Raw genomic sequence first — 116,490 nt, forward strand, 5'->3', positions numbered from 1 at the left:
ATTCCAAATTTCTGGCTTTATGAGTTTGCTTATTCTAATTATTTCATATCACTGACATCATACATTTGTCTTTTTGTGTCTGGCTTATTTCACTCAACTTGATGTCTTCAGGGTTCATCCATGCTGTCACATGTATCAGAACTTCATTCAGTTGAATGATCTTCCATTGTATGTCTACAGCATACCACATTTTGCTTATCCATTCATTGGTTGATGGGCATTTGAGTTCCATCTTTTGGCAATTATGAATAATGCTGCTATGAACATTGGTGTGCAAATATCCGTTCAAATTCCTGCTTTCATTTTTTTCAGGTATATGTTTAGACGTGGGATTGCCAGATTATATGGTAATTCTATACTTAATTTTCTGAGGATTTACTAAACTGCCTTCCACAGTAGCCATACCATTTTACATTCCCACCAGCAATAAATGAGTGTTCCTATTGTTCCACATCCTCTCCAACACATGTAAATTATTTTGCCAATTTTTAAATTGGATTGTGTTTTAGTTTGTTAAAGCTGATGAAATGCGATATACCAGAAATGGGTTAACTTTTTCAATGGGGATTATTGACTTACAAGTTTACAGTTCTGAGGCCTTGAAAAATGTCCAAATCAAGGCATCAGCAGGATGATGCATGAACTCCTCTGCCCTCGTGGCAATGCACATGGCTGGAGTCTGCTGGTCCTTCTCTCCTGGGTTTCATTGCTTCAGCTGCTGGCTTTTCTGTCTGTGGTTTTCTTTCTCAGCTTCTCTCTGGCTTTTCTCTCTGAGCTTCTCTGTGATTTTTCCTATGTCTTCTCTTATAAAGGACTCCAGTAAAAGAGTTAAGACCCACCCTGAATGAGGTGGGTCACATCTCAACTTAAGATCCTGCTCACCAAAAGATCCTACTTAAAATGGGTCCACACCAACAGGAATAGATTAGTTTTAAGAACATGATCTTTTCTGGGGTACATAGGGCTTCAAACCATCACAGTTTATCTTTTTTTTGGTTGAGCTAAGGATTGCTTTATGTATTCTGGATATTAAACCCTTATCAGATATGTGGTTTCCAAATATTTTTTCCCATTATGTAAGCTGTCATTTTACTTTCATGATAATGTCCTTTGATACTGAAAAGCTTTTAATTGTGATGAGATCCATTTATCTATTTTTTATTTTGTTGCTTGTTCATTGGATGTAAAGTATAAGAAACCTTTACCAAACACACGGTCCTGAAGATCCTTCCTTACATTTTCTTCTAGGAGTATTATGGTTCTGGCTCTTATATTTAAGTCTTTAATCCATTTTGAGTTGATTTTTGTATATGATGCAAGGCAGGGGTCCACCTTCATTCTTTTATATATGGAGACTGAGTTTTCCCAACACTGTTTGCTGAGGAGACTATTCTTTCTCAGCTGAGTGGTCTTTGCAGTCTTGTCAGAGTCAGTGGGTCATAAATGTGAAGGTTGATTTCTGAACTCTCAAGCAGATTCCACTGGAATATATATTTGTCCTTGTGCCAGTACCACACTGTTTTGATTACTGTGACTTTGTAATAAAGGCTGGAAGTCTGTACTGGCCCCACTTTACTTTTTCTCACTAATAATAGATCCTGGAAATCACTCCTTAGAACAGAGAAATTTCTTTTTTGTTTTAACAGTTGCATTGTACTGCTGTGTGGGACATTTTGTGTTGTCTTCAGTTTTTTTTGATTACATATAGAACTGCAATGAATTAGCTTTTTACTTATTATTATTTTCAATTATTTTTCTATTTCTAATTTTTTTTTTTTTTGCCAGTGTATCAGTGGGATAGATTCTTGGGTCAAAGGTTAAAAGCATAGGTAGTTTTGCTAGATACTTCATAATTTACCTCTATTGTGGATGTACCATTTTGCATTTCCACCAATATTTTATGAGAATTCATTTTCCCCACAGCCTTGCCAACAGTGTATGTTGCCAAATTTCTGTATTTCTAACAATTTAATAAGTGAGAAATGCCTTTTTCCTTATTAGGAAGTATTTATTTTTTCCTCCTTCATTTTTTAAATGAAGTACAACATAGGGTTGACTCCTATTCATCTTTGGAGAAAGAGCTAAACTCTTAGGTATCTGGCAAGGCTCTGTCATCCAACCCCTGCTCTTTTCTTCAGCCTTCATCTGCATCACTTCTTGAGTCTAAGGACTTTGAATTAGTCATTTCTACACCCCTAGTGCTTAAAAATTCACTTTTTAAATTACCTGGCATGTAATAAATATTGCAGTGGTAGTGGGGGGATCAAAGTGAGCTAAGAAAGTTGTCAAATATGAAAGCATTGGTTAGGTAACTGCATAAGCTAAAAATAATGGCCAGTGTAAAAACTAATAATGATTTAAAATTTTATCCATCTGGATACATAAAACATCAGCTTGTTAAAATGCATTAACAAATCAAACTTTGCTGATATAACAGATTTGCTATCTTCTTCCTACAACAACAGTGTTTTGTTTTATTTATCTTTTAAAATTAAGACATTTGGATTTTTTTCCTGAAACCTAACTCAGTAGAGTGATCTACTTTTTTAGAGAGCCATACCTGACATACACATACACACACCATAATAATATAAGTATACACATATGTGATTACTGTAACAAAAATATGACAAAAAGTATTTATTTGAAACTATATATAACTTGTATTATTTACTTTTCTGTTACAGAATTGTTATTATTTTAAATGAAACAATAATAGGAGTAGTGGCAATTATTAGTAATAAATAGGACTCATTAAATAAATATGTGTGAAATAAAAATAACTATTTTGTAGTGCTTCTTTCTGTCCTCTGATACAATTTCTTTTAACTCTTTCTTACACATTTTATTGTACATTTAAATTTTGTAGGCTATATTATTGTGTATTCTTAAGCTATAAATGTAAGACTTTTAAAAAGGAAAACATAAATATAAGACTAATCAAACAGATATTATCTGTATTTCATAGAAAAATAACAATGTTTTTTTTCTGTCCCACGATAAAGTAGGATGTTTTTACTTTCTCTGGTTTTGTTTTTTTTCCCCCAGATATATTTCTCTGAACTGTTTGGAACCTTTAGGACATACGTTTTTTCTTTTATGTAGTGATAAAACAGAATACAGTCAAATGTAAAGTTCACTTTGACTTGTAGCTTTGCTATTATTAAATCTACAATATACTGATTCCTAGTGTCTGCCAAATATGATGACATGAAAGCTAGATATCCCCTCATTACAAGCATTTGTTCATGGAATGCTTAAGATTCTACTTACCAGTAACAGCATCTTTTTAGACTTTTAGGAATTTCCAGCTCTCCAAAAAATATCCATCCACTTTATATCTACAGGCTTATTTTAGTCAACTGGCTGTTTGTCAATCACACACTTGTATCTATCAATTCATCATGTAAGTGTTCCATGTCTAAAATGTGCAATGATAGTAAACACTTTGAAGCCCATTGAGTGCCATCATAAATTAAACTTCTCTTTCTGAAGGAAAATGATTTTACAGCAGAGAGGTAAGTCAAACTTGTGACATGGAATTGGATTCCAAATAAGCTATAGTTTAGTAAGTAAATTAATAAATCCCTGTTTAACTAGGCTGACCTTTTCTGATGACATATTTTGAGGTTGGAAGCCATATTATTTCCAAAAAAATGAGTCACATTTGGATCTATGCATTTTGTCACAACCTATTAATATAGAACAACTCAGATGCCATCAATTCATCCTTTTATAGGCTTCTCATGGTTTCTCCAAAGGCCATCAAACTTTTTTGGAGAAACAGCATATAAATTTCTGTTTTACATGACCACAGACATAGGGGACTGGTGGTTTGATGGGTTGAGCCCTCTACCATAGGTTTTACCCTTGGGAAGACGGTTGCTGCAAAGGAGAGGCTAGGCCTCCCTATGGTTGTGCCTAAGAGCCTCCCCCCGAATGCCTCTTTGTTGCTCAGATGTGGCCCTGTCTCTCTAGCTAAGCCAACTTGAAAGGTGAAATCACTGCCCTCCCCCCTACATGGGATCAGACACCCAGGGGAGTGAATCTCCCTGGCAACGTGGAATATGACTCCCGGGGAGGAATGTAGACCCGGCATCGTGGGATGGAGAACATCTTCTTGACCAAACGGGGGATGTGAAAGGAAATGAAATAAGCTTCAGTGGCAGAGAGATTCCAAAAGGAGCCGAGAGGTCACTCTGGTGGGCACTCTTACGCACACTTTAGACAACCCTTTTTAGGTTCTAAAGAATTGGGGTAGCTGGTGGTGGATACCTGAAACTATCAAACTACAGCCCAGAACCCATGAATCTCGAAGACAGTTGTATAAAAATGTAGCTTATGAGGGGTGACAATGGGATTGGGAAAGCCATAAGGACCACACTCCACTTTGTCTAGTTTATGGATGGATGAGTAGAAAAATAGGGGAAGGAAACAAACAGAAAAAGGTACCCAGTGTTCTTTTTTACTTCAATTGCTCTTTTTCACTCTAATTATTTTTCTTGTTATTTTTGTGTGTGTGCTAATGAAGGTGTCAGGGATTGATTTAGGTGATGAATGTACAACTATGTAATGGTACTGTAAACAATCGAAAGTACGATTTGTTTTGTATGACTGCGTGGTATGTGAATATATCTCAATAAAATGAAGATAAAAAAAAAAAAAGAAAAATGGGGGCAAAAAAAAAAAAAAAAGACACCCAGTGTTCTTTTTATTTTAATTGCTCTTTTTAACTTTAATTTTTATTATTATTTTTGTGTGTATGGTAATGAAAATGTTCAAAAATTAATTTTGGTGATGAATGCACAACTATATAATGGTACTGGGAACAACTGAATATACACTTTGTATGACTGCATGATATGTGATATATCTCAATAAAAATGAATTAAAAAAAAATTTCTGTTTTACTGTAACCCTTTTCTCTATTATAATCCTCGGTGTATTTCCAAATTAGAGAAGGACATTCTTTTTGTTCCACACTTTAAAAATATGCTTTTATGGTAGGTTGCAGAGAGTTAGAATCCACCTACAAGTCAGAAGGCACTGCCTTCCGTAAGACTGTCCTCATTTCAGATACCAGCCACAAGTTCTGGGTTCTCCAGGAGTACCCTCACTTGGCTACAAATTTGGGGGTCCCCATGGACTCCTTCATGTTCCACAATTTACTGGAATTACTCACAGAACTCAGGAAAGTGCTATAATTATGATTACTGTTTTATTTAAAAAAATAAAAAACACAATACAAATCAGAGCCAGCCAAATGAAAGGAGACATAGGAAGACGTTGGGGAGGGTCCCAATAGCAAAGCTTCCATTGCCACTGGGGACACATCACCCTTCCGGCACATCAGTGTGTGACAATACTCAAGGAGTACTACCAACTAGGGAAGGTCACATGAGCTTTTGGTGCCCAGAGTTTTATTGGGCCTTGATCACATACTGCTTGTGTGGCTGACCTTTAGTTTCCAGCCCTCCAGGAGTTTTGGGCTAATACCTTTAGTCTCCAGCTCCTCTGGAGTTCACAATTTATATGGTATGCCCCAAAGCCCCCATCACAAATCATATTGAAAACAAAGACACTCCTATCAGGTAGAACATTTCAGAGGTCTAGAGACCAGCTTCCAGTAGCTGAGGGGAAAGGACAGCCTTCTCTTTGAGTAAAGTTAATTTTTCATTATACACAGGCCAATACTTTAACATATTTTCTATGACTGGAAACGTTAGTCATCTTATATGCACATGCCTAAGGAGGCATTATCTTTGCATTTCTATAAAGTCATAAATCTCATTAAGTGCTTCTGCCCATTGAGGAAAAGTGACTAAAAACTTTCATTATGAAATCCTCAGTATCACCAGGAAGCAAATCACTCCCCTTTGAACTTTTTTGTCTACAAGGTATGCAGGACACTTAGTTTGTAAGATATTTTCATTTTCTTTGGTAAGAAATTTATAAACTGAATAGGATTTGGCAATCATTACATTTGCAATGTCTGCCAAATATATATATATATATATATTTTTTTTTTAGGAAATTATTTTTTATTTATTTATTTTTTTTCATTTTTATTGAGATTGTTCAGATACCATACAATTATCCAAAGATCCAAAGTGTACAATCACTTGCCCCTGGGTACCCTCATACAGCTGTGCATCCATCACACTTAATTTTTGTTCAATTTTTAGAAACTTTTCATTACTCCAGACAAGAAATAAAGTGAAAGATGAAAAAAGAAAAAAAGAAAAGGAAACTTGAATCCTCCCCTATCCCTAACCAACCCCCCTCAATTGTTGACTCCTAGTATTGATATAGTACATTTGTTACTGTTTATGAAAAAATGTTGAAATACTACTAACTGTAGTATATAGTTTGTAATAGGTATATAGTTCTTCCCTATATGCCCCTCTATTATTAACTTCTAATTGTATTGTCATACATTTGTTCTGGTTCATGGAAGCAATTTCTAGTATTTGTACAGTTGATCATGGACATTGCCCACCATAGGATTCAGTTTTATATATTCCCATCTTTTGACCTCCAACTTTCCTTCTGGTGACATATATGACTCTGAGCTTCCCCTTTCCACCTCATTCACACACCATTCGGTGCTGTTAGTTATTCTCCCATCTTGCTACCAACACCCCTGTTCATTTCCAAACATTTAAGTTCATCCTAATTGAACATTCTGCTCATACTAAGCAACCACTCCCCATTCTTAAGCCTCGTCCTATATCTTGGTACCTTATATTTCATGTCTATGAGTTTACATATTATAATTAGTTCCTATCAGTGAGACCCTGCAATAATTGTCCTAATGTGTCTGCCTTATTTCACTCAGCATATTGCCCTTGAGGTTTTGTCATCAACCCATTTTTTTTTAATATGCTTTTGTTCACTCACCATACATTCCATCCCAAGTAAATAATCAATGGTTTTCTGCATGGTCATACATTTATGTGTTCACCACCTTCACCATTATCTATATAAGAGCATCTACATTTCTTCCACAAGGCAGGAGGGAGAGTCAAAGAAGGTAGAGAGGCAAAAGAAAGAGGGGAAAAAAAGACAGCTAGGAAGCAGCAAAAGGAAAAATAACCTTAAATCAAAGTAGAATAAAGAATCAGACAATACCACCAATGTCAAGTGTCTAACATGCCTTCCCTATTCCCCCCTCTTATCAGCATTCACCTTGGTATATCACCTTTGTTACATTAAAGGAAGCATAATACAATGATTCTATTAGTTACAGTCTCTAGTTTATGCTGATTGCATCCCTCCCCAATGCCTCCCCATTTTTAACACCTTGCAAGGTTGACATTTGCTTGTTCTCCCTCGTAAAAGAACATATTTGTACATTTTATCACAATTGTTGAATACTCTAGATTTCACCAAGTTACACAGTCCCAGTCTTTATCTTTCCTCCTTTCTTGTGGTGTCTCACATGCTCCCCACCTTCCTCTCTCAACTGTATTCATAGTTACCTTTGTTCAGTGTACTTACATTGTTGTGCTTCCGTCTCCCAAAATCGTGTTCCAAACCACGCACTCCTGTCTTCTATCACCCTGTAGTGCTCCCTTTAGTATTTCCTGTAGGGCAGGTGTCTTGTTCACAAAGTCTCTCATTGTCTGTTTGTCAGAAAATATTTTGAGCTCTCCCTCATATTTGAAGGACAGCTTTGCTGGATATAGGATTCTTGGTTGGCGGTTTTTCTCTTTCAGTGTCTTAAATATATCACACCACTTCCTTCTTGCCTCCATGGTTTCTGCTGAGAGATCCGCACATAGCCTTATTAAGCTTCCTTTGTATGTAATGGATCGCTTTTCTCTTGCTGCTTTCAGGATTCTCTCTTTGTCTTTGACATTTGATAATCTGATTATTAAGTGTCTTGGCGTAGGCCTATTCAGATCTCTTCTGTTTGGAGTACTCTGCACTTCTTGGATCTGTAATTTTATGTCTTTCATAAGAGATGGGAAATTTTCATTAATTGTTTCCTCTATTATTGCTTCTGCCCCCTTTCCCTTCTCTTCTCCTTCTGGGACACCAATGATACGTACATTATTGTACTTTGTTTCATCCTTGAGTTCCCGGAGACATTGCTCATATTTTTTCATTGTTTTCTCCATCTGCTCCTTTCGTGCAGGCTTTCAGGTGTTTTGTTCTCCAGTTCCTGAGTGTTTTCTTCTGCCTCTTGAGATCTGCTGTTGTATGTTTCCATTGTGTCTTTCATCTCTTGTGTTGTGCCTTTCATTTCCACAGATTCTACTAGTTGTTTTTTTGAACTTTTGATTTCTGCCGTATACATGCCCAGTGCTTCCTTTACAGCCTCTATCTCTTTTGCAATATCTTCTCTAAACTTTTTGAATTGATTTAGCATTAGTTTAAATTCCTGTATCTCAGTTGAAGTGTACATTTGTTCCTTTGACTGGGCCATAACTTTGTTTTTCTTAGTGTAGGTTGTAATTTTCTGTTGTCTAGGCATGGTTTCCTTGGTTATCCAAATCAGGTTTTCCCAGACCAGAACAGGCTCAGGTCCCAAAGGGAAGAAATATTCAGTATCTGGTTTCCCTGCGGGTGTGTCTTAGAAAATTGCTCCACCCTTTGATGCCTCGGGTCACTGTGCTTTTCTGCCCAGCAGGTGACGCCTGTTAGCCTATAATTCTTGACTGGTGTGAGGAGGTGTGGCTGTGTTCCCCCAGTCTCTGGGGTCTGGTTCCGAATGGAAAGGGCCCCACCCCTTTCCTCCTAGAGAAGACAGACCCCTCAGGTGGAGGTCATTAGCATTTCAATGGTTTCTCTCTCTCTGCTTGTGCTGTCTCCACCCTTCCCAGAGTCACAGCCCTGGAAACTGAATATGACTGGGGCTTTCTCCACTGAGCCAAAAAAGAAACAGATAGTTCCCTTCAGACCGAGTCCAAGGCGACCCTCCAGCTCTCCAAGGTCAGTCGTCACCCAAAGCCTCTGCGTTTTTTGGGGCTGCGTACCTGTAGTGAGCAGTTCACACTTGCTACTTAAAACCCCAGTTGGAGCTCAGCTGAGCTGTATTCGCTTGCTGGGAGAGAGCTTCTCTCTGGCACCACGAGGCTTTGCAGCTCGGGCTATGGGGGAGGGGGTCTCACGACTTGGTTCTGCAGGTTTTACTTACAGATTTTATGCTGTGTTCTCGGGCATTCCTCCCAATTCAGGTTGGTGTATGTATGATGAGTGGATGGTCTCGTTTGTCCCCCCGCAGTTATTCTGGATTATTTACTAGTTGTTTCTGGTTTTTTGTAGTTGTTCCAGGGGGACTACTTAGCTTCCACTCCTCTCTATGCCGCCATCTTCTGTGAATCTGTGCCAAATATTTATACTTTTGGTCAGGAGAGACACCTAAAGAGATGTCAACCCACTCCAATACAGGTGCCAGGGTTGACAGCAAAAGCATGACACACAGGCTCTGATCAGAAAGATGCTTTATTCATTCAGAGACAAGACAGAGCAAGGCCACCTTCACCAGTGAGTGTCAGTTCCCCACAGCCAGCAGGCCTCAATCTGTGGCTGATACAGGGAGATACCTTACACACAGCACCCAGCTCTTGAGTTTGTGTGCTGCCATAGTGAAAGAGCCCTGCTCCCTTCCTGCCCGTGACAGATATACCACCAGAGTGTGTGTGCTGGATGCCATAAAACATCCCCACCAGAGTCAGAGTGTCTCCAGTGAATATTTACATATGCTTACGGCAATAGGGAAAGGAATGTGCTGGGAGTCCCCTTATCTATTAGAGGATTGGATTTTATCCCTCCAGGGTGACACACCTGGTCCTGAGCACAAGATGTATTTGTGAGTCTCAGGGAAAGGTAGAGACTATGCTAGAACTGGCCCTTATCACATGTGTAGATGAGCAAATTTTAGTTTGCATTTGGACAAGATATCAACACTAATTTATGTTTTCTATGGTTTCATTCAGATCTTAATAGAAATCCAGTAGATGATTTGGTAAATTCTATTGTTCAAATCAAAGTGCTTATTAGTGCTAGGGGAAAATATATTTTTTGTTGCCGTGTGTGCCAGTTTGAATGTATTATGTCCCCCAAAACGCCATTATCTTTGATGCAAACTTGTGTGGGCAGATGTATTAGTGTTGATTAGAATGTAATTCTTTGATTGAGTGTTTCCATGGAGATGCGACCCACCCAACTGTAGGTGTTAACTCTGATTAGATAATTTCCATGGAGGTGTGGCCCTGCCTATTCAGCATGGGCCTTGATTAGTTTACTAGAGCACTATATAAGCTCAGACAGAAGGAGTGAGCTTGCTACAGCCAAGAGGGACACTTTGAAGAACACACAGGAGCTGAGAGAGGAGCTGCAAGTTACAGAGACATTTTGAAGATGGCCACTGAAAGCAGAGTTTTGCTGATGTTTTGGAGGTATTAGCCCAGAGTTTGCCCTGAGAAGCTGACACAGAGACATTCTGGAGAATGCCATTTTGAAATGCAACCTGGGAGCAAGCAGACGCCAGCCATGTGCCTTCCCAACTAACAGATGTTTTCCAGATGCCAATGGCCTTTCTCCAGTGAAAGTATCCTACTGTTGATGGACATTTTATGGCCTTAAGACTGTAACTGTGTAACTAAATAAAACAGTTATAAAAGCCAATCCATTTCTGGTGTTTTGCAAAAAGGCAGCATTAGCAAACCGGACCACCATGATTTGCTGTGTTACTTGATATACTGCAGAAAGCATAATCACCTCTACACTATAAGGGGCTAACATATCTGTTATCAAAATTTCTCTGTTTGTTTACCTACAGGACATTTTAGTTGCCACCTTTGAATTAGGAAATGTAACTTTATTCAGTTTCATATAGTAATGAAGGGAATTATATGATAATACATTTTTCTTTGTGCGATCCACCTAAGCTAATTCAGTGGTTGCTCTTTTCAACTGAATAGAGGTGTCTTTTGGGGAAAGGAAAAAACCTTTTCATTTATTTAGAAGTACCTGCCTGTCTCATTCTGGACTTGTAAAATTCAGTCTCCAAATGTGCTTTCACATCCCCTTCTCCACCCTTCCCAATTTCAAATTATTTTCTGCATATGTGCAACATGCTTTGTTCGGGTTATTTGCCTCCCTAATCCAGATATATCCTTACATCTAATGCACAGCTGTATGAGGGTACCCAGGGGCAAGTGATTGTACACTTTGGATCTTTGGATAATTGTATGGTATCTGAATGATCTCAATAAAAATGAAAAAAAAAAAAAAAAAAAAAAAAAAGACGTTCTCCAATGACATCTTGGTTTCTTAATTGGGCTGACTCCTTAAGAGTTGCCTTTTCATGTGGATAACTTTGAAGTCCCTGAATAAGGGTAACTGTTATTTTCAGGTTACTGTGTGAGCTTTCTGCTGATGATAAAGATCATCTTGCACTTACAGCTCATACAGGGATCAGCACATCCTTTGTGTGTTAACCAATTAATGGTGTGTTCCATAAAACTTGCTGCCTTCTCATCATTTTTTCCAGGAAATACATAGTTCAGCATAACCAACTTTGGTGTGTTCATCGACGTCCTCCTTGGGTGTATTTACCCAAATCCCAAAAGGAAAGAGACCAACACACTCAAAATTGAGGAGAGTTTAATAAAGGAGATATTTACAAAGGAGTGGACAGAATTAAGAAAAACCAAAAAGGATGGTGAAGCTGCCCAGGGCTAGAAATAGCATGAAGACTTTACCACCTTGGGCCTGAAGGGGCAAGAGGATGGGGCAGTTTATCAGAACTCAGAATGTTCAGGAGAGGAACTCCAGACAGGAATTGTATCCTTTAACAGAGAAACACAGCCTGTGCTAATCCTTAGCCTGGCAGACAGAGAGCAGGGGGAGTAAATAACCCAACCTCTCACTCCTTCTATGTATCTATCTCCTACCCATGTCTCTTATTGACTGAACCCAACCAGAAGACAAAGGACGAGGGAGTCTGAATGAGTCAGCCTGTGAAGGTCAGCCTCCCAGGCGTAGCGGAGGATGCAGGGTGGAGAGTGGATATGGAGGGAAAAATAGGAAATATTCAGCAGAGTTTGTCCCTTTTGCCTCTCATCATCTACTCTTGTTCTTTCTCCAGATGAAATATTTATGTCACCCACACAGGGTGTCATATGTCAACTACCGTATCATCTCAGAATATTGTCAATTCAGTTATTATAATCCAGCCTGAAATGTAAAATGTTAACCATCACCATTGTTTTCATGTAAGATAGTATAGGAAGTGGGGGGAAGAAACAAATAACAAACCATAGCTGCTATAGTCCCTCTTTGTTGACAATCATTTCGTCCATCCACTTCAAGTTTCTCTCATTCTTACCAATTGCTTCTTACGTTGCTGATAGGAATTGAAAAAAGAATAGTCTAAGTCAATAACTACAAATCAGGTACCAGGGACTCTGTTGATCTGCTCTAATGAAGATACCACTTGTGTGACCACAACTGTGATTGACATCATCAAGTGATTAAATTTGTGCCACTCAGTAATCATTCTCCAAGACCATCTGGCTTTTGCCTGGCCAAAAAGGTGAGTTAAATGAAGAAGTGGTAGGACAGTAGTAGGATAATGCTCCTGAAACTTTAATGTGCGTATGAGTGAGTCACCTGGGGGTCTGGCTAATATGCAGATCCTGATTCTGTATTCCAGAGTAGGACTCAAGATTCTGCATTTTTAACAAACTCCTGGACAATGCAGCCAGGTACAACAACTTTGGGAAATGGCTTGACATTATTTAGTAAAGTTGAAGGCATGCATGCCCTATGGTCCAGTAATTCCACAAATTGGATACTTATGCTCACCAGGAGACATGCACAACTATGTTCTTAACATTCTTTGTAATAGCTCAAACTGGAGACAATCCAAATGTCCATTAACAATAGACTTAATACATCTATATCCAGGTAGATAGTAGACACACACTATGGTATGCTTATTCAAGGACATGTCATACAGCAGTAAAATTAAAGAATTACAATTATATGTAAGAGCATAACAAACTTAAAAAGCATGATGTTGAACAAATGAAGCCAGGCACAAAGAATATTTACTGTACGATTCCATTTGTATAGATTTCCAATGCGAGCAAACCCAAACTATGTTGTTTTAGGATGCACATTTTGGAGTAAAATTACAAACACATGTAAGGAAGCAATTACAATAAATAATCAGGATAGAGATTGTTTCTAGAGAAGGTAAGAATTGTTTGTGATTCTGAAGGGGCCTGTGGTGGGCTTCTGAAAAAAATGGAAATCTTCTATTGTTTGACCTGGATGATGGTTATATTGGCATTCACTTTACAATAATTCCTTAAGCTGTACATTTATGTTTTTTGCACTTTTCTACATGAGTGTTAAACTTCACTGCCAAACAAAGATTTTAAAAGATTACCCAGTACACTTCAGAAGAAGGAGAATAAGGAGGGAGGATATCCTTATTCTCTACAGATATCAAGATTCATTTTTAAGTTATAGTAGTGAAAATAGGTTGGTACTTGCTCAGAGACAGAAAAAGTGAAAAACGGATAGAATTTCGAACCTGGAAACAGAACCACCGTATACAGAACTTTGTTATATGACAGATATGGTAGATCAGGGGTGGAGGTCGGGTGATAAAATAATGGTTTATTCATAGCAGCATTGTTTACATAATATATTTTGCATAAGTTCAATGAATTCTCAGCTCTTAGTCCTCCCCAAACCTTTATTGTTTTGGCATATATATGTTTTAACAACTTTATAGAGATATAATTTATATACTGTATGACTCATCCATTTAAAGTGTACAAAGCAATGATTACCACAATCTACAAAGAATTTTGAAATTTTATTTTTGCCATTTAAGCCCTTGCCACTTCTGAGGGTTGGATTTTTATTTTTGGTACAAAATAGGGAGAACCAATTCCAGTTTCTCCATGTTGATAAACATTTTTTCTAGCTGCTTTTAATGAATAACCCATACTGTACTCTTTGGAAGGAAGTCAGTATGCACAGTCCACACTTAAGGAATGGGAGTTATGCTCCAACTTCTTAATGGTAGAGTATCTACATAAATTTTTGGAATTTTTTTGCATGGGAGATTTGGCTATTCTTCCACATTTAATTGTTCAATCAGTTATTTTTGTTAATATGGACTCATGGATATGCATTTTACAATTTGGTTATTTCATTGCATAAATTGTTCTAGTTTTGTCTATTGGGAGCTCTTTCAGTTGGCTATTGTGTCCTTTTGACAAAGCCCCATCATTGTGGTCATAGTTCAGGAGGTCCCCAAGACCATCTTCAAGTTCAGTGATTCACTCGGACTTACAGAACTCAGAAAAGCCATCATCCTCATGGTTATGGTTTATTATAGCAAAAGGATACAGATTAAAATCAGCAAAGGGAAGAGACACATAGGGCAGGGACCAGGAGAGTTCCAGGATCAACTTCTAATTGTCCTCTCTAAATGAAGTCATATGGACAGTGCTTATTTCTCCTAACAACGTTTGGCAGCACACATGATATATTACCAACCAGGGAAGCTCACCCAAGTCTTGCCATCCAGGGTTTTTCTTTTTCTTTTTTTGTTTACATAGATATGGCTGATTGCCCACATGGCTAACCTAAATGTACTAAATAGACTAAAGCCATTGAAATACTGTAAATGGGCGAATTGTATGTATGTGAATTATAGTCCAATAAAGCTATTATATATGCATATACATATATTTTATATATATACACACATATTTTTTATATATATGTATGTATGTGTGTGTGTGTGTGTATATATATATATATATATATATATATATCAACCAACATCTGGGTGCTGTGGGTGCTCATTACTACTGGGGTGTCATTGCTTCTAGGCCCTCTCCTCTGATAGAGCAAAGAAATATATGCATGTATACTAACTCATGTATGTATGTATGTATGCATGCCTATTAATATTTATGTATCCATCTACATTTACATTGAGCTAAACATGATCTCATACTGCCTACAACTCTAATCCAGTACCATCTGCCATCCATTTACTTAACTGCTCAGTAGTAGCTGCACATTGTAATCATCTGGGGGGAGTTTTGAAATATACCAGTGCCTTGATTCTGACTCAATTGATCTGCAGTGCAGCCTAGGAACCTGGATTTTTAAAATCTTCCTAAGTGATTCCAACATGCAGCAAAGGGTGGCAACCACTGTAATAATCACTTAAATTGTTTTTAAAACGATACCAATGCCAAGGTCCCTACCCCAAACCAATTAAATCAGAATCTCTGGGAATGGTTCCCTGGCATCAAATTTTAACTCCCCAGGTGATTCGATAGTAGTCACTGTTAAGAACCACTGAGTCAGACTAACACACACAGTTACCAACCAGGCCTCAAGTTCTTGAGCAATTCACTTGGGAGGTAAGAGCTACTGGGCAGAATTGTGGCTACAATTTTTCTTGCTCTGCGTTTTTGAGCAGATTGCCATCAGCCATCATCGGAAAACAAATTCTTAATCTTCCACAGCTGATCTGCCCCTTCATTCTAGCCTGTTTCTTACTATCCAAGTAATGCAAGTAGAAAAAGGGACTAGACGTAAAGCCAAGATGTTTGACTGTAACAACTTTACATTAGCTTTGACTTTCAGGGACTAGAAGACACAGAAGGATATAAAAATTAAGGTAACTTTACAAAACCTTGCCACATCTTCTTGTTGTTACATTTCCATTTCTATCCTAGTGGGAATCTACCTTCTGGAGCTTTAATCCTCTTTCTGCAAGAGTTTTGCCCAAAAAAGAAAGCCCCCTTTGCATCATAGTTCTAGATCAGTGTTAATGATTTGCAGAAATAATCACGAATTTTTCTGATGAAATAATCTTTAATAAACAGAGGGGCTATTAATTTCTGTTGGAATGAAAATGGGAGAAAAATCTTAATCCAAGGAGAGGAGTCTCCACTCCAATCAGCTCAGGTTCCAAGGGATGAAGACAAACCACTCTGCGGCGGTTTGAAGCTGTATGTAGCCCAGAAAAGAATGTGTGAACACATTGCAAGTAGCTTCTTTTGCTAAAGTTACCTCAGTTAAAGTAGATCCCACTTCATTCAGGGTGGGTCTTAATCCTCTTACTGGAGTCCTTTACAAATGAGGTGGTGTGGGGGGAGAGCGCGTGCCATGGAAGAAGGAAGCTGGAATTAATGAAACCCAGAAGAGAAGGGGGAGACCAGCAGACACCCCATGTGCCTTGCCATGTGACAGAGGAGCCCAGGGTCACTGGCATTGGTCTTCAGGAAGAAAGCATTGGCTTGATGATGCCTTGATTTGGACATTCTCATGGCCTCGAAACTATAAGCTTATAAGCTAATGAACTCCCGTTGTTAAAAGCCAACCCATCTCATGGCATTTGCTTTAAGCAGCCTAGGAAACAAAAACACAACTTACTGTGATTTGCAACTAATACTAATGCTTGCTCTTCTTATGTTTTTTATGCACTGGAGACTTTGGAATCATTATTTTGCTGGCTTTAAAAAATAAACTGGGATGGTTTTCTTTCCCAGCACTTAAGAGTTCAGAATTCAAAGGTTTGAGAATTCACCCATGAAGCCATCTGAACCTGGAATATTGAGGAAATAGTTTTGAAAATGCTAAAAACTACTGTATTTTAGAACTGCTTCAGTTTTTTAAATTGGCATTAGTTTTTTTCTCTTTTCCTAGGAATCATTTGCTTAATATTGCTTCTTCAAAGTGTTTATGTAGCTGTACAATTAAGCTTAATAGTTGTACAACTAAGCTGAAGTTACTTCTACTTTTCTTTCTAATTTTGTATGTTGTTGGCTTTTCCTCCTGTGACTGACTAGACTTGGTAGTTCACCTCCTTTTCAAAGAACTTGTTATTGAATTGACTTTTCACAGGTCAATAATGTCTGTCCGTCTGTTCCTCTGTATTTCTAGCCATCTCTCCCCGCCGTCCAGCCCCGCTGGGAATCATGGTGAAGCTGACGTGGCGCTGCTGGGGTGGGGGTGAGCCATGGGGGGTGGGTCGGGGCACCTTCCGTGGGGCACCCATGGCCATCCATCATCTTGTCCCTTGTCCCCTGACTATCCCCTCCTCCCAGACCACCACCCTTTAACACAGTCTGAATGTAATAAATTCATATGGGTGAATTAAAAACACAACACAAAACAAAACAAAAAAAACCCACTCAAACCTCAAACACTCTTCCGAGAAGAGCCCCATTATTGAGGGCCCTCCCTGTTCACCTCCTATTTGAAAGCCTTGATTTATTTTAATTGAAAGCCAAGAAGACCCTAGAGATGGAGTTTCTGGTGAAAGTGAAAGAGAACAGTCCTTTTTGGACCAGGGACAACTTTTACCTGACCAGCCCTGTTCTGGTCTCTGACTTAGCTGTCCCGATGGCCAGAGGATTTGGGGGGTGGGTGATCACCATTTTTATACTGATCATTGCTCTGTTTAGGGAATCTACTGATTTTAGAAGGATTATGTTGCATTAGGACACCTTACCAAACTCATTAGTCATATCAGCTTTTCAGGTTTTTTTTTTTTCTGCATGTCTTAAGTAGGCAGTCATGTGCTCAGCCTCAGTGTTTCATTAATTATGAGTGCTACCTTCTTAATGGAAAGTTCTTTATATTTTTAGACTTTGAGGTACCTATGGTAATGAACTTTCACCTGACTGGTGCTATTGCCATAATGAATTCTAAAGTGTAAGCATCTGATCTAAAACTACTTTTGACTCACTCCTCAACCATTATAACCTTTGCTATACTTCATCAAAGAAACCCCCCAGGCTCAATTTTTCTACCTTCACCACCAAGAATGCACTCTAGCAACACTCAAAGCATGCAGATGCATTTAAATCCAATTAATACCTTTGCAGTACTTGTTCTGTAAAATTATCTGCTCTTTTTTTCTAATATTGTAAACTTTCTTTCTATAAAAGACTCCACTGGCTTTTCTCCCCTAGGAGGTTAAGCATTAGAATTACCTAAAAGTTAAATATTAAGGATATGATGTGATTGTCAGAAGTGGTAAAAAAAAAAAAAAAAAAAAAAAAGAAAGGTTGGTTAGTTGGAAGAAAACCATATTCTTAGTAAGAATACCTCTGAATTTTATTTATTTTTCTTTAGTTTTGATTCATAGAAATGGAAAACAAAAGATACAAACTGGCTGTGTTAATCATGCCAGTTAACCATGGCTAACAACTTAAATATTTATAGTCCCCTTATTTAAAATTTTATTGGCCATTTATCAAAGGTGTACCCAGTAAAAGCTAGACTTTAACATTTTTATTTGTGGCATTGTAAATGTTTCAAGGCCATGGACATAAAAGCAGAATGTATATTTTCTGCTTCAAGGGTATAAATTTATATATACAGGCATACCTCATTTTATTGCACTTCATATTATTGTACTTCACAGATACTGTATTTTTACAAATTGAAGGTTTGTGGCAACCAGGCATTGAGCAAGTCTATCAGCATCATTTTTCCAAAAACAGGTGCTCACTTTGAGGTGGACTAGAAAAGGGCATCAAGGTTGTGGTCCCTGGTCTTTTATTCAGCTCCAAGAGTTAATGCAGAGCCATGAACTGAAGATATAAACCTCAAAAGACAAAATTTCCCCTAAAGCTCTGAAACTTCCCAAAACCACAAACACTTGTAAAATCATGGGTCCAAAGCAAATTCTTAATTAATAATAGAAAGCATGGGGTCATAAAGGTTGTTAAACATCTCCCCAAAGACAAATTTTAGATACATGAGGGCAGTGCACAAGTTCTGATAACCGTGATAACTATCTCCTCCTAGAAGACGACACCAGGTGTTCCAAGGTGAAGATAAGAAAATCACTGTAAAACTTTCCTATATAACAATCTAGCCCACTGCCACTCAACACATGCTTCTCCCTTAAACACATCCATATTATCTCTTTAACATGTATTCTTTCTCTCTTTCCTTAGCAAACGTTACTATTTATTCCTACCGGTCTCTCATCTAAGAATACTTTCCACAGCAGGAGTCCCAAACCTGGAGTGGGGTTCTGCCTGGCACAGTTGCCAGTTACAACTTCAAAGCTTGAAAGGACAGGTTGACTCTCTTGCTAGGGGCTAATGTAGCTGGTGACTTTAAGTTGAAGTCAAGGCTCATTTATCATTCCAAATATTCTAGAGCCCTTAAGAATTATGCCAAATCTACTCTGCCCTGTGCCCTAGAAATGGAACAACAAAGCCTGGATGACAGCACATCTGTTTACAACATGGTTTACAGGAATGTTTTAGGCCCACTGTTGAACCCTACTGCTCAGAAAAACAGATTCTTTTTGAAATACTACTGCTCATTGACAATGCACCTGGTCATCCAAGAGCTCTGATGGAGATGTACAATGAGATTAATGTTGTTTTCCTGTCTGCTATCACAACATCCATTCTGCAGCCCATGGATCAAGAAGTCATTTCAACTTTCAAGTCTTAATTATTTAAGAAAAACATTTTGTAAGGTTATAGCTGCCATAGATAGTGACTCCTCTGATGCATCTGGGCAAAGTTGGTTGAAAAACCTTCTGGAAAGCATCCACCATTCTAGATGTCATTCAGAATATTCGTGATTCTTGGAAGGAGGTCAAAATATCAACATTAACAGAGTTTGGAAGAAGTTGATTTCATCCCTCATGGGTGACTTTGAGGGGTTCAAGACTCCAATGGAGGAAGTAACTGCAGATGTGGTGGAAATAGCAAGAGAACTACAATTATACAATTATAAGTGGAACCTAAGATGTGACTGAATTGCTGCAATCTCATGATAAAGCTTTAATAGATGAGGAGTTGCTTCTTACAGATGAGCAAAGAAAGTGGTTTGTTAGCTGAAACTACTAAGTGAAACTAATTGTACTGCCGGCTAAAATGCTGTGAACATTGTTGAAATGACAACAAAGAATTTAGACAATTATGTCAACTTAGTTGGTAAAGAACAGCAGGGTTTGAGAGGATTGACTCCAATTTTGAAAGAAGTTCTGCTCTTGGTAAAATGCTATCAAAGGCATCGCATGCTGAAGAGAAAACTTTTGTGAAAAGAAGAGACTTCACACAGCAATTTCATTGTTATATAGCACTAACTTTTCAAATATAATCTTAAAACCGTAAGCAAGCTGGAGATTGTGAAGTAGCCTTAAAATGTAACCTTCAAAGCTTGATGACCAGAGCAGTTAAGAAACTGGCTACTCGGGGGAGAACATACTGGAATCCACACCCTAAATGTCTGTAGTGTAGACTCAATTTGGCAGGACCAAGAAGAGTTGAGAGTCCTTCAACAGGCAGAGGAGGAGAGAGAATTCTAGGAGCGAAAACAGCAGGAACAAAAACAAGGAATATGGGCACATCTGGGAGGATAAGGGGGTCATTGGTCCTGGAGTGTGAAAGCAGAGCAAACTAGAGAGCAAAACCTGAGTCAGACTGGAGAGGGCCAGGGGTAGTTAAGCCAAGGAGATCTACTATATTTTGAATTCAGGGGACAAACAACCAAAGAGTATGATATCATCTTGACGACATGTAGATGAATTTGGTGCATTGTAAGAGGGAAGAAAGAGACTAGCCAGGAAATTGTTAAAACAATCCCAGCCAAAGAGAACAAGAGAGGGAGTGAGAACCGAAGGAGATTACCAAGATAAAATCCACAAGATTTAGCATCTCATCAGATGTTGAGGCAAGAAGAGAGAACTGTGAATAATTTTCATGTTTGGGCAACTGGGAGAAGGTGAGAGTACAGTGGGAAAATGGGGTGGGGGTAGGGGAGATGAGCTCATTTTTCTTGTATAAGGGACATCTGGATGGAGAGGTGGAGTGAGGAACTGGAAATAGGAAGTTCATGATTTAGATGTTGTCTGTAAGAATCCCAAGAAATGACTGAGGCAGCTGGTCAGGGAGAACCCATATTAAGATTCAGCAGGCGAATGTTCATATCCTGATAAACTGGATTTTAATGCCAGGTTTCTGTTCCAGAGAAACAAAATCACACTTGCATAAGAAGACTGGGAAAGATCTTCCCTGCAGTACTGCTTGTAGTAGTGAAAGGCTGGTTGGGAGGGGCTGGGGAGGGTGGTGACTGAACAAACCATAAAACATCCCCCGGTTAAAAATTAGGTAACGTTACACTGACAGAGACAGAGCTCCAAAAGGTATAGTGGGTGAGAAAAGAAAGTTGTCACACAATAATAATAATTATTATTATTAAATAATCCCTACTTAGGAAAAAGGGAGAAAAAACGCCAAATATAAAATGCTGTCTCCTATATATTTAAAATGGTGTGTGTATATGTGTAGGCATAGAGAAAATTCTAGAAGAACAAACCCACACTGCTAACTATGCTAGAGGAAGGGGATTGTGGCAAAAATGGAGAGGGCAAGGGGTCAAATGGAATTTTAGCCTTAGTTGTCAAGTTTTAATTTTACAAGCAAAATGTAATCATTTGTTCCTTGTGTGAATAAACACTCTCAAACTATTTTTTTTTTTTTTAAAGATAGACTCAGTGGGAGGAAGAAAGAATGGAAGAGACAGGGACATATTCTGAAACTCTGGGTAGGGAGGAATGATCGGGAACTCTGGATGAGTTTCAGGAAGCGCAGGGTGGAGCGGGACTCCACCGCACTCAGGCACCCTGCAGAGAAGGCCAGCAGGATGAGCCTGGTGAACTCAGCTGGTTGTCGACACCTTCCAATTACAGCCACAAGCTTCCCTGTCCTTCACAGGTCACCCTGTCCCCCCACTTGCCTTGGAATGAGACGCTGTTTGTTCTCTTCTTTTCCGAGTTGCAAATATCCTAAGACTTTTCATCCTTGTGTTCAGACATGTTCTCCCTTTCCCAGAATTTCACCGAGTTCTTGGAGTTCTCACTCGAATCCTTTAACCTGCCTGGAAAACCCGCTTCCTCCTATTCCAGCCCCAGCAAAATACTTGCCTCCTCTCTTGTCCCCCATCAAAAAATTCCCACTCCAGGTCACTTTTAAGAGCAATGCTGGTGGATGCTTTTTATGGAATTTCTCAAGTGACACCCTGCAGAGATGTAACTAACACATACTGAGCACTTATAGGTGGCAGGCACTCATGCTTAAACTTCATAGAAATTGTCTCATGCAATCCTTCCAACAATCCTACTGGGGCAGGACTATGATAACTTCATTTCACAGACCAGACTTGGTGTGGCTAAGTGACCCAACCAAGGCCAGTGGTGGTAAGACATGGTGGGCGTGTGTCTCAATATGCAAGTTTGTCCTAAGTGGTCAAATAGGCGGGTGTAGGGGTAGGGTGCAGGGGTAGGGGAGTGAGGGGCTGCACAAGGGAACAACTTCTCAAGCGTTCAGGGGGTTCCCTTTACCAAGTGTCTTCTAGCCATTACTTCATTTGCTTTCACCACAGTGCCCTAAGGATGTGGGTCATTTGGGAAAATAATGAGGTGAGTCAAGCTTTTTAACTCCCTTGAAATGGAGAAGATAATACCAGCTCTGGGCTTTTAGAGCCCCTTAACCCATTATGCAACCTTAAGCAGGTCTGCCAGGGGTGTGTGCTCTCTGCAGCCCCTTTTGGCTCAGCTCTTTAAGGATCATTGAGTCCCCAGCAGCCACTCCTCCCAGTCTGGAAATTCTTGGCCAGACACCCCTTTGCTCTCCAAGCTTGGCCGTCCAGGAGATAAAACTAAGTGGCAGAGGAGCCAGTTTCCTGGGGTTAGTAAACAGGCTGATTATAGCCAGGAGTGGTCACGGGGCAGGCAGCAGCAGGCTGGGAGGTCATCCACCCTCCTTCTGAATGTTGAGGTTTCCTATAAACATCCCCCAATGGGCCTTCTGGATATAGCAGGGACAATGCTGGGCCCCCGCCCTTGCTGGGGCAGAGTGCAAAGGGCCCCACACTTCACTTCCCTCCTCTTTCCCCATGGCTCTCCACTTTCCTTTCCCTCTCCTGTCCCCTCCCTCCTTTCCTTCTTCTACAGCAGAAAGGGCATATGTTTTGACAGTAGACACTCCTGATCACTTTGGGCAGGTAATTCATCCCTCTGGCCCTCAGGTTCCTCCTTTGTGAAATGGGAGTAATAATGGGGCCCTCCTTGGAGGATTTATGTGAAAGGGCCTAGCACTGTGTGTGGCACATGCAGTGGGTGTTTAAACATGTTTGTCGTTCCTGTTATCCCTCTCCATCCCAGCTCTTCTCCCTAATTCTCACCCCTGCACTTTTTCCTTCCTGTTTTCTTGTGCCCACCTTGCCCACACCCCCACCCTGGGCACCTCTGCCCTCCTCTGTGCTGCTGCCTGGGAGATGGAAGAGACAGCCAAGCCTAACCCTGAGGAGGACCAACCAGCCAGGCCAGCCTTGGCATTTACCCGTGAGGTCATACCCTAGACCTCTATGCTTTTAATAAACAGCCCCTAGGATTTGGGAATGGAAGGAGGATACAGCCTGGGAGCAGCCATGATATTTTGATTTCTGGCTTATTTTTGCCCTCAGTCTGCCTCTTCCAATGGCTTAATGGTTAGAGACTATTGTGTAAATTGCTGTGTGACTTTGGACAAGTCCACTTCACTCTCTGGGCTTCTGCGCAGGTACGGGATAGAAGTGAAAAGTGTGGACCTCAGAGCCAGATTGTCTGAGATGAAACCCCATCTCTACTGCTTACTAGTTTGGGTTACTTAACCTCTTTATACCTCATGTCCTCATCTGCAAAATGGAATGTATATTATACCTATTTCATAGGGTTGTTATGAGGATTAAATTAGTCCATTTAAAGCACTTAGAAGAGAGCCTAGCCCATAGTGGGTAGGAATTAATCTTAGCTATTATATGGTAATCCAGGGGTAAAACAGGGGAATGTGTGCATGTGGGGGAGGGCCTGGTATTATCAAAGAGCCGTCTCAAGTCCTGAAACCTCACATTCCTCCTCTTTACTGACCCCTGGATAAGAACAGGTCAGAATCTTGTACACAATGTACTTGATTGCCTTGGGAAGACCCAGGGATCTAGTCAAAGGGTTTCAAAGATGGACGGAGCTCTTAGAGGCCGTCTAGTCCAATTCTCATGGAGCAGAAAGGGCAGGGAGGACGAGACAGACTTCAAGGACTTGTCTGATGCCACAGAGCTTCCTTGAGTCACAGAGTTGCGGGTGGTGATATGCGGGGGCAAGAGTGATTTGAAGGGGACTGTGCCAGTTTGAATGTATTGTGTCCCCCAAACACCATTATCTTTGATGTAGTCTTGTGGGGCAGATGTTTTGGTGCTGATTAGATTTGCTTGGAATGTGCCCCACCCATCTGTGGGTGATGACTCTGATGAGATATTTCCATGGAGGCATGGCCCCACCCATTCAGGGTGGGCCTTGATCAGTGGAGCCATATAAATGAGCTGACTCAAAGAGAAGGAACTCAGTGCAGCTGTGAGTGACGTTTTGAAGAGGAGCAAGCTTGCTAGAGAGGAACGTCCTGGGAGAAAGCCATTTTGAAACCAGAACTTTTATTGCAGATGCCAGCCACGTGCCTTCCCAGCTAACAGAGGTTTTCCAGACGCCATTGGCCATCTTCCAGTGAAGGTACCCGATTACTGATGTATTACCTTGGACACTTTATGGCCTTAAGACTGTAACTGTGTAGCCAAATAAACCCCCCTTTTATAAAAGCCAATCCATCTCTGGTGTTTTGCATTCTGCAGCATTAGCAAACTAGAACAGGGACAATGGGATGGGCTGCCAGGGGTTGGCAGGATGCTGAGGTTCAGAGCCCCAGTCTCCATGCCCTCTAGGATGTCTAGTTCAGGCACTTACCCCATGTCTAAGATACAGGGGTCACTACTGCCATCTTTAATAATAATCATAATCCTGCAAGACTAGGGACTATGTTCCAAGCACTGCGCCAAATGCTTTTGTATGCATTATCTCATTCCATTCAAAATCCCCTTTTTATAGATGAGGAAAGAGCCAATATGAAACACATAGGAAAGGGCAGAGCTGGGATTTAAACTCAGGTTTCTCTGATGTCTATCTAAGCCAGGCTTTTCATACCACATGCTTCTAATACTTCCTGGTGCCTAACTTGGGCCTTGAACCCACAACCCAGAAAATAAGGTTCTTGTATTGTCTGACTGAGCTGGCCAAGCAGATAACATCAGTGGATGAGCTTGGTCTCCCAATCATCTTTCCAACCCTGCCCCTCTGGCCCACAAGCTGCAATGAGGGACCAGAACCCTGTGAAGGAGAGCAGGGCCTTTCCTGGGGGCCCCTGCCTCCAGGCCCTCTGTCCCCACTGTCTGGGGAGAAGAAGCTGCTGTTCTTGGAAGAGCCAGGAAGGCAGACTTAGAGCCTGGGGAGAAGGTCTTGGCTTATGATCATGAGCCGCCTGGACTTCAGCCAGGGCCTTGACATGAATGGAAGGAACATGGGCCAATGGAAAGTGGGAGGAGAAGCAAGAAAGGGGGTGAGGTGAAGTAGAACTTCTGCCTTTCCTTAAAAAAAACCATAAAATGTATAGCTGATATGACTGTGTCAATTTAATGTGGTATAAGAAACATAGGATTTATTTAATAGTCTGTCTCTCATAGGGGCAGGACCCACATCTGCCATTCTCTCTACAATATAGTTGGTGCCCAGCCCAGGGCCTGACTGCAGAAAGCACCCAATGAAAATAGGCAAAATGAATGAAAGAATGGATGGATAGATAGAAGAGTGCTAAAACTTTGGCCCAGAGTCTGTAGCTCTGTGACTCCCTGTGTGACCCTTGGGCAAGTGCCTTTGACTCCATGAGTCTCAGTTTCCACATCTGTAAAAGAAGTACAGTGTTAGTTCCCGCTTCACAGGGCTTTTGAAATCATTGAGTGCAGTGGGAGTAATGCTTGCTTAAACATGAATGTCCTGCTAATAATTCTACTCTGGATTGAGGCTGGATTTAGCAATCTATTCAAGGGGACTTGCTGAACCAGGTTCAGGGGATGGCCAGAGGCATGCTTCCAAAAATATGGATTAAAGGTGAAAGAGTCTGTAAAGCTGCTTAGAGAATTGTGACATTCAGGAGGGTACAATAAACCAGGCATGCATAACAGACATCTATCTCCCAGGGAGTGTTCTGCCTGACACATGCAAGGGGTCAGGTAGTACTGGCTGGAGAACAGATGGACTTACGTCAAGATGTTATGGATCATCTAGTCCTCACCCCTCCCCCACCTTCTACAGGTCAGAAGGCAATAGCCTAGTGAGGAAGTTAAGGGCTGAGTTATAAAAACTTATGTATTCAAACTCCGAGCCTAATGCTGCTCCCACCACACCACAATCAAAAGGAAGGGCCCTTAGAGGGGCTGTCAAAGTGCCACAGTTAGAAAAAGAATGAATGGGCCAAGGAGAGAGTGGCTCCAGGTAGCAACCATTTAAAAAGGGCTTCAAAATAGGGGCCATCTTGATAAAAGAGGAGGAAGAGGAGAAGTAGGAGAAGGTAAAAATTAGAAAGGATTCCTTACAACCCCATATGGATTACATTTCAAAGCTGTCTCATGTGGAGCAGCTGTTAAATGTGTGGCAGTTTGGTGGAAAGAAAGTAGACACAATGGTACAATCTGATCAGCTCTGCAACGTACAAGCTGTGTGGCCTTGGGCAAATCCTCTCTCTGATCCTCAGAATTATCATTCTACAGGTGAGGACTCCAGTGCCTGTCCCACAGAGCTGATCCTCAGGGTCGGTTGGTTGGTTAGGTAACGGATGTCTGGGGAGGTGGTTTACTCTGTAAAGTGCTGTGCAAATATGCAACATGGCAGGTTGTCATGAGTGTGGACCCCAGAGTCAGACAGAGCTGGATTCAAGCCTGTTCCACCAATAACCAGATATGTGACGGACCACTCTCTGGGTCTCAGTTTTCTCACCTATAAAATGGATGTGGTGGGAATCAAATACGATAATGCATTTAGAGTGCTTAGCAAAATTTTAGGCACATACTAAACATGCGACATGCTGTTTGTTATTGTTACTAATTAAGAACGAGGGATTTTCTTATTTAGACCTTACCATAACCCTATGAGGTGGGATTATTATTGGTGTCATCTTGCAGATGGGGTTACTAAGGCCTAAAGAGAATTGGCTTGCCCAAGATCACTTGCTAATTAATATATAGCAAAGCCAGCGCTAGAACCCAAGTACCCTATTCACCTGGCAGGCAAAATCAGCATTAGGGAGCAGGGCAGGCAGCAGTGTGGAGCATCTGTCAGTGGAGCCCAGGGGATGTTGCCAGTTCTGCTCTAGTTGTAGAAGGGTTTCAACCTGAACTGCAGAGTCAGCCTGGAGCTCAGACAGAACAAACCTTGATCCACCTGTGATTAAAGCTGCTGACAAAGACAAGCCCTAGGTAGGAGGGCAGAAGCCCTGGGTGCCAGAATCTTCTGTGTTACTGATTCACTCTGTGACCTTAAGCTAATCCATTCCCCTCTCTGGGTCTCAGTTTCCCCATGTGTACAGTGAAAGGTTGAAGTAAAGCAATTATCTCAAACTTCAATGAGCATGTGAATCACCTGAGTATCTTGTTAAAATGAAGATTCTGAGTCTCAGCAGGTCTGGGGAGGGGCCTGAGAGTCTGCATTTCTGACAAGCTCCCAGGGGATGCCAGTGCTGCTGCTGTTCCAAGGACCACACCTTGAGTAGCAAGGAACTAGATCATTTCTAAGGACTCTTCTGGAGCTGATCATCTCTATAAGGGTGACAGACCAAAGCCTGAGAAGTAAAAGCAAGAAACTGATTCTGCTCCAGATGTCCTAAAGTACTTTGGGGTCAGGTGTGAGGTCCAGGTTACTTTTCACGGACTGCAGACCCCAAAAAAGGTATTTGGTGTCTAGAACTATGTCAGAGTTTCAGCTTTAGGGTCTGCTCGCCCAGTTCCTTCTCCCTGGCTCATTTCTCGCCCTCAACCTGCACTTTGCTTCCCAAAGGGAAGAGAAAAAGGTCTCTGAGCCACACTCCTCCCTTTGGGGTTCTTGTCGCTAAATAAAGTCAAGGACAAGGCTTAAAGGACACTCCCAAGTCTATGTCCCCCCTTCCTTTCCCTTATGCATTCATTCATTCAACACCTGTTTATTGAGTACGCTCTTACTTGGGTACTTGGAACTCTGCTAAGGGCAGGGGTTACAGCAGAGAATCAGACAGACATGCTCTCTGAGCTCATGCTGCTTGCATTCTAGTTGAGAGGAGAAAGGGACAGACCATAAATAGGTAGATAATAAATGAACAAGATGACTTAAAATAGTGAAAAGTAATATAAGAATAATAAAACAAAATGATGTGGTGGAGTGGGGCTTCCTCTGTCTCTTGTCCTCAGGATCAAGGCCAAGACCATCAAAGCCTGTCTCCATCTGCCCCTGTGGCTTACCTTCCCAGCCTTGTTTTTTCTGTCATTTTTTGCCTTCGTCTACTTCAGCCACAAAGAACAGGGAGCAGCAGCTGGAAAAGGCAGAGCCGCCTTCAATCCAGGTCCCCTCAGCCCCAAACGCCCTTTCCCATTTTCCCCACCTGTTTCATTTCTGGCATGCAGCTAACTTCACCTGCTCCTTATCTCAGCTGACTTATCATTTCCACCTGAAAGTCTGCCCTGCTACCACTGATCTGGATTAGGTGAGCCTGTATGTGCTGCAAGCTTCCCCTACCAGAGCATCGATCACCCAGCACAGTCTGTTTACTGTGAGCTTCTCAAGGGTAGGCATCATGTCTTATTCATGGCACATAGGTGGTTTATAAACACCTGTTGAATTAATCTTAGTTTAGTGAGTCTGAGAGCTCAGTAATGTAAGGAAAAGGTGTTGACAAAGCATGACATTGGAGACAAAGAATGAATTTGAAGGTAACATAACAATTATAATTCCTTTGTCCTTTCTGGACTTCACATTCTGGTGTCTTTCAGCTCCACCACTGTATCAGAGCCTCCTGAAAGGATTACTGGGTAGATAGGGCAAAAATGTTGGCTCCATTTAACAGCTGGGGAAGGTCACACCCCACAGGAACGAATCAACTTGGACTGAAGTTACTCAGCGGGGTGGTGGCACAGTGTGTCCAAGTAAAGTTAGAGCCTGTCGTAGCCGTGAGGGTTTGCCAGTTCAGAGGCCAGAGAAGACACTGGACATTTTCCAAGACATGAACTTTTATTCAGGGCTTGCTTACAGGGTGGGAAGTCAGTGTAGGGATCATGATGGCTCTCTCTCACCGGGCGGGTGCAGCATTCAGCAGGCAGGCAAAACCGTGCAAGTAAAGAGGTTGGCCAAGCCAGTTATAAGGGTTTAAGACAAAGGCATTCCTAAGGATGGGAGAGCCTAAGGGTGGGGAATAGGGTCTTGTGATATGGGGGTGGGGGGCTGGTGCAGGAGGGAAAGGAGGATCATAGGATGGGTCTTTGTAGATAACCACAAGAGTAATAACATTTTAAGGAGTCAGGAAGCAGGTAAACTAATATTTGACTGGCGGGAGGTCTGGGGACCATAGACAAATGCTTATTCAAATCTGAGTGTAAGACTTTACATTTACATCTTGCTCCTTTGTAAGACCAAGGGTTTCTCACCTCCTGCCTACTTCCCTTTTTAAAATTACATTTTAGGGAGGCGGGGCAAGATGGCAGACTGGTGAGCTGTATGTTTTAGTTACTCCTCCAGGAAAGTAGGTAAAAAGCCAGGAACTGCGTGGACTGGACACCACAGAGCAATCTGTCTTTGGGCATACTTCATACAACACTCATGAAAACGTGGAACTGCTGAGATCAGCGAAATCTGTAAGTTCTTGCGGCCAGGGGACCCGCGCCCCTCCCTGCCAGGCTCAGTCCCGGGGGAGGAGGGGCTGTCAGCTCCAGGAAGGAGAAGGGAGAATTGCAGTGACTGCTCTTATCGGAAACTCATTCTACTGATTCAAACTCCAACCATAGATAGACTGAGACCAGACACCAGAGACTCTGAGAGCAGCCAGCCCAGCAGAGAGGAGACAGGCATAGAAAAAAAACAACACGAAAAACTCCAAAATAAAAACAGAGGATTTTTGGAGTTCTGGTGAACACAGAAAGGGGAACGGCGGAGATCAGGCCTTGAGGCGCATATGCAAATCCCGAAGCAAGGCTGATCTCTCTGCCCTGTGCACCTTTCCTTAATGGCCCTGGTTGCTTTGTCTATTAGCATTTCAATAACCCATTAGATCTCTGAGGAGGGCCGTTTTTTTTTTTTTTTTTTTTTTTTTAAATCCTTTTTGCTTTTTCTAAAACAATTACTCTAAGAAGCTCAATACAGAAAGCTTCAAAGAATTGAAATTTGGGCACGTCAAGTCAAGAGCAGAACTAAGAGAGCTCTGAGACAAAAGGCAATAATCCAGTGGCTGAGAAAATTCACTAAACAACACAACTTCCCAAGAAAAGGGGGGTGTCCGCTCACAGCCACCATCCTGGTGGACAGGAAACACTCCTGCCCATCGCCAGCCCCATAGCCCAGAGCTGCCCCAGACAACCCAGTGTGACGGAAGTGCTTCAAATAACAGGCACACACCACAAAACTGGGCGTGGACATTAGCCTTCCCTGCAACCTCAGCTGAATGTCCCAGAGCTGGGAAGGGGGAGCAGTGTGAATTAACAGAGCCCCATTCAGCCATCATTTGAGCAGACTGGGAGCCTCCCAACACAGCCCAGCAGCCCAGAACTGCCCTGGGGGGACGGCACTCACCTGTGACATAGCACAGTCATCCCTCAACAGAGGACCCGGGGTGCACAGCCTGGAAGAGGGGCCCACTTGCAAGTCTCAGGAGCCATACGCCAATACCAAAGACTTGTGGGTCAGTGGCAGAGACAAACTGTGGCAGGACTGAACTGAAGGATTAGACTATTGCAGTAGCTTTAAAACTCTAGGATCATCAGGGAGATTTGATTGTTAGGGCCACCCCCCCTCCCCGACTGCCCAGAAACACGCCCCACATACAGGGCAGGCAACACCAACTACACACGCAAGCTTGGTACACCAATTGGGCCCCACAAGACTCACTCCCCCACTCACCAAAAAGGCTAAGCAGGGGAGATCTGGCTTGTGGAGAACAGGTGGCTCGTGGACGCCACCTGCTGGTTAGTTAGAGAAAGTGTACTCCACGAAGCTGCAGATCTGATAAATTAGAGATAAGGACTTCAATAGGTCTACAAACCCTAAAAGAACCCTATCAAGTTCAGCAAATGCCACGAGGCCAAAAACAACAGAAAATTATAAAGCATATGAAAAAACCAGACGATATGGATAACCCAAGCCCAAGCACCCAAATCAAAAGACCAGAAGAGACACACTTAGAGCAGCTACTCAAAGAACTAAAGATGAACAATGAGACCATAGTACGGGATATGAAGGAAATCAAGAAGACCCTAGAAGAGCATAAAGAAGACATTGCAAGACTAAATAAAAAAATGGATGATCTTATGGAAATTAAAGAAACTGTTGACCAAATTAAAAAGATTCTGGACACTCATAGTACAAGACTAGAGGAAGTTGAACAACGAATCAGTGACCTGGAAGATGACAGAATGGAAAATGAAAGCATAAAAGAAAGAATGGGGAAAAAAATTGAAAAACTCGAAATGGACCTCAGGGATATGATAGATAATATGAAACGTCCAAATATAAGACTCATTGGGGTCCCAGAAGGGGAAGAAAAGGGTAAAGGTCTAGGAAGAGTATTCAAAGAAATTGTTGGGGAAAACTTCCCAAATCTTCTAAACAACATAAATACACAAATCATAAATGCTCAGCGAACTCCAAATAGAATAAATCCAAAAAAGCCCACTCCGAGACATATACTGATCACACTGTCAAACACAGAAGAGAAGGAGCAAGTTCTGAAAGCAGCAAGAGAAAAGCAATTCACCACATACAAAGGAAACAGCATAAGACTAAGTAGTGACTACTCAGCAGCCACCATGGAGGCGAGAAGGCAGTGGCACGATATATTTAAAATTCTGAGTGAGAGGAATTTCCAGCCAAGAATACTTTATCCAGCAAAGCTCTCCTTCAAATTTGAGGGAGAGCTTAAATTTTTCACAGACAAAGAAATGCTGAGAGAATTTGCTAACAAGAGACCTGCCCTACTGGAGATACTAAAGGGAGCCCTACAGACAGAGAAACAAAGACAGGACAGAGAGACTTGGAGAAAGGTTCAGTACTAAAGAAATTCGGTATGGGTACAATAAAGGATATTAATAGAGAGAGGGAAAAATATGGCAAACATAATCCAAAGGATAAGATGGCCGATTCAAGAAATGCCTTCACGGTTTTAACGTTGAATGTAAATGGATTAAACTCCCCAATTAAAAGATATAGATTCGCAGAATGGATCAAAAAAAATGAACCATCAATATGTTGCATACAAGAGACTCATCTTAGACACAGGGACACAAAGAAACTGAAAGTGAAAGGATGGAAAAAAATATTTCATGCAAGCTACAGCCAAAAGAAAGCAGGTGTAGCAATATTAATCTCAGATAAAATAGACTTCAAATGCAGGGATGTTTTGAGAGACAAAGAAGGCCACTACATACTAATAAAAGGGGCAATTCAGCAAGAAGAAATAACAATCGTAAATCTCTATGCACCCAATCAAGGTGCCACAAAATACATGAGAGAAACATTGGCAAAACTAAAGGAAGCAATTGATGTTTCCACAATAATTGTGGGAGACTTCAACACATCACTCTCTCCTATAGATAGATCAACCAGACAGAAGACCAATAAGGAAATTGAAAACCTAAACAATCTGATAAATGAATTAGATTTAACAGACATCTACAGGACATTACATCCCAAATCACCAGAATACACATACTTTTCTAGTGCTCACGGAACTTTCTCCAGAATAGATCATATGCTGGGACATAAAACAAGCCTCAATAAATTTAAAAAGATTGAAATTATTCAAAGCACATTCTCTGACCACAATGGAATACAATTAGAAGTCAATAACCATCAGAGACTTAGAAAATTCACAAATACCTGGAGGTTAAACAACACACTCCTAAACAATCAGTGGGTTAAAGAAGAAATAGCAAGAGAAATTGCTAAATATATAGAGACGAATGAAAATGAGAACACAACATACCACAACCTATGGGATGCAGCAAAAGCAGTGCTAAGGGGGAAATTTATAGCACTAAACGCATATATTAAAAAGGAAGAAAGAGCCAAAATCAAAGAACTAATGGATCAACTGAAGAAGCTAGAAAATGAACAGCAAACCAATCCTAAACCAAGTACAAGAAAAGAAATAACAAGGATTAAAGCAGAAATAAATGACATAGAGAACAAAAAAACAATAGAAAGGATAAATATCACCAAAAGTTGGTTCTTTGAGAAGATCAACAAGATTGACAAGCCCCTAGCTAGACTGACAAAATCAAAAAGAGAGAAGACCCATATAAACAAAATAATGAATGAAAAAGGTGACATAACTGCAGATCCTGAAGAAATTAAAAAAATTATAAGAGGATATTATGAACAACTGTATGGCAACAAACTGGACAATGAAGAAGAAATGGACAATTTCCTGGAAACATATGAACAACCTAGACTGACCAGAGAAGAAATAGAAGACCTCAACCAACCCATCACAAGCAAAGAGATCCAATCAGTCATCAAAAATCTTCCCACAAATAAATGCCCAGGGCCAGATGGCTTCACAGGAGAATTCTACCAAACTTTCCAGAAAGAACTGACACCAATCTTACTCAAACTCTTTCAAAACATTGAAAAAAATGGAACACTACCTAACTCATTTTATGAAGCTAACATCAATCTAATACCAAAACCAGGCAAAGATGCTACAAAAAAGGAAAACTACCGGCCAATCTCCCTAATGAATATAGATGCAAAAATCCTCAACAAAATACTTGCAAATCGAATCCAAAGACACATTAAAAAAATCATACACCATGACCAAGTGGGGTTCATTCCAGGCATGCAAGGATGGTTCAACATAAGAAAAACAATCAATGTATTACAACACATCAAAAACTCGAAAGGGAAAAATCAATTGATCATCTCAATAGATGCTGAAAAAGCATTTGACAAAATCCAACATCCCTTTTTGATAAAAACACTTCAAAAGGTAGGAATTGAAGGAAACTTCCTCAATATGATAAAGAGCATATATGAAAAACCCACAGCCAGCATAGTACTCAATGGTGAGAGACTGAAAGCCTTCCCTCTAAGATCAGGAACAAGACAAGGATGCCCGCTGTCACCACTGTTATTCAACATTGTGCTGGAAGTGCTAGCCAGGGCAATCCGGCAAGACAAAGAAATAAAAGGCATCCAAATTGGAAAAGAAGAAGTAAAACTGTCATTGTTTGCAGATGATATGATCTTATATCTAGAAAACCCTGAGAAATCAACGATACAGCTACTAGAGCTAATAAACAAATTTAGCAATGTAGCGGGATACAAGATTAATGCACATAAGTCAGTAATGTTTCTATATGCTAGAAATGAACAAACTGAAGAGACACTCAAGAAAAAGATACCATTTTCAATAGCAACTAAAAAAATCAAGTACCTAGGAATAAACTTAACCAAAGATGTAAAAGACCTATACAAAGAAAACTACATAACTCTACTAAAAGAAATAGAAGGGGACCTTAAAAGATGGAAAAATATTCCATGTTCATGGATAGGAAGGCTAAATGTCATTAAGATGTCAATTCTACCCAAACTCATCTACAGATTCAATGCAATCCCAATCAAAATTCCAACAACCTACTTTGCAGACTTGGAAAAGCTAGTTATCAAATTTATTTGGAAAGGGAAGATGCCTCGAATTGCTAAAGACACTCTAAAAAAGAAAAACGAAGTGGGAGGACTTACACTCCCTGACTTTGAAGCTTATTATAAAGCCACAGTTGCCAAAACAGCATGGTACTGGCACAAAGATAGACATATAGATCAATGGAATCGAATTGAGAATTCAGAGATAGACCCTCAGATCTATGGCCGACTGATCTTTGATAAGGCCCCTAAAGTCACCGAACTGAGCCATAATGGTCTTTTCAACAAATGGGGCTGGGAGAGTTGGATATCCATATCCAAAAGAATGAAAGAGGACCCCTACCTCACCCCCTACACAAAAATTAACTCAAAATGGACCAAAGATCTCAATATAAAAGAAAGTACCATAAAACTCCTAGAAGATAATGTAGGGAAACATCTTCAAGACCTTGTATTAGGAGGCCACTTCCTAGACTTTACACCCAAAGCACAAGCAACAAAAGAGAAAATAGATAAATGGGAACTCCTCAAGCTTAGAAGTTTCTGCACCTCAAATGAATTTCTCAAAAAGGTAAAGAGGCAGCCAACTCAATGGGAAAAAATTTTTGGAAACCATGTATCTGACAAAAGACTGATATCTTGCATATACAAAGAAATCCTACAACTCAATGACAATAGTACAGACAGCCCAATTATAAAATGGGCAAAAGATATGAAAAGACAGTTCTCTGAAGAGGAAATACAAATGGCCAAGAAACACATGAAAAAATGTTCAGCTTCACTAGCTATTAGAGAGATGCAAATTAAGACCACAATGAGATACCATCTAACACCGGTTAGAATGGCTGCCATTAAACAAACAGGAAACTACAAATGCTGGAGGGGATGTGGAGAAATTGGAACTCTTATTCACTGTTGGTGGGACTGTATAATGGTTCAGCCACTCTGGAAGTCAGTCTGGCAGTTCCTTAGAAAACTAGATATAGAGCTACCATTCAATCCAGCGATTGCACTTCTCGGTATATACCCGGAAGATCGGAAAGCAGTGACACGAACAGATATCTGCACGCCAATGTTCATAGCAGCATTATTCACAATTGCCAAGAGATGGAAACAACCCAAATGTCCTTCAACAGATGAGTGGATAAATAAAATGTGGTATATACACACGATGGAATACTACGCGGCAGTAAGAAGGAACGATCTGGTGAAACATATGACAACATGGATGAACCTTGAAGACATAATGCTGAGCGAAATAAGCCAGGCACAGAAAGAGAAATATTATATGCTACCACTAATGTGAACTTTGAAAAATGTAAAACAAATGGTTTATAATGTAGAATGTAGGGGAACTAGCAGTAGAGAGCAATTAAGGAAGGGGGAACAATAATCCAAGAAGAACAGATAAGCTATTTAACGTTCTGGGGATGCCCAGAAATGACTATGGTCTGTTAATTTCTGATGGATGTAGTAGGAACAAGTTCACTGAAATGTTGCTATATTATGTAACTTTCTTGGGGTAAAGTAGGAACATGTTGGAAGTTAAGCAGTTATCTTAGGTTAGTTGTCTTTTTCTTACTCCCTTGCTATGGTCTCTTTGAAATGTTTTTTTATTGTATGTTTGTTTTCTTTTTAACTTTTTTTTTCATACAGTTGATTTGAAAAAAGAAGGGAAAGTTAAAAAAAAAAAAAAAAAGAAAAAAGACAAAGAAGGAAAAAAAAAAAAAAAGATGTAGTGCCCCCTTGAGGAGCCTGTGGAGAATGCAGGGGTATTCGCCTACCCCACCTCCATGGTTGCTAACATGACCACAGACATAGGGGACTGGTGGTTTGATGGGTTGAGCCCTCTACCATAAGTTTTACCCTTGGGAAGACGGTTGCTGCAAAGGAGAGGCTAGGCCTCCCTGTATTTGTGCCTAAGAGTCTCCTCCTGAATGCCTCTTTGTTGCTCAGATGTGGCCCTCTCTCTCTGGCTAAGCCAACTTGAAAGGTGAAATCACTGCCCTCCCCCCTACGTGGGATCAGACACCCAGGGAAGTGAATCTCCCTGGCAACGTGGAATATGACTCCCGGGGAGGAATGTAGACCCGGCATCGTGGGATGGAGAACATCTTCTTGACCAAAAGGGGGATGTGAAAGGAAATGAAATAAGCTTCAGTGGCAGAGAGATTCCAAAACGAGCCGAGAGAACACTCGGCTCACTTTAGAGTGATATCTGCACACTTTACGCACACTTTAGACAACCTTTTTTAGGTTCTAAAGAATTGGGGTAGCTGGTGGTGGATACCTGAAACTATTAAACTACAACCCAGAACCCATGAATCTCGAAGACAGTTGTATAAAAATGTAGCTTATGAGGGGTGACAGTGGGATTGGGAATGCCATAAGGACCAAACTCCACTTTGTCTAGTTTATGGATGGATGTGTAGAAATGTAGGGGAAGCAAACAAACAGACAAAGGTACCTAGTGTTCTTTTTTACTTCAATTGCTCTTTTTCACTCTAATTATTATTCTTGTTATTTTTGTGTGTGTGCTAATGAAGGTGTCAGGGATTGATTTAGGTGATGAATGTACAACTATGTAATGGTACTGTAAACAATCGAAAGTACAATTTGTTTTGTATGACTGCGTGGTATGTGAATATATCTCAATAAAATGATGATTAAAAAAAAAAATTACATTTTAAGGTTAGTTTACCATTTTCTCTCTACTGGTTTACAAAGATGGTAAGTTAAACATTAGCTGCTCAGGTCACGCAGACTGCTGTGAAACAAGTTTGGCAGACCTGTTTTGCTCAGGCCAGGGCTCCTACAGAGCCCAGAGACATCTGACCCAATGGGATGTGGCTGGGAGTGGTAACCAGACTCGGAACTAAGTGTTCTAGAGCAAAATAACCTTTTGAGGGAGACAGTAGCCTCACAGGAGACAAAGTGATTTACCCACAGTCCACCCTCATCCTCTAACCCAGACCCCTACTGGGCAGACTCTCCAGGGCACCACCCTGTTTGCCCTCAGGGACTCCACCTTAGGGTCAATTCATGAGAAACTGTATACTCGTAGATTGACTAGGATAGACAAAACTAAGAATTCTGATTTCACAGTTGGGGGGTATCCAAGGCTTAGAGAGAAGAAGGAACTAGTCATGATACATACTGAGTTAGGATGAGGACTCCTGATTCTCATTCCAGAGCTTTCTCAAGTGTACCTCACAAGTTCCCTGGACATGAGCCTTCTGAGTTGGGGAAGGGGTCTGAATGTTTTGGACCTGACCTGGTCATTTGTTTGCTGTGGTCAGGATGGGTGAAAAGAGGCAGGAGGTGTGATAAGCTACCCATCCCATCTGGTCATCCCACCCTAGAGTCTGTTCCCTGTAGTCCTCACTGGTTTTGTACATTTAGGGTGCCTATAGTTACAGACCACAGGAAGTAGGATGTGGGTTATTCACTGTTTAGTGACTGTTTATGGAGATTGGTATTGCTACTCCAGCACTATGGTCTCCCAGCTGACCAACAACCTAGAAATAATGGAAAGCAGGTGGGGTGAGTATTTGTTGAGGCTAGCAGAAACAACAGTAGGAGTCCCTGCTACTAAGATGTGGGAAACAGGGTGTGTGTTTTGGGTTCTGGTAACACACAGAGATAGCCAAGAGAAGAGAAAGGACATTCTGGCAGAAAGCTGGGAAGTGCATCCAGCCTGGATTTGACTCTCCTTGATGCTTATATTTGCTGTGGGACCTTGGACAAATCACTCAGCTTCTGGGAGCCTTAGCCTCTTAGATGGGAGGGTTGAAAGAGACAGTCCTTAGTAACTCCTCCAGTTTTTATAATTTTCCCTCCAAGTAACTGAGCTTTGGAAGGGGTAAGTCATTAACTCCACTTAGTATTTATCAGGCCAGGTCCTGTTCAGGTTTAACTGGGAAATGTACAGGAAACAGCAGGCCTGAGACTGCTATCTTAGAAAGCCCTGCATGCAAGGTTGGCCCTTGACTGGCATCTGGGAACTTGGATTTCAGGAGTCCCACCATTTCCATAAATGATAAAAGTAGCTCACTGTGCCTAAACTGTACAAACAATGTGGGTTAGGCTGAACACCTTTACTTCTGGGAGTTAGGAATTTGTATATGTGCTAGGCAGAGGGATCTTGTAGGATCAGCTCCCAATAAGAACCCTGAGCACTGAGTCTCAATAAAGCTTCCCTAGTAGACACGATTTCACGTGTGTTATCACCACGTGTCTCTGGAGGAATTAAGTGTGCCCCATGTAACTCTACTGGGAAAGGACTCTTGCAAGCTTATGCCTTGTTTCCTCTGGACTTCACCCCTTGCATCTTTTCCCTTTGCTGATTTTGCTTTGTATCATTTTTCTATAATAAATCATACCGAGAGTATGACTATATCCTGAGACCTGTGAGTCCCGCTAGTGAATCACCAAACCTGGGGGATGGTCTTGGGGACCCCCAAGATGACATAATCCTTAATTTCACAGAGATAACTGCAATCTATCCTGATCCCATATGAGTATATAGTTTAAACCAGCACTGTCCAATGTATATATGCCAGTCACTTAGGCAATTTTAAATTGTCTATTAGCCACATTTAAAAATATGAAAGGAAACTGCTGAAATTAGTTTCAATAATATAGTTTATTTAACCAAGTATAGCTAAGATAGTATCATTTCAACATGTAGTGATATGATAGTTTATATTCTTTTTTCATACTAAGTTTTCAAAAACCAGCATGTATTTTACACCCATTGCGCATCTCAGTTGGGAATTAGCCACATCGCAGGTGCTCAACTGGCTGGTGGCTGCCACACTGGAGAGCACAAGCTTGGAGATTAACAACAAGGACTATGGAAGCAGGACCTCTGGGTTAGGATCCTGGCTCTGCCACTTACCAACTGCATGGACTTAAGCAGTTACTTAACTCCTCCATGTATTAGTTTCTTCATCTGTATAATGGGGCTAATAATGCTAGCGACCTCATAAAGTTGTAGGGTTTTTTGTTTTGTTTTGTTTTGTTTTTTAGAGTTAATAAATCTAAGGCAGTATCTGGTACACACAGGATATTTGGTGAAAGCTAGCTGTTACTTCTATTATCCTAAAGCTTGACCCTTAGGGATGAACTTGTCCAAACCTTTATTCCATTGATGAGGAAACTGAGGCCCAGAGTTTGGATGGCACCAGTTTCAGAAGCAAAAGCTCCAGTTACTTCTCCTCTTAATGGATTCCCTATCTTTGGCTGGCTCTGAAGTTGGTTCTGCCAATTATGGAGGAAACCAGAAGCTCCATGGCCCCACCTGAGTTCTGCAATCCCTTCTGGATTGCAAAACGGGGCCACAGTTTGAAGTTGGCACTAAGGTGATAGAGTCTGGACCTCCCATCTGTTGCCCACCTGGGCACACCCAAAAGGAAAAGTGTTTAGGCATTCCTATCTCTTGCCCCCACAGGTCCCAGGGCTCTCCAGGGTCTGCCCACCCTGCACTTCCAAAGGAAGAGGATCAGCACAGGCCAAGTTGTTCTGGAAGGATGAATCACCCTATACTGGTGTAACAAACGGAGACCTCTGCAGCTCAATTGGACTGGCTGACCCCATCACCAAGTACAGATTCTGAAGTGCTTACTCAGCAATGATAGGGCTGGTTTTCCTTGTTTTGGCTTTTCACAGCCTTCCCTGTTTATTAACTCATGCTCTATCTTCCCCAAAGATACAGTGCTTCAACACTCTTTTTAAAATGTCTCCTGCTAGTGATCTGCAGCCCCTGTTCAACCACCAAGCAGGTAGCGAGTTCCCGGTAAATGTATAAAGAGAGAGAGAAAGAGAGAGAGAGTTGGCGGAGGAGGGAGGGAGGGAGAGAAGGGATACTGGCTGCCCACTTGTCAGGGAGGCAGTAGGAGGGCATTTTCAGCCTGGAAGCGAAACTAGCTTATGATTTCTCTACAGTTTCTCTCTTCATCCCCCCCTCCTAAAGCCTAATGCAAATCATTTATTTGCTTTGACAAACTCACTCAGCCCAACTCACATGACTCAAGTCTTATTGGCAGTTGGAATCAGACGAGTCTTGTGGGCTTAAAATCGATAGCACATGCTGACCTGAAGCTCTGCTTATTTTATATGCTGAATACTGTTTTCTTTGACAGTCGTTTATTTGGCAGATATTTATTGAGCATCTTCTATGTATTAAGACTCGTGCTAGGTGCTTGGAATGAAGTCTTTATGAACTTAAATTCAGTGCAGAAAACAGGCAAACAAGAAATGATAACGTACAACAAAGGTTTGGTATAGAAAGGGTCAAATACTCTAGGATCTATAATAAAGCAAGGGGACCTGAACAAAGCTCTCTTCTGAAAAACTTAGGTTTAACTTGGAACCTGAGAACCAGTTTAAGAGAGAGAGAGAGTGGAGAACTGCAGGAGAGGGAACAGCATAAGAAAAACCTGGAGGTGAGAAAGAATGGCATGTTGGAAGAACTGAAAAAAAATGCCCATACTGCTGGAGTAGAGAGAATAAGAGGAAGTGAGGCAAAAGATAAGGATGGGACCCAGGTTTGAGGGTTTTGAGGAGATTGTCTGAAGTGCTGAGGAATTTGGACTTTACCCTGAGGGCAAGGGGAAACTGGAAGAGAACAACATCTTACTAAACATAGGGTCCTTGGAAACAAATCAACCAAATATGCTAAAATGGTTGATGGCTGAAAGATTGGGACATACCATTTTAATTCATCATGCTTTTTGTGCCAAAGTGCAGACTTCCTTGGAAAGTGGACTGTAGCCTCCAGGGCCTCCTTAATGCCAGGTCACTCTCCCCCATACCCCCAGCCCACTGCGCATGTAATCAGATGCTCCTGAGTTTTGTGCAGCACAGCCCACCCTTCAGCCATTGGAACTGTAATCACAGAGCCCACCTTTGGGAAGTTGTCAGAGAGAGAGACCCTTGTTTTACAGATGGACCAAAAGAGGCCCAGAGAAGGAAAGTAACTTTGTGGCTCCACAGCAAGTCAGTGGCAGAGCCAGCTGTAACATCACAGTCCTCTGACTCCTTCATGTATCCCCCAGAGAAAGTGGATGCCAGGAGCAGGATTAGGAGGAGGCAAGTGAGGCACCTAGGGAGCTAAATGTAAGGAGGCACTCACACTCGGGTGCCAGCCCTGCACTTGCAGGACCCCAGCTTCCTCAATGCCTCGCCCTGGTCCCAGCCCTGCAGGATACACCTTTAAGGGCAAGGACTGGAGCGTCTAACTCTGTGACTCTCTCCTGGCACTCACATGATGCTAGGCATATATTTTGAGGATCACTAGATGGATATGGGTGCTAATGAACAATGGATTTCCAACAATAAATTGATATGTATACAGATGTTTGTATCTGGGTAGAAATAACTCTTGACAATAGAAAAAAATTGGAAAGGGCCCTAATCTAGAGCCTAGAGACCTGGATTCTGGTTCCTCTCTGCCACTGATTTGCCGTGGAAACTTGGGTAGGCTTCAGTGAAATGAAGTGATTGATCTAAATAACACTTATTGAACAACCACTGCTTAAATGCTTCTGTATTTTAACTCAATTAAAGACTTCTTGGCCTCTGAGGCTCTTTTCACTTCTGAAAAACTGGTTTGAGGGAGGGAAGGCTTTGTGGAGGATGTGGAGCTTGAGGGAGACCATCCAAACTCCAAGAGTGATGTTAATATTTTAAGTCGTTGTCTAAAGGCACGGTGTCTCAAAGCACTTCTGGGCTGGAAGGGATTTCTGGAGGGCACCTAATTCTAGGAGTCCCACCACCATCACTGCGGCCAGGCCAGCTGCCTCAGAACATGTCAGATGGCAGAAGCTCAGCCTCTGGCCCTAGCAGTAACTCAGAAGAGGGAGTCTAGAAATCTGTGCTAGAAGCTTCTCAGGTTATTCTGGTGGGCAGACAGATTTAGGAACCACTGATTCCAATGCCTTTCCATATCCTTAAACAGGCTCATACATGGACAGCCCAGGTCTGATCACAAGTATCTCTGAACAGAGAAAGAAATTCACTGATTGATGAATACAGCAAATATTAAGTGCTGGTCATTATGCTTGGCTTTATGCCAGGTGGTGATCATGGTCCTTGCTCTCAAGGGATTCCCATTCTAGGCCTGATGTTCATTTTAGAAGCAGGTCATTCAGCCTGAGCCAGAAAACCTTGGAGATTATCAACCAATCCATTCATGACACTGTTGGGAAAACAGGCCCAGACAAGGAAAGCAATGTGCCCAAGACCACACAGCAAGTGGCTGTTGAAATGGATTTTCTGTTCCCAAACCAGCTCAGATGTTCCTATTCCCTTCCCAGGAGGGGCCTATCTACCCTTTGCTTCTTAAGCAATAAGCCTCCATATAGTCAGTGTTCCTGGAAGTCTAACTTCAGATATTGCTGAGATTTCAAATTTCAACAGGAATGGAGGCAGGAGGTTGGAGGGAACGCCAGGACGCGGAGTGTTTTTAAACCCACAGCCCTGGCTGTGCTGGAGATCGCGGCGCCTGCTCACCCTCCACACCCCCTACCCTTGAGAGCCGAAAGAGGAGGGGGCCGCCTCACGGGTTCCCAGGGACCTGACTCCCATCCCTCGGCCCAGGCAGGCTTATGGCACAGTCGCCCCGGGTCTGCGGAGGGGGAGAAGCAGAGGGTTAGCCGTGCCCGCCCCCAAAATCCCAGCCGCCCTGCGATTGGCTACAGGGACTCTGGCCTGGCCGCGGATTGGTCATCGCTGCGGGCTTGAAAGGTGGCTGAGAGCCACAGAGACCTCAGACGGACGTGGTCCGGGATCAGACAGCGTCTCCGGCGAGCCCGAGACGCGCCCCCAGCCCGCCATGGCCCGGCTGCTCCGGGCATCCTGCCTTCTCTCCCTGCTCCTGGCCGGCTTCGTCCCGCCGAGCCGGGGGCAGGAGAAGTCCAAGGTGAGTGAGCCTCCGGGGTGACGGAGTGTCTATCTCTCGGTGGCCAGGCAACCCCCATTCTCGGGCTCTCCTCGAGAAGGGCGTCACCAGGTGCGAGGGATGCGCTCAGCTCTGCTTGCCTCCCCCTCCGCCGCCGGGACCCCCAAGTGTCCCCTCCCCACTCCACCCCCACCGTCGGTCTCTTCGCAGTTTCATCCATTCGAGACGTGGAGACTGGGTGCCCTGGGCGGGCAGAATGGACAGCAGATGGGTCTCTCTCCCTGAGCTCCCACTTTCTCCCCCAGGGCTACATCAGGGCGCCTTGTTACATTCCTGCCTGTCTGCACCCCAGCTGCACCCCTCCAGTAGGGGAGACTGCCAGCTTGGAAGGAAAGGCAGAAGTCTCCTAGTTGTTGGTCAATCCCCTGAGGGTGTGTGACCCTTAGCTGGAGAGGGGATACTGAGGCAAGGCGAGGGCATTTACCCAGCAGGCTTATCTCTTTGGACAGTAATATGCCAGGGTGATTAAACCAGACAGAAGCCAGGGGTAGGGATAGGCCCAGAGAGAGGGGTTTCTGTCCCTAACCTTCCAACACGAAAACCCACATACCACAATGCACATGCTTAAACTCCTCAAGCTCTGAGGGTCTGAGTTTCTAAAATTCTCTGGGTCCTTATTCTCAGAGCTTAGAGCCCATGATTCTGTTTCCAAAATTTTGTCCACTGCTCAGGAAGCTCATTACGAGCATAGAGTTCTTCTGTCTGTTTCTAAGCTCCTTTTCTGCCTCAGCCTAAATCCCATGCTGAGTCTGCCTCTCCCTGGAGTCAGTCTAGAAACTGATTGCTGTGAAGCCACTTCCTCCAGGCCTCCTCCTCTTATCCAGCCCTGTTCATAATCCCCATCTCAGAAGTCAGCTGGGTCACTTTTCCCCCAGGGCAAGGATGAGACTGAGTTTCAAGAGTGGGGAGTGGGGTAGGAATGGGTGGACCACGGGCAGGTCAGCACCCTGGAATCCGTCCCATCTGCTCAGTTTGGGAAGAGCCAGAGCAGGGAAGACTTGGGCCCTGCCTCAAGGTTGGGGGTAAGAAGCTGGACCCCGGGAATAACTCAGCATGGCTGTGTGTTCTCTGCAGGACTTGGAGAGAGCAGAATGGGTACTGTATAGAAAAATTTGAGAGAAAGGGTGAGGTTTGTTCATATCAGATGCAACCAGCCAGGACTTGCTGGCTATGGAGAGCCTGGGCATGCCCATCTCTCTTCCCAGTCCTTACAGAGAGAGGTGAGATGTCACTGCCCTGGGTTTTAGGGCCCAACCATTTCCCTTACCCCCAACCCCAGGGCAGAGGGGTGGGAGTGTGGGGCACAGGGAGAATGTGGTGGACATAAGGTCACATCATCCCAGAGGGATGTTTGCTTCCTCCTAGTTCAAAAGGAAGGGCTGGGGAACAAAAGGAATCCTCCTTTCCTTGCTGTGTCCTCTCCCTTGCTGCCCGCGCTCCCCGCCCTTGCTGTACCAAAAGGCTTTGCAAAAGCCAGAGAGAGTAAGGACTGCTGACGTGCATGGGATCCTGGTAACGGCTGGTTTCTAGGTGATTAAACCAGACAGAGAGAATCAGTGGCCGACAATCAGAGCTGAAGGACCCTTCAGACAGCACTGAATCCAATTCCATCTTACAATCGAGGAGATGGAGCCCCAGAAAAGGGAAATGAGTGGTCACACAGAATCAGTGGCACAGCCCAGCCTGGAACTCAGGTCTCCTGCTTCCCAGTGCAGTTCTCCTTTCATAGCATCATATTTTTGGGAGTGGGCAGAAGAGAAAAGAATGATACAGGATAAGAAGTCCAAGCCAGCCAGAAATCCAAGTAAAAGCCATCCTCCAACTCGCAAGCCATCAGATCTCTTCTGTCTTGTCCTGCTGTGAGAAGATTGAGCCAGGCTTGCTGCCTCACCCCTCCTTGTTTAAGATGCAAAGGTCTGGGAGACTCTGGGCCCAGCAGAGGGAAGGGGGCTCACATAAAGCCTGGGCTGCAGGGCTCAGTGGTGGTCACAGGCCATGGCTTCCCCTGCCATGCACCACCCTCTGACCCCTCTGAGCCTACAGCACTAGCCTCCCTGGTCCCAAGACATAGCATGGAGACTTTATTACTCATCCCTCTCTTGGAATGCCCAGTGCCACATCTTCATCATGATGGCTGGGGATCACTGTCCTCTTTATAGGAATGTAGGAACATCAGGGCCCTTTCCTCTAGGATAATTGCTAGCCCCTATTGAAAGACAAATCAGAGTCAAGTTTGTAGATTATAGCATTTTATTTGGGACCCCAAAAGTTTTGGTGCAGCAAGGAAGCTGGGTCACTTGCAAAAATGGAAGCAGCTTCAAGCTTCTAGGAGATGGCGAGCAATTTTTATAGACCTAAAAAGGAAGTTGGCTTGATTCCTATTGATTGGGTGAAGGTTTGTCCATCTTATAAGGGTGGGTTTAGGGCAGATGGGCTTTATTTTGTATTGGGTCAAACATTATGAACTAGGGTCTGATTGCCTCTCTGGGTCAGACACCTTGGTGGGGATTTCAAATTTCAAAAGATACCAAGAGGAAACTAAAGAGGGAGTTCAAAGAGGAAGTAGGGCACAGGTTTTTTGGGTCTGAGGGGTCCCCGGAGCTTTCCATATATAATTTTATCACCCTTGACTTGTGGATTTCAAGCCTTTTTTGATCTGTCACTAGATTCTCACACCATTTTGGGAGACAGGTGATATTATCCTCACCAAGCAGCAGATGGAGGCCCAGAGACTGAAAGTGACTTGCCACACAGCCAGCAAAGACTAGAATTTAAACCTCCCAGGAGGTTCCTCTTGCCCCACTTCTACCCTCAAACTGTGCCCAGAAGCTGATCCTCCTGCTGTTTACAAGCTCTGGTTATTTGAACAACCTCTTGGCTTTTTTCCCCTTCACTTCCCAGAATTCAGTTTTGGATGGGGGTGGGGTGCAGGAGATGGAGAGGTCAGCACGGAGGCTTGGTCTTTTGGCTGCTAGACCTCTGCAGCCAGCTGGGTGTGTGTTGATGGTGCCCTGGTTTGTCTGCATTTGAAAGGTGGAGCCAACCCCAGCTGGGGCCAAGGAGGAGTGTGGAACTTAGGTCTGGTACCTTCTCCAGCACCCACCAAAAGTCATAGGATGTAGAAAACTAGACTTATGTAAAGCAGGGAATTTGCATCAGAGCAAAGAGGAGAGCTTCCAGCTGGCTGTCAGGGAATGGCCCCAGGGGAGGAAGCCCAGCCTGGCCTGGCTCAGCCAGTTTGCAGCATCTTGGTGACACCCTGCCAGCCTAGTTCACAGTTTTTACCCAGTTAGGTCTGCATACCAAACCTTACCAGGAAGTCTCCCAGAGTTAGTGAATTTGCTACTCTAACTCCAACCACTTGTGCCTGTCCTCTCCTGGTCTAGAGTACTGGTTTGGACTCCATTTGTTTATTGCCTCTGCGTCTCTCATAGGATGTCAGGGCCGGGACTTCAAAGATCACCTATTATAATGGCTTCAGATTTTTTCCTTTCCCACCACAAGCCATCTGCTGAATTGTATTGTTGATGCAATGGCACACTTTCAAGAGTAGACCCAGGTCTTTGTAGTCCATGGCAGATATGATCTAGATAGTGGGGTCATGTGCAGCATCCAGTTGGCGAGCAGTAATCTATTCCTTCCTCTCCCACTGATATGATATTGCCCCACCATCTTTAATGAGAATAACGGATCCAGTTCAGGGGTCTCATTTTATATATGAGGAAACTGAGGCCTGGAGAGCAGAAAGGACTTGTCCAAGACCATACAAGTAGCAGAGCTGGATGGGGAACCCACGTCTTCCAACACAGTCCACTGCAGGCCCTTCCCCCTTGTTCTGGAGGTTGACTGAGGAGCAGCAGTTGGGCAGAGACGAAGGGAAATATAACATCATCTTAACAACTACTCACTTACAAGGAGCACCTTTTATATGCTGGTGCTGGTGCTTTACTCTTATCATCACATTTACTCCTCACTACAAGCCTTAACCCATACCTGGCTCCCAATCCTCCTTCCTTAATTTAACAGCCTCATCTTTCCAGTTCTTCAAATTTGAAACCTCTGAATCACCACTTTCCGGACTGCTGCTTCCTCCTTTCTATTCAGTTCTTCCTTCCCAGTGGCCTAGTTCAGGCCTCGTCATCTCTCGCCTAGACTATCGCCACAGCCACCCAACCAGTCTCCATGCTCCAGCCCAGCCAGTGCCCCAGCCACCAGCATCAGGGCGGGCTCCCTCGGAGCCTGGTAAATGTTTGTAAATTGACAATGTGCTGTGGAAGTAATTATTTCACTAAGACTCTTCCGGTTTTCATAGCACTCACTAGCTTATCAAGTGCTTTCATAATCATTATCTTGTATAAGGAATTAGGAAACCTGGGTTCTTGTCCTGTTCCTATTCTTGGTAGTCTTGGGCAAGACACCCTCCCAGTTGGTATCTTTCATTATGTCAAAAATGGCAATGTCCAAGTTCTCTGCCAGCTCTAACCATTCCCTGGCACCGATCCTCTTCCTTCCAGACGGACTGTCATGGTGGCATGAGCGGCTCCATCTATGAGTATGGTGCCCTCACCATCGATGGCGAGGAGTACATCCCCTTCAAGCAGTATGCTGGCAAATACATCCTCTTCGTCAACGTGGCCAGCTTCTGAGGTCTGACGGGCCAGTACGTTGGTAAGTGCCCACCCTTCCTCCCCTGCTTTTTTGGTTCTGTGTCTACAGACCTGATAGCCTTTTGACATATTCTAGGAGATTCACAGTTACCCTGATTCATCCCTGGGCACCTCAACTACCCTAAAAACAGAGGCATGAAGATGGCGTTTGTGCCTGAAACTTCCTTTGACTGGAATAAGAAATGGTAGTTGAAGCTCAATCTTGCTGAGAATTTCTCATCTTCCCGCAGCCCCATCTGCCATGGTGCTTCCCTTGGCCCCTGCAGAGAAAGCATTCAGTCGCTCCGAAGCCCCAGCACGTGTGTGTGCATGGCGGTAGGGGGTGGGGGTAGAGGTGATGGTACAGGGGTAATTGCATTTCCTGAGCTTATTCTAAAATAAAACTTTAAAAATGATCTGGTTCATCTTTTCTCTCTCCTCAGTTTAGGTAGACTAAGGAAACCGAGGTTCAAAGTGAAGAAACAACTTAACCGGGGTCACAAAGCTATTAATAGCAGAACCAGGCTTTTGACCGGGTTTATGACCCCCAGCACACTCACTCTTTTTGTCTCTTTAGCTGGGGCAAAGTAAAGAGCATGAGGGAGCAGGCTGGCCAAAGGCATCTGACAGCAACCACAAGGAGATACTTTGGGCCTGGCAGTGGCTGGTGCCAGCTGGCTGGGGTACAGATGGGCCAGGGGGCTGGGGGATGGGGTTGGGCAGGCAAGGGCAAGCTGGCCCTGAGCTATCTGCTAGCAATAGCAGGCAGAATTGCTGGAAGTGGCTAACAGCAGGGCCCAGTGAGCTCCAACATGGAATGCCTCTGTCCAGCCCTTGGAGTACAGCAGAGTGTGTTTGTGCAAGAGATGGGCTGGGAGCTGGCACTGCCCAAGAGGCCCAGGGACACTGAACTGGGGGAAACCGGGGAGCTGGACCAGCACCTTCGATGGGTTGCTGAATTCCCAAAGGGTATGGAATGGTGGTGAGGGCCTCACTCTATACCGTGGATGTTCTGCCTTCTGCCCAGGGATGGCTGGTTCTTGCTCCACGAAACTCAAGCTTGCAAGCCCTGTGCTGAGGTGGGAGCAGCAGGCACAGACCCTCACCGCACTGTGGCAGGCCTTGGCAGTGGGCGGTGACTCTGTTATTTGAGGGAGGATATTTCTCTTTTCCTCCAAACTTCCAATCCATCCAGATTAGAGTCAGGAAGAAGGAACTTGCATCTCAATTCTGCCACAAACTTACTGGGTGATCTCACACTGGTCGTTTTCCTCTCCAGGCCTCAGTGTTTTTGGCTGTTCAGGGATTGCGGGTGAGGTGTGCCTCTTCACAGGCCACCCCACCTCTGCTCTCTGTCCCCAACACAGAACTGAATGCACTACAAGAAGAGTTTGCGCCATTTGGTCTAGTCGTTCTGGGCTTCCCCTGCAACCAATTTGGACACCAGGAACCAGGGGAGAACTCGGAGATTCTACCCATCCTCAAGTGAGTGCACCCTGGTGTCCTGGGAAAGCTCCTCCAGCACAGCCCAGGTCCAGGCCCTGGCTGTTGTTGCTCCCTGTTCCCGATGGCCATTTACCAACCACCGAGGACTTCTCTCCCCTTCTGGGAACTCTGTTTTAGGGAAATGAGGGGGAGGGAGAGGGACAGGCATGACTGGTTATGAAGCGCATGTTCGGAGAAGGGGAGCAAGTGGGGCCGCTGAGAAGAGACCGAGCTGGACGAAGAAGACTCCACACACTGCATCATGCCTGTGCCTACACAGCACTCAGTGGTTCCCCCAGCATCCTGTGGGGGAAAACTCCAGGCTCCCTAAACCCTCTCCCTCGTTCTGTCCTTCCACCCATCCCTAAGCCCTGTGCCCACCTCCTCGGGACCCACACGAGAACATTGCTCACAGGTATGTGCGCCCAGGCGGGGGCTTTGTCCCCAATTTCCAGCTCTTTGAGAAAGGGGATGTGAATGGGGAGAAAGAGCAGAAGTTCTACACTTTCCTGAAGGTGAGTGAGCAGCTGCCTGAAGCAGAGCCTCTCTGCCCAGCTGCCTGGGGAGGGGGCTGTACTCTGGCCCTGAACAGCGATGCAGCTCCCGGCTCTAGCCCCAGGGACAGACAGGGCCCTGGCCACCCTCCCCTGCCCCTCGGCTCTCCGGAAATTTCTTGGCATCTGATCACTGTTTCAACCAAAAGGATTTTCAGACCTTCAGATCTTATCAGCCCGTTTTACGGATGACGCCCAGACAGGGGAAGAGACATGGTGAGGGTCTCGGTGTTAGAGCCAGAGCTTGGACCAGAAGTCAGTCTTCTAACTTCAAACTGGTGCTCTTTTTCCAGTGCCAAGCAGTGCTGCTACCCCAGAAAGGCCTGGGGGGGCGGGGCAGGGGATGGGAGGGCCAGGCCACCTCCACTCCCTGCCCTGAGCAGGGTTGATGCTCCCATCTCATCCCTGCTCCAGAACTCCTGTCCTCCCACCTCGGAGCTCCTGGGCACATCTGACCGCCTCTTCTGGGAGCCCATGAAGGTCCACGACATCCGCTGGAACTTTGAGAAGTTCCTGGTGGGACCAGACGGTATGCCCATCATGCGCTGGTACCATCGGACCACAATCAGCAGCATCAAGAGAGACATCTTGGCCTACATGAGGAGGAAGACGGCTTGGGAGGTCAAGGGGAAATAACCATTCCCTGCCCCACCCCACCCCATGTCCACCACGCAGGGGCTGGGGAGGGCTCTATTCAGGAAGGAATCCATCTCTCCAACCCCACTGCACACCCCCCACAGTCCCAGCCCTATTACACAAGGCCCCTGCCTGACACAAATGTGTGCATACAACTGCGTGTGTGTGCAGCCATGTGTGGCTGCCTGCTTGAATGTCCAGGACCATGTACTATAAGGTGTGCCACGGCACTGTGCTGTGGGAAGCGTGGAGAACACTGCCTCTTTCCAGTTTTCGATTCCAAAGACGACAATTCATTATCACCTCAGCCCAAAGAGAAAAAAAAACCCATTATTTGGTCCCATCATTCTTCTCTAACCTGAACCACAGCCTTGGGGCCAGAATCTCCACTGACCCTCCCCGCTTCTTTCCATCCTATAGGCGTATATGGTTCCAGCCCTTTCTCCTTCCTGAAGGGCCTTCCCAAGCCTCCTACCCCCACCCCATAGTGCTTCCTGAGACCAGTCAAGGCGGATGTGAGAGCAAGGGCCATGTTCCCCATGTCAGGGGTGGCATCTCCATGAGGGTGGGGCCCGAAGCCTCTGTAGGCGGACCCCCCCTGAGCCTGTCTGAAGGGCTAGCCCTTTGTGCGTTCGGGTGAGGCCCTGGGCAGGGATGCCACCCCGGCCCCTTTGGAGGATGTGCTCCTTCCCCTCACCCTGGTCCATTGCCCTTGCACTCATGCCCCTCTCTGCCAAGTAAAGACCCTTCTGCAGCAGTTGAGCCTCCTGTGGTGCTTACTCAGGGAGACGGGAGTGGGAGAAAGAAAAAAGTGAAGGGAAGGCTTTCGACCCCCGCTTTTTGGTTTCCACCTAGACCCACCCTGCTACTCTCACTCAGGATTTGGAGTTTATAAAACCAGTTCACATCTACACTCATTCCCTCCACAGTCCTCCAGGGTGGCTAGGGCTGAGATGAGGTACTCCATTTGATGGATGAGGAAACTGAGGCCCAAAGAAGGACCAGGCCTTGCCCAAGGTCTCCTGAAGAGTGAGGGGCAGGACTGGAACTTAAACCTAGGTCACCTGACTTCCACCCAGGGCTCTTTACACACCCCCTGGATGCCCCATTCTCAAACGCTGAGCAGCATCAGCAGAGAGTCATAGTGACATTCTGGGGGATGGAGGAGAATGGGGCGGAGAGAGGGACAGGAAAGCAGCACTGACCGACTGGGATGGGGAAATCAGCCAGAGATAAAGGAACACCAGTCACAGAATGTTAATCTTCAACTTAGATTTATGTTCAAAAATCATGCAAACAGCTGCCCAGGGATGGACAGACAACTCAATCTGGGCCTCCAGGCACCATGAGCCTCCAGCTGTGGGACCCAGGGCCTGAACTTCATGGCCGGGCAGCTTCAGGCTGGGGCCCCTCACTGGGTGTGGCTGATGCGGCCACCGTCCCAGGCTGTGGACAGTGCTGGCACAGCTGCTGGGGCAGGAGGTGGAGAGGGACCCCAGTGTAGAACATCCTGTTGCTCTCCTGCTCCTGGAAGGCAAACCTGCTCCTCCCAAAACTCCTCAGAGAGAGGAAGGGATGGGTGTGGGGCAAGGTCCTGCTACAGAGGCTGAAGCAAAAACTAAACACACATACAAATAAGAAGTAGCACCCAGAGAGGGCAGAGCCACTCTGGGGAGGTTTTGAAAGGAAGGGGTCTTCTCCGTTGTACCCAACTCTTGAGACTGACTTCACCCCACGGCTTCAGCAAAGGAGGGTCAAAGCCAGATGAGACGAGACTTCTGTCCATATGGTGGTTGGTAGTGAGTTTTCCCTTCACTCCAAAGGGAGGAGCCCAAATGGAGCCTTCTGGGTGGAACCCTCCGAGTCTGTAAACAGTTCAGGTTGGAGCTGGAGCATGAGCTGGACGGTGCCTCAGCTTCTAGTCCAGCTGAGGCTATGCTCACAAAGAGCACATGACCCCTAGTTTTTCAGAAATCTGAGGTCAGCTGGCTCTGCAAGATGAAGGCGAAGCCGAGTGACATAATCTGTTCTCACTGAGGGCCCTCGCGGTCATTTTTTGTAGATTCTAAGTAAACAAAAATTTTGAGGGCATAAAGATTATGCAGTATAGGAGGTTTCAAAATCTTACACAGAAACCAAGACTATCACAGTGAAAATAACAGCTAGAGTCATGAGTGTCACCAAGTGCCAGGCCCTGGGCTAAGGGCCTATGTGCCTTCCTCATTTACTCCTTGCCCAGCCCTATGAAGTAGGCATATTATTATCCCTTTCTAAAGGAGGGGACTGGGGCTGAGAGGGGTTTAAAAAGGCTTACCCAACATTGTATACCCAGAAAGTGGTAGAGCCCAGATTGGAACCCAGTAGGTCTAGATCCAGATCCCTACAGTAGAACAGTTCTGGGAGAGGGTAGAGATGGGTACCTGGAGCCCTGGCCCTTGGCCACACTCTGCCCCTCATCAAAGCAGCCTCTGAAGGGCTCCAGAGAACCTCTGGGGCTCTGTGGAAACCATTAGGAAATGACTTCACAGCACCATCTCCACATCCAGTTACTAACCCGTGTAGACCACGCTCCCTCCAAGTTGTCCTGTAGCCTCTGCTTGCCTATCGTCTGTGAATGGGGCGCTCACTTCCTCCAGACAGAGCTGGCTCCATTTCTGTACAACTGTGATTCTCAGAAAGTTCTTCTTCATGCTGAGATGGACTCAGTTTCCCTACAGCTCCCCCCATCCCCCACTAGTTGTGATACTGGCCCCAGAGGCCTCACTCTCTTTCAGAGAGGAGAGGCCATGATCAAGGGCCTGACGTCTTCTCTTGACTAGTGAACAGTCAGCTCCAGTCCCTTCAACTTTCAATGGCAGACACCATGGCCAGAGAGAGCTTTTCAAAATGTAAATCTGGTCATGCCTCCCTGATTAAAAACTTCCACTGATGCCATGTCATTCTAGGAAACAGACCAACCCCCGACCTGGGCCAACAAGGCCCTGCACAGTCTGGCTGGCCTACCTCTCCAGCCTCGCCTCACCTGACTTGTTCTCCACGCCAGCCACACGGGCCTCTCAGATCCTCATTCACTCCCTCCCTCCAAGGCCTTTGTCCTCGTCAGTTCCTGTGCAAGAGCATCCTTCACCTCCACCTCTTCACCTGGTTAGTGCCACTCATTCTGAGGGGCTCAGTGCAAGTGTCATGGCTCTGGGAAGCCTTCCTGAGCCCCAAGTCTAGGTTAGATTCCACCATTATCTGCTTTCATAGAAACCTGCTCTCCTTCCTTCAGGGCACAGGCCCAGAGTGTAATCGTAGTCCATTCATGATTTTTTATTCACTCCTCTCCATCACTGACAGTAAGTTCTATAAGGATAGGGACCATTTCTGTTTCTGCTCTCTTTTAGGGTCCCTATTACCTAGCCCAGTGCCTGGGATTTAGACAATAAACTATGAATGAAAAAATGAATGAATACTTTCAATTCCCTGATCCCACAGTCACTACTGCTTTCCTTTCCACACTATTTCGGAGAGCTGAGCCTCTTCTCCACCAAGATTAGAAAGTTGCAACATCATCCCCAAACTGGGGCAATGCTGGCAAATAAGAAGTTCTCTCCCCTAGGGGAGGCAAGGCCCTGCACTCGGGGCAAGCTCACCCGGATCCGCAGGCCTGGCCGTCGCCATGTCCATCACCTGGGAGCTCTGGTTCCGCATCCCTGAACAAGGTGGGCGCCAGGTGTATTCAGGCTGGAACAAAACTCATTTTAATAATGAATAACCACTCTCAAAAATTATAATAGCAGCTACCATGTCGGGACAGTCCGGAATATTCTTTACCAAGTATAATTTAATCCTTACAAACACCTAGGTGAGGAAACTGAAGCTCAGAGGGTCCAGTAACTTGCTGAAGGTTATCCAGCTAGTAAAGTGGCAAAGCTTCAGTTTGAATCCAGTTTCTCTATAAGCCCAGGGCCAACTTCTGAAGCGCCACACCACACTCTAATGTCTAAAGAAGAGCTGTGTAAAGAGCAGTCATATGGAGAGAGTATGAAAAAGGAAGGCCAGGTAGGTGGCTGCTGTGATTGTCCAAGTGATAGCTGGGGGATGCCAAGATGGGCTGTGGCAGAAGAACTGGAGAAGATGGGATAGGTGGCAGCAGCTTTTTGGAGAAAGAATAAGAAAGAAAAAGAAAAGAAAGCAAAAAAAGAGGAAAGAAAAAAGGACAAGGGAAAGGAAAGGGAGAGAAAAAACAGTAAGGAGCTGGCATGTGGTTACACATAGAGATGATAAGAAAACGTCAAACCCCAACTCTGAGATCTCTGGCCTGGGAGATGGAGGGGGCACTCCTTCCTGCCCTGCTCTCTTACTCAGCCTTTTCTGCCTCACCCCAGTGATCTTGAACAGCTTTGAGCTGGAGAATCCTTGCCCCGGGGTAGCAGGCCAGAGACAAGCCCTGGACATCTGCCCATGCTATCTCGTGTCCTCCAGGAAGGAGCTGGGAATGCAGATTCTGACCACTGCACTTGACCCTCTTCTGGGAAGTGTCTGGGAGAGGCTGAGGTGGCCTCTATTGTGTGTTCTGGGGGGAAGGAGGGGCAGAGACTCACCAGATGGAAGAGTCGCGAGCTGGGGAGTGGGGGCGGGTGCTCCATGGCCATGGGGGGTGGAGGGTAGCGGATCTGGGACCAGTCCTCGAAGCCGTGATGCGGCACCATGGCTGCCACGGGTGGGTAGACGTAGGGGTAGGCCCCGCAGAGGTGCTCCGGGTGGGGTTCCATGTGGTAGCGCTCTCCTGAGGCCTGCAGAAAAGGCTCGTGTCTAGCTCTGACCTGTGACAGGCTGCACAGGCCAAACCCAGTGGCACCCATCTTCTCTCCCTCTCTTTATTTAGACTCTTAGGTCACTGAAGGATGGTACCTGGACACAGAAGGCCAGGTGAATGGGCCTGGACGGCTGGTACATGGGCATGGAAGTTTGGTGCAGATTGAGTCCCTGGGCACGGAAGGCTGGTATGTGGACACAGCATATCAACAGGGACAGCTAAGCCCCCTGAGCACTTACTCTGTGCCAAGTACTGTAGTGACTCAGGTGGCAGAGGGTGTAGGACACCTGAGCAAACCCCGTCCCATCAGACCACAGCTCCCTGAAGAAAGCAAGAGAAGGCAAATACTGCTTCTTCCCTCAAGTCTCCTCACCTTTGCTTTCCTCTTCTGCTGCTTGAGGGCCTTCTCCTCGTCTTTGAATGCTTTTAGCTGAGAGGAGGAGGGAGGGAGAGAAGACTGTTAGCACAGGTGGTTCCTGGCCACAGATGCCCAGGGCCACCACTCTGGGCAGTTCTTCCCAGTTCTGGGAAGGGTCCTGTGGCCGAGAGCACAGCCCGGCTGTTGGCTACAGGTAAGCCCTGCTCACACTGCGTGATCTGAACACAGGTCGGGAGGGTTAGGGGAGACCCACTGCTTCTGTGCTTCCACAGGCAACCACCATTTCATTTCACTTTGTGAAAAGTGGGTGGCTCAGAGCCAACCCCTAACTTTGCTCTTATTCAAAGGCATAAAAACTGATGGTGGAATGTCAGAGCCAGAGGTATCTTTGTGTTACACTCGTCATTGCATAAAGGGTTAGAGAGGGGAACAGACTTGCCAAAGTCACACATAGTTTGGTAGCAGAGCTGGAAGGAGAACAGGTGAGTGTCCTGATCTCCACTCTTACAGGGGTCCTGCAATCCACACCCTAGCCACCTCCCCACGAAGACAAGCCAACTGCCCTTTCCTTGGTCCCATGCCCTCACCTGGGCATTCGACAGAGTGACCTGGGCCTGCAGTCTCTCCACCTGCTTCTTCAACTCCTCCTTCTCCTCGTTCATGCGCTCCCGATCGCTGCGCTCTCTCTGGAAGTCCTCCTCAAAGATTTTCACCTGGAGGGAGGGGTGTGAGGGAGGAGAGGGTGTATGAGAGGAGGGGGTCATATGGGAGGAGGGGCAGTTCTGAGCAGAGGTCTGGAGCTGCTCAGGCCCAGAGACCATGTGGACCTCTGAGCAGGCTCACAGAGCCTCGGGAGGCACGTGGGGAGTGCTGGGTGCACCTCCAGCCCCCAATCCCCAAATTCAAACAGAGATGTTCTGCATTCCTCTGTTTTATGTCTGGCCTTTGAGGAAGGACTTTATTTGAATAAAGGATTCATGGCTAAAAAAAAAAAACAACGCCATCAACCCGACCATTCTGCTAAGGCCCAGAGGCAGAGGTTCCAGATTCAAGGTGTGGGTAGAAAATGGGGATTCAGGTCTCCTGGCTCTGAGAGCAGAGGACCTACCAACTCTCCCACAGCTCGGGAATGTCCCGGCAGAGGAGGTGCTGGGCCCTGCCTCCTTGTGAGTTCCCCCCACCACACCAAGGCTGACATCCTAACTGCAGATCGGGGAGACAGCTGAGCAGGATCAAAAGCAGGGCATTCCTCTCTCCTAACTAAGCCACCTTGGCAGGTGATCTTGCTGCTCTCCCCACTATGTGGGACATGACTCCCAGGGGTGTAAATCTCCCTGGCAACGCGGGATATGACTCCCGGGGATGAATCTGGACCCAGCATCGTGGGATTGAGAACATCTTCTCGACCAAAAGGGGGATGCGAAATGAAACGATATAAAGCTTCAGTGGCTGAGAGATTTCAAATGGAGTCAAGAGGTCACTCTGGTGGACATCCTTATGCACTATATAGATAACACGTTTCAGGTTTTAATGTATTGGAATAGCTAGAAGTAAATATCTGAAACTACCAAATTCCAACCCAGTAGCCTTCACTCTTGAAGACGATTATATAACAATGTAGATTACAAGGGGTGACAGTGTGATTGTGAAAACCCTGTGGATCGCACTCCCTTTATCCACTGTATGGATGAATGAGTAAAAAAATGGGGACAAAACCTAAATGAAAAATAGGGTGGGATCGGGGCGGGTGGGGGGAGGGGTGATTTGGGTGTTCTTTTTTTACTTTTTTTTTTTTATTCTTATTCTGATTCTTTCTGGTGTAAGGAAAATGTTCAAAAATAGATTGAAGTGATGAATGCACAACTGTAAGATGGTACTGTGAATGGTTGTACACCATGGATGATTATATGGTATGTGACTATTTATTGATAAAACTGAATTAAAAAGAAATAGATTGGGGTGATGAATGCACAACTATAAGATGGTACTGTGAACAGTTGATTGAACACCATGGATGATTATATGGTATGTGAATATATCTCAATAAAGCTGAATTAAAAAAAAGAAAAAGCAGGGCATTAAACAGCAGAGACACAGGGGAGAATCACCGCCTTTTCTATTTTCTTTCAATCTTTCTATGTCCCTCAGGAAGAAAGTCTCAGTTTATGCTAGTCTCTCTTTAATGCCTTTCTGGTATTTGCTAGTCTCCCTTAAATGAAGGGAAAGAGGTCTTGAGTACAGTTGTCATCAGGCAAAGCTATCTGGGATAGTTCAGTAACACTGTTTATTTAGTTACTTCCTATTTATAGCAAATAATAAATAGGCTTTCCCATTTATAGTGGTGATATAGTTTCCTCTTAAATACATTTATTTAAAGTAGTTTATGTAAAGCTTATTTTTAAAATATTAGGTACGTAACAGCACAGGTGGTGCATAAATCAGAAAGGTGATAGAGGAATGGGCTAAGATAGGAATGTGTGGCTGGAAAGGACAAACCCATAAACAGGCAGAGGTCCTGGACAACTGTCAGAAAGTGGACTACTAATTACAGCCCCGCATGACTCCCACCCCCATCCTGGGCCCTTAGGAATGCTCCTCTCCCACTGCCCCCCCCTCACCTGACCACCTCCCTCCAGCCTCACCTGCTGCTTCAGCAATTCGTTCTGTGTGACCAGCTCCTGTTTCCTTAGGAGGCCCCCAGTTCCTTCTGGGTTCCCCAATGCTGTCGGTGGAGATGAGGGGGAGGCCTGGATGCTCAGTGCTTCCTCCAGGGCCTGGGAGCAGGTAGGGAAGAGATAGGACCATCAGCAGGAGCCCCTGGAAGTCAGAACCCATTGAAGTGGTCATCCTCAGGGGCCCCCTTCCTGATAATACCCACCACGGCTATTTAATAAATGCTGACCTATTTATTAACTATACACACCTCATTTTATTGAAGCCTTTCCACAACCCTACGAAGAGAGGACTATGACCATCATCCCCATTTTACAGCTGTGAAAACTGAGGCTCAGAGGCCAAAAGTAACTTGTCCCAAGTCACACAGCTAGTAGGTGGCAAAGCAGGGATTAAAACCCGGTGTGTATCTTAAAACAGCAGGCTAAACAGGGGTCCCCATATAGAAGGAAGAATCTCTCCTTGCCTCAGCAGGTGTGGCTTTATTCTTAGGACCCAGAACTAGAAAAAAATATTGAGTCCTTTGGGGAAGCTTCAGTCTCCCCAACAACTGCCCTGCCCTGAGGGTCTTCAGCTTCAGCTACCTGTTCTCACCCAAGCCAACCCTTACATCCTCAACTCTCCTGGAGTTAGATTATACTTGATTTTATTTCTACTTATTTAATATTTTACCTTTCTAATCCTGGAAATGGGTTGAAATATCACTGAATAACATTTTGAAAATGAAAACGGGAAAAGCGCCCTTTATCTACCTGCTAACAAACTACTTCCCTTTATGTAAAGGGCTTCTCCCATCTTCTTAAAAGGTTTCCATTAACTGTTTCTCCCTCAATGCTGTTAACATGTAACTTTAGAACTCTGGAACACCTCTCAAGACTTTCGCAACTGGCCATGCTTTATCATCACTGGGACTTCTGCCCTCTGGACGGCAGGGCCTAGGCTCACTGTGCCTCAGTTAGCCCATGCTGCCCATTGTTGCAGGGCACAGAACCCCCCAGACAGAGGCTCACAGGCTGCCTGTTCCCCCCCCCCCCCCCCCCAGAACTGAGGGGACGTAAAGGAGCCCTTCCTAACTTCAACTCGTGCCTCCACTCGGTCTCCTTGGCTCCCACAAGAGCAAATCTAGGATGCCATGGCTCCACTGCAGCCTCCTACCGCACCCTGTGGTTCAGTTGAGAAGATGGAGGCCCAGGGACAGGGTGTGACTTACCCGATATCATGAGCAACGCAGGCAGCCTGCCCTTCATGAGGCATTCACATGAGTGGCTGTCCCCAAGGTTGCCAAGAGAGACTGGAGGGCACTGACCCTGCCTTGGACAGCTCTACCGTCAGAACCATATAAAACACCTCGTCCAGATTTAGACTCCCAAGTCTCCCAGCTCAGGACAGTTTTTTTTTTTTTCCTCTTGGAACTCAGGTCCCCAAAGCCCCAGATTTGTAAAACACCAAAACTAAACAGAGAGGGTTACACCAGCAGGGCTGGGGCCCAGTATAGTTAACCCTGAATGGCAAAGTGGGGTCAGCCCATTGAGGTGTCAGGCGGAGAGTGGCACTTCGAGTGACAGCAGGAACAAAGGCCTGGAAGTAAGAGGGAGCACAGGCTCCTCCAAGGGGCTGGATGACTCAGTGTGTGGCATGGGAAGGCAGGGGACACTGGGACTGTGCTGCTGCACTGAGGTCCTCAGCACCAGCCCCACCCCTGACCAAGAAGTCTCCCCTCCTGGGCTGAAGGGTCGGGGGAGCTAGCGAAGGGCTGGGCACTGCAGCCGGGCTCAGGGAAGCCCTGCCCATCCAGGGAGACCAGGGCCAAGCTACCGACCTTATTGAGCCGCTGGATCTCCTTTTCCTGGTACTCCCGCTGCCGGGTGAGTGGGCTCAGCTGATCCTGCAGGTACTTGACCTTCTGGCGTAACTCCTTGGCCTCTGTTGTCAGGTGCTCCTTGTTGGCCTGCAGGGAAGGCAGGGGGTGAAGCAGGAGGCTTTCCTCCATCCCCTCACTCACACATGCCTCCTCTCTCTCACTTACTCAGTACGTGCAAGGTGCCGTCGTCTGAAGGAGAATGCCTATTCAGTCCCTATCCTCAAGGCAGGGCAGCTTGGATCAGTTGAAAGGCCCCGGATCCTAATGCCAGCTCACCCACCAATTAGCTGAGACCCTGGGTGCTGTTCCAGCTCTCTCGTCTCAGCTTAGCTATCAACTGAATGTGAGTTGACAGATGGGCTTCAGGAGGTCTGAGCCCCAAAACTGAACGCAAGCTTTTTGTCTGCATGCAATTTTCAAAGGAGAAAAGCCATAGCCTCCACCAGATTCTCATGAGGTCTGTTATAAAGTTATAAGCCACTAATAATCTCTAAAGGATGGATAACCTCTAAAGGACCTTTTAGCTCTTCCAGTCTCTGAGCCTTAGGGAGAGATGATGCTTACAGAAATAGACATCACGTAAGGCATGTTACATAGAGAAACAAGTAGAGCCTGTGGGCTTAAAGACAGAGCTCCACAGCTGAGAAGAAACCAGGGAAGGCTTCAAGATGGAGGCACCACTCCCATACCCACTATGGAACCATGAGTGCTTCCTCATCTCAGGCGTCCCAGCTAGGGTGTGCCCCTCTATACGATGGGAAAGGAATGGCCAGACAGGGAAGGGGCCTTACTCAAGGCCACACAGTAAGCTGGAGCTAGAACCCAGTTCTAATTCTGATGCTCTCTCCCCTTCTAAGTCAAAGGAAACGTTTAAAAGGGGGAGGAAGCACAGTATAGTGGAAAGACCAGGGCAGGGACACACCCCAAATAAATGGCATATTTCCATGAGCACATATGTGAGTCAAACGTCTGAAAACAGACACAGAAAAATGGTAACAGTGGGTGCCCCTGGGGAAGGGAGGTGGGAAGGGAAACTTTTACTTTCTCTGTATCGTTGGGACATTTTACAACCGTGCAATCACATAACATGGATTAGGAGATAGGTCCCAGGGGTCAGTTTTCATCCCAGCCCTGCCATTATCTCCCGTGTGACCTTTCCTCAACATGCTGCAAACTGATTGGTGAGCTGACTGAGCAAGAGACTGCTGCCAGCGGCCTTGGTCTTGGTCAGACTTGTGGGAGTTGCTCTGGACTCCTCACGTAAGAGGTTCGAGGATACTATTCCTGTGTATCTTTATCTATAAGGCTTCTCTGAGGCCACCACTGTCTAGAAATATCCCACCGTATCCCCACTGATAGGAGAGAGTGGCCGGATTCCAGGGATTCATCTCCTCTGTGGATATGCGCGCAAGGGGCAGGGACCAAAGAGTCAGGGTATCTGGCTGCAAGCCACAAGAGGTGGCTCTGCAGCCAGGAGAAAAGATAGGAGTTGTCCTCCCTAACACACATCTTAAAGGTGAGGGGGAGGGCGCAGAGGCAGGCTCATGCCACTCAGATAAGGCCGCTGGTATAGGAGGGAACTCTGAGATGTAAGCAGTGCTCAGAATGTCCATTTTTAAGTTAGATAAAAGAAGTCCAGGGCTACAGACCCAAATAAAATCTCCCAAGAGTTGGGGACCTGTTCTGGACTCTGAGACTGAGTCCAATCCCCCTTTATGCCCTCTTCTCTGATCCCTGCAGCTTCTTCTCTGTAGCACTTAATGCATTTCTGCTTATTTACTTGCTTCTGTGAGGAGCTGTTTAGTGCTCCCTCCTCAGCGGGGGCAGGACTGAACTGTCCACCACTTACTCTCAAAGCCCAGCACAGTGCCTGGGGCACGCTCTAAGTGACAACAACCGGATGTTCAGGGATTAAAAGAAATGAGCTCCCGAGCTACAAAAAAACATGGAAGAACCTTAAATACATACTGCTACGTGAAAGAGGTCAGTCTGAAAAGGCTACTAACTATCTGATTCCAACTGTATGACACTGAGAGAAAGGCAAAACTATAAACAGTAAAAAGATCAGTGGTTGCCCCAGGTTGGGGTGGGGTGGGGTGCAGGGAAGGATAGCTAGGTGGAGCACTGGGCACTTCTAGGACATGAAACTATACCACTTAATGCCATCCATAATGGTGGACACATGAGATGATACCTTTGTCAAAACTGAGCACACGAGGAGCAAACCCTGGTGGGCCTTAGTTACCAATAATGTATCAATATTGGTTCATCAACTGTAACAAATGTACCACGCTAAAACAAGATGTTAATAAAAGGGGAGATTGTGTGTATGCGTGTCAGAGTGGGGCAAGGAGGTAAGGGAACTCGCTGTACTTTCTGTGCAGTTTTTCTATGTAAACCAAAAACTGCTCTAAAATAAAAGTTTACTAAAAAACAAAACAAAACAATGACTGCAGTATGAATAAACGAAGCAGTGTCTAACGTTTTAGTCCCTCCTTCATAAACAGTCCTTACTACCCTAAGCATTTAGCAGTGCCCCACTGCCCACCCAGTGCAACAGAGCAGGCCTAGTTGAATCTGTTTTACCTTCTGTGCTTCCCAGAAAGCACCCCATCCTTCAGATTTTAATTAAAGAAAAAAAAATTCTTCTGTAGGAAAACAGGAAAGCTTGAAAAGCAATACCTAATCCAACCTCCTATATTTCCAGATGAAAACTGAGACACAGAGAAGGCAAGTGCTTTTTCCCATGGCTACACAGCCTTCCAGCATTAGTGCTGGAGCTAGGACACCCAGGCTCCCTTCCCCGCCCCTGGCTGGTTTACTACCGTGAGCTTCCCGCTAACAGGGAGAAGGGAGCAGGCCTCTCAGAGCCCAAACTGCAGGAATCAGCATTCACACTTGCCTCCTCCATTTCAATCTTGGACTTGGCCAGGAGGAGCTTGCGGTCAAAGTCACGCTGCTTCTGCTCCCGCTCAGCCTCCAGGTCAGTGACCTGCTTCTGCAGGTCCACCAGCTTCTGGCGCAGCTCAGTGATCTGGGTTCAGAGGAGAGAGGGGGAGTGCATGAGGGCAGGGGTGCAGGATGTGCCTGGGACACAGGCAAGGCTTGGCTTCCACCAGGTCCCCCAATGCTGCCAGCCCCCAACTGCTCCTCTCAGCCATGCCAGGTCTCAGCTTGGACAACCTCCAGGATGTAAGGCTGTGGAGAAGGAAGCAGTGAGATGGAGGCTGCCACGCCCTGAGAACACAGTCAGGAATCTGGGGAAGGCATCTCTTTTCAGCTTTAAGTTCCTAAACCCCCAAGTTACCTTCTGCTCATACTGCTGCTTCATGGACCGGAAATGCTGGTCCCACTGCTTGTTCACTTCGAGTAGCTGTGAGGAGAAATCAGGATTAGCAAGAGACAGGCAGATAATGGATGGTGGTGACAGTGGCACAACATTGTGAATGTAATTAACAGCACTGAATTACGTATTTGAATGTGGTTGAAAGGGGGAAATTTTAGGTTATATATGTTACTAGATTAAAAAAAATAACAGAAAAAAAAACTTTAAAAAACTAGGACTGTAAAACAAAATGTAAACCATGGACTAGAGTTAATTGTATAATTATAAAAATATTCTTTTATCAACTGAATAATAAAAAAAAAAAAAGACAAGCAGAGAAGGAACAAGGAAAGCCAACTCCCCCAGTCCCCCCAAGACACCAGTTTCCCAAGATCCACACTGTGTATGCAAATAGTGCTACAGACAGTGCCTCAATCCCTCACTTCTCAAAAATTCAATGTTCCTCAAAGCGATTCACCTTTATCAACCACCACATGTTCAAATCCTGCCCCCTAGGTCCTGTGGATGTGGATCTTGGAAGATCCTACTGAAATGAGGCCAAACTGAATGAGGGTGGGCCTTAATCCAGTATGACTGGAGTCCTTCCACGCAGAGGAAGTTTGGACACAGTAGTAAGAGTGAGGAGATGAGGACGGATAGCCACATGTTGGAGGCAGAGACTGAGTTATGGAATGCAAGCAAGCCACCACCTTGCTACAGACTTTGGAGAAAACACAACCCTTCCAACACCTCGACTTTGGAATGCTAGCCTCCAAAACTGTGAGAAAACAAATTTCTGCTTTTTAAGTCAACCAGTCTGTGGAATTTGCTATAGCAGCCCTGACAAACTAGGACACCAGGAAAGGAAGGCTAACACTAAGACATGGAAATGGTGTATAATTATGGCGTACAATTATGGAACACATATCTCTTTGGAGAGCCACGTGGGACTATGAATTAGAATGTCAAGTTTTCGTTTTCTTAAGCCCACTAATTCCACTCTGAAAAATGTAATTGACAAAAACACTTGCACAAGCATGCAAAAATATATGTACAAGGTTGATCATCTTGGCAGTGTTTGTATTATAGACAAAACTGGAGACCAACTTACACATAGGGAACAGGTTATATAAACTACAGTATGAACAATAATAGAGCACTGTGAGTTATTAAAAAGAATAAGGCATCCAATGTATTTCCTCAGTTTTAAGATGACATTAATTATTTGCCATACTCTTGATAAACAGACATCTCCTCAGGAGCAAAACAATCCTACATCATTAAATAAATAAAACAAAGGGAAACATTAAGATATAACAAAAAATATGCAGAATTGAGGAAATACGGTATTTGTTACAGATATGAAAACATACCTTCAAAAATATAATTAAGTAAAAGAGCAACCTGTAAAGCAGTATGTATGATATAATCTTATTTTTGTGCTTATTTTTAAAAACAGATTAGACATTAAGTACATTTAAAAAAAAAAAGACAACTGAGGAATATCTATGGACTGTTATTACCTGTGACTATCTCCAGGAGGTGAAATTCTTTAATCTTTTTATAATGAGCATTACCTTAGTTTTGTAATCAGAAAAAAAAAAAAACCCAAAACTATAGCAATATCAAAAAGGAATCTAAAATGAATACGTACACAAATTAAAGAATGACGGAGAACTGACTTTCAAATGTGCTGGAAGTCCAGGAAGGGCAGATAGGCTCAGGGGCCTGGAGAAGGACCTGAGCTAGGATTTCGCTGTGTGGAGAGGAGGGGGCTGGAGGGAACAGACCACCGAGGCAGGCAGAGATGGTGTGTGCTCCACTCGCAGCCTGACAGATGCCCACCAAAAGGCAACACCAAAAGGGAAGTAGGCCTCACCCTTAGGTCTGGAAAGAATGGACTGGATGGGGGTGTGAAATAAGGAATATGCATCAGGTAAAAGGGAAGGACCTGAACTTCTGGAGACTCTCAGTCAGCTGGAAGCTGCTGCAAGAAGGCGCCTCATCCTCTCCTTGGGCAACAGCCCCTCCTTGACCCAGCTGTGTGGCAACAGATGAAACTTTGGCTCCCCAAACCCAATGTTGAGGTGTGTCTAACTTATTATAACTTCTTTCCACCACACAGGGGTTACCATGGAAGCCTTCTTAAACTACTGCCAACAGTTTCAGGCTGTGCCCCAAATGCTGTGACCTCGGAGGACAGGAAACTGATCAAGAGGACAGACTGCTTAGGACAAGGCAGCAGATCTCTTCCATGAGCAGATGCTTCAGTGGTCACCATGGCAACTCACCATGGTGACCTGGGACCAGGCAGAGCCAGAAGGCCAGGGAGGGCCTTTGTCCTGCCAGTTTCAGGAGGGGTGGAGGGTCTTCTCTGACTACCCTTCCATACCCAGCCACCTACCTCGGTGCGCTGCTGCTCCAGCATCTTCACCTTCTTCTCAACTGTACCCAAGGCCCCCACTTCTGGGATCTTGCCTGCTGCCATACTAGCCTGGGGAGAAACACAGAGGGAACTCAAAATAAAGACTCAAAATGAAAACCTTCACCCACTTAGTACTCCTATAAGGCCCCTTCATCCCAGTGACCCCAGCCATCCATCTCCCATCTCCTAGCTACTCTAATCCCAAAACACTGCTACACATCCAGCCATGACTCAGTCCCCTTTCTGGGAGCCCATCAAGATAATTCTTCTCCCTCCCTGACTCAGCCATCACTATACCCTCTCCCACCCTTTCCCTTCCCACAGCCACTGCTTTCTCTGCTTTGGCTCTGCCTCTAAGGCACTGCCAACTGCCCTCCAGCCCTCTACACATCAGCCAAAACTCCTCTGGCCTGGAAGGCAAGTTAAATACTTTTTAAAGTTTTATCAAATATTTATTTAGAAAATATTTTTAGAAAGATACAGAAATAAATCCAGATGCATTTTTATGCATGGTCGGTATGCATACATATATTTCCTAATGAGAGAACCCAAAGCAGTGACACCCCAGGAGCCGTGAGCACACTGAGTGCCCAGCTCTTGGTTTCTAATACCGTTCTTCAATAAAAAGAAACAGGGCTCTTTGGAGAAGTGGTTAATTCCAGGGATAAAGCAGAGAGAGTATAATGTGAGCCTGGAGCATTTTAGGGTGCCAGAAAGTAAGAAAATGCTCAAAAACAAAACAAAACAAGACAAAACCCCAGAAGGATGGGGCCTGTCAAAGAGCTCCCAAAGGCTAAAGTGGGGACAATGTTAGCAAAGAAAGAAATCATGACAGTGTTGGATTATAAATTAGAAGCTGGATAAATGAATAAATGGGGTAAAGGGACAACTCTTCTTTGAGGAAGAGTTCCAATTAGGATAGAAGGAATGAAGGAAATGGGAAACCATGGCTGGGACATCCCAGCAGGGAGTGCAGGGGTGCTCCACCAATGGACACTAACATTAGTGAGCCAACATCTAAGGAGAAACAGGACATCTGCAGTCTCACAGCTTCTCTCCAAGATAAATATTTACTCATCACAGAGGGAAAAACAGTGACTTCATCGCGGAGCGAACTGTCAGACAACACCTTCACCAAGTGACCACAGTTAACCCTCACAAGTAATAAGACCTATTGACGTTATATGTGCCCTGACGTGATACACTGAGAAGTGCACCTGTCATGTGAACAGTATTCTGGCCAAAAATGCAAAAACTCATTCTAACGATGAGCAACAATCAGAGAAACCCAAACGGAGCGACATCCTAAAAAGTAACTGACCAGCATAACTCTAAAGGGTCAAGGTCATGAAAGACGGAGAAGCCCGGGGAGCTCCCTAGACTGGAGGAGACTAAGAGGAGATGATAACTAACTGCAGTGTGGGGTCTTGGGTTAGCTCCTGGCAAAGGACAAGAACATGAGTGAAAAACTGGTGAAATCTGAATAAAGTCCAAAGTTTAGTTTAGTAGTTTGGTATTGTATGAATGTTAATTTCCTAGTTTTGAGAATTTAACTATGATTATGTTAAGACATGAACATCAGGGAAAGCTAGGTGAAGGATATATGGGAACTCTCTGGACAATTTTTGCAACTCTTCTGTTAATCCAAGATTATTTCAAAACAAAAAATTTCAAAATTTTATATATATATAAAGAAAGTGCTGAGCTGAAACAGAACAAGGCTAAGAGTGCAGAACTTGAGTGCTGCTTCTGTCTTCAAGCCCCTGTGTGATGTAGGCCAAGCCGCACACCCTCTCTGGGCCTCATTGAGAAAATAAAACAGAAGATGGTCTCCAACATAGGACCTCTGACATCCTGTGGTCCCAGAGGCATTGGCTTGGAGTCTACCATGTGACTCCAATGTGTCCTGGGGTCACTGACCATACCTTACCTTTCCTTTCCCATCCCTCTCTACACATCCCTTCAGCATGGGATGAGCCCAGGTGCAGACTAAGGTCCCTAAGCACACCATAGCCCCAGAGAGCAAGGTGGGAAGTGGGCTGGGGGAGAACTCCAGGTAAAGCCACTGCCTTTGAAAGGCAGATCGTCCTGCCCATTCCAACTGGAGGGGAGCTGTGTTCAACAATGACTGGGGGCTGCTGGGTTCCTAGGGGTGCACTCAACCTCCACAAAGAAGATAGGAGTCAGAGTGGAGGAATAAAGGGCAGGGTTGAGAGCTACAGGGTCTGCAGATCCAGCTCTGGACACTATTAGCAACAGCTAATGGTCACTGTTTCCTACATGCCAGGCGCTAAACCCTCTTTACCCACATCACACCACTGAATCCTCGCAACTACCTTTGGGTAGACATCATTATTGCCATTTTACAGGGGTGGAAACTAAGGCCCAGAGAGTTTATGTAGCTTGTCCAAGGTCACAGAGTTTCCAACCCACATGCAATTCCAGGGCTCCCTTTTCACCACTCCATGCCACATGTGCTCCTGTGTGACAGTGACCGTGAATGCTTGGGCAAGTTGTTTCCACTCTCTCACAGGATGGGAAGGGCCTCTAGCCTTTCGTGAGGGTCAAATGAGATGAGTTGCTATTAAAGGGCTTTGGAAGGGTAGAGGCTCGCCCAGAGAATTCTACACTGGAGGCGGCCTAGAGAATGCAGGGAGATCAGGGGAGTACACAAGCTGCCCCATGGGAAAAAACAGGGCAGGATGCAACTTGAGAGGTAAATGGAAGAAGAGAGGCCTCATGGGCTGGGATTCAGAGAGCCTAGGGTGAGCTGATGTTTGCTATTTATTGGGGTGTTTCCCTGGCCACACCCCAAATCTGCCCAATAGCAGGTGATGTGTGAATCTTGATTTCATGATGCTACATGCCCTCTCCAAACCTATTTCCACAGCTGTAAAATGGAATAATAGCCCCAGCCCTGCCCACCTTAGTTGTAGAGATGGGGCCCAAATTAAGATAATGGATTTGCAAATTCTCAGTAAACTCTACATTGCCACATAGCAAGAAGGAATTAAATTTTGGGGATAATTACTATTACATGGGTGCAGGTTTGTTAAAGACGTTTTGCCCTGCTGTGCAGCCATTTAATCCCAATGAAGGGGAAAGGCATGTTAGTAAGGAGTTGGAACTCAACTCTGCAGCAAGTAGAAGGGTAAAAAATGGGTAGGGGATACAGAGCAAGGTTCCTGTGTGGGAACTGGACGTGAGCTGAAGCTGGGAGTGAAAATGGGAAAGCGGGCCAGCCGGTGGCACTGTTAGGCCATGCTGATGTTGGCCAAGGCCCTTCTCTCTGCATTTCAGAGCTTCCAGAGGTACAATGAGGGGGCTGGACTGATCACTGCTATTAATCCCAGGAGCCTAGCACAGTCCCCTGAGGAGCTTTTACAACTTAATACCCTAATTCTGCCAGAAGTCCTTCCAATGGTGAACTGAATTTTGGGAGTCACCCTTTAAAAGAGACCTTGACAAACTAGAAAATGTTTAGGAACTGTATCCGACTGAGCAAAGGACTCAACACCATCTCCTAGGAGCAATGGCTCAGCAATGGCTGATAAAACTTGAGCAGTTCAGCCTAGAGAAGGGCAAGCTTGTGGGGGCCACAGAGCCATAGCCCCTGAGTGTGGTGTCAGGGAATGGGTGCTCTGAGCTGAAGGCAGAATGAGGGCTGAGAAGTGGAAGCTCCAGGGAGACAATGTCGGGCCAAGCTAAGGGAAACCCATCTAACAACTAGAACCTTCCAACAGTGGAACTTGCTGTTTCAGTGTTGGAAATGGCTACAGCAGGAGGTAGGGAACTCACTGTCACTGGAGGTGGGTAAACAGAGGCTGGCTACTGGCAATCGAGGATGCTGTAGAAGGAACGCCTGACCGCATGCATACCTGCTGCTGTACGGCCACCCCTTTCTTGCCCGTGCCTTCCAGCTTTGCGGAGCCAGGCTGCCCAGAAGCACCCTCTTTGTTGCCGCTGCTCATCAACAACTTCTTGAGCTCCATATTCTCCTCCCTGGATTGGAGGCAAACAGAGACATCACCATGCTGGCCCTGGGTGAAGGCGGCTGTGGGGGCTCAGACCCACTACCCACATGAGTTGCTGCTGAGTTCTGGAGAGTGCAACATCCTGAAACCTGCCCTCGGGTAGAACTAAAAAAGGCATCCTGAGGCCATGCTGCTGGCAATCTGTGGGTTCCCTAGAGGTCCCTGGTCCTCGACAGAAGGATTGGTCTATATACAGATAGGATGTCTATATACATGAGATCCTTGGATGCATCCCCACACCGCAGTAAAGAATCCTGGATCATGTTCTAGTGAGTAAGTTAAGCCCTCTCTGGTTATCTTTAAACTCCCCGTGTCTGTCAAGGAGAAAGCCTCATATTGCTGCTGACAGGTCTTGAGCACCTTGCCAGCCAGATCTCCTTGTAAACAAGGAAAGAGCATGCCTCCAGCTCAAAGCCCTCTGTAAGCAGTAGTACTTAGCCAGAGTTTATGAACATGTTTCCATTTTCATTGCACTTAATTATACAATTATCTTCTACTTATTATAAGTAATGCTATTTTCCATTTATGCTAATGAAATTTTCTTTTATAATAGTTTTAAATGAAAACATGTATCAGATTAAAGTAAAATCTTAAGTAAATAATAAGGTAGGTGAGATAGGATATAATAAAAGTGGCAAAGTGGATTCAGGTATGACTGAAATACAGAAAACATTTCTTTAGGTTCTATTTGCCAACTGAGTTTCCATTTAATAACAGAAAGAAATAATAATACAAAAACAGAGAAGTAAAAGTGGCTTCCCCCAAAACTTATACTCTAGCCTTCCAAACCATGGGGCTTTCCTCCAGCATAGGGCTTTCGGATCCATGGACTGAGTCATTGTGACCATAAAGGTATTCCACCACCTCAAAGCCATCCAAAAGTAAATAAATACTATTTATAAACAATTATGGCTCAGGTAATTGTGGCCACACTTAAGAAGCTCATCTTCTCTCTTCCCTGTTGATTCTAAAAAGCAACAGGAGGGGGGAAATTGGAGTGGTGAGTCCTGGCTCTAACAGAGACCTCTCCTGCATGTACCTGACCCAGTAGGTGATTCCTCCCCCAGACCATCCAGGGCTGTGGTACAGCCAGGAATTAGGGTGACTCTAGGGAACAGGGAGCAAGGAGATGCAGGTCCTGGTTGTGAGACCCTGGCCTTCTCTAGGCCTTAGTCTCCCAGTTGCTCAGTGAGAGGTTTGGCCCCTCTGATCTCCAAGGGTCTTTCCAGCTCTGACAGTCAAGACCAGTGTTTCTCCAGGTGTGACCTTGGCCCACCTCTGTCAGCATCACAGAGATCTTTGGTAAAATGCAGATTCACAGGTCTTGTCTCAGACCTGCTGAATCAGAAACTCAGCAGCAGAGGGAGAGGCAAGAGTGCAAACTTGTAACCCCCCACCCCCATCTCAGTGATTCTGATGTGCAAGGGAGCCCTGACAGGTCTCAGGAAGACAGAGCAGGACAGGATGGTCACCAGCAGGGGGCAGCAAAGTCCCGAGCTGTCTTTCAAACAGCCAGGTACTGCCGTTAAGAGGCTAAAGGAGCAAGTTCCCATGGAAGGAATGCTATTTGTACAGCACTTCTTCTGAAGTTCTCAAGGCAATTCACAGAGAAGAAATAGCAAGGGATCCAAGAAGGACCAAGAGGACTGATATCCAAAGCAGGGCTCTGGGCGTAAGACCTCACCTAGGCTCCTGATCCCAGAAACCAGTGCTGTGTCCCACCCCCATCCTCCTTCTGCCCATCGCTACTCTCTCCCTTCTCTGAGGGGCCTGGACTTACCGCAGCATCTCAGCAGCCTGATCTCTCTGTTCCAGGCCCTTGTCCAGCTTGGCCTTCAGGGCCTCATTTTCCTTCCGAAGCTGCTCACACAGGGTCTGCAGGACAGATAGGTAGATGGGGCTAGGGTGAGGGAGGGGGCACATCCCAAATGCAGGTTGACACTGGAGGACAGGTAGGTGAGGGGCTACAGCCACCCCTGGTCCTAACCCCTGGTCCCCTCTGCCTGCCTCCACCCCAACCCCTTTTGAGACAGCTTGTAACCAAGCCATGAGACCCATCCAGGTTCCTCTACACCTTCTCCCCCTTCAGAGCTGGCCTTGAAGACACCTGATCAAGAATTAGCCAATTGGCCATCTGGTCCACCAAGTCAGAGAGAGCCATCTTTCCTCAGGGCCTTTCCACTGCTCTCACTGCTTAGAACATTCTTCCCCACGAGCCTTCTTCTGGTTGGGTCTACTCATCCTTCAAGTCTCAGCTTTAATGTCATTTCCTCAGAGGACTCTTATGACTCTCACACTTCAGCTAAATTATCCACTCAACCATCCTCACAGACCCTACTCTCACCATTCGTGGGACTTGGAACAATTAGAGCTAAATAATGGTTTGTCATTATTTTCTTAATGTCCGTTCCCCTCACCCCCTCCTATACTGTGAGCTCCCAGAGGGCTGAAATGCCCCCTCCCCCTTCTTGCTCAGTGCCAGATCCCTGGCCCCCGGTTCAGGACCTAGGACAGGGTCAGCACTTGACTTTGTGGAAGGAATGTACGGCTGAATGAATGAATGAACAAATGAACAAGCGACTCTTTGCGGGCCTACAAGGTTATCCAATTTGGAGAGTGAGAGGCTTCCAGTGTTGTCAAATGAAAAGCCAGAATCAGGAGATTAAGCCAAGACTTCACCAATTCCTCACTGTGAGGTTTCACTTCTGAGACTCCGTTCCCTCCTTCCCGAAAATGGAGACAACTGTTCCTTCTCTGCCTCCTTTACAGGACCGCCATGAGTCAGTGAGAGTGAAAGTGCCCCATGAATTATCAGTCACTTGATAATATCTGAGGACTTACACTGAAAGCACTGTGAGGTGGAGGGCATGGAAGATATCAGCCAAACTCAGTGCCTTCCGGATCAGTAGAGAAGGGAAGGTGCTGACATCCTAACAGTGATGTTTGGGAACAGTACTAGTTATTCAGTCTTTCTGCAAACACCAAGCACCTAACATGTGCGAGGTAAGTAGCTAGGAGCATTTCCATATCCTGTATCATTGGATCAAATTTCCCAAACCTGAGCAATTTAACTCTATTTTAAAGGCAGGGAGACTGAGGCAAAAGAATTTGCATAAAGTCACACAGCTGTAACGAATCATAATGGATTAAACCTGTGATTAAATCTGTAAAAAACATAAAACAAGTGTCTTATATTGTAGAATATAGGGGAACTAGAGAGAGACAACAACTAGTGAAGGGGGAATGATAATCTAATAAGAACAGAGAAGATATTGAGGGTAATCTTAACGATATGAGAATGCTCAGGAATGACATGGTTTGTTAATTTTCTTGGGGTATGGTAGGAGCATACTGGAAGCAATGTAGTTATTTTAGGATATTTGTTTTTCCTATTCCTTTTTCTTGTTCTGTTTTAAATGTTTTTTCTTTTAATTTTTTGATAAATAAAGTTAAAACAAAAACAAAAACAAAAACAAAAAAACCTGTGATGAAAGAGCAGAGAAGGGAGAGATGGAGAGCCTGGAAGGAGCCCGGAGGGAGACATGGGGAACCCGGAGGAGACAGCCTTTGGGCTGGGGGTGGGGTGGAGACAGTGGTATGCGTTAAGCATTCCATTTGCTCCCTTCCCTTTCCCAGGCTCGGTGTGGTTAGATGCGGTCATGTGACTAGTGCTGGCGGAAGTGACCAGCATCATTTCTGGGCTGGCTTATGCACAATTCTCTAGTCTCTCTTTCCCTGCTGTGGCTAATGTGGATGCCCCAATATTCCAAAGGGAACAATGACTAGAGAGCGGGGCCTCTGTCAACCAGGGTCCCTAAGTAACTGTGTGGAAGAGAAACAAAGCCCTTCCAACACAGAACTTGAGGGAAAACACTTTTTATGGCATCTGGTGAGATTTCAGAGTTCTTTCCACAGCAAAATCTAGTCCTTTCTAAGAGAGGGTAGTCTCAAAAGGAGGCTGAGTGGGGGAGAAAGCCCTGAACTGGAGGGTGAATGGACATGAGGCATCCTACACTGAGAAAACAGAAGGAGCCAGGGCACAGGAGTTGCATCAACGTGCGGAGCTCCTGCCGTTGGTTCCCTCGTGCCTAGCAGAGGGCTGGGTGCCATGCCTGGCCTTGACACATGTTTGCTGGGTGATCAAGAAACAAATCAATGATTGAATGAGGAGGAACAGGATTAATCTCCTTCCACCCACAGGCTGGGTAAATACTCAGGGTGCCAGGCCGTGGGTGAGGCCTCTGGGGAACAGAACATCCTGCTCCTGGTCACTAAGGGAAGGCTGGGGTGAGGCCTCTTGCTGTCCTGCCCTGCCAGTCTAGAAGGCTGTTTCTGCGGAGTCTCTGGTCAATGGAAAGCGGTCTTCATTTATTTTTTTAAAAAATTGTTCATGTATTTATTTGGTTGACTTAGAGATGTCAATTAGATAAGTAAGTGTGGATTAGAGGAGAGGTCTAGCCCAAAGAAATATATTAGAGGAGCGGTCTAGCCCGAAGAAATATACTTCAGCAGCATCAGGATATAAATGGCATTGAAAGCCCTCCTTAAATGATGAGTTGCCATAAAGGTGGTAGAGAGGTTGTCTGCCTATCTTATTCACCATTATATCCACAGCACCTGGGATAAACAAATTGACTCTTTTCTTGGGTATCTAAGATTTTCAGATAGAGGTCTTTAGAGGTCACAAAGATCATCAACACCTTCTGTCCAAGGGCTAACAGAGCTCACCTCTGCGTTTCCTCCTTCATTCATTCATTCATTCATTCACCAAATGTGTACTGATTACCTACTATGTGCCAGACCAGGCAAGGGGAATATGGCATGAAGGAGATAAACAAGGGGCCTGCCCTTTGGTGAAGCTTACATTCTAGCAGGGAATGCAAGGGAAAAAAAAAAATACATAAATCACCCAATAAAAGAAAATTATTATGAACTATGGTAAGAGCTAAGAAGGAACAAATGGGGGCCTGCTGTAAAAAGTAACAGAGGTTGGTAAGACTACCTCTTATGAGGTTCAGCATCTATCCCCATTTCAAAGTTGAAAAAGCAATGTCCAGAAGTGATCTCGCCCCATGCAATGCACCAGGTTCTCCTTCCCCAGGCTCCACTGTGACACATCGAAGGCTCCCTGACATCTTCTCAATGAAGTTCATGGTGCAGCTCCAATCACTTCCCCAGCCTCTCCTCCCCACAGGCCCCTCCCCTCTAGGACTAGAGTCCTCGGGACCCTCTCCCCACATCTCTCCTCACACCACATCCCCAGCCCGGATGCCCTTCCTGCTTCTGTCCAGCCAAGCCCTTCCCAATGTCACAGAAAGTGGCCTCCCCCTCCTCCTACCCATTATGTACTTGAATGTTCCCAGTTACACCAACGAGGCCACAGACCAGTGACTGGCATAGAGAGAGGGTTAAGGAGGGAATAAGGAGGCTTCTTCCAGTTATAGCTCTGTCACTAATAGATGACAGGTGCTCAGATCCTGAGAGGTCCTCTAGGACCTCAGTTTTTCCACCTGTGAAACGGTCACCGATTGTGAGTGGCTCCTCCCCTGCCCAATATGGGTGCTTATCACCATCAAAGCAGAACGGGGACCACGTTTCAAGCACTTGGTATGTCCTAAGCACTGCACTAGGGGCTTCATGTACACTACCTCATTTAATACTCAACAATCCCATGAGGGAGGTATTCCTAGCTCTATATTACTGATAAGGGCAGTGAGAAACAGGTTATGGGACTTGCCAATGTCACACAGAGACAGAGAGTCACAACCGGAACCAAGAACCATATAATTCCAGGACCCAGCCTGGTCTATGAAGTAAATCTGACTTCATTTCCAGAGCACAAGGAAGGATTTTAAAAGGAAATTCAATCAGAGAGGGAGAATAGGATGGTGATTAAGAGCATGAGTTTTGGAATATGACAGTTCTAGGTTCGAATCCCAGCTCCACCATTTACTGGCTGGATAGCCTTGGGCAAACAAACATAATCTCTCAAGGGCTGCTTCCCCACCTGTGCTGCTTCCCCACCTGTGAAGTGGAGATAAAAATGGTTCCTACCTAAGGGGCAGGTGACAATAACATATAAGGAGCAGAATGACCCTTCTCCCCTGCCCTGTACATGGAGAACAAAGGTAGAACAACTGTTCCCCAAACAGGAAATTTGCATTGCCCACCTGTATTTCCCAATTTCCTTCCTCTTCCTCTTTCCTTCCCACAACTTCCTTACCCTGCTTACCACCTTGAGCAAGAAGCCCAACGTCTGCCCATGTCTGCCCGGGAAGTGCCCAGGGGTTCCCCTGGATTCCCAAGAAGAGCTGGAGGGCGGGGAGGAAGGGAAGGAGAAAGCATGCCCATCTATCCCGGCAACCCTCCCCTCACCCAGCCTCACCTGCAGGATGGAGGTGCGCTGCTCATTCTTGTGTACTTTGGAGGCCAGCCGGTTGAACTCCAGGGCCATGCGGCCCAGGTGGGTGAAAAGCTGGCTGTGGTCCGGCTCCTCGGCACACACGCTCAGCGTGGTCTCCAGCCGTTGCAGGTGCAGCATCAGGTTGCTGTCCTCGTGGGGCAGGGGGCCCAGCTCCTGGTTGGGGGAAGGGCACGGGGACCACTCTTTACCCATGCCTGGGTAAACACTGCAAGACCATTCTCCCTCTGCTTCCCCATTCCTTATGACTCAGTTTCCCTCTGGCCCCAGCTCAGCCCAGGGAAATTCTCCAGTTACGCAGGTTCTCCATCTGGGCTGACTCACTGGGCAGGACCCAGGCCTCCCAGGCCTCTGGCTGGCTGAACAACGGAGGGAGCTGCCTTCTTTCCACACTTGAGGGTACAAATCACTTGTCCACTGGGCCTGAGTCCTCATCTATTAAGTGGATACACACCCCTTCCCTCCCTCTGCCTTGCAAGGTTCTTATGAGAATGAATTAACTGATGAAAGCAGCAAGTCCAGAAAAGGAGATGTCATTATATATATAGCACTATTTCTTTAGCTCAAAGGCTCAGAACCAGGAGGTCATGCAGAGACCCAAACTTTCAGCTTTTATGTCTACATGTGTGTGTATGGGGAATGATCCAAGCATTTACCAGAGGACCCAAAACTCACAAGTTAACAATCACAGCTCTAGCTATTTCAAAGGATCCCAGGCTAGTAAAATACATAAATAAAGAAATGAGGCATAGTGTGGGCAAAAAGAATCCAATCTTTCTACTATGCCTAGAACACTTCCACCAAAAAATCACCTTTGTTATGCCAACATGGAGCCCATGGGCCCACAGGGGCACCTTACTGCGGACTGTATCAAGCCCAGCTCCCCAGTCTGGCATCTGAGGCCCTGATCCCCACCTCAAGTGGCCATCCAGTCAGACTCACCCCACCCCACCCCCTCGCCCCTCACTGGGTCCACAGGCACCAAGCCCTGGGCCTCTCCAGGCTCCATTCAAACAATGTCCCCTCTGCCCCTGCAAACCCTATGCATCCTTCCAGGCCTTGCTCACATTTCACCTCCTCCAGGAGGCCTTACCTAAACAGTTATGGGGATCCCAGGATGTCAGAGTTACAGGGAGCCTTATGGTTCAGATTGGGAAACCAAGGTATGGGGAGAAGGAATTTGCCTGAGGTCACCTAGGGAGTTGGTGGCAGGGTTAGGATTTGCAATCCTGCGCTCTGCCACACCAACCTCTTGCTTCTCTGAATTCTGCAGCTGTGGAAATGCTATAACAACTTGCATTTAGTTAATGCCTATTTAATACTGTCAGTATCTTCTTGTTCTAATAGGAAATAATGCTACTTTTTCCATTCTGCATTCATTCCCCCACTACCTCTTTCACACAGGATCTGATGTGGCAAATGCTGCTCTGTGTAAGGCTCAGGAACTGCTTCATCCATTTGATTTCTCCCACTAGCCTACAAGCTCCCGACAGTTAGGGAGGCTGTGTTCTCTGCTCATAAATTAGGTATACCACAGGGCTAAGTAGGAACTTATTAACTAGATAAAGTTACTGATCCAAGGACACAGAGTGAAACACCTTCCAGCCTTCTAAGCTGGCTTCTTGGAGTCCTGAGACAGAACAGGACAAGCAGACAAAGTTCCCAGGAGACGAAACCCAGAAAACCTCTCTAATCTCCAGGACTACCTGGTGAGGCACTGAGCCTCCATCTCTGAGGCATGCTAGCATAAGCCAGACAACTGTTCGATGGGATCACCGCACTGGGGGTTCACAGATACGTAAAGCCATCAGTGGCAGCCCCACATTTTCTGCATGATTTTTCTGTAAATCTACAACTTTTCTAATAATGATGATGATGATGAAGCAATCTGAATAAAAGAGCAATACCTGCCATCCAAATCCTTGTGGGATGAGGCAGTGGGTGTCCAAGATGTCAGAAAAGGGCTTGACCATTTACAGCTTTCATAACAACAACAAAATCTCTATGTGGGAGGGTAGGAAAGGGAGAAGGAGGTAGGATTTTAAGACTTTTGAAAGTTCTCCAAGGCCTTTTGCAGTGGTTCTCCCGTAAGTCTGCCTTCTTAGGAGAGAGCTGAAGGAAGCAGTACTTGAGACAAAGCCAGCGAGTGTGGTAAGACACCCCAGAGCCAGAAGACTGTGTGTGTGTGTGTGTGTGTGTGTGTGTGTGTGTGTGTGTAAGGTTTAACCTCCTACCCGCATGACCTGGAGGGGAGCCTATGGGGGAAGCAAGAGCCTGCAGAAAAGAGTAAATCGGCTGCCTGAAGTCGCCCTGGACCTTTCTGACCCTTCTGACACCACTAGGCCAGGAACCCACAGGCCCAAAGGGGTGAGTAATAGTGGGTGTGGGGGAGTCTGGCACTCGGCAGAAGCTGATGGGGCCTGCCAAATACCCAGCTTTCACAATGGTCGGTACCAGTGTGGCCCAAGTCGGGGAAGTCACCAGCCCAGTGATTTGCATATGTGAGCGAGAAGCACGCCCTGCTCCAGCCCCTCATTTATCCCCAAGTGACCCCAGGGGCCCCCAGGGATCTGAGTGGATCCTGTGTCTCTCACACAGAGCAGGTGACTGAAACAGAGAAGAAACAGGCAGGACCTGCCCAGGGGACCTGCCCATCCACTCACCATTGTGTTCTTGGTTGTGCCGCTACTCCCAGGTAGAGAAATCTGCTCCTCAGTGGGGACTACTTCAAACTCAGAGGAGGAGCCCTGGGCAGAAAGGGAGTTAGATGTGCCTGAGAGAGTAATACCTCAGCCTCTCCACTGGGTCCCTGTCCCTTAGAGCAGGCAGGGGGCAGGGAATGGAAGGACACTTAGAAAGTCTCTTCTCAGATCCAATCCATCCTTGAAGCCCGCTCTATGCAAAGGGGAGCTGGCCAAGGCTGAGCTCATGAGAAGTCACACACCATTTCATGGGAGATCACAAAGCAGGATTCCCAAGTCTGTCCATAATTCGCTGTGTGATCCGAAGTCACTTCCCCTCTCTGGCCCATTTTCTTATCTGTACAACAGGGACGTTGGACTAGCTTATCCCCTATCACTTAAGGTTTCTTTTTTTTTTTTAAGGTCTCGTACTTTCAAAGTATTTTCATGTGGCAAAGCAACCCATGGAATGGATCAGAAGGTTCTGTCCCCTTTGGATAGACGAGGCAGCTGAGTTTATGTGCTAATGAATATGAGTTAACGCAAAAGCAGAGACTGCAAATACAGCATTCTTGCTGCTGCACCAGAGCAGGTGTCTCTGACTGCTTGCCCAGATATCACAGACAGCAGTTTTTACAGCAGTGCCAAGCATGGTCTTGTGCTGGCCTTGCCAACTCCAAGGCCCAGAGACCCCAGAAGAATCAGATCTGAAAAAATGCCCAGACTTCTTGACCAAAAGGGGGATGCAAAATGAAATAAAGTTTCAGTGGCTGAGAGATTCCAAATGGAGTCTAGAGGTCACTCTGGTGGGTATTCTTATGCACTATATACATAACACTTTTTAGGTTTTAATGTATTGGAATAGCTAGAAGTAAATACCTGAAACTATCAAACTGCAACCCAGTAGCCTTAACCTTTGAAGACAATTGTATAACAATGTAGCTTACAAGAGGTGACAGTGTGATTGTGAAAGCCTTGTGGATCACACTCCCTTTATCCAGTGTATGAGTGGATGAGTAGAAAAACGGCGACAAAAAACTAGATGAAAAATAGGGTGGGAGGGGGTGTGTGTGATTTAGGTGTACTTCTTTACTTTTATTTTTTATTCTCATTTTCACTTTTTCTGGTATAAGGAAAATGTTCAAAAAATAGATTGGGGTGACGAATGCACAACTGTATGATGGTACTGTGAACAACTGATTGTACACTTTGGATGATTGTATGGTATGTGAAAATATCTCAATAAAACTGAATAATAAAAAAAAAAAAGGCCCAGAGATGCTTCAACAGATTTGGAGAGGCTTTTTCAGGATTCACCCAAATGCAGGGTGCCCAAGGAATGCCAGATTTTTTCACTTCTCTTTGCCATTCCAAGTAGAATTCACTGACTGCACAACTAATTGGTAGGCCAATGGTCCATCTGAACCAGCAGCTGGCTCTGGGATTCCTATTACACCTAGTCTATAAAGCCCATTTCCGCCTTCCCTGCTCCTCAGAAGAGGCAGGATGGATAGAAGGAACTCTGTGCTCAGCCTCTGGCTGAGCCTCAGGGTCGCCAAGATCCAACCCTGCCCTGCACCCTGGAAAGTCTCCCTTTCACCCAGTCATCTGCATGATCTCAGGAAATGCCCTTCCCTCTCTTGACCGCATCTGTAGAATGAAGATACTAAACTATACGATCCCTTGGGTCCCTTCCAACCTTGAGATACCAAGCAGAACTTCTCAAGCCAAATCTGTAGAAGATAGTTTCGGAGCCCTCTCTGAGAATACGAGTTCCATGTCACATCCATTTTCCTAGCACTGTGCCTAGTCAATACATACTTAACATAATGTAACTTAATAAATGGGAGGAATTCCTTCCATACACCAGGGTCTTCCTGGTAAGCGTTAGCTCTGACGTCTATTTGAAAATGGAAACTGAGGCCCCAGAGAGCTTGACACTGACTTGCTAAACATCAGCCAGCAAGACAGAACCCTTTTTCTTCGTGTTTTTGTATCTGCCCCAGGAGCTTGAAGTTCAAGCAACCTGCAACCATGACTCCAAATGCAACTTACACTGGATGGAGGTTTTTGGACTGACTCTGGCTTGTTGCTGGGGCGTGCAGGGTCAGCAGGAGGTGCTGGGATATTTGCGTCCTTTCCTGGAGAATTGAGAGAGCATGACTGAGCAGAATGCTAACGGGAGAAGGCTACTGTCCCCTAAAGGACAGTCCTAGCTAGAAGTATCCCCAGAGTTCCCCACATGAGTCAGGGAAAATGTGAGGTGGTCCCAACAGGGCCAGAGAGCCTGAAAGGATGACCAGCCCTGGGATGATGAGGACAGACTTGGATGGAGACACAATCTTTCCTGGACTTGCTGGGAAGATCCCAAAGGGCCTTAGACATGCCTCAACGATAAGGAAGATGACTTATAACTAATTAATTAATAACTAATTATCTCAACCAATTCTCCTGACAGCTCTATACCCCATTTTAAAGGTTTGGAAACTGAGGCTTGGGGAGATCACCAACCTGCCCATAGTACCCAACTGGCAACTGCAAAACCAGGACTCAGATTTGGGTCTCCCTCCCCAACCTGTTGGCGCTCTTGCTGAAGGGAGCCCCTGAGGGTATCTCCTTGTCTCATTATTGGGGAGGGCCTGGCACCAAATGGGGACTCAGGAAACATTGCTGAATAGACAGGTGGAGGCTGGAAATGCCCATGGACCGCATCCCAGCAGACTCCAAGATCATCGTCAGCCTCCATTTGTCCATTTAGCCAATGTGCCCACCAGCCAAATGGAAGGCTGTCACGTGGCCTGGGCTGAGACTGCAAGGTCTGGAGCAGGAGGCTCCTGAGCCCCAAAAGCAGGATCTCTTTCTCCCTAGCCCCAAACCTTGCCCTGGACTTGCAGACATGCCAGAATAAGTGCATGGTGACCACACACATGACTTTAACCCTTAGTCACATTCATTTGTATTTGGAATACTCTGCAGCTGGATAACAGGCAGGCTCAGATTCTTCCCAGGGCCTCAACTTTTCCAGAGGTAAAATGGAAGGAACGGGGCTAGACCAGAGAGCTTTCAACTTATATGTCAACTCTCAATGACTGAAAGTAGCTGCCTGGAGTGCTCTGCCTGGCACATCACAGTTGCTCATTAAATACTGGTTAGATAAATAAGCTGATAAAGATACAGAGACCACATCTTTGGCACAGTGGATTGTTGTGACCCATCACTTATTCCTGCCAGGGCCTCAGGTGTAGTGGTCACTGGCCATTTCTGGACAAGATTAGTTTGAAGTCCCTTCCAAATCTGACTTTCTCATGGATGCTGTAGCCAAAAACATGAATGGGAGTGTGGTCTATGGATTAAGGGCAAATGAGGGAGATAGGGATTACAGAATAAGAAGGGGATCCAGTGTTAAGGGGTGTGGGAAAAGGCAGAGGATAACCCAGGCTGCCCTTCTACCTGTGAGCTCCGGCAGCTGGTCAAAGGAGGCCAAGGAGGGAGATGGTGGCTGGAGCGGCTCACTGTCCTTCACCAGCTCCTCTGCCTTCTGCCGCAGCCTGGATGCTTCCATCTGGGACTCCTCCAAAAGCTCCCCTGGGGAGACAAGGGAAAAGAGGAGCAAAAAGGATTTACTTGGATCCCTTGGCTGTTCCCTAACCCCCACCCCCACCCCCATGTCTACTTCTGCTCAGCCTTACAGCTTCCAGGCCCTGGACTTCACACCCCCCACTGCTTTGCGGGCTAAGTGGGGCAAACACCATTCTGACCCATCACCAGAAGTAAGCTAGAGTAAGAAAGAAGGCCCAGTGTTAGGGAAAATAGGATTGGTGGGGAGTTTAGGGAAACTCTTGGCCCCTGGCACCCTCTTTCTGCCCTAATCCCTCTCCACACCCAGCCAAGGAACTCTACACAAGTTCAGGGGTTCTATCGGGCCTACTACCATGGCACCCAGGGGTTACCCACAGCCTAAGCCCCGAGTCAGAGGCTTGTAGGGTGGGGACCCTAGATAATGCCAACCACCTGGGGAGAAGTTCCTTCAATCTCTTTAGGCCTCCATTTTCCTCCTCCAACAAGTGGAGAGGGGAAACTCCACCCCTCCCTCCCCAATCTGCTATCCCAAGCAAGGTTCTGCCAGGTAAGGAGAAAGCATTTTGAAAATTAGGGAACGAGCCTTGACTCAAAGCCTGAGACTAGAGAAGGTGGCAGCAAGGCAAAGGAAGAGTTTTAGCAGTTTGGAGGAAGGAGAGACCCCTTCTACAAAGAGAAATCAGTGAAGGTCCTGCATGGAGGAGGACATGGCATCTGAACTTGATACTGGTGGATGGGATACAGTCATGTGGAGGGAGGTGAGGTTGTTCTAGGCAGTGGGGGCAGCTTGAGCAAAGCCAGAAGAAATTAAGGGACCTAATGCCACCTTGCTGCAAGCCAAGCTCTGCTCACTGCTTTCCTAACTCCACCACCTGAGGATCTGTGCCTGGGTTCCCCGGAGATACCAGCTCTCCCCATTTCTCAGGTCTCTGGAAGATGAGGACATTCTGATGCTAAATCCACAAACCGGACCCCCACCCCACACCTCCCCCTCAGTCCCTCAAGGCACCCTGAGTCCTGTCATCATGGTTCTAGGGTGCTTGAAAATCAGGGTTGGGAAGACTGTTACCATGCTACAGAATGTGCATTAAGATGCAGCCAACGCTGGGCCAGAAGGGACAGAGGGGTGACTCAGACAGAGGCATCTGCACCACGGGCTGTGGGGGAGGGGAGGCTCGCAGGGAGGGTGCAGGGTCTGCTTTACCTAACATCTTTATCCCTTGCATTTTTTCCTTCAGCCGGGAATTCTCCTCCACTAGGCGCTCAAAAGCTGCTGAAGCCTCTGCGGGAGGCGGACTGCCCCCAGGGTCGTAGATCCGGTATGGTCCTCTCCCTTCCATGGGGGTCGCTCAGCCCCTGCCGTGGTGCCCGCCTGGCTGCAAGGATAACAGCAGTATATCAGGTGGCTGACCAGGCCACTGGGGCATCCTCTCTGGGCAAACCCTATCAATGTCCCAGAACACAGTCCCCACAACCCAGAATGGAACACAGCACTCCAGGGCTGGTCTGACCGCAGGACAGCAGAGGACAGTCACCTCCTTTGATCTGGACACTCTATTAATGCAATCTAAGAGGGCATCAGCTTTTTTTGATGATGAACCAGCACTGCACTGCTGGTTCACTGGGAACAGCAATCAACCATGGGGTATAATGTGGGGTATAAGAAAGAGCTCTGGGCTTGGAGTCAAAAAACCTGAACTCAGGGGTCCAGGAGAACAGACACCCGCCCCATTTGGCTCATTACGGCATCCCCAGCACCCAGCACAGTACTGACTACGAAGTCAATGTCCAAAAAAGCTTTAGCCAATTAGTGAATGGCCTCGCCATTAACTCACTGTGGGGTCTGGGGCAGTCCCTTCCCCTCTCTAAGGACTCAGTCTCCCCATTTGCAAAATCAAAAGTGAAGCGTTTGCCCCCCAAGGGAGGAGCAAGCCAATCCAGTGGCGTGGGAAGAAAAGAGAAGTGCCATTTATATTGATGCTATCTTCTATAAAAGAAAAGAAAAGCAAAAGAAAACCTTGTCTAATATCTAATATACAAACTGAACCGTCACCCTCCTCCCTCAGTCTCATATCGTGTATGGTCTGTCCCTTCCAGCTCTAACAAGCGGATGAACTTTCCATCAGACCACTGCCTGCCACTGCCTACAGATAATATTCATCTATTAAATTTCATTTGCCTTATCCCATTTGAAACCACCCTGCAGAGTGATTTCAGAATCCTACTTCCTCTATGATCCAATAGAGAAACTCTCCTTCCTTTCATTCACCCATTAATTTATTCATTCAACAATTATTTACTGAATATCTATTCTGCTGGGTACTAGTCTAGGTACATAGGAGTTACAGCAAACAAATCAAACAAAAATCCCTCACGGAGCTGACATTTTAGTGGGGAAGGCAGATGGTAGAAAAATAGAGATAGACATAGAGATATAGAGATAAGAGAGACAAAGAGGCAGAGAGAGAGAGAGAGGAAAGAAAGACCGTTTTTTGAGTAGTGAAAAAGACTATGGAGAAAAATGAAGCACAGAAGGAGGAGGAAGGGACTTAGAGGTTACTGTCAGGAAAGGCCTTGCTGAGAGTATTTTAACGAACACTTCAAGGAGGTGAAGGGGTTGGTCATGCAGATATTCTGGGGAATAATAATCCAGGCAGAAAGAATAGTAAGTGCAAAGGCCCTGTGACTGAAAAGAATGAGCCAGTCTCCTGTCCTACGAACAGTTTCACCAACAAGAAAGAGCTTCAAAGGCTTCCACGGGGAGGCAGGGGTGGGGGGGTGGGAGGGCGCAAAAGGACCTGGGGGCTCAAAACCTCTCTCCCATGATCACCACCCCCAGGGCAAAAACTGTTACAGTCAGGGATCCTCAAAGGACCTTTTAAACCCACACAATGCTTGCTGTGGAAAGGACTGATAGTAACAGCCACCATTCACTAATCATCTATTTGCCAGGTATACCGCATTAAACGCTTCCAATACATTTTCTTAGTAAAGCTGAGTAACAACCTAAGCTTAGTCAGAACCCTAAGATTCATACCAATATCCTCATTTTCTGGAGGATGAAACTGAGGCTCAATGAGATTAACTCAGCCATAACTACGTAACCAGTAAGCAAGAGTCAAGATTCAAACCCAGCTCTACTCCCTAAGCAGCTGAGTCTTTACGCCCCCGTTATACTCACACAGCCAAGACAGAGCTCCCCCAGAAAGACTCAGGCCAAGGTGGGGAAGAGAGAGTGAGTTCAAATTTGTAGGGTTAACACCTGGCAACAGGTAGCCTCTGGGCTCCTTCCCCTGCCCTGAAGCACAAGAAATAACAAGGATTTTTGCTAAAAGGGTCCCCATTACAATGGAATGACATGGGCCAGAAGAAAAACAAAGTTCTGGTGAGTGGGGCCCTCCCCCCACAGACTAGCAAACACAAGGGGAACACACACTGCGGGAGGCACCCACGCCTTGCTGGGCCCCATGGGACCAGAGGACAGCTGCCCACACGCCCAGTGCAGAAGTCACAGCTCAGCTTCAGGGTGACTTGTTTTTAACTTGAAAGGTCAATGTCATGCAGCAGAGCAATAAAGCACTGATGTGTTCACTGAATTGAAAGAGACAGTGCAGGTAAAGCACTTTGTACAATGTCTGGCATACAGGAAGGGGCTCAAGAATGGTGGTAGACTTGGTGGGTTCCTTCCTCTGCTTCCCCTTTCTCTTCATGTACTCTTCCATCAAAGCACTTCCCACCAGTACAGAATAGATCTGACTGGGGTGAGCAGTTGCCCGTTGGACTGGGAACTTCTTGAGGGCAGGAGCATGCTTTATTCATCTGTATTCCTGCCACCAGCACAGGTCTGGCACCGGGAAGGTGAGCCATCCTCGAGCAGATTTCAGCAATCAGGAGATGGCCAGGAGAGGCTCTGGCCAGCTTTAGTGATCCAGTGGCGGCAGGCATTCTGGTTCCTGTTCTCTACTCCATGCTCCCTCTAAATGGAGATCATCATGAACATTACCTGATGACCTGTGCCATTTTTTCACTTCATGCCTGGCTTGCCCACTAGTTTTCAAGGTGCATGAGAGCAGGGACTGAGTCCATCTTGTTTATCAGAGTATCCTCAGAGAGTGGTCCATAGCAGAGCCTCAACAAACCTCTAATTCAGACCAGAAAGACTCAAAGGAACAGAGGAGCCCTCAGCTCTGCCCGTCTCCCCAGAGGCCAGTTCAAACTTCCTGGAGAACACAGCTGGCCGGGACCCATCGACCAGAAGCGCTCTGGACAACCATTTACTCCTAGAATCAGCTGGCACAGCCATGCTGTCTCAGAGATGTTCAGATGCAAGGCCAAGCCACTGAGCAGGACGCAGGATACAGCAGCAGAAACCTCCATCTCTGCTTCCTCCAAACTGTGTGACACTCAGTTCATCTCAACACTGGGGAGCTAACAGGAAGGAGGTTCATGGAAGCAGAAAAAGGAGGCAGACAGGGCTATTCTCCCCCGACCCCAGCCTCAGTGGACAGGGCTGGGGTGGGGGGGAGCAGACTGTCAGACAGTTGGCAGAGGCAACCCAGCAGAACAGCCTACTGTGAGAAAACCCAGAGAGGAATGGGAGGTGCCACCCAAGGGAGGGTCTGGACTCCTGCAGGAAAGAAACACAAAGAGAGAAATGGGGAATTTCCACGTCCCATTGACCTCATACCCAGACAGTCAGTGGTGATTCCAGGATGACTGATGGACAGACAGGAACTCTGCAATCAGAGTGGTTTTTTTAACCTCTCCAGAAGAGCAGAATCATTCCCAAGATGACAGAGCTGAAAGAGAATCTCCCAGGACAACGAGGCCAATTCCACGTTCTTGGGCAGGGGAGATACTTGCCCAGAGACACACAGAAGTAGAATCCAGGTCTCCTGCCTCCCAGGCTGCCAGCATATTTCACCTACATGACACTGCACGAGAGTTACTGACAAACCTGCCCGCTCTTTCCGACTCTGCATGGAAAGGAGAAGACGAGGCACCGATATGAACCCCTCAAACAGCGAAGTGCATGGAATTCAGAGCCCAGGAGTCCTTGGGTGTTAGCTCATCTGACTCTCCCTCAAGGCACGTGCAGGGCAAGTAGTCAGGCCAAGATCACACACAAAGTCAGGATGGAGCTGGGACCAGAAGTCTCCTGCTCTCTCTCCCCACACCCTCCCTTTTTGTTCCTGCTCTGCGATCCCACTGCAAAACAGACGGACTTCACTCCATCTCCTTGCAGGGTCTGCCTCCACACTCCACATCCACCTGGGTTGGCTCCAGAAGCTACAAAGCAGCACATGACCCCTCAGCTGTGGGATACAAACCACCCCACCCACCTTGACCAAAACAGAAATAGCAGGTGGTGAAGAGGCAGCAGCCTTGGATGTTTTTCCAAATCGAGATCTTGGCTAACAACTTGGCAGGTGAAATCACTGCCCTCCCCCAAACATGGGATCAGACACCCAGGGGAGTAAATCTCCCTGGCAACGTGGCATATGACTCCCGGGGAGGAATCTAGACCGAGCATTGTGGGATGGAGAACATCTTCTTATCAAAAGGGGGATGTGGAAGGAAATGAAATAAGTTTCAGTGGCTGAGAGATTCCAAAAGGAGCCGAGAGGTCACTCTGGCGGGCACTCTTACGCACAATATAGACAACCCTTTTTAGGTTCTAATGAATTGGAATAGCTAGCAGTAAATACCTGAAACTATCAAACTACAACCCAGAACCCTTGACCCTTGACGACCATTGTATAAAAATGTAGCTTATGAGGGGTGACAATGTGATTGGGAAAGCCATATGGACCACACTCCCCTTTGTCTAGTGTATGGATGGATAAGTAGAAAAATGGGGGTAAAAAAAAAAAAAAGGCACCCAGTGTTCTTTTTTACTTTCATTGTTCTTTTTCACTTTAATTTTTATTCTTATTATTTTTGTGTGTGTGGCAATGAAAATGTTCAAAAAATAAGTTTTTTGATGAACGTACAACTATATAATGGTACTGTGAACAACTGAATATACGCTTTGTATGACTGCATGGTATGTGAATATATCTCAATAAAATTTAATTAAAAAAAAATCTTGGCTGAGTTGGGGGGGAGCCTCCCACAGCCCCGACTCTGATAAGGTACAGGGGCTGCCCACCGGAACCAAAAAGGCCAGGTTTGGGGGCAGAAAGGGGCCCAGCCAGATGGCACGTCAGACGGCGACCACAGAGCATGCAGATGGAAGTGATGTTGTTGAATCTGAAGGAGCCGCCAGCCCCCAGAGAGGATGCAGCGGCAGTGGCATGACTGGAGAGCAGCTAAGTGGGTGTGAGGTGGGGGCAGAAGAGTGGCCAAATCACGGCCTCTGAGGAGATTCAGAATTAGATTTATTCCAGCTTTCACACTGAAATGCTTCAATCGGTCTGAGACTGCTGCTATTAGCCACGTGCTGGGGCTTGAGGTGGGTGGGTGGGGGCACCCAAGTCCCTTAAATGAAATTAATATGCACAGCCACTAATATGTAAAACACTTAGTAGTTTCCCAAGCATTTTTCCATCTAGTTGTCACAACAGCCCTGGGAAGAAGGCAGGGCTGATTGTCTGTTTGATAGATGAGGAAACTGAGGTGCAGCTTGGGAAACTAACCAGTCCAATTGAATGCTGCTGGTCCCTGGCTGCGTCTTTGGGCGAAGTGAAGTTCTCCCTGCCCCAGAGGGAAAAGCAGGGCAGATCCCTGGTGTTGGGTGTCAGGAGGCCACGGTAGCAGCTGCAGAGGCAGAGAGGCTGCAGGGATGCTGGTGGTGGAGTGGTGGAGGCATGAAGGGAAAGGGTCTCCAAGAAAGAGAGCACAGACAGAAGGTCAGAGGGGCCCATCCCAGTGTCTACTCTGCTGCCCACTGTCTGTGTGTGGCCATGAGCAAGCCCTGTCCCATCTTTGCACCCCAGTGTCCTCATGTGTACACAGAGGAGCTTGGACTAGATAGAAATTGGGTGATGTCTAAAAGCTGGCCTAAGGTTTGAGGGAGACCTGAGACTTGGGGGCTAGCAGCAAGTCAAGGAGAGAGAGAGAGGGGACCCAGTGCACGGGAGATGGCCTTGGAGTCAGAAAGACAGGATCCAAACAGTGTGGGGACTAGGGTGAGCAAGTGAGATGCGAAGGGTGCAAGCACCCCCTAAAAGGTTGTGCCCTGGGCTCCCCTTGCACTTGCCTTGCCCTATCCCAGCCCAGTACACCCCCTGCAGGTTGTGTGACACTAGGCAGTCATATTTTCTGAGCCTCAGTTGCCTCATCTATAAAATAAGAATTATAATAGAACCTACCTGATAATGTTGGTGTAAGATTAGAGAAATTAAATGAAATGTGTATTGTTGGGAGTTCTTACTTTCTACTTCCTTACTGTTCGATTTATTTAACAAGAGACACCTATTGGTTTTATACTACAATGACTAAGATAATAATAATGTGCATATGGAACCTAACTCAGTACTTGGCACATAGTAGATGCTTAATAAAAAACTGATTTAGCTCACAACTATACCCAGCTGATTTAAGGGCAAAGGCCTCTCCTGGACATATTCCCTCTTTTAATGGAGTATTTTGGATTTCTCTGCTGGATTGTTAGGTTAGGTTGTGGCTTCTATTTAATTTCTACAAATAACCATTTGGCTATTGGCCCCAGTTTAAAAAGGTCACTGAGTACAACACCCAGAACTAATGAAGATTTAGCTACAGGAAGCCCATGAACCCCATGAACCGAGATAGCCCCCTCACGAAACCATGGGAATTCCCTCTGCCTCATTTTCCTCAATTATTAATGGGAATATCCTGTAATTCTACCCAGGGATGACAGGAAGCGAGATGTCATGAAAGCACCTTGCAAACTAAAGCGAAAGCCTGTCCACATTTGAGGTGTATTACAATGATCTCCAGTCCTCCCCTCCCATTTTAAGGTCGGGGAAGCTGTCACTCCAGGTCCATCTGTCAATGACCAGACTGTCACTGTCCTCTCGATCAGTGACACACATCAGTGAGGTCACGACACCTGCTTTAGACAAGGATGTCGAGGACTCGGTCTGTACAATCAATTCATCATGAAGAGGCTGCAGGTATAAGGTTTAGCACAAAGAACCAGGGCTCAGAAATCATGGGTTCTAGCCTAGCTCTGGCCCACAAGGTATACTAGGGCAAACATCTTCCCCTCACTGTGCCTCAGTTTCCTATAATGAGAGAGTTGCAACAATAACAAAATAACACAGAAGGGAGGATGGAGTAGACGATTGTTAAGGTCCCTTCTAGTTCTAACACTCTAGGATTGGCAATTTACCATCACCCCATTTCATAACCTTCTGACCTTATAAAAGCTACTCTTCCCAGCTGCAATCCACCCCAATACCAGGTGGAATTCCCTGACCCCTCAGTCCTCCTACCAGAACCACCGATGAACAGTGGACAAGAGAAGTCGATGTCCATGGCCCTTTGTCCATCCTCCCTCCTCCCTGACACACACCCTTAAACACAGTGCTCGCCTCCCCTGTGTCAACTCCCCCACAGATAGAGCCCCCCTGCCTCCACTCAGTCCCCAAGACCCAGGCTACATACCACCCACCCAGCAACTGGGTCAGAAATCAACCTGGGGACAGCAGGTAGACCAGACTATCTGCTGGCTAAAACTGCTGCAAAAGAGGACCAGGGAGCATCTAGCTTAAGGCAAGAGGGGCTGACAGCTGTTAAGTGCTAGTGTATGCCAGGCACTGGGCTGAACTGCTATGCAGGTTACCACATTTTCTTCTCATCACACTGAGGTAAAAATGATTGATCTCCTCTTTCCAAAGAGAAAACCACCACTCTGGGCTAGATAACATTATCCTATTTTTCAAATGAGGAAACAGACCCAGAGAAGTTAAGTCTCTTGCCTAAGGACACACAACTGGTCAGTGGCAGAACAAATAATCCAGTGTAGACATGTAGACTCCAACACCAGTGCTTTTCGCAGAGTCTGCGGGCCAGGCCAGCAGTTTGGCTATTTGGAATCTGCCCCCAGGTTCCCAGTCCCACCTTTGTATGTCTCTGACTTTGTACCATATGGCGTTCCAGTATGCCCCAGATCACCTGCAATCACTGGGGCTTAAAATCCCAGGCTGGAAGGAAGTTCAGGGACTCCCCAGTGAGCACTTCTGTAATGCTTACAAAGGGAGATTTAAAAAAAATCCAAGTGACTTGAATTTGGTCAGAACCATAGGGAGGTGTGATGGTTAGGTTCACGTGTCAACGTGGTCAGGTGATGGTACCCAGGTTTCTGGTCAAGCAAGCACTGGCCTAACCGTTACTACAAGGACATTTGTGGCTGGTTAATAAACCAGAAGGAGGACCGTGAACAGCTGGTGAGAATCTCCTTACTATGTGCCTGCTTCATGTGAACAGTTGAGGCTACAGGGATTTAAGAAAAATAAGGAGGGAAAGTCCAGGGGCAAATTTTCTAGTTAAGGAATTTGGCAGATGAAGAGTTGGCAACTGTAGAGAATGGTTTCAGCCTGGAACCTGCCAGAAAGGATCTGACTTCAGGAAGGTCAAGGCTGGCCTTAAGGGGACAAAGGCAGGAACAGAAATAACTGCCCTCAGCTGTGAAAAAGTGCAAAGCAGCCACCTCCACACCATGCCCCTGTGCTCCTCACACCCAGCATTATCCCTGCTTCTCTGACAAAGAAGCTGAGTCCAGAAAGGGGCAGAGCTTGGCCCGAGACCACACAGTTCCCAGTGGAAAAAGTGGAACTCAAATCTGGTTGTCATATCACTGGTCCCATCCCCATACTCCCTACCACCACCAACTCCCAAAGAAGGGCTGACAAGTAGCCCAAGCAGTCCCCTACCCACTTTCCTTTGCCCCATGCACGTATGCTCTCAGCTCCTGGGATCCAGAGATAGGAATACTCCATGCTTAAGAGCCTGGCTTCTCTCCCAGCAGCTAGGACCTTACTTAACCCAGGAGAAGCAGTCTCAACCATCAGCTGGGGGGCGAAGGGCACTCAGGCCCAATCTTAGGACAAAAGGGACCAAGGGACTAGACTGCCATGCTGCCTTCCACGCTCCCCAACACGCTCTGGGCTGGTTTATCCAATGCAGGCTTTATGGAACCTTGTAACTAATCCCTCCAAGGGGGAAGATGTCAAATTTTGAAAATTCTTCTTACACCAAATATGGTGGAAAAGGCATTAACAGATTTAAATTCTGGCTCTGTTGCCTCATTGGGTCTCACTTTCCTTGTTTCTCTCCATGGAAATGTTGTGAGGACCAACTAGGGGCCGTAGAATTAGCTGTAAACCTTAAAATGCTCCCCAAACAGCTGAAAGGATGGATGGCTACTAAAGAGCTAGGAAGGGAATGGCTACAACAGGGGGTCAGACAACTCATAAAAGCCGAAGATGCCTTGTTTACAACAGCAAAACTCTGGAAATGACCTAAATGAGGAGGAAAATGAATAAATACATTGTGGCAATTTCCTATCAGAGAATATCTTATACAGCAACAAAAAATGAACGTACCAGAATTAGAGGTGGAAACATGGATGACTCTCACAAATAAAATATTAAGCAAAATAAACAAATTGTAGACGAACAAAGACAATATGATAGCATTTAAATAACATGTAAAAAACATACAAAACAATACTAGTTGTTGTTTAGGGATGCACACATTTACAATAAAACTATAAAGAAATCAATAGAATAATAAGTGCTACATTCAGAACACCACTTCTGGAGGGGAGGGGAGGGGGTGATCAGAGAGGAATTACAAGTGTACTGAAAATGTGTATTTCTTAAACTAGATGGGTGGGTACCCAAGTATGTGCATGTCATGCTGTATGTCTGAATGATCCTCAATATCTCCTGAAGCTCAGTGTTGCCTGCCCTCTGACCACACCCCCTCACTTTCTCAGGGGTCAGGGTGGGCTGGGGTAGCCCTCACGGGGGCAGAGTGGAGTGTGGAGGTCCCAGGGTGGTGATAAAGGCAAGGCAGGGCAGAAAGTGGTCTGAAGGCCAGCTGAAAGGGAGCAAGCACCCTCCAGAGTGGGTGGAGACAAACTGAAGGCCCCTGACTCATGGGCCACCCCCACACCTGCCCCAAAAATACCAGCTCTGGCCTCTGAGCATGACTCCTTGGTGACACGATTCCCACAGCAAGCCCCGCCGCCATCACACACCTGCCTGACGTATGCATACATCTACCTGGGCCTCCCGGTTTGCTCTCCGGTTTGTCCACCACGTAGGTGCACAAGGGCCAAAGGTTCCTGCCTCTCAAAGAACAGCCTTGGTGGAGAGAAGAGTTCAGCCCTGTGAGGGGCACAGACCTCAGACAAAGAGCCAGCTGCCTCTCAGACCACTCATCCACTTCCATCAGAACAGTGACTGTCCTGGGCCAGTCATGGGGAAAAACACCAAGAACATCCTGCAACTGGCCACGGGGGCTGCTGAGACCTGACTCTGGGGGATGGGACGCTGAGTTCCCCCATAGCACAAGGGCAGTTGCTTCCTGCTTCCAGTACCTTCCTTCTCTAGAGGGCCCCCAGCTCTCTCCCTACAAAGAAGTACAGGGAAGGGGTGGGGGGTGGCTGGCACTGCAGGCAGACATGGGGGCTGCAAGCAGAAGCCAGGAGGATGGGCACAAAAAGGCCTGACCCAGCAGGAGGGGATCAGGAACTGGTGAAGCCAGAAAGGGAGACCCAATCCCTTGGTTACAGAGCTTTTAGAGCAGGAAGAGAAAGCCCTGGGACAGTGGAATCCCTTCAGGTTGCAGCTGGAAAACCAAAGCCAGAGAAGGAAGAGGACTTGCCCAAGGTCACGCAGAACGGTAATGATGCAGGGATTCAAAGCTGGGTCTTCTGAGGGCCAGCTGTTGCTCCACACTACTGCCCTCCCCCTTCTCCTCCCGCTCCAACTGGTCAGGTGGATCAAGAAGCCTAGTGTGACCAATGAGGGAAAAAGGAAGAGGTGAGAAAGGAGGGGCCTGTACTGAGGTAGGACCAGAAATGAAAGACGTCAGTTAACAACACTGGAAGGGGCTGTCTAAGAGCTAGAGAGGGGTGGGGGGCAAGCAGAGGCTAGATGACCGCCTGCTGGGCTGCTGCTGAGGGGATTTGGGACAGACATCTTCTGAAGCCCTCGCACATCTGAACTTTCACTGTTCCAGGCAGGGACTGAAAGTTGTTTCAGACAAAGCAAAGGATGACCCATCCAGTGGGGACATAGCTGGGAGGTGATATAGGGCTGAAGAAAAGTTATCCAGAAGCAGAGAAAATCTGGTCCCCTGCACCATCTCCTCCTGAAAACCCTGTGATACCATCATTACGACAATCATTAACAAGACCAGCAGCTGGCATTTACTGAGAGCTTACCACAGGCCAGCCCGGTGCCGACAGCCTGGTACCATCTAGAAGGCAGTCCTGGCATTACAGACTTACAGAGGAGGAAACAGAGTACCACAGAGTGGCAGAGGTGGCACCTACCCAGGTCTGCAGAATACCAAAGCACACATTCCACACCAGTGGTTCTCAAAGGGTGCCCTGGGCCAGCAATACTAGCATCCCCTGGCACACAAATCAGAGGCTCTGGGGGTGCAGCCCAACAATCTCTGTTAAACACCCCCCTCCACCACCACTGGGGTGATTCTGAATCACGCTCATGTTTGAGAACCACCTCTCTAACCATTTCCCAATGCTGCCCACAGGGAAAAACTGACACTTCCATGCCTGGTACTCAATACTTTTCAAGGGTCTTTCCCAGCTCAGATGCTCAGCTCCCCTCAATCCAACAGAGCCTCACCTAAATCCTCAAGCCTGGACACTAAGTTCCGGAAGTGGCCCAGGCCCTGCCTGTGCCACATCATCTTTCTAGGGTCTGACCGTGAAGTCACCTCCCTCCAGAAGCCCCCTGGACCACCTGGCACCTCCCAATCACTCAGCACTCCCATCACAGTTATTGCCAGTCTGACTCTGGGGCACAGCCGGGCACCCAATGCCTTCCATGTAGTACTCACAGCACTTGCCTCCCTGCTTGACTACAAGTTCCCAGAGGGCAGAGCTGGTGCCCAGTGTACCCCTGCATCATGCACATGCTGCACAGCACAGTACTGGGCACAGGGAGCTTTTGGGAAAGGTTTTGGGAAAAAAATCCAGATCTAGGAGGGCAGGTGCAGGTTCTTGTCCTGACTCTATCACTATCTCCCTGGGACAAGTCCCTTTCATCTTCAGGATTCAGTTTCCTCATCTGCAAAATACACCATTATTCTAGTTTCTTCTATTCTACTCATTCATTCAACAAACCCAGCGGAGCCTTACCCCAGTTACTCTTCTTCACTATCAGGGATACAAACACAAAGACTAAAGATATCCTTGCTCTCACCCTTACATTCTAGGAAAAGAGAAAGACAATAAACAAGCAAACATTAAAAATGACAACTATATACCAGAAGCTAAGTTCTATAGATACACTTTGTCATTCACAAATAAGATTATTTCAGAGCATGATAAATGCTATGAAAAAAACAAAACAAAACACAGTAACATGACAGAAAGTGAAAAAGGGGACTATTTTGCATAGGAGAGTGAGGGAAGGTCCCCCAGAGGAGCTGCCATGTGAGCTGAGACTTGACAGATACGGAGGAACCAGCCACAGAAAGAGCTGGAGAAAGGTGTTCTGTGGCTGTCGTACAAAGTCCTTAAGGCGAGAATGGGCTTGGCATGTCAGAGGGAAGAAAGCAGGCTGGTGAGGAAAAATCACAGCAAGTGCAGGGGTAAGCCAGCATGTCAGGGAGGTTGGGAGATCACCTCCTATGATTCTGTGGCACTCAAATCAGGTCAGCCGGACCCAACTCAGGACATCCGGGCCCCAAGAGCCAGGCAGCACTGAGGGGGTAAGGGCATGAGTCAGACCCACAGTTTCCCAGGGCCCCAAGGGCAACCAGGGCAGGTACCAACCCTTACCATGAGTGCCACGCCATACCCGCAGGACAGCCAGAGTGGTAATCAGGGTAGAGGACAACATGGTCACATATGAATAGAGAACACAGGACGCTCACGGTTGTACCTTCGGGAGGGGCATAATCAGGTGCTTCTATGAAGGGTCAGTCTCTGATTACACTGTTTCCCCAGGACACAGCCAAGTCAGCAGCCTTGGCCTGTGGAAAGGGCCCAGGGCCCAGGGTTCAAGCCTTACTAGTCTTAGGTAAGTCTTAACCTCTTTGGGCCTCTGTTTTCTCATCTGAAAACTGGGGCTACTAATAGCACCTGCCTCCTAGGGTTGTTGGGAAGATTACATGAGATTTTGAATGTAAAGGACAGTACCAGGCACATGGCAAGTGTTCATAAATGTCAGCTGTTATTATTATCACTACCGATAATAATAGTTTATAATAATGCCTCAGTTTTCTCTGCTGTGAAATAGGGCTATCAATACAACATCAGAGGGTTGCTTTGAGTTTGTACTAATAAATATATTCCCCCTTCTAAAGGAAGAGCCATTGTCAGGGACTAAAAAAAAAAAAATTCTGAGTCCTCTTTTCTGACCTCTCAACAGATGCCAAATTTCACTCTACCATACGGCGTCATTTGGAAAATGAGTAAATGCAGATTAAACCCTATTTTGAGCAGAACTGGAAATAAAAATGATGCATTAGGAATTCAAAGAATTCCCTGCACTGTCATTCTGCAGCAGGGCGTGGTGTACACTGCTAATTCTTCTGAGTCCACAAAAGTCCCCACACACAGTCTCACCCCGTGGCAAAAAATTCCCACCCACTCCCAGACACACAATTAATGAATGCACAGTACAATCACTCCCATACACACTATCACATGCACACAAGCACATAAATGTCCTACAGTGGAACACTTACTCCCCAAAATCACTCCTGGAAACTAACTATACCTCTCTACCCTGAATACGCACACAAATGTCTCCCAACAGTGTGCAAAGTATGTTCCACTGAAAAAGTACAGCAGGGCCGGTGGAGCCAAATGCCTGGGTTCAAATCCTCACTAGCTGTGTGACCCTAATCTCCAAGTCCCTGGTTTTCTTAAACTGTAAAACGGGGTGGGGGGTGGGTTTAGGATTGATATGGCAAGTCAATGAGTTTAATAAATGTAAAGCGTTTAGATCAGCACTTGGAAAATGCCCAATAAGAGTTATTATTTTCCTCATTGTTATATGTACATACGGCTTCCAAAAATTTATATAAAAAAACTACAGGCTCTGACGCCTTATAGGCAGTTAGTCTCCAATCCAGTAAACAGACACACGCCGGCAGCACACACACACACACACACACACACACACACACACACACTCACCCACCTCCTGCCACACGCCGTGCGCAACCCTCCCCCCACCCGACTGCACCCCGCCCTAAACTCCCAGCCGGGGCAGGGATTCCCCACGCAGCCAGGCCCCCGCTGCCCCGCGAGGCGCCCCGCGCGTCGGAGCTTCGGGGCCCAGGCCACCTTCCCCGGACCACGCCAGGCCACTGCTGAGGCTGTGAAGGGCCTCGGTCCCGGGCTCCCTTCCTCCACCTCCATTCCCGCTCTGGCCGGGCGGCTTACCTGGGGGTGGGCTGAGGGTCCTGGAGAGGGGAGATACCTGCTCTCTGCTTCCAACCCCGGGTGCGGGGACGAGAAAGCGGCCAGGCCCAACTCGCAGCCCTCCTTGGGATCCCCGGCAGGGGTAGAGGGATGTGACCCGGGAGTAGGAAGTGCCGGGAGCGGAGCCGTCCCACCCCTGGGAAAGTCCCAGGCGATTGACAGGCCGCTCGCCCAATCGCGCCGGGACCTCCAGGCGGGCCCTCGGCCTCAGAGGTGGGGCGGAGGGAAGTAAACAGTAGTCGCGGGAGGTTTGCGGGGTGCTGGAGATCAGCGTAGGGGCCGCCGGGTACCCCAGCCGACGGCCTCGGGCAGGGACCTCCCCAGCTCCAGCGCCGTCGCCCGGGCTCCGGGCAGCCTCCCGCGGCTCCCCCTGCACCGGAAGTCCCCGACCTCTGGCCGCAGACGCAGGCCTGGGGCCACCTTGATAGCCAGCCGGACTTTGAGAACGGAGAATAGCCGCGGAGACCACCCAGCTCCTCTGTGCCGAGGGATCACAGGCCAGGGCGGGAGGAGACTTGCCGAAAGTACTTAAGCATTTGAAGCTAGGTCAAAACTAGAGCTCAGGGCCCCAGAGCCCAATCCAGCGTCCTCCAAGATTCACAGCAGAGCCCACAGAAATTCTGAGCTGAGAGGACTCGTAAGGAATCTGATTGTTACTGCTGACTTTTTGTGTGTGTGCGCTTAGTGCTCCAGACATTGTAAGCGCTTTGCATGCCTTACTTTATTTAATTCCCACCCCAGTTAGGTGGGCTTTATTCTCATTTTATGGTAAATAAATCAGTATGTGAGGTTAGATGACCGTATTTGTAAGTGGCTGGGTCAAGATTCAAACCCAGTTTGGGCAAATCCAGAACCTGCCTTCTACCCTATCTTCTGTATATGTGCCTAGGGGACCCCAACAGACTATGAGATTTCCCAGAACTGTAAGGAGCAGCAACTTGCCTTAAGGTTGGGGACACTATACATATATATATATGTGTGCATGTGTGTGTGTCTGTGTATGTATATACATACGTATATACATAGCAACACACACACACATATATATCTCATTTTATTTAAAAGAAAGAGACAGGAAGGGAGGGAGGAAGGAATAAAGAAAGGGAGGAAGAAAAGTTTCAATTTAAAAAAGTAAAAGGGCATAACAACCTTGGAATAAAGGACAACTCTTTAAACTGGGCAAATTTAACTTTTGAAAAACCTATTGCAAAAGACCCATTTCACCGGAACTGTTGAAAACTTAGTCATTGACAGGCACTTGTCCTTGGAAACGATTTGAAGAACTGTTTTGTCCAGGTCCTCATTTTACAGAATGGGAGTCCTGACAATCAATGTGACTGTGTCTGAACCTCCACCCCCTTGCCCTCACACACACACACACATACACAGACACCTACTTAATTATATGCCTAAACTGTGGATTCTCCTTTCAGACTAAACATCTTGGGGTGCCTTCAGTTACTTCAAAGGTGTTATCAAATTCTCAAAACCATATTAATTCTAGTCCACTGTAATTATGAAAAGAAGTGCACATCTACCCTGATTCTGAAGGGAGTGATGTAAACATCAAGAAAGGTCCCAGGGAGTGGGACTCCCCAAGGGGAGAAGGATAGAGGGAAATAGGAAACCTTGGATTGGGTTTACCCAGCTGCTGTCATTCATCATCTCCATCTAGTAGGCCCCCAAATGTCATTTGTCTTCCTCCTCTTTGCCTGTACTTCCCAATTTGCCTCTTTGTGAAATGCTTTCTTCCTAATCCCAACCTGAGTCTTTTCCATCCCCCATCCCTATCCACCAACACTGAGTTTATTTTTAAAATAAAGGGTCTCCAGTTATTTGCATTTGTTTTCACACTATTTCAGCTGTTTTTGTAACATGTCTGACCCTAGAGAATTGGGCAAACAGTTTCATTCCCCAAAGTGTCAGATGACTCCTAGGTGGGCTTGTTAGATAATGCTCTAACATGACATTAAAAGGTCACAAAAATGAATAAAAAAAAAAAAATCACATAGTTATCTTTTTTGCCTGATTTCTTAGTTTTGGGTAATTTTTTCTTAATAGTCACAGTTTGTGTGAAAACTCATCTCTTCAGAGCCCTGACTGCCTCCACCTCTGCCATCCTTTTAAGTCTTGGTTTGATATCAGAACACCCTACCACATTAGAGGCCACGGAGACAATTGGTTATGAGTCCCTATTTGACAGTTGTGTAAATGGGAGCCTCCACATAGAAAATGACTTTCCCAAGGCACACACATTGAGTGACACAACCAGGGTTGGAGCCAAGGTCTTTGGTTCCCAGTCGTGTGTGCTCTTTCCATTGCACCATTTACATATCTATAGATTGTCATGATTTTTCTCTCTCTTACAGAAACTCCACACAGTCATTATGAACATAGATTATCTCTAACAGGATACCCAGCCCTGCTCAATCACTTACTACCCAAGTGACTTCTCTAAACCTCAGGATCGTCTCTGAAAAATGGAGATGATAATTGTACCTACCCCTTGGGTGATTGTGAGGATAAATGAGATAATACAAGTAAAGCCCAAATCTTGGCACACAGTAGGCACTTGAGAAATGATGCTCAGTGGTGGGTAGGCACAGATTGCATGCACTGGGTAGGACTTCACTGTGACACCCAGGATGGCAACCTTCCCAGGTTCTACTCCCACCGTTTACATCCTCTATGGGACCTAAATATGCAGGGGTGGGAGACAGGCCACCTAGCCTAGCCAGGCACCCCCACTACCCTTAGGCCTGGAAGGGGATTTCCAAGTCAGGAAGCTGGGCCTGACAGTGGGAGCTGAGTGACTCAGGCAGCTGGGAACCTCTTGCTCTTCCAGTGTGATGACAAGCACCCTCGCAAAGCCCCACCTGGGAGGAGAATCAAACTGCTCGTATTTTGTTTTATTTTGTTTTGTTTGAAAGCATGCAGTTCCCAATCTCCTTTCAGCCACTCCCTTCCCTTCCACCACCTCCACCAAGGCTGCTTCAAAGTCAGACCCAAATCCACATTAGAAGGAAATTTAAAACAAAACAAAAACACAAAAACCAGTAACTGAGTTACCTCTAAACCAAGTGCCAGAAGAAAGGTATAAACTGCCTAATAAAAACATTAAAAGATAATATTTATGGAGCACTTACTGTGTACCAGACACTTTTACCCAACTTACCTCTCAACCACCCTATGAAGTTGGTACAATTGACATCCCATTCCACCAATGAAATGGGCTTGGGGGGTTTTGATGACTTGACCAAGTCTCTACAGCCAGCAGGTAACTGGAGCAAGAGGATCAGGCTTTTAAATTCTTGACCTCTTAAGCATAATGCTAGAGTCATGCCAACTAGCAAGATGGAGAATTCAGAATGTCAGTTCTGAAAGGGTCCTTAGAAATGATCAAAGGCAGCGTTTTCCTTGTGGGGATGGAACCAGAAGGTCAGAGAGGGGTAAGGAGTTGCAGTAGGTCTTACAGAGATTTTGTGATTAATGCTTGGAGCTAGAACCTAAGTCTCCTAGCCCAAGAACAGTGATATTTCCACACACCCCACTGATGGGAAACAGGGCTTCTAAATCAAACATATGCAAGCCTTGTTCCATTTAGAGAATTTTTTTAATTGGGGCCTTAGGTAGGAGTGAATGAAACTGAGGGTGAGCCAGTCAATGAACTAGGAAAAGAGTAATCCTGGGTCCCTTCCTTAGATCCTGGCCCATTGTCCATAGCCTGTGGCATTCTCAGAAATATAAATCCCTAGAGTGGATTCTAGGTGCTTTTTGGTGTTGAGTGTGTGTGTATATGAAAGAGATTTTGGTGATAGTTAAGTGAGATAATGCATGTCAAGAACATGTTATTGTAATCATGGTATTTTTTGATAAGAAGTAAACAAGTGAACAGTCTATGGTGCCAGCTTCTCTCCCTCAGCTTGAGAAGGCATTTTTAGTTCTCTCTACCCACATCCAAAATAACTGAATGAGGGCATGGATACGACACCAAGATTAATATTCATTTGGCAGCAGACAGCAAATTAAACTATTTCACACCCATGATCACACATACACACACACACACCCTTGCCACCGAGAGACATGTCACGCAGGGGTTACGGTTGTGGGCTCTAGAGTCAGACAGACCTGGGCTTAAACCCCAGCTCTGCCACTTACGCTTTGAGGCCACGCTGTGCCTCAGTTACCTCATCAATAACATGAAGGTTGTAACAGAGCCCAGTTCACAGGGTAGGGAGAAATGCCACAGAGCCTGGTGCACACTAAGGGCTAGTGAAAGGCAGTGAAGATAATTATGATCATTATCCCTATGAGGCTGGAAGGGTTTACCTCCTTTTTCCAACAAGGACCCTGAGGCCTAGAGTTGTGGAGTAACTTGCCCCAGACCTCACCGAGAATTCTTGGAGGAGCCAAATCTAGAAGGCCTTACTCCTAGACTTTTCTCCAAGATCTTTCCTGTTTTTCTCTTTCTCCATCCCAAGTGTTTCCCCCAGTATCCCTAGGCCTGCCCAATAGTCTATGGTTTCCAGGGCACCACTGGAGGGGAGGAAACGGCAGAGTGATACTAGGGGAAATTCCCAGCCTTGTGCCCACGTGGCCTAGCCAGACCCCTCCCAGAGTTCCTGGGAGCCCTGGGCCTCCCCTACTCCAGCTCCTCTCCCTCTGGTCTCCCAAACCCCAGGTCAGGGTGACAGGCCTGGATCGGGGTTTAGATTAGATCCATGCTTGCCCCTTGCCATCCTTAGGAAGGTGGGAAGAGGTTATCAGCCCAGCCCCTCAGGAAGCAGACCCAAGGGAACCCGAGCATTTCCCAATTCTGGGAAGCCCTAACTGGGCCTGGAGAGAAGTCCTCTCTGCCCCACCCACCTCCCTCCTGAGTCCTCTCCCAAGCTCCCCTCTTCTGGGCGCCTCCCTGACTCTCCCTCCATTCTTCTCCAGCCCAGAAGCCACTGTCAAACTTGGCTTCTACTCCTCATCCCTTCTAGCCAGGGACTTCCCTGGGCTAGGCCTCTGACCAGCTTTGGAAAATCTGGACTGTTTGTGATCAGAGGTGGCTGCTTCGCCACTGTTTGCAGCCCTTTGCCTACTCCCAGGTCCTGGGATCTCTGTTAAAGGTTCAGCCACCAAAAGGTCCAGCCAGCCCTGCAAGTAAAGCAGGTGGGAGTGCACACAGGAGAGCCATTTGCTCCAGCAGTTAGGGAAGGTGCCAGTCTTCTATCATGTTCCCAAGGAGGGGTGGGGGGGCAGGGATAGATCCCACCTGATTTCTGCCTGTCTAGCTTTAGACCTCTAAAGTACCCAACCCCTCCCCCCCAAAAAAACCTCACACTCACACGCAGACACACAGTCACATAAATCCCCACATGGTCACACAAACACATTCAGACACATGCGGAGATTCTACACACAGACACACAGACACACAAACACATAAATGCACTTGCAGATAGGCAAACCTACATGGGCATACACATATACACGTTGACCAATCTGACATGCACTCACAAACAGATACACTTTCTCACACACACACAAACACACAACCATATTCACACTTGTGAACCTACTCTGTTTTCTTAGAAGGATAAGATAGAAATAGGTCCTTCTCATCCTAGCCTTTGGAAAAACCAGCAGCAATTGGAGAGAAAAAGACTGGTTGAGAGAAGACAGAGCAAGAGGAGAGCAGGAAGAGGACACAAGAGATGGAGGGAGAGAAGAAAGAGGAGAATGGGGCCAGGCGAGGAGGTAGAGGCCCAGAGCCCAAGACCTGGGTGGGGGGAGAGCAAGCTGGGCAGGGAAAGGGGAGGCCAGGCACCTCTTGACCCAGAGCCGGGAGGGTCTGGTGGCCCCCGGGACCCCTGAGCCTCGGGGCCTTTCCCGATACCCTGGCCCACCTGCCAGGTCTGGATCACTCACCTGGGGAAGGGCAGGAGAAGGCAAGGGCGTGTGCAGTGGGGGCTGCCGGCTTGTGAAGGCTCCTCCGCTCACTGTGCTTCTGCAGGAAGGAGAGCTGGGCTGGGCTGACTTTTAGGCAGGAGGGGAATTCCCCGAGATGGAGGAGCCAGCCACCAAGCAGCCCCACAAGGCCCAGCTGAGGCCCCTTCCCGCCCCCCCCAGCAGAGCACAGGGCCCCTCTTTGTCAGCTCCCCACCTGTCACTTCCCAGACTGACGGTCACTGTGAATTCCAGGGAGGGGAGGGGGCTCTGGGGAAGAGTTGGAAGCGTGGTGATTCCATGGCTGGGTTGGGAACTGTGTCGCAGGGGCAGGGACGACCCGGCCTTTCTTCCCTGGGTTCTCCTGACGACGTCTATTTCCTCCTTGGCATGAGGTGGGGGATTCCAGTCCCCAGGGCCTGGAGGATATTGCCACAGATGCCCAGCCACATCCTCCTGGCCGCATTCCTCTCCCATCTGTTTCCACTTAATCTCCTCAGGGAAGGAAGTGCTCACCCCTGCCCTCTGTGCCGGGTCTCATTCGGATGTCGAGTAGGTCCAGCTCTGCACTGCCCAGCTCACTTCCCATCCGGAGCTTCAGTGACCCCTGAGTGAGATGGGGATAAGGAGTTCTGCCTATTGGTAATTAAAATACCCTTGATGGTTTGCAGAGGTCCTTCTAAGCTATTGACTGCTTAACAAACAGAAGGTCTCAGTTCATTAGACTTTGAAAAGATGTCTGGGAAGGGGATGCCTGGGAAAGGGATGGATGGAAGGGAATGAACTGGCCTTTCTTGACCATCCCTGGTTCCCATAGTTCCTTCCTTCTTTCAGCAACATTTGTAGACCACTGAGGATATAGGAGCTGACAAGTCAGACCCACTTCCTGCCCTCTCAGAATCACAGACTCTGGGCTCATACCATTGCCATCAGCCACGTGTAGCTATTTGAATATAAATCAATTAAAATTAAATAAAATGAATTGTTCAGTTCCTCAGTAGCACTTGCCATATTTCAAATGCTCAGTAGCCACATGTGGCTACTACAATTGATTGCACAGGTATAAGACATTTCCATCATCGCGGAAAGGTCTGTTGGACAGCATTGCTCTGGGGGCTGTAGGCAAATGAATAGGTAATTACAATAAAGAGTAGTAGAGACGTGGTTTGACAGCAGAAATGCAGGGGGCCACAGGAGACATCTGGTCAGATTCGGGGATCTGCGAAGTCTTCCTGGAGGAAGTAACACCTCAGCTGAGACGTCAAAGGAGCCCAGCAAGAGAACAAGGAAGGGTATTCCGGCAAATGGAATAGCATGTGCAAAGAGAAGAGAGAGTAACTTCAGGGAACTGAAAACTGTTCATGCCAATGGGTTTGAAGTAGATGAGGGGGAAGTAACAGAGGTGGACCTGGAGAAATAAGCAGGCCCAGGTCAGAAGGGGTCACACTCAGTGGGGGTGGGGGTGGGTGGGAGGAGGTGTCCAGTGAATCCAATCCTCATCTACTTCTGCGCCCTTCAGATCGGGATTACACTGGGACATGAGAGAGATCACCTGGCCCAGTGGCCTCCCTTTACAGTTGAGGAAGTGAAGGCAGACAGGGAAGTGACTTACCAAGTGAGTAAATGGAGGGACTTCCTGACTGCTCATCCAGTGCTTTTTCTCACACCACGTTCAGGCTCTCAGTCACACTGGCCATTTTTTAAGTGCTCAATCTCCACATGGGGTGAGTGGCTACAGTGTTGGACTGCACAGATAGTTTTGTCTCTGTAGAAAGTTCTATTGGATGAGACAAACCAGTGAACCAGATCAGGGGCAGAGGATGAGATTCTCCCTGCATATGGAGACTTTTCTCCAGAGGGAGTAAAAATATGCCTTCCCACCCCCTCGTAGTTGGCATGCTCCCCTCTCTGTCCTCTGATGCCAAGTCCTAGGGCCTCCCTCAGCCCTTCCCCCACTTCTCAGAAGCAGGCATTTGGGTTGGTGACAGGACAGCATCAGGTAGACTGACCTGGTCCCTGGCTCCCATCCTGGAGCCTCCTGGTGGCCTGGGATCAGCCCCTGGCATCAGCCAGAGCCTTCCGTGATATTTAGGAATGTCCCTTCCTTGAGGAAATGGAGATTCAGAGTACATCTGAATCTTACTACATCTTACTATCATGTGTAATTCAGCCCTGATGTTCCAGGATTGCAATATTCTCTCTATACATGATATTTTCTCTCTAGAGGCCATGATAATCATAACTTCTCTGTGAGCTCAGAAAGCCTGGCTTGTGGTCTTAAATGGTGGAGGAAACTTGAAGGGCAAAGAGGTTCAAGCAGCTGGACCAACATGATCTGGACTCTCCAGTTAGGAATACTTGACTTGCACACCCTGGGGAAAGATTGGCTCCAGCTTGCCTACTGAAATGCCAAGAGCAGTCAGCTTCTCCTACCCTCACTCCCACCTCTTCCCTCTTCCAGCCACACATTCCCTGAACTTGCCTTCCCTGCCCAGGTGTACAATAGACATCTAGGAAAAAGAAGCCCCTGGACTGGGCATCAGAAGGGCTGAGTTTGAGTCCTGGCTCTGCTGTGTGACCCTGGGCAAGTCCCTTTCCTTCTCTGGCCCGCAGCTTCTCCTTCAGTAATATGAGGGAATCAGACTAGATGATCACTAAGGGACATTCCATTCTGATATTGTAAGGAAGTCAAAAAGTTCAGAAGAAGGAGAAATCAAGGCAGGCCAAGGGTGTCAGGAAAAAAATAACAAATAAATAATATTTGAGCTTACCATGTGCTGGGCATGGTACTAAGTGCTCCTCAACGCATTATTTCATGCATTCCTCATAAGAACACTATGAGACTGGTACTGTTATTTTGCAGATGAGGAAACTGAGGCTCACGTAGTTTAAGCTACACAGCTATAAGTGGCACAGCTACAGGTCAAAGTCAGATAATGTCTCTAGGGCTTGCCTGGAGGAGCTGAGACCTATACAAAGCTCAGATCTGCTTTCTTTCGATGGCTGGTCATTGCTCATAGGACAAATTCTGTTAAGGCCCTACCTTAAATGTACCCAGTTAGGAAATGTACCTGGGAAGTTTTTCTGAATTTCCCTCTTCTGCTTCACTCCAGACTTTGGCAGTTCCCTTGTTCTGCACTTTGAAGGCCTCCTCCTTTATTCTTTCACCGCAACTGTAATAAAAGGATTATTGGTCAGTTTGTTTAATGTCTGTCTCTCCTGCTAGAGCAGTGGTTCTCAGGTGGGGGCAATATTGCCCCCCAGGAGACATTTGGCAATATCTGGAGACATTTCTGGTTATTGCAACTGGGAGGTGAGTAGGGGTGCTATTGGCATCTTGTGGGTAGAGACCAAGGATGCTTCTAAACATCCTACTGTGCACTGGAGAGATCCCAGCAACAAAGAATGATCAGGCCTAAAATGTCAATAGTGCCGAAATCCTGTGCTAGAGGATAAGCTCCACATGGCTGGGAGCGGTTTCTTCTGTGATCTTCACTATCTCCCCCAGCCCAGCACACAGCAGGTGCTCACCAGATGCTTGTGGAAGGGAATGAGGGAAGGAAAAATGGATTCTAGAACCACATCACGGGTGGCTGAAGTAAACAAGGTCCCTGAGGTTGGGAGGCATGCAGGACTTGAGAGACACATGTAGTGAGAGGTGAGATCGGGAAGAGATAGTGGAGACAGACCTTGAGGAGTCTTGAATAGCCACCTAAAAAGTTTCTTCTTCATTCTGTAAGCAATGGGGACCATGGAAGACTTTATTCTCACTAATGAAAGGTTTTTCAAGCTCAGAATGATAAACTCAAGCTGATGCCTTAGGCAGAGAAGTAGGGACAATAGAAAACTGTCCTTGAATCCACAAAATAATACCCCCTTGTTTTAGTGATACACATTGACATCCCTGTAAATAATTGTCCGAAGAGTGGAAAGCAACATTTTACTGACTGTGAATAAATGGATATGTATTTCCCCCAAACCTTTGAGTCTATAAGCACCTGCTGGTTGCCAGGCCCACCACTGTTGCTGACTCACTGTATGACCTTGGCAATAATTTCTTTTTCCTCTGTCCCTCACTTTCCCTGTCTGCGCAAGGGGGTTGACTCTCTTTGCCTATCCATAAAACTGGGAATCACTGTGTGTCTAGAAGGGGTGCCTGTTAGGATAATTTCATCAAGAATATTATAGGCCAGGGGTTTGCCAATTTTATTGCCCATCAGAATCATCTGATCCATTTAATGTTCAGTGGGGCCTTTGATCAGCAGCTCTCGGTCCTGGCAGCACATCAGAGTCACCTGGGAAACTTTTAAAAAATTCAGACACCCAGGACCTGCCCCAGACTAATTAAATCACAGCCTTCAGAAGTGTGGCCTGGGCATTGATATTTTTAAAAGCTTTCCAGATGATTCTAGAGTGCAAAGTTGTAACCACTATCCTAGAAGCTGCCCTTTTAACAGATGGTTCTGAGCAGGTGGTCCCAGGATCTTACTGTGCTTGGGTCACCGCGATCCCCCATCTGTTCCCCTTTTTGAACCATGAAAGGTGCTTTCTCGGTACCAGGGGCAGAGACTGTGAGGACAACAAATCTGAGAGTTCCTAGGAAATTCTCTCCAAACAAATCTGGAGAGAAGAGAGCTCTAGCCAACTTCCTGTGGACCACAGAACATTATACGTGGTGGATGTGAAAGGAAAAATTAAAATAAGTCTGTGAGGGGAGGAAATACATGGAATTCTGTCAGCATTTGAAAAGTGGGATTCGGGAATGCATTATGCAAAATTGTGCTTTCCAAGGAAGCAGATACAGGGTAGTATGTTGTAAGACTCTTTTTAAAGGAAGAGGATCCAAGGACAAATGTTGCAAGACTGTGCTGGCAAAGGAAGTGACTTCTGAGCACATCAGAGCTAGAACAAAGCTTAGAGATGAACTTGACAGCCCACTCACTGGTGGGAAGGGGAAACTAAGGCCCGGCGAGAGGTGGGCATTTGTCCAAGTCAGACAGGAGTTGCTGCCTGAGCTAGCATTACTCTCCAGGTTTCCTGACCACTTCCTGCCGGCCGTCTTGTCCTCTACTCAATTATATATCACCACACTGCTTTACCCCAGGTCCCTAGCCCACCCTCCATCCCTCCACACTCCTCCACAGAGCCCAAGGTCCAAGGATGGGACTAAATGCGTGAGCCTGGATAGGCACCTGCCAGATGACAGAGGTTGAAGCCAGCAGTGGCTGGGGTGAGCCCGAGAGGAAGGAGCAGAGTCTGATGACGCAGCCCAACCTCAGAAAGGAAGCCTGGTCACCAGGGGGAATTTCCCTGGGTGAGGTCTCATGTCTATGCAAATTTTGCACTCCAAATAACCTGGACCCCTGGATGAGGGAGGGACAAGAGGAAAGAGGACACTGGGAAAGAAAGGGAAGGGGGAAAGGCACACAATGTGCCAGGCTCTTTATATGCCTAATCTCATTTTGTCCCTAAAACATCCTCCAATGTAGGTGAATTGGGAACCTGAGGCCCAGTGAGGAGAAGGTGAATTGCCCAAGAGATAGCAGTACCTTCCAACACCAAGGGGAGACCAGGGAGAGGCAAGATGATGGTGATGGATATGGTGATGGTGCTGCTGATAACAAACGTGATCCTGATAAGGCCTGAAGGTTAGCAGAGTTTCATTTTAGGTTTTCATCTCACTCAGCGGGGCATTCTTATCCTTGGGAACGGATAAAAGGCATTGGGAAAGTACTGACCCTGACTCACCTTGGCAAATCCCATCACCTTGGTTTCCCACGTCCTGAATGCATTGGAAAAGGTATGGCAGCCGGCACCGTTAACCCCTTCACTACCAGCTTCTAGAACACTCCTGGAAAAGTGGATGGAATGGGATGGATGCTTTTGAAGGAGAATCTTCTTCTCTTTTCTGCCTCTTATAAATCTCACTCACCTGGAGCAGTACCACCTCCAGAAAGCCTTCCCTGCCACTCTGCCCCATCCCCAAAGTTTGATCCCACTTGTCTAGTTCTCCAGGGAGCTGGTCTCGTCTCCCTAGAGCAGGAAGGCAAATAGGACCAGAGTTCAAGCCAGGGCTGTTAGATGCAAAGCCTGTCCTCAGTAGGACTTGGTTGTTTCTTCTGTCAAAGAACTTACTCAGGAACAGGCCAGACCCTGACTTCTGAAGTTGTGAGCTGCACATAGGGCTGTATGCCAAGGAAAGCGTGAGTGTGTACGTGCCCTGGTGAGCGTGCATGAAGAGCAGGTTTGGGTTCTTGTGTGAGGCATTTCCTGTGTGACCAGTCATGTATCTGGACAACAATGTCTATTTCTGCTTGTTACCAGCAGTGTATTTGCATTCAATAGTATCTTTGTGGGCCTAATAATTTTATTTTTCTCTATCTAGTCAACAGTGCATTTCTGCATATGCATTACCAACAACATGTATGTCTTTATATGACCAATAGTGTGCTCCTGATTCTGGGTGTGGCTGGCAGTGATTTGGAATTCTGCGTCACTAGCATTATGTATGGGCTTGCATGCATAGCCCATGTGTGGGACACTGGGGAATGGAAATTGCTGGCCCAGCACAGTCTTGCTTGAGATCTCTGTGTTGATGCCCAATCCTCCCTGCTTTCCTGTCAGGCCCTCCCAACCCTGCCCCTTGGTATCTCTGGGTAAAGGTCCATGGCCGCCCCAACGGGGTGGCTAGAGAAGGGGTTGTGGCTACAGCCGGCAGCGCGGTAGGCAGGAGGGAGTCAGATGGTGATGGTTGAGAGGAAGGAGTAGAGAAGGAAATGCATGTTCTGGAAACTTCGAGAACAGCTGGGCCTGGGGGAAGGGTCCATTCTCAGCTGGCTCTGGCTTAGGGCTTCAGTGGTCTTCACCTAGCTGAGAAAGAAAGTGGGATGGCCTGTGGCCCATTCCCTTGATTTCTTGCTCCCCAGTGTCTTTCATCTCTTTTCCTCATCTCTAATTTCTCCTCCCTGGCTCATGCCCTCACCCTTCCACACCTGGGGAATAATTGCAAGTTTGGCAACTGGTCTCGCAGCTGCTGGCTCTGTCTCCATCTCTATGCTGGCCTCCAAAGCCGTCTTTTCTAAAGGACATCCCTAATCATGCTACTCCCCACCCCTGACACATTCAGAGCTTGCCAGTGCCTGGTGGATCAAGTCCACATTCTTTAGCATAGCCCAGCACACTGCATGCCCTTCTCACGTCGGCCTCCTCACACGCTGGATGACTCCCTCTCGCCTCTGCTTCCCCACTTCTGTGCCCTTGTTCAAGCTGTCACCTCTGCCTGGATCTCTCTCCCTCTTTCAGTAATTTTACTGTTGAAACTTCTCTATCCATCTTTTGAGGTGCCCCTCAAAGGCTCCCTTTACCAGGGACCCCTTCTTAGTCCTCTGTGGTTCATCTGTGGCTTCTGTACTTGGTATCCCCTTGCTACTGTGTACTTGGTTGGACTTTTAAAGATAATCTTTCCCTACTTAGCTTTCGGAAGGTAAGGGGCATAAAGTAGGGACTCAGTAACGAGCAGAAGCTGTTGAGACTTCCCCTCTCTGAGCCTGTTTTCTCTTCTAAAAAGTGGAAACAAGCGTATTACAAGAATGGCTGACAATGAGTCCTTACTATGATCCCAATGTGTGCTCAGAGCTATACATGCACTGCCTAATTTAATCTTCAAAACAACCCTGTGAGGTAGAAACCATTGTCATTCCCATTTTACAGATGAGAAAATCAAGGCACTAGGAGGTCAAGGGACTTGTCTACTACTAAATGGTTGACTGCGAGTTGAACCAGGTCTTTCTAACTCCATATATCTAACCATTGAGTAGCATGCTCAGTTACGTAACTAAAATTTGACTAACTCCAGCTGTCAAGTGGGGAAGTCTCCCTGGAGAAACCTGAGGTCTGGTGGGGAGCGGAGGGGCAAGTTTGTGCGCTATTTACCGCTTCTGGGTTCTGAAATTTGGGTTGGGCAACTTGACACTTCTCCCTCCTATTCTCACCTCTGCCTGACTTCCTCCATTGAAGTGGAGGCAGAAGTTTCAGCAGAGACAGCAGGGTCTGGAATCGGGAGACCCGGGTTCTAGTCCCAGACCCAGCCCTTGCTATTACCATGGTTACAGCCCTGCTCTCTGGTCCTGTTTCCAAATTCATGAAGCAAGAAGACTGATTTGGATGATCTCTAAGATCATGTCCAGCTCAGTCAATCCATGTTGTGTTATATTTTCAGTTAATTTGTTTCACCAGTTGGAGCCTCGGTTTCCATCAGTAAGATTTGCACTATCTCAAAGGAAATAATGCCCATGAAGGCAAAACTTCTGTGGGATTACTCTAGAGGCAACTCATTGCTCTCAACAAAGCACAGTGAATACCAGGAGCTTTCAGTCAACAGTTCCCACGCTGCCCTCCATCAGCAGGAAATATGGCAGTGGTGATTTCCAAATAGCTGCTCTCTGCTCAGGTAGAAGGGCAACCCCTTTCCAGCAACTTCTTTGGATTTTTTCCTTGTGGCCCCAAAGACCAAGGTTAGCTTATCACAGTTACAAAGCTTTCAAAAAGGTTTGCCTTGAAGGGGAAAAATATGGCTCAAGGCAAGAGTGGGGTCTGTGAAGAGATAGAGAGAATGACTGGTGTTGACACCTCCCTCAGAGGGTCAGAAAAATGCAGACAAATGTAGGAGACAGCCCCAGGTAGTTATCAAAACACTGGACCCAGTTCTGGAGCCCAGGGCTCCAGTTCTGTCTCTTTTGCTAATTTCTGTGACTCTGGATCAGTCACTTCCTCTCTGTAGAAATGACAGTTTTTCTGTCCGTAGCTGAGGGAAGGAGGCGAGAATTTCTGAGGGGGCCCCTTCTACACTTAGAACATCACAACCGTCCTTTTTTCCCAGTTTGAGATGGCAGCGGTTTGGGCTTCTGCTTTCTCTTTCCTTTAGTTTCAATTTAGCCCCCACCACTTCTTCCAGTTGAACTTTGACCATAGAAACAAACTCCGGCATCTTTTATTCCAGTGTTTTGGAGAGTGCTGAGTGGGAGGGACACTCAAATGGAAGCTTCTTAGATTAGGACCACAATGGTCTAATTTTTCATCTTTAGCACCTAGCACACGCCATGGGGCATAGGAGGTATTCAGTAAGTATAAGCTTCATGTATGAAGGAATGAATGGGTGCCTCAGGTTCAAAATATTGACTACCACTTCCTCCACCACATCTCCAAGAAAATGCACTTTGTTCTGCAAGCATCTGAGTGTTGGGGGGGTTGTTGCAATGGCCTCTCAACTGGCCACCCTTCCTCCATGCATTTTTCTTAAATGCATCACTAGGCGTATGGCTTCCCTGCCCAAGAAGCTCCATAGATCCCCCCTCGGAATGGAGGCTTCTCTGGAAACCTGGAAGGCGAGGGCGTCATCCTTGGGGGAGTTTTTGTGTTGGGATCAGGAAAGCAGGGCATACTTCTCAAGCACCCAGAGAAAGAATTTGGACACAAGGTAAACCCAGTTTCTGTTCTGGAAGCCGCTAGGAAGATCAAACCACATACCTCAGCCTCAGAGAAAAACTGATTTCATTGAAACTGCCCAGCCCAGGGATAACTGGGGATACTCACCTGTGTTCATGGGATGAGTTAATGTTGCACTTGTGTCTCTAAGGAGTTAGAATCCATTTGTACCTTATTCTCAGTGTGGATTATTAGCATATTTTAAAATTGTACCCTGTTGAGGCTCAATAAGCCAAAATAGCTCCAAAACAAACCTGGCAAAAATCTATGAGTAGGGTTATTTCAGCTAAAAGCTGGCTTAAACTTGAGTGCTGTCTCTCATCACAATAATAATGCTGTTATTTGCAATGCTCTTTGTGTTCATGCCTTCAAAAATTAAAATTGATGTTTGACTTAAAGATTAGGGAATATAAGTTTTTTTGCATGCGTGTTTTCTATTAATGACTTGTTATATAAAATAAGACTCACATGAAGAAATTGATGTATTCCAGGCTGATGTGATACAGGTAATTTATGAAGTGAAATCTGTTTTTCCATTGTTTTCTGGTCTAACCTTAGAGGTTTGTCCTTCTAGAAGAAATGATCCTCTCTGGCTCTAACAAATTATGCATCATAAAGCATCCTGTCTTCTAAAATCACCTATATATATATATATATATATACTAGTTTTTCTGATAAAGCTAATAATAATAAACTTATCACAAAGATTCCCCCTGAGTTGTAAGATAAAATCCTGGCATTCAAGGTCAGGATAATTAGGATGCCAGCTCAGTTCTAATATCATCTACTTCACCCCACAAATTTTTAGGATCTCCCTCCCACTGTTGACCAATCCCAGAAGACAACCCACCTTAATTGAAACAAGTGAAAAGTGCACATCGAGAGGTCAGAATAGTGTCTTGCAAGTGCTCAAGTTAGCTGTTATCATTTCTGGTTTCTAGGCCTCCACTGTGTTCCTCTCTGCCTCAGGGAGCCTCCCCACTTCCATCCCCTCAGAATCCATTGCTCTTTCCATTCCACCGCAGCCCAACATTCTTTTCTTGAAGGCATTTCTGTTTTTAACTTTGGATGCCTTGAGATCTGTAGCCAACAGACTTCTTGCAAACAAAGGGCCGAAAGTGTCTTGGGATCTACCTCTTGGAGTAGGCGATGTCAATAGCTAGCTTCAAGCCAGGCATTGAGTACTGTCAAGCACCATCTCATTTCACAGATAAGGAAGAACTCAGGTTAATGTGTTCTTTGTCAAGCAATTAGTGGCAAAGGTCTAACTCCAAAGAGCTTACCCATTTTGTTAATTTACCTTTCTGTAACAGTTAAATTAACTTGGGAAAATACCCAAAAAAGATCTCAGCTGACCCTCATGGGGTTTCAGTGGATGGGAGGAAGTAGAGTAGATATGACAGTGAATTTTCTTAGTTTCAGACTCATTGTGTCAGAGATGAAGAGAAGGCTCTTCAAAATTGTTGGGTCCAACATTAAATGTACAAATGGAGAAACTGAGGCTCAATGAAGGCAATGGCTGGTCCAAGGTCACACAGCGAGGAAGGGAGCAAGAAGTAGGCTCAGCAAGTCTCCCAACTTCCCCTCCAATGCTCTCTTCATGGCCAAGACACTGAATATGCACTGAACTACGATAAACCAGTCTGGTTAGCTAGGTGGGGAGCAGAGCCCTCTAGCCAGCAGGCATCCTCATTCTCATGGTTACTGGACAGTTTTAGATCCAAATCACAGACCAGAAGCAGAGCTGGGCGGAGGGAAGTTGGAGAAACTGCAGTTGAGCCTACTTGCTTATCAGTGACCTTCCTGAAGTGGAAACTTTCCAGGGGCCTCCCCAGATCGAAACTGCATCTGGTGACCTTGAAGAGTTCAAAAGAGGAAGCTTGGGTTTCGTTGTAATTGAAGAGCACACGGAGAAATGTCTGGGCAACCAGAGGGAAGGAGAGGTGACCCAAGGCTCAGAGCAGAACTGCCCCAGCCTCCCCAGTCTCCGTGCAGGCTCAGGTTCTCATGTGGGCTTCCCAGGAAACCCCTGGGAAGTTTAAAGACACAACTCACTCCTGGGGCCGATTTAACAACCTCATGCTATACTAGCGAAAATCCAGGCCTCAGGTGTCTAGGTAGAAGACACAGGCTTTCAGTGGAAATCTGCATATGTGTCTGTGTGTATCTCTTTTTATTTACATTTTTAAAGAGAGAAGTGTAAAAGGGACTGAGCTGCAGG

At 46.2% G+C, this 116,490-nt stretch overlaps 2 protein-coding genes across 6 annotated transcripts; one reads left to right on the forward strand and one right to left on the reverse strand.

Annotated features, from left to right (window-relative positions):
- The first annotated feature begins 43,413 nt into the window (after positions 1-43,413).
- Positions 43,414-51,810, forward strand: GPX3 (glutathione peroxidase 3). The gene is made up of 5 exons (XM_037801207.1): positions 43,414-43,688; positions 48,242-48,395; positions 49,741-49,858; positions 50,274-50,373; positions 50,827-51,810. Exons 1-5 carry the CDS (start codon positions 43,602-43,604, stop codon positions 51,046-51,048), a joined length of 681 nt encoding a protein of 226 aa, XP_037657135.1. The 5' UTR covers positions 43,414-43,601; the 3' UTR covers positions 51,049-51,810.
- Positions 51,811-52,305: 495 nt separating this feature from the next.
- Positions 52,306-110,877, reverse strand: TNIP1 (TNFAIP3 interacting protein 1). 5 transcript variants are annotated; one of them, XM_037801204.1, is made up of 22 exons: positions 110,535-110,877; positions 107,858-107,959; positions 106,399-106,563; positions 105,303-105,393; positions 104,769-104,847; positions 84,432-84,603; positions 83,099-83,233; positions 81,704-81,789; positions 79,631-79,714; positions 76,932-77,123; positions 72,327-72,421; positions 70,391-70,514; positions 66,492-66,581; positions 64,070-64,135; positions 63,665-63,796; positions 60,721-60,849; positions 58,871-59,002; positions 56,816-56,941; positions 56,223-56,279; positions 55,635-55,826; positions 54,684-54,774; positions 52,306-53,113 (listed from the first exon to the last, which is right to left on the reverse strand). In XM_037801204.1, exons 6-22 carry the CDS (start codon positions 84,565-84,567, stop codon positions 53,079-53,081), a joined length of 1,902 nt encoding a protein of 633 aa, XP_037657132.1. In that variant the 5' UTR covers positions 84,568-84,603; positions 104,769-104,847; positions 105,303-105,393; positions 106,399-106,563; positions 107,858-107,959; positions 110,535-110,877; the 3' UTR covers positions 52,306-53,078. The 5 variants fall into 5 exon arrangements, with proteins under 5 accessions (XP_037657132.1, XP_037657131.1, XP_037657130.1 ...); XM_037801203.1 differs by having other exon boundaries at positions 105,004-105,393; XM_037801202.1 differs by lacking the exons at positions 104,769-104,847; positions 105,303-105,393; positions 106,399-106,563; positions 107,858-107,959; positions 110,535-110,877 and adding an exon at positions 98,811-98,949.
- Positions 110,878-116,490: the final 5,613 nt, after the last annotated feature.

This window comes from Choloepus didactylus, chromosome 13 (assembly GCF_015220235.1).
Source record: "Choloepus didactylus isolate mChoDid1 chromosome 13, mChoDid1.pri, whole genome shotgun sequence".
NCBI lineage: Eukaryota > Metazoa > Chordata > Mammalia > Pilosa > Megalonychidae > Choloepus > Choloepus didactylus.

Bases quoted from the DNA above. Each gene is read 5' to 3' on its own strand.
- TNIP1 (XM_037801204.1), bottom strand. From the start codon at position 84,567: ATGGAAGGGAGAGGACCATACCGGATCTACGACCCTGGGGGCAGTCCG. The intron at 64,136-66,491 runs GTAGGTGGCTGG...TTCTCCTCACAG, and splicing joins TGGAGCAGCAGCGCACCGAG to CTACTCGAAGTGAACAAGCA. The intron at 56,942-58,870 runs GTGAGGCTGGAG...CCCTCCCTCCAG, and splicing joins ACGAATTGCTGAAGCAGCAG to GTGAAAATCTTTGAGGAGGA.